The sequence below is a fragment of the Neopsephotus bourkii genome, unplaced genomic scaffold (genome assembly GCF_033783945.1).
Source record: "Neopsephotus bourkii isolate Nb327-2 ecotype Australia unplaced genomic scaffold, CSIRO-AGI_Nbou_v1 NB_196, whole genome shotgun sequence".
Classification (NCBI taxonomy): domain Eukaryota; kingdom Metazoa; phylum Chordata; class Aves; order Psittaciformes; family Psittacidae; genus Neopsephotus; species Neopsephotus bourkii.
The window spans coordinates 6,020,973-6,124,391 of NW_026900709.1; the positions used below are offsets into that span (position 1 = coordinate 6,020,973).

General features: G+C 43.4%; 1 protein-coding gene and 1 long non-coding RNA gene across 4 annotated transcripts; one reads left to right on the forward strand and one right to left on the reverse strand.

Annotated features, from left to right (window-relative positions):
• The first annotated feature begins 25,932 nt into the window (after positions 1-25,932).
• PLEKHM3 (pleckstrin homology domain containing M3) lies at positions 25,933-98,785 on the forward strand. 3 transcript variants are annotated; one of them, XM_061378380.1, is made up of 8 exons: positions 25,933-26,761; positions 36,727-37,662; positions 49,791-49,936; positions 54,650-54,843; positions 66,394-66,457; positions 83,393-83,550; positions 91,928-92,030; positions 95,208-95,310. In XM_061378380.1, the coding sequence occupies exons 1-8, from the start codon at positions 26,158-26,160 to the stop codon at positions 95,211-95,213; spliced, it is 2,211 nt and encodes a 736-aa protein (XP_061234364.1). In that variant the 5' UTR covers positions 25,933-26,157; the 3' UTR covers positions 95,214-95,310. The 3 variants fall into 3 exon arrangements, with proteins under 3 accessions (XP_061234364.1, XP_061234353.1, XP_061234373.1); XM_061378389.1 differs by lacking the exon at positions 91,928-92,030 and having other exon boundaries at positions 25,934-26,761; positions 36,727-37,034; positions 37,395-37,662; positions 95,208-98,785; XM_061378369.1 differs by lacking the exon at positions 91,928-92,030 and having other exon boundaries at positions 95,208-98,785.
• On the reverse strand, positions 64,208-66,695 carry LOC133225794 (uncharacterized). The gene is made up of 3 exons (XR_009729281.1): positions 66,516-66,695; positions 66,166-66,481; positions 64,208-64,353 (listed from the first exon to the last, which is right to left on the reverse strand). It is a non-coding gene; the product is annotated as an uncharacterized LOC133225794 (long non-coding RNA).
• Positions 98,786-103,419: the final 4,634 nt, after the last annotated feature.

Genomic DNA, 103,419 nt, shown 5'->3' on the forward strand with positions numbered 1-103,419 from the left:
TGATGTAGTAGTGTCTTGCTGCTGATGTGCCAGCAGGATGATGCAAAGAAGAGAGTCTGCAATCAATGTTTTGTTTAAACCCAAACAGAAGCAATAGCGGGCACATTTTTTTCCTGTGGGTGCCTGTCTTGAGATATTTGAGGACTAAAAAACCAGTTTGTTTGTTATTTTCTTTATCACAGAAAATACGTGCACCAAAAGTAAGTTCTGATTTTGAAAAGCCCATAGAACATGTTCTTAAATCCTGGAGCATGAACTAAGCTGGCATTGTGGACCTGAGTACACTCTTGCAACAAATCTCCAAAACCCTCTCAGCAGCACCCACACAAGTTTGTTGCTGTTAACCCCGACCATGGAAAGAGGTGTGTAGTAAAGCCACTTCCTGAGTTAAAGTTCATTTTAGTGTCGTTTACCACATCCCAGTATGAATGGGTTGCATGAGAAAGCAGTTTAAAAGTACTACTGCAGTCAATAATTAAAACTCCATTTGTTTAAGTAGAATTTGGCAATGTAGATGTGTGTTCAGATTTGTAGTTCCCCATTTTTCATTAGAAGGGAGATGGGGGAAATAATATTTGCCTGACTGTTGCTACTTGCTTATGCCTGTCAGCCCTCCAGGACTGCCGCTGTGAACTTGGGTGCAAATACTGGTGGGTTTTTTCCCCAGTGATAATTTACTTTTCATTATGATAAGGAAATGTGTCTTATGTCCTCAACCATTTTCACCTGGGTTTACTTCTGTGGAATACACCTTTCAGATGAACTATTGAGAGGCTTTTTAAGATTCCAAGGTACTTTCACGTTTTTACATCCATCAAATACAACTAGGAGTAAAACTGGATAAAACTTATCCCTCTTTCAACTGATAGGTTGTGTGGCATGATTGCTATGATATTTAAAGTATGCTTCCAGGTATTTGGGACATTGATACTATCAAAACATAATTGGAACCATAGCACTGTGTTCTGAACATTGCCAGGGTAAGCCGATTTAAAGTTCTGAGTGAAACATGGAATAGGAGGTTGATATTTTGGCTAAGGTAATGATTAGTCTCAAGGGTTGTTTTTGTAGCACTGAATTTAAAGGTAAGTAATCAAACCATAAAGACATGCTCTTCTGTTATATTACATCTCTTGAGAAATTTTGACACCTACTTACACTTGCAACAGGTTTATGCTAGAGAAATGTCTGTCTGGAGCTTTAGTGATATTCCAGAAGCTTAACGATCCTGTAAAAAGTGATGCTATGGAAAGGGAGATAGCTTGAAAGACATGTTTAGTGGAGATTTTCCTGGACTACAAATCCATGTAAACTACTTCTGGAGAAGTCTTGCACGACAGGAATACAGTCCTGGAATTTTCCTGTGTTTAGATGAGAATCTGTCTGTGACCTTAGCTGAGCTTGGGCCACTCAACCTGTGGAGGCCCCCTCCAGTGTGATTCCTTTCAGCCAGTCTGTGTATAATAGATTATAGAAAACAATCTGTATGTGTATGGAGTGCACTAGGAAGATGGACAGATTTGCTGTAACTTCTGATTATTCCACATCTTTATCCTCTCCTTAATGCAAAAGTCATTTATTGTAGAGTATAAATTGCAAGGAGTGTGCTGTATTGTGCAAGATGGCTTGATGTAGGTTTTAGGGTTTTGCATTTTATTTGACCCGATTTTGTGCCTGTGTAATTAACACACTTCTAACATGCTGCTGTCTGAGGAGAAAAAAACTTATGCTGGGAGGTTATCTATTTAAACGTACCCAAAGGGACACTGAAGTCTCTTACCTAGTACCTTGAAAGAAAAATGAGGTGATGAACTTGACGTGCCTGGAACATATAAATTGACTTGAGATTCTGCAAGAAACTGTGGAACTAATCATTCATAAACGGTGTGCATGTGTAGTGTGGGTACTTAGCCCAACAAAAGCACCAAACTGATCTCACCCGCTTTCATCTGTTGTGAATTTAGGTTCTGCTGTAATAGGTAAATATGATCATTTTCATTCCACAATGCTTGTCCTTTAACAGAAAAGTATTCTATTTGTTAGGTTCTCAATACATGCTTAACATGTCTAGAAATAGGTCAGATTATTGCTTCAAATCCAAGCAACTGGTAATGATCTAGAAATTCGCTTACTTCTGTGATGACAGAACCTCATTTAGGTGTGCCCAGAAGTAGTAATGCCTGAGAACAGAAGCTAGCATTAGCTGATACATCTTTCTTGAAAGTTTCCCTTCTAAAGCCAACTTCCTGAATTGCTTTAAAGCATTCTAATAGGAAATGTGAGGAAGCTTTTTCTCAGGGTGATAAAGGTACACACACAACAGTATGGGTGCTACAAAGAAGATAAATCTGAGAGTTCTTCCATTCATTTTGAAAAAGGGACTCCCAATTAAAAAATTCAAATAGTGACTTAAAGCGGAGGAAAAGAAGTCGTTCTGTCCAAATACGTTGTTAATCTGCAAAGGACATGTCCACAAAGTAGTACTTAGGTTAGATGTTATTTAAAATGGTAATTTAGAGTATCTATGTTGCTGTTTTAATGTTGGAGTGATGTAAACTTTGACCTAGAGAGTACCACCATGAACTCATGAGATAAAGAATAGCAGAATATTCTTGGGGGATCTGGGGAGGGTATCATCCCTTGCACTTCATCTGGAAATAGCCCATAACTGGCAACTTTCAGTGACAGTTTATTTGACTGAATAGACCAGCACTCCCATTGATTTGTGCCAGAAAGGAGTGTTAGCACTGACTTCAACCACTAGGATGAAAAGTACCGTTCTTTGGGGGATTTTAACTTATTTTTTGTTTTTCTTTTTCTATATTTACATTCTCTTGAGTTGGTATTTTAATATTTTGTGTGATGAAAGCAGGCAAGGTTTTGGTTTTTTGGGTGGTGGGTTCTTATTGCTAATTCCCACCTTGAAGTTATAATCCCTGTTTATGACATTATCACAGGATTAGAGAATTAGCACAGTCAGGCATCCAAAACCATTTCTGCTGGCTTTCATTAGATTTTTGTTTGGTTTGAGTGTCAGTGGATAACTGACTTCATAATAATTATAGGTTCTTTAGAAGGTCTATGCCCTGCTGAAACATTTGTCATCTGCAGGGTCATGCAAAAGAGAGGCTGAAGGTGCTGCTGTTTAGAAAACAATAGCTACAGCGCTACACATTGAGACACAGCAAGTTTAGGAAGTAGCTATACTTCTGAAGGCTGCAAAAAGACTGAAGTTTGTGTATGTACAGCCTCACACAGTGTACACATACATGTAACTATATATCATTTTATCAGACATTGATGATAGCTTGCTATAAACTGTTGGCACAAAGCCATTTTCAGTCATGCTGTAAAAAGCAAATAGCTTGCTTTCATGTGATAGTTTGATGAGACAAGAACCTTAAAACTTCCGTAGTATATACAGCTGCTTTACAAAGACAGTCATTTAAAAATACATGTTTCCTGAAGCATTAACTAACATGCATCTGTGTTGAAAGAGCTAAACGTTTAGCATGGCTGTTGCCTTGAACTGCTGCTTCTGTATTGATCAGGCAGCCATTGAAATCTACAGTCAAAGTTAGTCACATACTCAGCAAACAGATGTTTTTACCTTTGAGTAGAATATAGAATCCAAGCTGACATGCATTATAGAAGAATTTGGGGGCTTTTTCTAATTAAATATTTAACTTTAAGAAATGTTAATAAAATCAGGAATCGGGAAAAGTAACAATGAATGAAGGAGAGGCATTGCCAAAGTTGTAAATGTAGATGAGCACTAAGCAATACCAACAGGCACCACTTCTGGAGCATTTGCACTGCTAGGCTTGTGCTTATCTAAGCCTGGCCTGACCTGGTTCTCCACATCAGCTTGTTTCCCTGCACTTCACCACTTCACCCTTTGTGTCTTTCCCCCCTGCCCTGGCATAGGGAGGGAAGGCAAGAGGACACTTGCTCCTCTTTCACTATCCCTGCTCAAGCACTCTTCTGTTCTTTTCCTAAGAACATGCACAACAGACTTGCCATGTCTGTGGGTCATTGGAACAATCTGAACACAAGTGCATGAAGATAAAGCATATGAAAGAAGAAGCAGAGGTTCTGCTGCTCCCTTCATATAGTCTTATTCTGTAACTTGCAGCATGGAATAAGGGCTGTCGTCCTCCCAGCAAGATTGGACCAGTTTGATAGAGACAGATCACTCTTCAAAACTAAAACTCTGTAGTGAGTTTAATAGATACTTGATCTTTCTGGCATATTGGCAGCATGAAGGAACCCTCTCACTGATGGACATGTTATGTATGTCAGGGACAGGGCTTTGATATCAAACAGAACAGACACTAGTGCAGAGGAGTCATTAGGAATTGTTGGAAACAACTGAACCTGCAAAGCCTAGGAAAGTTCTTGTCCTGGGTTCAGCTGTTTGGCTTTCTCCTGAACAGGGGAGAAGGAGCTCTCTCTTCTAACTTTTAAGTGTAAAGGTTGTTGCTCTTACATATTACTTTGGCTTGCAGTTTTGTCCGGTGACTATGTGTAGCTGCAGATCCAGATCTCCTGCAGGCCAGGAGTTTTGCCTCATTCTGTTTCATACTCTTTGCCCTCTCTGTGTTTTGGAAGAATTGCTCTGCCACAGAGAGAGGCTGCTTAAGCCCCTGGTACAGTACAAACAGTGCAGGCAGTAGAGCAGAGATACACAGGCTTCAGCACGTGTTTGTGTTTGTCACCTTCCACCTCTAAAACCGCTCCCAGATGCCACCAAAAAATGATGCTTGCTACCTCTCAGTCTGGGAAAGAACATGTCATGCAACACACTCTTAGGTCTTTAGGTGTAAGATCTAAACCCTAGCAGGGGGTTCATACACATAATTCACTCATGGGACACCATTTAGGATTTACTCCTGGGTAAGAGGAGCTCTTGCACAACCAAAATAATCCTCTGTTTTGCTCCCATATGCTGTAAAATGGAAGTAGTGACTAGAGGAAGAGGTTTTAAAAACCCCATATGAACAATCAATGAGATACCCTAAAGGATTATTTTACACACCCCGCCTCACCCGCAGTTATCTAAGTTCATTCTTTTCTGTTACCTCCTTTTTACCTCTTTGGTGACAATGCTCCTTTTTGCAGTGAGCACAGTGGTGTCTCTCCATAGAAATCTTCATGTCCAGAATCATCAGCTTGCCAGCTTGCACTGTTTCCCTGTGAAAGCTGATGCCCAGGGTGGGCTTCTGCAATTTGTACCTGTGTTTCACGGATGAGGAGATAAAATAAGACCCGGCCTTTTCTTGTCCTGTGGACACGTTTGCCTCCTAATTCTTAAGGTGCCAGTGCAACTAACTTCAAGGATTTTTGTTTTCTTTTCTTTTACCAAAACGAAGAAAAGGGGCAGAATTCCCTCATCTTACTGAAACTTCCTGACATTTGTTCTCCATTCCTTAAAGATGGTAAGGGTACCACCTGCATTAATTTTTTTGGATACTAGAGGGAGCTCATGGCTTGAGCACTCAGAATGAAACACGGTGTCTTGGACAATTCTTGAGGAAACACAGATGGGAAGTAAAGTGGCATTGATGACTGTAATGCACCTTTTTCCATCACTGGCAAAATTGGAAGAGCTGAGTTTGTCCGCTTTAGGAAATTACACATGGCTTTCAGGGACACTCAGATAATTAAATGCTATAGCTGCAGTTTCTTCTGTATCCGAGCACCTACCTCTCTGTCATGGCTGGATTTATCTTCACAACTTCCTTAAAGGAAGTAAGCCCTCTTGTATTCCTAAGCCTCTCTGTGTTGTGCCCTCTTCCCAGTCATAGAGCTGGAGGGAGGCCAGGGTCTTGCATGCATTCCCATGAGGTACATATCAGTGAGCAACTGCTCAGTGGGTTTGAGACTGTGAAAGGCAAATGCATCTTGGACTTAAGGTGTTCTCTGAGACAGTGAAGGCTGTGCCAGCCTGGTGGACCCAAGGCATCCCAGAAGCACCTCAACAAGATGAACAGCCAGCAGCAGGCTGTAAAGAAGGCTGTTTCTCACTTGGCCGGAGCTGAGGAACACTTCACCAGGTTTCCACAGAGAGAATTAGCCAGAACAGAAGATTTGGAAAGGAAGCTGGCAGGATTTGTGCCCTAGAAGGGCCCTAATATGGGAAGGAAGTGTAGAAAGAGCATAAGCAGCATTACAGTATTGCTGTGTGCAGGGGCTGGATGGTGAAAGAAGAGAGCGCATGCACTTGCAGACAGATGCACTCTGTGTGTGTGTGTGTGTATGCACAAAGAAATAATCCAAGGGGAATTTTCCAAAGCACCCAGGAGGAGACTTGAAAGGGCAAGGTAGCATCCTGAAACACGTTGGCTAACTCTTTTGCCACCTCCCTCACGGTGGTTTTTTGCACTAGGGATCTATCACTGCAATGGGGCAGTTGAGAGCAGATCAGCCATCAGAAGGTCTTTGGAGGTTAAAGCACAGCCATGCTTGGAATGGGCTGGATTAAATATCTGAGCTAAGGTAACTGCATAGATAGAACAGTGATTTAGTTCTAGACATGAACTTCTAATCCTAGTGAGCACTACCTGTGTCCTGTTTAATTACATCTTAACAAATCCTTATTCCTTTAGGAGTAGCTCAGCTGTCGCTGTGATGCTCAGTGAGGTTACTGAAAGCGTCAGCGCCATGGTTAGTAGGCGGGCAATCCTGTTCCTCCAGAGTCTGAGGCAAAGCAAAATCAAGCGCTCTGCTCAGTTTTGGGAACCAGGGCTCTGTTTGTGCAGGGGCAGATCTGCCCGGGAGAGGGCAGCGATGCACAGGTGCACACTCCGGCACGGGTTCTGGTGGCTTGCTTAAACACAGACTTCTAATAGCCATCTCCTGCACATACAGCTGAACTGTTCTTCTTCTAACTTAGTTTATTCTAAACGTGAAGTGTTTAATGCAAGATAAACAAGTGCCATACCACTGGATGGAAGTGTGAGGCTGCTCTGACCCTTTCCAGTTCAGGGGTGAGAAGTGTTCAGTGTCATTTTTCTCCCTTTTTCCACATCAGGAAGGAGGGAGCTGTGTCCTTCTGAGGGGCTTTGGGGTGCTGTCAGGCCAGCATCAGTGTAACTGGGAGCCTTTAGTCTGCTCTTCACTGTAAGGGCCATGGTGGTGAAAGTACAGTGTATCAGATAGGGAAGGCATTGCAGCATGCTGACTTACTTCATAGGTATCTGGGCTTAAGTACTACAGTTTCCCCGACATTAAGTACTGATCATTAGTATGGTTGAGAGCTCAGTCTAGCTTGTGGAATAAAAGATACTAGGGTACTCCTGGGCGCAGAGGGCTGAAGTTTTTCTTCTCAGTATCTTGTAATGCAATTGCATAAAGCTAGATTGCTTGGGCTTTACTCTTAAAGGATGCAGTAAGTACCAAATGATGCTGTTACCTGCTTTATTGTAGGTGACGCTGTAAAGAATCCTCAGGCTAAGGTGGTCATGTTCCTTTATCACATAAGCAGTTTATCTCCATGAACACCAATGGCATCGCTTTTATTCAGCTGGATTTCCTGTAAACACTGTCAGCCTTTTTTTATCCTCTTCTTTTTATTTGTACCCTAACAATAGAAGTCGAAATTGAAAAGACTGAGGCTATTATAGTTCACTGAGTTTTCCTTCATACAGGATTTACAAAATGGTTAATCTTGTATGAATTCTGAACATGAGTGCAATGATGGGTACATGGAGTAAAGAGGATTTTAGCTCTCAGGACAGTATTTGTATAGGAGTTACAGGCTATAGAGAAGTATACCTGTGGGTCACATTTATGCCTTTCCTTCTCATACCTTAGAGAAAAAGAGCCTTGGGGCTGCTCTAACTCTTATCTAACTACAGATGTATCTGAACGGCTACAGCACCAGCCAGAGTTCTCAGGAATGCAGCAGTGATGACATCTTGCTTCTTTTCTTCCTCTGCTACTTGCTAATTGAATTAGCTTGACGATGAAGAGTCACTCACTGCAGAAGAGTGCCAAGGCAGACACTGAAGGTCTGCATGTAATTTCTGAGGAGAAAACAAGAGCAAGTTTCTAGCATCAGCAACTAGCAATAGCCAGTTATTAGAGACCAACAGATTACATTTGTGAAAGCTCTGACACCTGAGACTTCTAGATGGGATCACTTCCATGTCTCTCTATGCAAACATTTCCAGGGGTGCTGGGACTGGAAGTTGTTGTTGTATGACATCTGTTCGCTGATCTCACTCCAGCTTCATTATTTTCTTCCTACAGTATTTGTTGCCCAGCAAGGAGCTGCATCTGTATGGCAGGGAAGCAGTGCCTTTGAGAGATCCCTGACGTGGCTGGAGGCTGCACAAAGTTGTGCTGCTGTGTTCAGGGACTGGCCTAGGCTTTGGATGCAGGATGGCTACATGGGCAGGCAAAACATGTTACACAATCGCTACTGTCTCCCCAGTTTTTGTGGGGCTTTGGTCTACCTGGCTGCTAAGTGGGTGAGTACTTCTCCCCTGTCCCGCTCCTGTTGGCCGGGAGAATGGCCAGCAGGAATAAAAAGGAGAGGGAACATACACCAAGTGCCAGTCAAGGGCATTAGAGAGAAAGGTTTTTGCTAAGCTGGCAAAGCAAGACCTATTTCATAGAGAAAGAAGAGCTGAAAGGATATGAAGACAAAACAGGGAAGTTACATTGAACTAAACTGGGATGTGCTTGCGGATTGATAGTTGCTTCCTGTTCTGTATTTTAATATGCCTATCACTTGCAGTAGATTGCAAACATACACAAATTGTTTTCTGGAAAGGAATCTTTTACTTCTCTTTACTCCTGTTCATTTTCCCTTTGGTTTCATGGCACATGCAATCGAAAAAATGGCTCAGATCTCCATTAATGAGCTCAAACACAATTCAGGGCATGATCCAGAACTGCAAAGCCGGTGCAGATCTGTTCATTGTTTTAGTGGACTTCAGATGGGATCTCAGTTAGATTGTTTGATTAAAGTGTGACAGGATAACAGCAGTAGAATGAAGCAGAGCAACCTAGAAGGAATCCACTTGCATTCATTGTTAGCCTGAAGTGCTAGCAGAATTGATACCAAAAAATAAGGGGAAACTGGGGAGGAAAGATCCCTGTGCTGAAGTATACATGTTAAGGAGCAAATCTAAATAGAACTGACTTGATGAGGTCCAATGTAGTGATCCCCTGTTCCCTTCAGGAACTGCACCTGAGGGAGAATAAACTGGACAAAGAGTTGCTGACAAGGTGACGGTTCACGGGCTGAAACTTTAATTCCAAGACTTTACTCACTGTGTTCCTATCTCTTTCACACTAAATGCCTTACCTTCAAGTGCAGTATTCTGGCTGAAGTTTCAAGAAACAGTCCAACCAGCTTCTCATCGCCCATCCTACCTCTGTCGCTGCTGCAAGCTCTCCTCCTTTCTATCACAGGACCATTTGGCTGCCATGCACAAGCTGCTCATGAAGTTTTCCTTCATGTGGGGTCTCAAAACTCTCCAAATCTCTTGTCTGCCTTTACCATGCTGCAATTGCTTGTGTCTTTTTCTGTAGTACCCATATCTTCTAAGCTATGAACTAACTTCTTTTTTTCCTTTTTATTGATGACTCCATTTGTTTCCCCTCACTTGGGATGGTAACAAGATCTCAATTCACTTTTCTGAGTCACTCTTTTGATTTTGCTCAAATATTGTCTTCATTTGCAACAAATCTGACTGTATTACCTGCTAGTGGCAAAGAAGGATGACATTTAAAAACACTTATAAAGCAAAACCCGCACCAGTCAGATGCCAGATCATGTGGGCCTAGTAACCCATTGCTTTACACATCAGCGTATTAACTTCCTCGCTTAGATTGCAAAATCCATAGGCAAAGGCAGTTCCTCTGTATATATTTAATGCTTATTATTCTAAAAAGAAAAAGAGAATATGAACAGAAACTGTGATTAACATGAAGTTAATCTGAAGTCCTGCTGAAAACAGGACTGATTTTCTGTTTTAGGAGCGTGATCCTCCAGACATTTCAAAAGAGGGAGGAGAAACACCACTGATCTTGGAACACTGCAGTAAGACTGGAGCAAGAGCAGTATCCACTTGCTAGCTCTGCCATGGCAAAGAATGACCTCAGGTATTGTTATTTAATTTCCCTGTGACTTAGCTCTCTCTCTGTAGAGGGTGATTGCTCTCTCTTTGACTTGTGAGGTTGTTCTGAGATGTTTTGATCCTATAGAGATGAGTCAGAGAAGCATCTATGAAAAGTTTCTTTTGTTACAAAAGATGCAGTTACTGGTGAAATGTTGAAAGGAAAAGGCCAAAATAATGAAAACTTCAAAACTAGCAAGCCCTCAGGAAACAAGGGTGAAATCTTATGGAGTCTGTGTCTTCAAACCAGAGCCTTGTGGCTTAAAATGTGGGGAGTTTCCACATCTTTCTTTTTCTTCTTGAGATAAACCTTTAGCACAAGGACATTTGCCTAAATGGAGAGGGTTGGGTGGGTTCCTGTACAAGGAAGTTTGTCATTCCATGCTGCGGCTGAATAAAACCATTACTCATAACAAAAGATGCAGCACTGACATTGGGTGGCTGCCCAGCTCTTGAGACCACTGTCATGTGCAGGTACACAGGCACTGCTTTGTCTCTGCGGTCTGTGGGCTCATTGTACAGTACAACCCTCTGTGAGGGGTGTATCATTTGAAAGTGAGGTAGAATAGCACAATGTCCAGGGCTTGGCTTTAGTGAAAGACCTGCACAAACTCAGCGGAGTAATTTCCTTCTACTGTTCTTTAGTTTTCTTGCTGGCTAAAAATGAGTCTAGCAATTCTCAACCTTGTATCCACAACACTTTGAATACTGTAGGTATATCATTCATTATTCACATGTGTGTGTATCATTACAGTTCACTGAATGCTGTCTTTTGCAGAGACCTCCTGTCCACATTTTGTCCACATCTCACTGTTTAAGGGACCAGTGTGCATGTGACCCTGTAACACTGTAAACTGCCTCTGAAGTTTGTCCCTTACAACTGGTGTTTGAAGATGGGAACGGTCTAAGATCCCTCAGAAGAATTTTAGCTGCATCCTCCTGAAAGTGGCTCTGAAGGATCTCACGAAAGTGACCACTGCCAGAAGGCAGGAGACATCGGCCTGTGCTAGATCCCAGCCTACCTTCTCCAGTCCTATGGAGAGCAGAGGCTGCTCTGGTTCTGCATTCCCAGCAGCATCTCCCAGTCACAGCTGCTGGATAAAGGACAGCAGCCCCAGGTTTTGCTTCGAGAACTTAATCTGCGCTGTCGTCCCTCATTACTGCCACTCAGCGCCGTTGTGTCCAGCCACGAAGGGTCACAAGATGACATGAGAGAGGTCGGGCGGGGGGGAGCATGAAAGGGCCTAGCGAGCACCGGGAAATACGGAAAGGCTAAGAAGAGAACAGCTACCCAAGCGATGCTCCCGGCGGCTCGCTGGGGATGGGGCTGAAAGCGGCTGGGTTCACACTAAGTTTTCCCGGAGGTCACTCTGCAATATGGTAACTCCCAGCTCTGCTGTCAGTGCCCATAAAGGCAGCTCTCCTCACAGGGAGTGGGGGGGAAGGGAAGGAGGTTTGTTTAGAAGCATTAGTATGCCCCTCCCCCGGCCCCATTAGCGGCCCTTATTAAACCAACACAGACAAAGAGCAAAGATGCCCTCGTTAATGGAGAGTCTCCGATAATTACTCTGCTCTGCCGCTTCTTTTGGGGCCTGAATGGCCTTTGAATAATGTTTCTCTTGCTGTGGTTGCAGACAATACCCTCGCAGACCGCTTTAAGCGGTGCCAATCCCATTAGCAGAAGAATAGCAGAGCTTTCTGGTTGCGCGGGTGTGTGCGCTCTCGGGGAGGACGGCGGGCTCGCAGTGGGAAAGGGACTGCGCTGCCCACCGCTTCCCTCGCCTCTCTTGCCCTCCGCGGCCGGAGGAAGCAAAGCAGGGAAATGCTGGGCGAAGCTCCATCTCTGCAACAACCTCCTTATTTAAGCAGGGCCCGAGCCTGGGAATTTGAGAGAGCCGCTCTGCCTCTCGCTCCAGGAGAGCAGAGACGGGCTCGTCTGCTCGCCAGAAGGGAAGGATGGGAAGAGCAGGGAGGTAGGAGCCCCGCAGGACTGAAGAAAAGGGTTCCCCAGGCACAGCTCTCCTCCTGCACCCACACAAGACACCAAAGGGGACAGAGGCCCAAGAGTCTCCAAAATCAGACTCAGGCTGTGCTGCTGCTTTACCATACAAAGGAGATTAGGTGATGGTCATCCCTCTGCATGCAGTTGATTACAGAGCAAGGAAATGGCTATACTGGCCAATCTTGGGAGGGTTAATTTTGTGCTGCACATCCCAAGCAGGAAGCTAATTAGTGTGTTCAATAGGTAGCTATCAACCAAACTTGGAGGAGTTGGAATAACTCTACCTGAGCCTTTCTCTTTGATCTCCCCTTCTGCATGATAAGTGAAAATAGTGTATAGCTGGGCTGGCTGCGGTGTTTAATTTAATCATCTGATGATATTTATTTTCACAAACATGAACTCAAGGAACAATTATCGGAAAAGCTTCATCTTGTGCTGAACGTGCCAGTTAACAGCCTTTCTGTGAGGTAATAGCTTCCATGTAGGGAGTCAGTAATTAAAACGTGTGAAAAAAGGCTCCTTCTTCAGAGGCTGCGGGGAAAGACAGCGGGTCTAACGCTCAGCTGGTGTGAACTGGCAAGCTTGTCAGTGGCCACAATAAATGGGCATTGCTCCTTCCACATTATACCAGCAAAGGATGCGCCCAAAGGGTGCTTGAGAATTCCCGAGGAGCCAAACTTGGGAATGCACGGTACAGTTATCTGGTCTTTGGGAGGTGATTCTGCAGTACTCATAGGAGATGCTCAGATCTGAAGAGCACTTGGTCCTGCAAACTCTTCCACAAGGAAAGCAGCTAAGTTTCTAGTGTTAACAGGTAGAGCCATTTTCTCCCTCTTTCTGTGTTGACTCTCTAAAACCTGCAGAATCATAATCTAAAAGCCAAGAGAAAGCTAACATTCGAGACGTTCCAAGTAGGAGGAAGATGACTTCCTTTCTGTCTTCATCGTGTAGACGTATAGGGCACAATTTGTTTACTCGTCCAGTTAACCACCAGATGGCTCTAAGCACTCTGCTCAGTTCTGGGCCACATGTTGATGGTTGATGAGCAAGGGGCACAAAGCTGGAAGTCAAACTGTATGGAAGGTTCTGTTGGATAGCCACCATCATGTCTTTAACCAGTATATCTTTAACCAGTACATCATGAAACAGCTCATGATTTCCTGTTGGAGGAAGGTGATATGTTTTAATTATGAAAATAGCAAAATCTGGAGGTTGCATTTTTAAATATATATGTACATATATATAGTAATAACTGTTTTTGTCCAAGGTTAATATTCCTTCAGAATTAGTGTGTTATCCTGCAGCTTTTAAGGATCATGTTGGTCATTTATGCTCTTCCACTGGCACACAGAGTGCAGGAAGATAAATCTCTACCAGACTAGAGGAAGAAAATGTAGATTTACCTGTTCTCCAATTCAGTTGTTTTAAGCTGTGGTAGAGGGATATGTGGTGGATCACAGATATAAAATGTGATTTAGGAAGGGGATGGCATCTTTTCCTGCTGTCAATAAAAAGGTGACAGTTGTTTAAAAAATACTTCTCAGATAGAATTTAAAACTTGAACCTAAACTGTTCCCTAGGAGCCAGTGTAAGAAAGGTGCATGTTAATTGCATTTTGCCTAGGAAATGGAAAGCATTGCCCATCCCAGTACATTTGCAAAGGGTTTCCAGAAGGTAAGAACAGAGTTAAGAATATGTAGAGCTGGGAAATATGCTCCTTAGGGAGCTGAGAAGGACAAAATACCAGACCAGTGTCAGCCTCTTCATGTGTTCCTTCTCTTTGTTCGGGGAACACAGTGTTTCCTAGACCCTACAGTGCACCAGGCAGTGCTTGGTGCTGGCTGGCCCCAGGGAAGCATCTGGCAGGGCATGAAGCCCTGGCAGGAGGTGCCTTTCCCATCTCCTGCACAGCAAAGTGCTGGGGACTGCACAACACAAACCATTGTAAATGCCTGAATGTGTTTGGCAAATGGGGTCCTGAGGAGCCCCGTGGGACATGCTTGTGCTGTAGGAAAGAGAAGGGGCAGAAATAGTGCCTGGCTGCACTCAATGCCTGGGACTTGACTTGACTTGGCTGCTAAGACAACTGAGATTGGTTTAGGTTCGTGGCATGTGGTTACTGTCCTGCTCAATTTAAGGCTGCCAAGTATTGCTGGGCGTCTGTTTTTGAGTAGAGGGCTGATTGTTCTTGATCAAGGCCTCTCTGCTGTTCTCCCTTAAAAAGAAATGCCATCTATGTCCTCCTGCAGTCTGAAATCACTTTTTCCACTACAGGTAGAAAATGATAGATGGGCCACTTCCCAGAAAACTATCTAAGTATAATGTAATGTTAAACACAGGCAATTTCTCTTCAACACAGCAGTGAGATCAGAGGGAGGGATGGATTTTACACTTCTCTTTGAGCTCAGCCCACACTGCCTACCTGCTCTGCTTCCCTGACATTTGTGTCCCCACAGGTGATGGACCAGTGCCCTGTGTCTCCTGCATGAGTATGCTTGGCCTAGAAGGGGACTTGTACTTACAGTTGGCAGAGAGGCAACATCCTGAAGCATTGTCAGACCAAGGAGACCTAGAGATCTTCTTTGCTTCTGAGGAGCCCAAGAGATAAATGGTTCTGTACCATTCGAGGAAAGGCTGGATGGCAATAAATAACATGGCAACTGACGGTACTGCCTCATCCTTGAGGGCTTGCAGTGCTAACAGTTGAATTGGAATTAAAAGATCAATCTTTGACTGTTACCCAGTGAAGAAGCCATTCATCTTTAGGAGCAGGACTTGAGATGTATGGTGCTCAAGTAATACATTATTTGTAAAGGCCAAGATTAATTAGCTTTCAGTTGGATAACCAGGTATTTTCTTCTGCCAAAGGCTCTCATTCCTCCTTACTGTCACTGAGCTGAGATAACCTGTACGAACACCACTTTGTTAATTGTGCTAGTCACGTTTCGCAGTCTACATGAGCTGGTTGGCATGTATGGATGGAAGCTAACCTGACACCTGCCTTTTGTTATAGGCTGTGAATCCTCTGTATGGACTCAGCTCAGCACCATGTTTTCATGCAGTTACATCTGAGCACTGCCCTTGCCTCTGCTGCTCAGCTCAGCGCAGTACCACTGGCTGCCCTGGGCCACAGTGGAGCGGCACAGTGCCTTTGATTTTAGATGCGTACAGGCAAAACTCAGAATTGGTTTGCGCACCCCGGATGTCAAAATTCAGGTACATCCCTAATCCACACGTGGGTATTTCTCCCAGTGAGGTTATTTTTGCGTTGCCAGGCGGGGTGCCATGCCACACACCACTGAAATCAGGTATTTGTTACAGTTGTGTAACTTTCTTCTTTTCTTTGGGTAATGGGTCGTGCCTCAGCTCTTTTTGCTGCCCCGTGGCAATATGAATCCACACACTGCCGTGCTGCTCCCTGCAGCCTTCACGCCTTGGTACATGTGCTTGCATTTGGGATGGGTAAAAATGCGTTTAGGAGTTTGTGTTATCCATCTCTCCCGAAGTCACAATCAGCCCTCTACGAATCTCAGCTGCTTTAAGCATGACAGGTACAGAGTTACCCCTACTGTTTATACGGGAAAACCTGAAGGTGTTTCCATCATCACTTCTAAGGGGAAGTAGGACCCGGTGCGGTCCCGCACCCGCGGGGGGTGCCGCCGAGCGGCTCTCCCTCCGCCACCCGCGCTGCCGCCGGGCCGCAGGGGCCCGGTCTCCGCTGCGCAGCGCTGCCCGCGGTTCCCCGAGCGCGGCGGGCGGCGGTGGCGGGAGGAACCTTGGTGCCGCGGAGCCGTTTCCCGCGGCGGCCGGGACGGCTTTGCGGCAGGACGCGGCCCGGCAGCGGCGCGGCGGCGAGGAGGGGCCGTGGGCTCGGCGCCGGCAGCCCCTCCCGGGAGCAGAGGCAGAGCGCGGCCCGCGGGCGGCAGGTAAATACTCGCTTTGGGCTGTGGTCGGTGCGGGGCTCCAAGGGGCGGCGAGGTTCCGCAGCCCCCCGCAGCCTCCGCCGTCCTGGCTGCGGGCTGCGTGCGAGGACCCGGGCGCGGCCGTGCTTGCGCTGGTAGCACCAACACGCCTGTAGTCATGTGTCCGTCTGGAAAGGCACCGCTCCCGTGTGCACAGACAGGCCCGGGATGCAGTTTCCCTCCCACCCATAGCTGGTCACGATCCGAAGAGGAATTTTGGGCTGCGCCCCATCGGTGGGATCAAACTCCAGTATGTGTAGGCACAGTGTGCAGGGGTCCCTCTCTATTCTAATAGCCCAGAGAATGACATCATGCTGTGGTCTTCTTACGCTGCGGTAGAATTGCTTCTGTTATGGAGCAAGCACACAAAACACAGCTTCTGGAATCAAATAGGCCTGACAGGAGAGTGTCTGTTCTGTGGCAGTGTGTGCTAGCAGGAGTGTCAGTGAAGATGCTAGGATTGCTGGCATCACAAGGTAAGATGGAAGTGAAGAAACTTAAGCTTGTGTTTGTGTAAGGAATGACGACTTGCTCCTGATCAGTTTTTGGTTCTGCACTTACACCCCCGATCCCACAAAGATTTACAGACAGATCTGATTTTAGGCACTGCATAATCCCACCAAGTGACTACAGAAAATGACATTATGTAAGAATAAGAAAGCATCTGAATTTTAGCAGGACCTTTTAGCAACAGTAGTTTTCATCTTGCCACTTTCAAGCTTTATGTATCTGAAATTAGTGAATTAAATTAAAATTGAAACACGCCACTACATAGTGGAATGATGGCTTTTATCAGTTTACAGTAGCTATGGGCATCATTCCTGCAGAACCTTACCAGGCTGAAGTCACCTTATGTGATAACATTGCAATTTCATCAGATGCTTTGAGGCTTCCAGTGGGCTTCTGCTAAGATCTCCTGTAATAAAGTTATAGTTCAGTTTAGAAATCAGCAAGTGTTTGTGCTGAGTAGGACTGTAGCAGTACATGCGGTTACAGCCAGGCTGCAGGGTTGGCTGTTGTGGCAGGGCTGCCAGGACCTGAGGGTTCCGGCTGCTGGGGTAATTTGCCAAACTTCAGCATTATTTGGATCATTGCTTCCCTTCCTTCCACTGCCCCTCTTCCCCTGGAGGAGTGCCAAACCACTGTGGTCCCGGCTGTTTGAAAGACAAGAGGAGGGCTTAGTTTGAGGTTCAAAATGAGTTTGTTATTAAACACTGTGTTTCCATCAATGGCGGCATTCAACCACTAATAGTTAATGGAAATCCAGGTCTCACTGTGGAAAGGCTTATACTGTCCCAGCTGAGCTCTTTGGGTACCATAGTTACGAGAGAGGAGTTGGCTACAGTCGCAGATCAGGGCTACTCAGAAAGCTGTGTGCTGGGCAGATATGGGTGTCAGGTGTATTTTCTTGCAGCCGTAGCATGATCTCAGGGAAGAAACATCTCCTGTGTTCTTGTGGGAGGTGCTGTGTTTCTTACCCTCCTGGCCTCTGGGGCAATGGCAGCTGTTATTTCCAGCTGTGGGGTTATACTGGGCTATGCTGGAGCCTGATCATTGCCTCCTGCTTGCTGTGCCTCAGAGAAACTGCCCTGCAGAGCTGACTAAAATGGTGTAGTCTGGCATAGATGGTAAAGGATCCAGTTATATTGCTATTTATACCAGCTACTGCTGCTTCTAGAAAAGTCCCCAAGTGTCTTCTGAGTCCTAGTTAGAAGGAAATAAGTGTCTTCATCTGGCAGCCCCCCTTCTGTATGTCCTTCATTGCTTAAATGCAGCTACCTTGGGGTGCAGCGGGACATTGCTGCACACAACAGCTGAAAGCTCAGCAGCCTGATTTCCAGCAGGCTCTGTAAATGAGTCCTGGAGGAGCAACATCCCCAATAACTAAATTTGCCTTATTTCTGTACAGAACTCACAAGGGAAAACTAGTAATGTCTTAATTTCTGACCTCTTGTCTCCTAGCAGAAGACAAGCTGGTGCATCAGGGCAGAAGTATTAGGCTGAATCATGGTGGTTGTTGTTTCTTGAGTGTCCAGTTGAATCATCTTTCCTTTTGTACTGGAGGAGGTTTGTATTGCCCCTCTTGGATACCCTGCTTCCTGACAGTCTCTGTACTCTTTGTGCTCAACTCGGGAGGTACCAGGCTCTTCTGTGGTGTCTTGTCTGCCTCACAGAACAGGCAGGAGTTCTTGTAGTTAAGGACAGTACCTAAAAATGCAAGTTACACGACTTTAAAGAAACCTGTACACACAAAGCAAACAAACACAAGCATGGAAGTCACTCACCCTCCCTTAGGGTCTTAACCAAGACCAAACACGTGCGCCTCAGGCCAAATCACTGCACTGGTTCATTCTGTTTGTCCATGTGGATTTTGTGTCTGAAATGTGGGTTTGAGGTGTTTGCATCCACAAGATCTACAGGGCTGGTGCTAGGACTCAGAAGAGCCTCTGTGCCTCTACATGCCTGACTTCCTTCCTTGTGAAGTCAGCCAGCCAGCAGGCAGCAAGCACAAGGGGGTAGGTAGTCTGGGTTCTAGTGTGATGTGACCTGCGAAGGTGCCCACACGCTGATGGGTTTGGCTGGTCTGTAGCCCGGGCTAGTATCAACTAACTGCCCTCTGGTCAGTCTGCTTTGCTTTCTTTTCCTTTCCTTGCCAAGGGTCCTTCATCCTTTCCAAAGTCCCAGTCCAGCTACTGAGATTTCAAATGGTTACTCATCCACGGGAAGTGATGCAGCCCTCTCATTAGTGGTGCTGCTCCTCAGCCAAGAGGGATGTGTGTCAGATGGCTGCAAAGCAAAGGAGGCAGTGGTAAAGATGTGGGGAGAGCTGTACAGCAGTCAGTCTCCAGAAACATAAAAGCTTTCTGTGGTCAGTATTCCTCCACTGCTGGGTCCTTCTCATCCTCTGCACCCACTTTGTTCTGGTGAAGCAAGCTGTCGCGTACTTTTCAGCTCAGAGTTTCTTCCATTTAATTACTGTTTCCAAAATGCAGTTCAAATTAAAGATAATATATACTATAAGCACTGTTTATTATCCATTACTGCATGCTCATGACTGGATGAGCTGTTCTGTAGCAGTGATGTGTTAGTTCCCCACACAGGGAGGATGCCTGGGGAGCTTGCTTGTTAAAGGCACTGGGTCAGATCAGCAGCTGGGGAAAATCTATGCTTCACAGAGGGAGACTCATGTATCCTTGCTAAGGGTCTGCTTCCCCTCACAGAATACGGCATTCCTCTTCCTCCCTGGTTTTACCCCTTTCTTCATTTCACGTGTTTTCAGTTAGTTGTTTTGTTTTCTGTAGTATGGAGGAGACTGCTCCTGGTTTTTACCCTGACTGTGGTGAGACACCGAGTTAATTGCAGCTGTTCCTGCCCTTTGCTTCTCCCTGGGTTTAGCAGGCAGGATATGGGAGCTGTTATTCACTGATAAATGTTGACATTCAATTCCATCCTAAGGGCAATGAGACTAGCAAACAGGCAGGCTTGTAACATGGACATACTTGGGCTTACAGTCATCCTCTCTAATGCCTGGCCTTACAGCTAAACATTCATGACCACAGAGCCTCTTTTTCCAGTTTCTGTGAACTTTTCCTGCATATTGTCAGTGGTTTTGTGCAGAAATATCAGTCAAAGCTATTTATGTGGGGCACTTCAAAATTGGGATCGTGGGATAATTTTAAGCAATTACTTTCTTGGCTGTGTTTTGGGGGAAGAAGGCTTTTGAAGAGGAGCTATTGACTGTCCTGTGACAATGTCTTTGAACCTGTGATCCCATGTTCCCTGTGAAAAGCCTCTTGTAGTTTATCTTCTTTCTGAGGCACTGTAAGTTTCATCCAGTCATTTTAATGATGAATCTAACAAGCCTGTGTGCTGTGTTGCTCACTTGGTGTACACAGCAGTAAATCACCTGGGGTTTTGGAATCGCTTGGGAAGAATGCTTGCCTTGTGCTGAGGGAACAAAACATAGCCAAAATACAAGAAAATTCAATAGTTTGCACAGGGACCATGTCCCAGCTGATGCTTGCTCCCTGCAGCCGTCCCTTATGAAATTCCTAGTTAGCAGTTGCTTCTCCAAATAGAGTATGAGAGACAAGCAGGAGTGCAGCTTTCAATCATGGCTCAGAAAACTGGCCACTGTGTGCATGGGATTCATAAACGCTAGGAATATGAGTGTTTTGGACCAGGACTGCTTTTTGGCTATATATGGATGGCACACAGTACAGTGGATCTGACTGGGGATGTTGTAAGCTGAGACTGCAACCGCAGGAGCTATGATACTACTCTTCCTGTACAGCTAAGGGAGAGAAGGCTTGGACTGGGAGAGAAACCTAGATGCCATCATGCTTTGAGCAAGCTTCTGGTCAGAACAAGATGAGGATGTCTGCTTAGTAGGCCTTGCTGTGCTGTAAATAGATACAGCATCTTCCACATAGTTACAGCAGGGTGCTGCTGGAAAGAGGGCACTCCACAATACCTTGCATTGTGCTGCCACTGAGTTTTTCAACCATTCTCTGCCAGCGGTGTATAGAAGTGCATAGGCAATGGTAAAGACTATGTGTGACAGTCACCCATCTGTGCATCCTCATTCTCTCTTCTATCCATTCAGGTGTGCCTACCTGACAAATACAGCTCCACTTCTTACCTAAGAGGTAGTATCTGTCTTCAGCTTCATAGCTTTATCAGGGATTATGCACAGCAGAGCCTGGTTTTCAGGGACTGACACTGATTTAAGTGCATCCCATTTAGATTCTGGGCAATACTTGGCTATGCAACCCACAGAGCTATGTCACAAATCATTGTAGCAGCAAAACCCATATGCTGTGATTGTTCAGGGTGCCACCAGAAGACATTCAGGTCACAGGCTGAGGTTGCTCAATCTAAGAGACAGAAAAGCTCATTAGGTACTAGCTGCTCAAGCCCCAGTGGGCTGTATTTAACGAAGCTGTACATCCATCTTTTCTTAAGGGGACCTGTTGTACAGAGCAGGCTTGTCACAGCCCATAAACTGTAGTGGTCCAGGCCTGCAACATAACAGAAATTAAGCTCCCTGAGGCTGCTTAAATGTGCTTGGCTACCAAATTGTTACCTAACTGAAAGGAAGTCTCTTCCAGTTTTCTTGTTGGCACCGGAGTTTCAGCCCAGGGCTGCAGTGCAGCGTGAGATAAGCAGAGCTGGTTCCCACAGCAGGTTCCAGGGTGCTGAGAAGGGGATAGCACAAGCTCTCCAGTGGCTGAGGCACCCCTGCTCTCTATTTGCATGCAGGTAACTTGTAAAACTCCTCTTGTGCTCTTGAGATAAAATTTGAGACCCAAATCTTTGCCAGGAATTTGAGCATGAGAGTCATTAGGAATCGATGAGGCTTGAGGAACCTTTAACTTTATTGCCTGCCTCTTGCTATCCTTTGCTGGCTGAGAGCTGTTTTCATTTATGCTTTTCCTTCTGAACACATTGCTTGCCATCATCTTTGATTGTTCTTTCTCATTCTCTCTCCAAATACAAGAGAAAAGGGGAAGTTCCTATTTATCTGATGTGTATCACTCATTGTTTTATGCATCCCTGTTACCTGTGTACTGAAGAGGAGGTCTCATGGGCACCAAAACCAGCACGACTTCTTGTCAAGCTGTGTGATACCTCCTATTCATCCTTCCTGCTTTCCCCCTGTGCTTCCCAGTGCTTTTAGATCCATCTCACACTAGCCACTTGTGCTGTGGAGAGACCCATGTGATAGCACTGGCCTCTTATAAAGGTTAAGGAATTGAGTTTTGCCTTCTTTAGCAGGAGGGTAACTCTGCCCTGTTTCCTGTCCAGGGTTCAACAGTGGTTCAAGAACTACATCTTCAAAGACACTTCTGCTTTGTCACATCTAGTTGAAGTTGCCTGTACACCTCAAGAGAAATTGAGAGGAGAATAACTGGCAGATGGGCAGGATGGTGGCATAAATCCTGTTTCCTTAGGAAACCAAACTGAAAGTTGCTTCCTTTGTATGAATTTTTTTGTATGAATAGGTGGGCTAAAGGTTTCTTCAGTCACTGGTTCTTAAACAGATGCTGGCTCTAATTTTTTCTCCTGAGCTACAATGAACAGTCCTGAGCATCCTGTGTAAGCTGGGGGTACACAGCGAGTGCCTGTTGTGATGGTGTGTATCACCTGCAGGGTTGATTTCTACCCTTGCCTTTTCCATACTTTTTAACTTTCATCATGCAATGCCAGGTATTTTTCCTGGCCTGTGGTGGTCCAGAAAAGCACATCATTGAGTTAAATGATCAATTCCATTGTACATTCCTTGGCATTTGTCATCCATGACTTTGCTGTCAGGCTGTGCTGTCACCTAGCTTAAGTCCTTGTGGCTTCTCTAAGGGAAGTAAACTGAACTTGTGTGTCTCACGTGGCATGACCAGCATCCTTGCTCTTTAACTCAGCCATATGAGTAACATGGCCACTATAAGCTCATGAGAGTAAAGATTTACTCATGTTGTAAGTGCAGACTAATTATCTGACTGCTGCACGATCAGAGACGAACGCTGTATCTGTGCTAAGCAGGCATTAGAAAAACATGTTTTTCAGCTGCTGCAATCCCTGTGACCAGCAGTTTTTGCTAAGTACAATGCACCATGTTCCTTCACCTTTTTTTCTAGTAAGAGTAGGGGCCTAGACGAACAAATAGATGACTGCTTCCCATAAAAAATCCCTACTTAGAGTTGCATATAGCTTTGGCAGTCTCTAAGAGTTTGGGCTGATGCTTCTCTCTTCCGGTCCTATTCACTGTTTTAAGCTGAATGTTTTTGGAAAATTTCAGGTGTTTCCAAGTAACATACCTAAGGCAATACATTTTATAGCAATTTAAAAGGAGTTCATCCTATCCTATTCATTGACTTTTTTTTTCCCTGTCATGTGAAGGAATTGATTTCCAGTCCTGGAGGAGATTCCGATGGAGCTGTTTACTGCCATATCAAAGTTTGCTTTCATTTGAATTGAATTTTTGTTGTGTGCCACTGTCAGGAAATGCCAAATTGTTTATGGAGGTTGTGTGATTGCAGAATCCCAGCGCCCGTGGGAATTACTGACACAACTCTTTCTTTGATCTAAGGAGTTTCTTGGCGATGTACGAAGAAATTGAGCCCATCTCCATTGAGGTCACCTTTCACATCTGTATCGAGCAGAGCAAACAAACTAGTTTGGAAGGTATGAGTGCTGCAGTTTGCAAACTGTGTGATGCAGGGGGCTGTAATCTTCTCATGACTTTATGATTCAGCATCTTACTGGATATGAGGTCAGTTAGACATCACTACGCTTCGCTGCATGACACTGGATGGATCCAGACTCACAGGATCCAGAGAAACATGCAGCCACATGAAGCCTGCAGCATTTAGAAATAAACCTGTTAAATGTAAGTGTAAATCCCTCCCCTTTCCCCCTCTCCCCCTTGCTTTCCACCTTTTCTAATGATTTAAAATAAAGAACAGAGCAACATTACATCTGCTACTGCTGAAATTCTTAGTGACATGTCATAAGCCCTTCTGGAGTGATTGCTGCTCCAGTCCCTTGAGTGATAGCAAAGCTGTATTTTCTGCCACCTCTGGTGAAACATCATCTTTGAATGGGCCAGCCTGTAGCTTTCACTGTTGGTATATGATTGTGTTAGTGCTGGCTTTGAGTGAATGCCTGTTGCAGTTTTGCAACTTTAAAGTATCAGTTTTGCTGTAAAGACATTTCATAGAAGGATGTAGAATAAGTGGACTGTTTACATGACCGTTAGTCTGTTCTACAGCTACCAAGGTCTAAGGTGCGAGGGATAAGAACACTGTTGGGGGTTACTGGCAAGAATGAGCTTCCAGAGTGAACTCCCTGCTGCATTAAGCTGACAACGCAGGTGTGCCCAGGATGACTGTTTCTCACTGCCATCAGCTGGCACAGTTGCACAGCTTTGCAAAGAGTCTGTTCCCATACTGCTCTGATTTGAAACCACTCCAGATCTGTTTTGTTCAGCCCACTGGTTATGGTTCTGGCTCTGCCTTCAGTGTCTTACTCTGCTTACTTTTCAAAGCTGATCCTAGTCGTGGTTAACTATGAGGTTGGTGAAGTGAATTCTTGCAAAGAGATAAGGGGGGAAAGATCCCACTGTAAAGGCTTGATGTTTCCAGTTATGTATGTGATTTTTTTATTGCTTTTAAAAGTTATTTGCTTGGATTGTGTTTGTGGACTGAACTGCTGATCTGTTTGTTAGGAGGGAGAATGAGCTGCTGCTTTTGAACCCAACTGTGTCATGTCTGATCACAACTGAAGCAGGGGTGGGAGGAAGACAGATGGTGATTGCAGAAGGGGTTGGATAGTGCTATGAGATTCTGTGTCCGTCTTCTTGGGGGAGCTGCTGGCCTCCTTTGTCCCTCTGGCTTGCTATAGGGAGGTGTGCCTGTTTAAATGACTTCACTAATAGAAGTTTGGCAAATAGACTGTTCTGGATTAAAAAGAAGAACCTTAAATAGAAGTATTATCTGTGTTTGATGCTGTTTAATAGATGTTTTTTCCTGCTAAGTGTAAATCTTCGTGGGTCCTGGTAGCACTTCAGCAGCATTCGAAAGCTAATGAGCTGCTAATTATCAGCCCTGCCCAGGCTAATTAGTTCTGTTAAGAGAGGATGAATCTAGGCAGAACTCTGAGCTAATACAGCTTTGCTGCTTCTAGGACTTGAGCTGATGTGTTCAAAACTGGGATGTAGATCTCTGATATGCAGACTGTTCTGCGTGTACAAGCTCTAGGTATTGTGATTTCTTCTAGCAGCCATGGGAGTTGTTTTCTGGCTAGCATGAATGCCCAGTCTCCAGGTGCCAAGAACTTGGACACATTTGACTGATTTCCCCAGTTTAACCATACCTACTGTGCATGTCCCTTGAACCTGGCAGCACTGTGGATGGAGCTTCAGCAGGGAGAGGTTAGAAGGCAGCAGGCTTGGTGTGACAGAAATCAGTTATGAGAGCCCCACCATATTACACCACAGGGAATAGAAACCACCTTGCCTCCTCACAGATGTGAGCTCAGGTGGTTCAGTACAGCTCCTCAGTAGTTTCAGCCTTAAAGCCCTTTGCCACTCTTATGTTTTGCCCAGTGTGTCAGCAGCTTGGAAGGAAAGATCTGTAGGTTTATGACCGTGCAGGACATGGTGTATTTTGTTTTTTGGTAAGATTCATTGTCTTTCTGGGGCAATGGTTTCACTTAGGTTCCTGACAATATTCTAGAGAGAGAGAGAGAGGCTCTATGTGTGGTGCTCTGCAGCAGCCTAATAGTATAGATTTATTAGGCAAAAAGTTCTGTTTATGCAGACAAGTAGGAAAAGTAGCTACTGTAAAACTTAAGTTGGTCTCCCAAAATTGGGAGTGAAAGCAGTCTGGGAGAAAAAGGCAAACTATTTGAGGTTGGTTGGACTATTTTACTAACCCTTCATTACAGAACTTTTTCTTACATCCCCAAGGGAACCTGTTCTATGCATTCCCTAGGTGGCTGCATTTGTGATGCTAGTCAGTGCTACCTCTCAGTCCATCTTCCCAAAGCTTGGTTAATAAGTGGCATCACTTTGGTTCCCCTGTATCTGGTGCCCCATCCTGCTGTCTGCAGGTTCCAGTTCAAGAAGTGATAATACACAGAGTTCGCACATAGTAAACAGCAGGATCCGTAGAGGGGTTGTTCATACACAATAATGTTGATGCCAAATGAAGAAGGGATTAAAATCAAAGGGACTGTGACTGAAAGGAGTGATGTGATTAAACGTATTCATCTGGGAAAAGGCCCTTACTGATGTGATGTTTTGCTTTGCTTTACAGGTACTGTCAGTCCCTGAAGCTTATTTCTTAGAGGGACAGTAGCCCACTTGATTCAAGTCTTCTACCTGAATGCATATTGATTTGATTCCTTTTTGCTACGAAGGATTGTAGCTGGTGAATGTATTTGCCCCACCACCTCTAAGTTAATGGTGTGCCAAGGACAGATAAGAAACAGCTCTTTGTCTGGATATTGATGTGTTATCTTCTTGCAGCATCGCAACACCTTGTGCCCACTGGCAGCACAGGATATGGAGGCTCTTGAGGTTGATGACATTAGCCCTGCCTTGGAAGTGACTGAAGACTTTTTCAATAGTTTTGATACAAAGCTTGAAAAGATTGTGCAGCCCTCTGAGGTGTATGGCGTGCATGAGGTCCCCGAACTGGTTGGGCATGAGGTATTTGACCAGATCACAGAAAGCAGGAACCTGAGGAATGTCGCCTCCTTAGCCAAAAGTACCCTCATCTGGGATCACTGCAAAAATGGCCTCTTGGAAACCAAAGCTCAGACAGCATTCCCCGCCAAAGACCAGCGTGTGGTGCAGAAGGGAACAGCTGCTGACAACCTTGCTTGGGCAGGGGAAGGGGAGACCACAGCTTTTAATATCTTCCATATCTGCCAGCGGAGGAGAGACAGGCCTCGCTCGGTGAATGACATCCTGGGGCAGAATGAGGAAGCCTCCACATTCAAACCAGGGCACAACAGGTCACGCTCTGATATCAGCCATGTAAACTGGGGAGTGGTCTTCACGGGGACCTCCCTGCAGCAGCCACCTGCGCCCGGTCAGGACAATAACTGTGCTCTGCTCTCTTACCTGGCACTAACCAAGGGAGAGGACATCCAAGGAAACACAGGTTCGTGCTGGTGCTTTATTGTTCCTGTTGATATGAGGACTTTCCTATTTGTTTCTGATATTTATCTTGAAAGAAGAGCTGGGTGTTTACATAAAACCAGACAGCCCCCCAAAGCAGACAGCTGTGAGGTAGCTCTTAAGAGGATAGCAGCCAGCACAGTTCTCTTGTCTTTGGTGTAGCTCTGTCTGTTTGTCTGCCTAAGGATCAGTTTTTAAACCAGTCTTCTGTTTTGTGGTTTAAAAACTAAGCATGGTTTACTTTTTGCTTCTATTTTGTTCAGTTTGACTCAGGAAAAGAAAAAGATTTTATGTATTTCTGACCTTTTCCTTACCTGATGTTCCCAAACTGAAAAAAACCTCTGAATGCTAAAGCTCATGGGAGAATGGCTAATCCAAACAGTTTTCAGTTAGAGTGGCCATTAAAAAGGGGGCATACAAAGCTTTACTGTGAGGCCTGAGACCTCTGCTCTGCTTCTTTAAGAAATGCTGGCTGCTCAGTCCATAAACAATTACCAAAATCTGAAGCATGCAATTTGTGCTTGTCAATACATCTCTGCCAGCTTTGTATGGGCTACAGGAAGTCTTGTTATCAGATGGAGGCAGGCGTCTCCAGCGGGCAGTATGAAGCGGAGTTTCAGCTAGTGATACTTCTTCCTTTTCCTTCCTCAAGCGCTGCACTGGAAGAGGTTGTGCTCAGGGCTTCGGAAACACTAACCCAGTGTCTCCGTGTCTGTGATTTATTTTGTAGATGCCAGAAGTGGACCGGGCACTTATGGAAAAGAAAAGCAGCCAGTGCCACCATGATTTTTATAATCTAAATAAAGGCAGGACTTAACAAAGGAATTTATAAATCAAAGGGTTGTGAAAGCAAGCGTGTCTGCATGTATGATGGAATGACTCCAGTTATGAACAGGTAGCCTGTTTAGGGTTAAAACTAACCTTTTGAGTTAGGTTTTCCAGATAAGTCAGCTATTCTGGAGAATGAAAAGCAGGTGCCTATATAGTGTGTAGGTATATGAATGTATATATACCTACAAAACCCTGTAAGTTACTGTGTTATATTGTGACATAGTTGCTTTATCCCAGAGAAGGGTTCTCTTGTATACTTGTATACAAGTATATTTGTATACTTGCTGTATATATGTATTGTATGTGTATATATATTCCTCAGTGTATATATATTGTATATATATGTGTATATATATTCCTCAGTATATATATATTGTGTGTATACACACACACACACACACACACACACACACACACAAGTATGCTTGCTGCTATTTTTGTTCAGGGAGATACATTGGATCTTGTAGAGTGGGGTCTCTGTCCTTCCCGTGGAAGGGATGCAGAACAGGAACACACCTAGAAGCCTGAAGACAGAGCTCTCAGGTTTTGTCAGCTGTATCCTGAGCATCTTATGGGTTTAACTTAACATGAAACGCTTCTGTATGCCTTTTGACCCTGGCTCCCACTTCAGCTGGTCCAGTCCACTTGGCTTAGATCAACAGCAATTGATTGATTCCTTAAGCTTAGCTGTGTTCAGGCAGTCCCTATCACAGTGAGTACCCAAGGCGTGCTGCTTTAGTAGTAGCAGTGAAGTTCACTTGTACTCTTCCCAGCCCTTGAGCAGGCACTTACATTTTTTAAATGCAGTTAGCCCAGTGAAGTATTTCTTCATACAGAAAAAGTGAACAAACTGTGTTAGAGTGTGATGCGCTCTTTATCGTTACGCTTTCATGTTAAACAGTTTGTAGTTGCAAGTTGTGACTGTGAAGACCTCACATCTCTGAAGTAGTTTAGTGAAGTATAGCAATATCGGCACTCTCAAGAAAAACAGAAGTTGACAGGTTTCAGTGAAGGAAGCTCTTGGGTTTAGACTGTCTGCAATAATGTCAGGTACCTTCTAGCTCATCTGAGGTGAACTGAAAAAGGGGGAAAAATGGATTAGTAAGAGTGACTGAAGAACCTCCCCCAGTACTCACCCACAGCCCATCAGCAGTCAGTACCTCTGAAGGGCTCAGCCATGTTTCTTCTATTGCCTCTTGTGAAGGTACAAGGCATTTGTCAGTGCTTGCTGCGTGCCTTCCAAGAGCCTTTCTGCATGGGATGTTTGAAGGCAGGGGTACCATCCTTGAGGAAAGAGAACTCCTGTGCTCTGAAAATGCACTCTTTTAACCTGTTTCCATAACCTGTTCAGCTGCTGTGCAGGTCTTAGAAGGTAGCTGTGGTATTTCTTCCCTCTGTGTTTACAGAAGAGGCTCCTATAAAGTTTGCTGCTACAGTAAGCTGAGCTGAAAAGAGAAAAGCAAAAGCAAGAAAGCAGGCGTTGCAAGTGTGTGTATCTGGGACTGGTGATCATTCTCCACGAAAGACTGAAAAAGGGGTTTTAAGGTTGGCTACAAGCTGAGGCAGTGGTTGAAGGGATCACCGTGGCCGCAGCCTGTGGAGACATCCCTTTCCGGGGTTTTAATGCAGATTAAATGGATGCATATGGGATACTGAGTGCAACTTCAGCCGCTCCTGTCAGTCCTTACTGCAGTAAAGGACTTCCCTCTGGAGCCTGCAGAGGTCTCCCGGTCCTCCGAGGCTGGCCGAGTTGCTGCATAGATTAACTCTTTAACAGTTTTTTTCCTTATCTTCATAGTATATTTATTACTATGAGCTTATCTGTTCCTGCTGCTTGCTTTTTTATAATACAAATAAAATTAAACTGGATCTTTTCCATGTGCTGTGAAAGAAAAGGATCTCAAAAGAAGCTGTGCCTTTTGGGGCAGTATCCGCGTAGGCCTGCTGGCCGAGCAGCTAGTGTGCTAGAGATGAGCACTGTTTGGGCTGCAGAGCAGTGTCAAGCGGGAAGTGGACCTAGCAAAGATGGTAGTTGTAACCAAATTCAAGTCAGGCTTCTGTATTTCTGGGCATGTGGCCTTGCAAACAAAGGGAGAATGCAGCTTCTGTAGTATCCAGCAAAACACAACGTATGAGCATGGATGTTTTCATTCAAACACAGCCACTTCTGAGAGTGTGGGTGCTATGGTACTTTTCCTGGATGGCTGTTCTGTTTGCCTACCATGCCTGTGTGGGAAAATGTCCTTTGTGCCGAGCACCTGCCCAGTGACATACTGTCCTTGCTGCAGAAGGCTGGCAACTTGTGCCCCTCTCTGGCAGCAGCTATGGCGGTACTTCACCAGCCCTATTGGTTTTGGCAGTATGTTCTGCAAGGAAGCTGAGCCTACGGGATTGTACAGCACTGTGGTAAAACAGACGTATCGCAGAAAGGTGTCTGTCTTAAAACTGGCCAACAGGCCCAAATTCTGCTGTGCCTGATTGAGACCAGGATTTCACCATCTTCCTTTGGCAGACTGGTTTAACAAAATGTCTTTCCCCTCCTCTCTTCATGTCTTTTTTCAACTGGCTGGGACCCTAGCCATTGTCTGGGACACTTTCAAGGTATGATCTTGTACTCAGAGTTTGCACAGGGGATGTTTCAAGAAAGGCTTGGGCTCCTTTTCATATAGCTCTGGTACATACTATGTGCTTTTCTTGTGTGTTTTCATAGAGCTAAGACACCTAAATCTGTATTCATGAGCAACACACCACCGATTCACAGGCTAGGGACTGGGGGGGAGCCTTGCGTTCTGAGGAATCGTTTTACAGTGCTGCTTTCTTTTACTCTGATGACCACAGGCTTTATGTCAGGGTGTTTGTTTGCCAGCTATCCTCACCTTCACCTTCAGTAATGGTGGCTGGTACTAGCCAGGGAGGTCTCTGAAGCCTAGTTGCCATTTGTGATTCTGTAAAACACCCCTGTAGCACTGTTCTTTGTGGTGTGTAAGAAGCTACACGATTAGGGCAGACCAAGGCTGTTAATTGCCGCTGGGATGGCAGAACATTATAGGTCTGTGGTGTTACGCAGAAGATAATGGTGCTGAGAAGCAGATGTGTGGAAACAACACTTCTGCACCTTCCCCTTTGGAGAGCAGGAAGCCTCAAACCACTTGGAAATAATCCCAGAGGTATCAGGCCAGTTGGAGAACTGATGTCCCTGTTCCAACCCCCACCCAACCCTGTGGCCAGTTTGTTTTCAGCATTAAAAGGTAGTCAAGGAAAAGGTAACTGTACCACAGAGATTCAGGGCCTATCAAGATTTGAGGAGGCAAAAATGTTATTTAAAATAGAATGCGAGTGGGATGCCCTTCATTGCGGAGGTCTGTAAGTGCCAGGGACTGTCTGCACACCTAGCAAGAGATAGTCCCTTCTTTCGTGAGTTTAAATACACCACACAGTAAGGATAGGGAGGGTGAGCAGGGACAAAGAGAGGTGAGGCACTTTGCCCAGCATGAAATGAGAGTATAATTTAGACTTCAACTCATCTGCTGGATGATGCTAACCCCCCCTGGCAAAGTCAGGGTTTTCAGCACTTGTTCCATGCAGGCTCACTCCTGATCACTCCTTAGGCTTGGGCATCCTTTGAACCATAAGGAGCTGGCAGCAACAGTAGCAGTGGAGGGGGTTAGACTGGGCAGCTACCTCCTCCAGTGGAGGGAAACGTGACCTGCTCTCCTCCCTTGCCTGGGAGGCTGTGGAGGGTGCAGGGTGGAGAGCAGAGGGAGGTGATAGGAGGACCTCACATATAAACACTGTGGGTAAGTTCACAGAGCAGGAGGATAAAAGTAAACAACACTGATGAGTTTGGTTGTGAAGCTGTTCTGGCTGGGAGGGTTATTCTTTATGGAGATTTTTGTTGCAAAATTATAACACTCCATAAAGTTAATGAAAAGATTTCATCTCTTAGGGCAGTGCTGATTGCTTCCAGTGATGTTGTGATGACTTTCATAACTGAATTTTCAGGTTAGTTGTTATCATTCCCTTAGTGGGGTCAGCCAGCTCTCATACCCATTCTTCCAACTTTTTAAAGCTGAATTAAGTGAATTTATAAAAACATCAGCAAATCTATCCTCATTTGATATTCTCACTTCTTTTGCAAGTACTGCTGTTTCATGCATCTCCTAACTGGTAGTAAGTAACAATCTCTTTCAACTCATTATACTTCTGTCTCTGCCAGAGTTGAGTCCTGTTCTGGGCTGGTCCTGCACTTTGAATCCAGCCTCCTTCTTTACAGCCCCCTTCATGCAGGCTCTGTGTCAGTATGCACACTATGCAAGTGTTCCACTTGCTGCAGAGGAGCAAAAAGGATCGGATGGAGTGGCTGGGCAGCCAGGATCCTATAGACATCAGCAGAGTTTCTCATGTATTTCTCATACAATGCCACACCTGAAGGGAAAGACTATATAATTTATTAAGGAATAAACTGTTGAGGTTCTTTAGCCATCTGTTTCAGCAGTTCATTCAGTGAGGAGCTTATTTTTGGTAAACAGCAAAGCCAGTCTCACTAGCAGTGCATAAATCTAAAATGAAGAGCTTGCAAGTTCAACATTTTCAAGGAAGGTTTTGCTTTCCCTAAGCTTAAGGAAGACAATAGAGTGAATGCCCTTATGGTGGAGAGAGATGCTGTTTCTTTATATAAATTAATGCAAACAGCTACCTGGTTACAAGTCCCACTGCTGTACTGGTCCCTTGAAAAGAGATGGCATTTGGGGAAACCAGATCTGGCTAAAATCTGCTGGAAATCTGTGGCTAAATATGAATGCCATCATTTTGGGACCAAGTGCTATCAGATACGCTTGCCTGAAAGAGAAATACCTGCATAACCAGATGGGCAAATAAGTGGGAAGAAAAGACTCTATTTTTACAGTCATTTACAGGACACTGTAGATCTGAGTCACACTGGCTGAGGCACAATTTGCCCCTGATCTAGCAAACCCCATCAAGCCTGTGATTAGCCCAAACCAGTTTGAGAGCATTTTAAGTCCCAGAGGTTCTATGTGAAACCTAACTTCTATGGAGATCAAATTGGAGGACCATTGATAAGAGCTCTGTAACATATGCTCATCAATTACTAAGCACTAGAGAATCCAGAGAGGAGTGCCACCGCAAGAGACAAACCCTCAGAAAGTAGGCATCTCTGCTTCTGCTCTTTCCCACGTTACTTGGTATTACTGCCATCAGAAATGTTTCAGTGTTGGAAAACAGCTCAAGTTTCCCTGCCATACTAACAGGGTTGAAAGTGCAGTCAGTTTTTCAGGAGTATGTATCTTCTGGACATGCTAAGACATTTGGACTCTCTCCTGGGGTGGTGGTTTCACCAGCAGCCCCCCGTGTGGAGAGGGGTTGGTGTGTTCTCTGTGCAGAGTTCCTGGCTGGGACAAGTGAGCAGTTCTCAAAGGAGAGGAGAAACACTGAGGAAGATACTGCCCCGTCCCTGGCTGCTGAGTCTGTCTTTGCTTCCCTCTACTTTTTTTCCCCCTGTTCCCTTGAAATTGTACCTCCAAATGGCTCAGGTGTGGGCTATTTGCTGTGATTATTTCCCTTTTTTCACTCTTCCTCAATTTACTCCCTGTCTCTGTAGGGAGGAAAAGAGATGCAGTTTCTGTTTGGAAGGTGGATGGGAGCGATGGTAACATTTGCTCTCTGAGTGGAAAGGTATTATCCGGCACATTGCGTGTTGAGGAGATAAAGGAGCAGAGGGTTGTAAAGTGTGTGTATGTGTAGCATATGGATTCAACCTGTCTCTGTCAGCATCTATTGCTCTGACCTAAACAATACGAGACATTTAATTTTCATCAAGTTGGCTTCTGGTTCTGTCCCAGTTAGAGCGAGAGCCAATGGAGCTGATTCATGGGAGCTTGAAGGGATGGAGTGGGGCGAAGGAGGGAGACAGGGCTGCCTCTGTGAAAGGCAGGGAGAGATAACCTTTCTCTAACTCAACAAAAGACAAGCAAACCTGTGTGCAGATGAAGGAGGGGTGGCTGGGGGAAGGTTATGAGTTGTCTTATTATCGAGAAGCTTGAACTGTCATCTGTACTTGATGGAAGCGAGAGAGATTGCAGTTGGAGCCGCAGAAGCACTGCCTCCCTGATTGGATTAATAGAAAAGGAAGATGACTCTAGAATGGCTGCCCATTATCTGCACTACAAAGGGATTAGTGTGGGTTTCAGAGAAATTAATGGCTTTTGAGTTAGCGCAGAAATACTAATGAATGTCAGGGCCAGAGATGTACGATGAACAAAATTAGTTCTCTTTTAGTGTGTGAGCGTGCATGTGTATCTATCCATTTGGGCTATGAAAGTGTGCTTTTTCTCTACCATTTTGAGTTTTAGGTTAGGCTTTCAGTTTTCATATATAGCTGAAATACTCTTGAGTAGCTTATTTGTCTGCAAGATGCGGTTACATTGATTTCTTTTCTACCTTTTCAGACCTAGTGCCAAAGTAGCAAATTTTTAACTGCTGTTACAGTTTCAGTCATATATGCAGTAAATTTTTGTGGATGAAGTGTAGAGTGCTTTAAATACAGTGTTAAATGTGGGCTGTGTTCTGAGTATGTGGGTGATGTGGGGAGGCTGAGGCTGAGCTCAAAAAATGAAATCTGGGCGCATCCTTTTTGTTAGTATGGGTGGGAGGTAGCATCCTTCCCCTGTTTCTTTGACCTCCATGAGGTTTGCATACTCAAGTTAAGTGTTATCAAGCAATTAATTCTCATGCATGTTCATAAAGTTTAACTGAAGCTTGTCTACTAAATCCTTATAAATCCTTAAAGTTGGTCTTTATTGAAGAGCTAGCTGAAGCTCTTACACTGTTGCTGCTCTGAATCTTCCTCCTGCTCCTACGTGAAACTCATGCAACCAACTGCAGCAATGCTTTCACCCAAGGATGGGAGCATCTCCTTAGACTGTGGGTTACAGCCTAAGTTCTGCTTTCTCACCAGCTGGTATCAGAAGCCCTTACTTCTGATACCAACTGTCCCCCTCATACTGAAGGAGGGTAACTAAGTCCCTCAGATATTCATAGTCCCTGACTCTCCTTGTGCCCCTGGGAGGGTAAACAGACTCACCTACTAGCCAGCAGTAGTGACAACAGCTTGACCAGCAGTCCTGGCCATGTTATCTGGGAAACCCAATACAGATGGGGTAGCAGTAACTTCTGTACATGCTCATCTTTGGCTCTTTGTTTTCAAGCTTCATCAAGCCCAGATGCTTCTGTTCTCTTATCTCTGCGAGGAAGACACCCTAGGTATACTTGGAGGTGATCATGTCTAAAACTTGTTAAAGAGTGTGACCTGTTAATGAGAGTGGTAACTGGTTAAGCTGAGATGCTGAAAATATTTTGTGCCTCCAGCTGTCTCCCCTATCTGTCTTTCAAAGGTTGTCAGCCTGAGGGCAGAAACCATGAGTGAAACGGCTCCTGTATTGCTTCGGTTTGTGACAATGCTGTGTGTTAAGGTCAATTGATGCTGATTTCGTTTTGACCTAATTGTGCCTGGCAGTGGATGAGGAGCTGTTCCCAGGTGGCTGCCTTGCTCCTGCGTCAGGAATAGCGGTTTCCAAGGGAGATGGACAGCTGGAGGCAGAAACCTCTTCATGTGTGTCTGTTAATTCTGGCACTGTTTGTAAGTCAAGACCCATCACAGATACCCTCACTGGAAAGATGAAGTAGCAGTCAAATGGGAGCAAGAATTGTTCCTCAAGGACATGTGGTTTTGGGGTACCAAGTGTTAAAGTCAGTGTTAAACAACTGAATGCCACTGAATTTATACAGGGACCAACAGAAATGGCATAGAGCTGCATGTCCAGCCCAAGGTGAAAATACAATGTCTGCATGTGGCTGAAGTGGTGCAAATGAGGTTGGAACTAATTTTGTACGGAAACCTTTCTTAAAACTTGGGAAAGCATTAGATAATTCTTTCTAAATCTGTATCACTTTGGTGTCCAGAGTGACTCATATGTGGCTGGTTTTCTGAGGACAAAGAAAATTACCCTCGACTTTGTCTTGAGCCAAGGTTTGTGAAAGGGTCTGCTCTGAAGCACCTGCAGTGCTGAGATGCTTAGATGTATGTGTTTGAGACTGGGCAGCCTCTGACTTTTCATTCTTGGTCATATCTGCTGGTCCTGAGCTCGATTCTCATAAATCAGCAAAGCTCCTCTCTATTAAATGGAGCTGTGCAAAATGTTCTGGTTCTGGATCGTGCTGAAATGTGGTAAGAAACTGTAGTTGTTGGGCACAGTTCTCCATTCTCTGTGTCCTGGGTAAGTCCAGACGGAGTGCCTGGGTGCTGTTCCAGCCAGTTGCAGTGGCCCAAAGGCAGGGATTCCCTGGAACCTGGGGGAGAGAACATGGTGGAGCAGGTATCTTCCTGCAGCCCTATCCAGGACCCCATACTGGAGAAGGTGGAGATTTCCTGAATTGAGCTCTGGCCATGGAGTGCTCATGAAAAGGAGTTTATCCTGAAGGACTGCAGCCCCTGGAGAGGACCCACACTGGAACAGCGGAAAAGGGTTAGGAGGAAGGAGCAGCCAGAGGAACTGGCCATGACCCCTCCTTCCTCTTCCACCTATGCTGCCTGGGACAGAGGGGAGGTAGCGGTTGTGTTTGTGAAAGCACAAAGTTGAGCCTGGGAAAGAGTGGGGCAGAAGGGGAAGGTGTTGTTTTCATTTGCACATGTTTCTCACTGTTGAAATCTATTTTAGTTGGTAAGAAATTACTTGATAATGCTGTACTCTCCTGGACTAGGTTCTGGGAGACTTAGAGAGTTTTGTTGCTCTGTCACTGTTCTCCTGGATAATCTCAGGAAAATGGCTTTGGTTCTCTGTCCCTCTCTTTCCCTGTCCCCTTTTTTGTAAAGTATTTTGGTACCTCTGGATAAAATAGTGCTGTATTCTCGTTTGCTCAGATGTAGTCAGTGCTTGTGTTGGATAATTATAACCTATTGGGTGAATGCTATTTCTGTGATCCTATCCTTCAGATACATCATGTATGAGTAGGAAAGATGTATAAGCCAGAATGACATAGCAATTTGAAACGACTAATTAAAAAGAATTAATGGTAACATTCTCATTTTGTTTCCTCCAGAACACAAGCCAATGTTCCCAAATATTCTGAAGAAGGGATACTTAGAAATCAGAAGAGGCAGCGACAGTTACTGGCAAACCTGTTACGCTGAGCTCACCCCGTACAAACTGTACCTGTATTGCTTGGACAGCAGTGGCAACCAGACTCTTCCCAGCGTGTATCCGCTCATGCATTTTCAAAGGGTCACTGTCAGCGGTTGCATTGAAACCAAAGTGGTGGATGCTGTCCTGTCAGACAACTCGCAGCTACAGCTGAAGGCAGAGTCCTCATGGGAGGCTTTGGACTGGGGACAGAAACTCTGGGAATTGGTGCGTGCTTCTGTGCCTGTTTTCACAAGACCACAGGAGAAACTGGAGAATGTGCCAAAGCCTGAAAATAACAGTGACCTTTCCAAAACCAATGGATTGTTAGAGAAGCCTATGGAGCTCTTCCTATCCATGAATTTGACTGAAAACACTAAAGAGTACCAAAATATCCTCAAATCAGGGACTCTTTATAGGTTGACTGTCCAGAATAACTGGAAGGCATTTACTTTTGTCTTGAACAGGTCTTATCTCATGGCATTTCAACCGGGTAGGCTGGATGAAGATCCTCTGCTGAGCTACAATGTGGATGTGTGCCTGTCAGTCCAGACAGATACTCAGGATGACTGTGACTCTTGCTTTCAGGTCATTTTTCCCCAAGATGTCCTCCGCCTGCGGGCAGAGACCCGTCAGAGGGCTCAGGAGTGGATGGAGGCACTGAGAGCAGCAGCCAATGCTACTAGAAGTTTAACTCAGAACCCACAGGTCACGCTTCGGAACAAACCTGGAGATCGCCCCTTTGGAAACGATCTTAGGAAGAGCAAGCGCCAGTCTGTGACCACCAGCTTCCTGAGCATCCTGACCACGCTGTCTCTAGAGAGAGGGCTCACAGTTCAGAGCTTCAAGTGTGCAGGTAAGCAAGCAGGCTGCAGCACCTGCACCCACTCCCCTTCTGCACCAAAAGGAAGTCACTCAGAAGAGCATGTATGTGTTTTAGCAGCACACAGCCAATCCCTGCACCTCACTATGGCCATAAATACTTTGGAGTGTTAGCCTTTTATTGCACATACAGCACTACACGGGCTAGGGCTGCCTTACAGGGTGGCTCAGTTGTTTTCTTGATTCAGGACACTGGAAAGGTGGTTCATAATCAAAGAGATTTGAATTCTGGACATGATGCAACTTTCCAACTCTGAGCGCTTTTGCTTCTTTTTATTAGTACATCTCCAGGTAATTTTTTGACCTCAGTTTCAGATCTGGGCCTTCTGAGGGGATTCCTCAAAGCATTTATGCTTCCCTGAAACACTGTCATTTGGCAACTTGTGTTCCAGCACTGAGGAACATAATATAACAAAATAAGCTCATCTGCTTGGTTCTTCCCTTGAGGCAGGGATGAAAACATGACCTTAAGCCTCTGCATCTAATTGAAAATCTTGGTTCATTTGGCTGCTGACTCTAGTCCTAGGCTAGATCATGATTTTACCCCTTTGGGAATGAAGTGAAAATAGAGGGGACCCATGTGGATACACAGTCCTTTTACTTTACGAAGGGTAACATTGTGGAACAAATTTGGACGCTTTGTGCCTAAGCTGTACGCGCTGGCTTTAGTTGCAGTCAGAAGTTGTCAGTTTTATCAGAAACAGCTTTTGTGGAGGGTTTTCCTCTTTTGTTATGGGAGCTATGAGGGTCCGGTGTCTTCCCCACTCTGCTCTGGGACAGGGGTCTGATGTGGAGGTCTCCTATTGCTCTGGAGCCACGCTTGGCTCGGGGGGGGGGGGGTGGTTGGGGTTCCAGGACCTGCTGGCTGGCCTGAATCCTGTCCACTGGAGACCTGAGCCCCAGAAGTACTGGGTTGCCCTTGGAACTTGCTGTGGATGCAGCTGGGTTTGTCCCTGTCTAGTAGTCACCCATGGGCAGTGTTCCTGGTCACCTCTCCAGTGCATGGCACCCACCTGCTGTCATGAAGCATCATGAAGATTGTACTCCCTGCAGTTAGTGATGTGGTCACAACATTTGGGCTTCTGCCTGACCTCAGTTCTGTTCTTGGCTGCATGTTCTTTGTGTGAATGCATATTGTTTTTGTTCTGGGAGTAGTTATGTGGCAAACTACTGCTGACACTGAAGGTGCCTGGGTCCTGTGATGACTGTCATTACCTGAACACTGTTGGACAATGGTCATGTCTTACTTTTAAGGACAGTTGTGAGAGTGAAAACTGGAGGAAGACTCTGGGAATGGGTCAAATAAATATGCCCAAGACGGATCTAGCCCAGTGTGTTACCCAGTAGAGAGCTTTATGAAACTCAAGAGGGCAGTGGAATTAACAGCTTAATTTTAAGGGAATGTCCCAAACAAAGTTAAAACTTTAACCCTGTCTCCTAATTTCTTAAGCTCAGGAGAGGAAAAATTCATAATTTTGCCTTTTACTGAGGTCCAGGAGAGTTTCAAGTGAGCATTTCCAATGACCTCCTCAAAAATAGGATCAGGCCCTGGGATGGGAACAACATGCATGTGTTCAATATGAAAGAGGTTTTAGTCTTGCATTATGTAGTATGGGAGCAGACTTTTCTGTGGGAAAGGATGTATTTCCTCTCCCAAACATGGGATGATTGATCTGCACACACTCATGCGTTCCCCACAAAAGTAAGCTGCTCTGGCTGTGTCAGGGTTGCATGGAGTCTTTCCCTGACACACGTGAGGCATTCCCAGTGCTCCCATGGCCTCCTTTTAGGCTACAAAACTGAGTAAACACTTGTGCAAAGAAATGTGAGTGGCGGGGAGGCTGTGAGGAGCCGGCCACTGGAATTCCCTGGACCTGAGGGTGGGGATGCACAGCACTTCCTGTGGTTTCGGACCCTTTGCCATCTGTGTGAGACCCTTCAAGTTGGTTTCTGAGATTTGCCTGGAACTTGTAGCTGTTACCACGGTGCAAAGAAATGAAGAATTGTAATTACAACTGGGAGAAACTGGGGAAACTCGTCTGGTTCAGCAAAGTTTGTGTGAGGAGCCTTTGGAGGCACACCAGCAAGCTGAGACTCTCCTTGTACCTTGCTCCCTGCAGGCAGTTTGCTCTGCTCCCCCTGGCATGGGCTGCTGTTTAACCTAAGGGGCCTGCTGTTGGTAATTACATCTTGCAGGCATTGAGAGCGGTTTTCCCCAGGGCTGCTGGGAGGGGTGAGCTTGGAAAAGGATGAGGAGGGGGGAGGAAGAAAAGTTTTGCTGTGAATTCTTCAGCCATTTAGTGCAAATTCCTGTAATTACCGTCTTTGTGTCCTGTCCCAATGGCACATAATACAGCAGAAGCCTTTCCTAATTGAGACCTTACAGGAGGTACAAATCCCTCCTTTGTTCGGCCTGACAAATTAGTGCCAGAAAGTGGCAAGGTCCGAGTGGGAATCAAAGGCAAGCAACACAAAGATGGAACTTAAGGCTACAGTAATAACCCTCTCTAGTCCTGCAGGGGTGGGAGGGAAGGAAAAGTAATGACCAATGAAAAATGAAGGGTTTTTTTGTTATAAATTCCCTTGACATGACAGCACCTCAGGGCTGCTTTATTTATTTAGGAAAAGTGATTAAATAGTAATACAACAGGGCAGACCATTGTCTCTGGAGCTACCCCCCTTCCTGCAGACCCCTGCTGCCTTGGCTAATTGATTGACAATGAACCTCTGATAAAGAAGGTTGTTGGGAGGACCTGATGGGGACAGTTTTTGTGGGGTTTTTAATTTTATTTTCTCTTTGCAGTCTTTGTGGGGTTCCCCTCCCTGATTTTCTTCCTGTTTGAAATGCCCTCTACATCCCCCTTTCCTTTTTCTCTCTCAGTAAAAGCTTTTCAAGGGGCTGCTCCCAGACAAACAGCTGACACAAGCAGGTAGGGAAGAATGCGAATGTCTGTGCCTCGCTATTGACAGGTTTATCTTGGAATCTGACTAGCACTTTTCAACTCATGATAGAAACCAGGGAGGTGGTGTCAGATGTAGTCATGGGGCACGGGGGACAAACTGTTGATACACTGGAGTCAGAAGGGCAGCTTGAAAAAGGTTTTCCTTTGCTCGGTCAACGCATGCAAACATTTTCGTCACATTTCTGTCTTACTGTGGAAGGCAGGACATTATTTCCCATCATTTCCAAACATTAATGAATAGGCCACTAACAGTGGAGAGGCATGTTTTTTATAAACACCTTTCCTGCCATTACTTACATTTTTTTCTTTGGAATAGCAATACATTTTGGAATATGAGGTTAACTAGAAACTGCTGGCACTGGAATGGCAGTTTCCTATGTCCTTTGCATGTTCATATAACTGCAGGCTCAATCGTGCCCTGTTGCTGGGGTACAGCACTGCTCCCATGGGAAATGTTTGGGACTCGGAGCAAGAGTGGCGTTTGTGAGTGTAGATCTGCTCAGTGAGACTTTGGGGGGACCTCCAGCTTCTCTTCAAATGGATATGAAATTAAAGTTGGTTGCAAGTCCAAGCTCATAAATACCAGGTTTTATCATTTGTTCTTTAATACGTAGGAAATGAGACACGCATCATGTTAGGATGAGTTGTTGGGAGAGCAGTGTTGTTATTTTCTGGTCTGAATTTCAGCTGAACTTAAGTGAAACCCCCAGACTGTTCGTGTTACAAATTTGGGATGAGATGGCTTCCATCAAAACGTGTTTGGCAAGTGCAGCATCTTGCAGACAGCAGTAGCTGGTTCTGAGTGCTCCAGTGGCTGTCCTCTCTCCCTCTTGGGCCATCTCTGGGCTCCTTGGGAATGGCAGGTGCTTCGTCTCCTGGAGGGGAGCACTCCTGGAGGGTTCTGTAAGGAGCAAATGTCCTCAGGTGCCCTTCACTATTGCTATTCCTTTGGCATGTGCCTTCACATTTCTGTAGATGGGGAAGACAAATGGCCCCTGCGCTTGCCTCCTGGTTTGCATAGTTCCTGTTCTTTTGATGCCTCTCTTCCTTTTCATCTTTTATTTTTTCTCTCCCTGTCATTTACTGAAACAGTTTTTTTCAGAGAGGTCAGTTGTGTCTGCCAGCAACTCTTGTTGCTTAGACAGCAAGTCCTAATGGATGGGGGAGTTCCTGCCTTCTGCAAAATGTGCTCTACACCCAAAACACATTTGTTTGTATGGCTTTCCTTGCTCCTCTTCTGGGATGCCTTCTGTCCGTCCTTCCCTGCTTTCTCCGTGTCTCCTCACTTGCCAGGAGGATAAATACAGCTATTAGGGCTTCAGTGACTTGGCTGGCTGAGCTGAACACTAGGTGCGGGGAAGCCAGGGTTAGTAAATGGGCTATTTCCTGAGCTTGCAGCCCTGTCAAATTAAGCAGCAGGTGGAAAGCTGTTGGCTTTCAAGGAGTCATTCTGCCTCTAGTGCTGTGATCATGTGCGTACATGGGGAACAGTCCAGTGCAATAGGCTCAGCTCATGAAGCCTCTGCTCTAGCTCACCCCACAGGTCTGAAACTAGCCCCTCCTGTGGTAAAAGTGAAGTTCCTTTCATTTTTTCCCCTCAATGAAAAGAAAGTATTTTCCTAATTGATTAAAAAACCAAGCCCCCCGAAACCAGGGGCAGTGCTGACTTTGTTCAACTTCTCAAAAAGCCATATAGTTGAAACTTCCCAAGTCCAGATAGTTGAAAAGCATGGGTGCTCCTTCTTTGGATTTAGCAAATTCTTTGTGAGCTGTCATCCCGCCCAGTACCTATTTGTAGCATGACACTGGAATAGAAACACTAGGGAACAAATATTAGCAAACACAGCACAATAATAAAATACCAGAATGCCCTTTGGAAGGTTGTCAGCACACTTGTCACATTTTTAGTCACAAATAACAGTTGTTCTCTCCTGTCCAGGGCTCTTAGGGTTGTGCTTTCTAAGCGCTGTATATATTTTGTGCTTGGTTTCATTTCAGTTGATCTCTTTGTTCCAAGACTTCGGGAGCTTTTTGCCTTCCCTGTATTTGGGTCTCTAAAATCCCCTGAGAATGTGTTCTGCACACTAGAAGTTTCAGTGTTTAAGTATCATCACTTTAGACCAGTCTTCCAGTCTTGCATGCGACTTTCAGGCCCTGCTTCCATTGATTCAAAAGTAAAGCTTCCACTGCTAGCAGTGGTATTTCTAAACTCTTATTCTTTGCTAGCCAGAACCAGCTGAGCAGAAAAAAAACATCATCCGTGTCTAAACTAGTAGTTGGAAAATCCACTGAGTCTAAACAAGGTCACTGATTTGTTGGGAGAAGCAGGGGAAAGGTTTCCAGGCAAGGGTAACTTGAATTTGCATGGCAAGGAGTACTGAATTTGCAGTGGACCTGCATATTTCAAAACACATTGTTGCTGGTCCACGGTGCTTTGCCATGTGGCAGCTCTTGTTTGGGGAATGATCAGATGATACTGTGTAGACTCTCTTTTACTTGCTTGAGTTGATCAAGCCTGTTAGCAGTGATCAGTTATGATCACAAAAGACCTTAATCTTCAGGGGTAAAGTGAGTGATCTCTTCAGTCTGGTTTTAAGATGGCTTGACTAGGGGAAAAGGCAGTGAAAGCTATTAGCTTTTTCTACACTGATAAAAGTTAGGTCTCCCACCTTCCTGGGATTTGGCTGGCACCTTTGCAGAGTGGGATTTGCACCTTCATAGGATTTGATTTGGAGTTGACCTGTTGCTCTGATCACACAGAAGGCTGGCCTGCTCTTTGCTCTGTTCTCTTGCCTACCTTCTCAGTATAAAAATACAAGCATGAGTGTAATCAGCTGTAGGAATGGGAATACCATTATTAATTATGCTCAAATTATCTACTTACTTGTAGCTGGCAGACTTCAAGAGCGGGCCCAGAGAGCGTGTTCAGTTCTCATCCCTCACTAAAGAGCTTGTGAATTACTGAATCCTGCCAATAAGTCATTCCGTAGGAGCTCCCATTCCCTTCTGTGAGGCAGTGCTTTCCAGTCTCAGCAAAACACCAGATATTGCAGAAAACAATCCCTTAAGGGCATGGGGGAAAGAACAGCAAATTAGCTTGAGGTGTGGGGTACTCTTTCTCAGACCTTTTGTCCTGGGAATAGGGAGAAAGGAGTTGAAAGGATACACTAGAACTGTGTGTGATGCATATCTGCATAGCTGTTTTTAATTCCCTTGGAGCAAGTTCTCTGGGGAAAATGACATCTCAGCCTTTCTCAGCATTTGACACTAAAAGTGAAAGAACCTACAATCTAGTAAAATTCAAGTGGGGAAATCCAAGCAAATGAAAAGCTAGTTTCCAAAAGTACAGTTTTATTGGAGCCATTTGGCACACAGCTGGTATTTTTCTGTCCTGATTTATTGGTGAAATGTTGCCATTGAGTTGTATATGCAAAGTGCAAGCCTGTGTGCCATGGGTGTGATTCATCTTGCCTGCTTTGGTGGGATGCTCTGTGGCAGTGTGCCTGTGGGACATCACTAGTAGGATGAGATGGGTTACTCTGGAGTGGCCTGTCTCCCTAGCCCAGCCTACGGCCTGTGGCCAGCAAGCCTAGACTAACTTAGCTGAGTTTGCAAGACAAGAAAGGCAGAGCTGTGCATTGTATCTTCATATGACACTAAGGAAGATGGGAAAGCCGTTAATTAAGGGCTTAGTCCTGAGCTGCAGGTAATAGTCAAGGTTTCCATTGACTTGGAACAGTTTGTCCATCCTTTGGAGTCTATTAAGGAACTAAAGGGTCTAGGAGCTGAGGGCTAGTGAGCCTTTCTTTATTTCTGGAGAAACTAAGCTAGATTATAATTAAAGTGGGATTTGTTCTTTGCTGACATAAATAACATGGGATTTATACGTTGCTTAGATAATTATAACTGGATAGGGTCAAACCCACAGGGAAAATATTATGCCATTAATGGGTTAAGATTTTGTTGATTTGGGTCTTTTTTTGTAGTCCATAAGACTCAAAAAAGTAGGCAAGGTGAGCAAAGTGTCAGGCTTTGCTTAGAGGTGTGTGAGGTTTTTCTTTCTTCAGAAAGAGAATTGCTTTGGAAAAAGCAGTAATGCTGGGAGAAGGACAAACTAATGCAAATTCAAACGTGGGTAGGCATGAAGGAGAGCTGAGCTGGATTCTCAGTCTTCCTTGTGAGCTGGAGTTTTCCCATGGTGGAGTGAATTGGAATAGATGCACAGAAGCACAAGGCCAGCAACTGAAGTAATTCTCACCTTCTCTGTGTTTGTGCTGAGCAGCTAGAGCAATGTTGCCTGTGTGATCTAACACCCTGAAAATCTGTTGCTGTGCTCCTTCTGCTTAGTTTGCGTTATGGCTTTATCAAACTGAAAGCCTTTTGAAGTCTGTTGGTCATTTTCTTTTCTTCATATTGTATGTTGTTTCTAAACGAATTAGCTTCTAAGCTAATCTGTCACAGATTTAATTATGGTACACAGTCATGAGGGAGTTGCTTTTTCCTGATACTGGGCAAGGAACTTTATTGAATAAGGAAAGCATTTGTGTATTTAATTCTAGTTTGGTCTGTGTTTCACTGTAAAGCTGCTCCAACCTTTTCTTGCTAAAAGATTAAAGAAAAAGGTATCTGGATAAAAAAGATACTTGTGTGCGTCTTCCTCGACCATAAGAGTATGGAGCACGCTGAAGTTGGCAGAAATGGGGTTTTCTGCACTTTACAGCAGAGGAATTATATTCAAGCATCTTGGATTTCTCCTTCACACTCTCCTCACCATCACCTTAAGTCAAGAAGAGAGACTCATAACTTTTTAACCTTACCTTCCTGTACTACTTCCCAAAGTCTTAGCACTTGGAAATGAGCCTCTTGATGTTGATACTCCTGCTCTGCTCACAGACATGTTGTACAGAGAGATTCATCTGTGCTCAGCAGCACTTTCTTGCTGCTATTTTGCTAACCCCTATTTTCTTTGCTTGATTCCAAGGCTGTTTTGTTATATTTTCTGTGATTAAAGGTTTTGGATTACTCCTTCCATCTCTTTGCTAACAGTGTACCTACAGCTACACTTCTATCCTCTGTAGCTTGCTCTGTAATATCCTTTAGGTAGGGACAATTTGGAATGCTAGTAAATATGACAGTATTTTCCTTCCTCTAGGCTCAGGGTTTGCCAGACCTTTGTGGGGCTGTTATCTGGATAATATTCTATGTAGGCATTAAGAGTAGGTGAGAGAGGCTTGGTCAGAGTTGTGCCACGTTTTTCCTCCGTCCTTTCTCTAGCTATGGGAAATGTTTTCTCTGCAAACATTAAATGATCCCTTGCCCTAGTTTAGTTTAGACTATTTGTGGAGTTGTGTTACTGATCTCTGAGGTGGTCAGCTACATCTTACTGTCTTGTTGGGAGGGGTGCTCAAGAGTTTAAAGCCAGGAATCAGTACTAGCTTTGCTTCTGGTAAACGTGATGGCAACTTTATGTACCTGAACGTCCAGGTGGAGGATTTCCAAGGGTGTTAAGCCACAAGCTTCCTTCCTCCTCCTCCTTCTCTCTCACTTGTGCTCTATTTTTTCCCATCTTAAAAAAAACAAAGTAGCATAAGTGGTCTGTGCCACAGGACTATGTTTGTCGCACTACATCACTTTGAACTGCATAACATCAAAGAAAATCAGTGCTTTGATAACTTGATTTGAAAGGATTGTAGAAATAGCCATCATTATAAATCACAACAGATGGAAATGGAAAAGATGGTGATTTTCAAATAGCAAAGCTTGTAAGGTAAGGGAAAATACAGAGTAGGTGCCAGTGCCACATTCTCATCTAAAATACCCCAACCTTACAACTGTTGTGTAGCTTTGCAGAATATGATTTACTTGAAGATATGAAGAGGAATAAAAAAATACTCTGTGTAAATATGTGTTTCTGAGGAACAAGGAAACAAATGTGGGCTCAGAGAGCTGGAATAAGGGAGAAATGCTGCTCCGGTAGGAGCTTCTTCCACTTTTTCCTCTTATAAAGCCACCCTTCCTGAAGGGAAGGGAATGGAATCCAAGGTTGCTTGCTGGGACCCTTTTCACTCTGGAGACCTTCAGTTCTTATGGGCTGGACACAGGGAGGAAGGAGAAAGCACACCCAGCACTTCTGTGCTTTGGCATTTCTCTCCTGAGTAAACTCCTTGAACTGGAGTGAGTTTCTGGCTCTAGGAGGTTGCAAGAAATTAGGCCTCAAAATCATCACTTCTCAATTGCAAATATTTTAGTTTAAGATGATGACTATTCAAATCGGAGTTTAGCTTATTCTTGCCTTCAGACTATGAGAATGGAGTTTGGGCCGTAAGACTGTCAACTACAAGTTATCACGCTAGCCTGTGCGGTGGACAGTGCACAGTAGCAGTCAGGTTAAATCAGTGCGTCCTGTCCCATCCTCATCTCAAGATGAGTAAGTGTTAGCTAGTGGGAAGTATTTATAAAGGTTTCAGTGGCATTAAGTTAGGACACTTCAGTCTCATTCAGACACAATTCAGCTACTAGCACTTCATCAACTGGTCCAAACACGTTGACCTAGAAAATACTGCATGTCATTTAGCAGTCTCCGTTTTATCCAATATGAGGAGGTGGCTGTATGTAATGAAAGCTGAAGCTGGAGCCAATTGAGGTATGAGGACGGATACTTCAGTGCTTTTTAGTGATAGGAAATTCAGAGACAACTACTGAGGATAAGATGCAGACCCTTCACTTCTTTTAGCATGAAGAATGTGCTGTACTGCGGTATTGCTAATAAGATCATCCTTTCTGGGGGCTTGTTCCCATTTAGCTTGGGAAAAGGGAATGCTCTCTTTCCTAGTTTTCTTCGTCGTGCTCCATGAGGAGAGGATTGGGCATACTTCTCTGTTTTCTTTACAAAGGGGCAAGACTTCCCCTCTTGCGCTTTTAGAAACATGGGCTCCATAGCAACAGTGTGAGTACCTTCTGGAAGCATCTTCCAGGGCCACTACTCAGGCAAATGTGATGTCAGACAAACAGGACTGGTATTTCATGTCTCATAAGCTGGTCAAAACTTTCACATTTATGTGTGCATGCATTTTAAATATTGAAGGAATAGTTCTATATTTACTACAGAGCACTGATGCTAAGCTTACTACCCAGTGTGCCTGACTTCATCCCTAACAGCATAGTGGAGAAGGACTGCATGGAAACTCTTTTAACTGGCTTGTCAAAAACCTGCTTTTTGAACAAAGGCAAGGAACAGGAAAGGAAATATTGGAAAATGCCTGTTTTGCACTGAGGGAAGTACAGAGTTGTTGACTCCTAAATTCTAATCCCAAGCTACAGTCGTGATATTTTTTTGCTAATATTTGCCATACAAAAATTGTATCTACAGTGATAATAGTTTACAGTCATGATGTTTGGGTTTTCTATTCAGTTATTGGCTGAGATCATATTTTTGCATGTATGTTACGCCACTTGTGGTAGATGTTTATACTTCCACTCTGATCTTATGAATGGTAAAAGAGGACACATTAATATAAGTGTCTCTTTCATCAACTGACTGGTTTAGATATTTTCCTTTTTCAAGAAACTGCATATCCTCACTTAAAAAGAGGAGAAAGAGAGACAGGACATGTCTCACACTGATTCACTTGAGAGTGAGTATTGCAGAGAGTCGGTGCCTCTGGAGTGTGGAAGAGGAGGAAGTGAACTAACTGTGCTGGTCAGGTTATTCTAATTATTTTGATTAGAGCAGAGGGGACACGGTAGCATCAGCTAGTGGGGAGAAGGAGGAGTTCAATTTATGCCTACAGTAGTTGAGCTGAAATCTCTCCTGAAATAAGGATAACTTCTCCTGGCAAAAAAATGATGCCTTTAGTGTGAGAAGTTATATAACTAAACAAATACAGTTAGATGAACAAAAGCAGTCAGTCAGTTAAATTCTGCATTAAAAGCTCTGTTTAAGCAATACTTCTGCCATAAAAGTGGTGCACCAGGTCTCTAGGTCTCTGCTGATCACTATTGCTAACCAGTTCCAGCAGAGACCTTCTGAGTGTACAGCATGTGCTGGAATGAGTCTCTAGTGCTAATTGTGTCTGTAGCTGTAAATGTCATACAGGGACACTAATATTTGAGGGAAAAGAGAAATGTCATCGTGTATGCTGTGTTAAAGAGGTGTTAATAACAACCACGGACATCTCATTGTATCTTACCTAAACACTTCTAGCCTTGCTTCCTGAGCAGGTTGTTTAATGTGACTGTGCTGTCTGTCTTCAACTGTTCACTCTAACCTGTTGGCTTATTTTAGTCACAGCTGAGAGAAAGACAGAGGTGTCAAATACATTGAGTTTCTGTGTGGTTGTGTGGTCAGGTGAAGAAGAGCTCTGCATTGTTCTTTCCAACTAAAGCAGCAGCTCTTGAATACATTGTTTTACTCCAGGGACTGCACCTAAGAGACTATGGGAAGAGGCCAGGGATCCAGCTGTGAAAAAAAGTATCAGGGAGACTTCAGACCTTGTAAGATAAAGGGTAACCCACTTGTAAGGAAAAAATAACCCCAAACCCTGGAGGAAACTGAGCTGTGTCACTAGTGCTAGTCAAGGGCTATTCATTCCCATGTGACTGCTGCTCAGAGTTATTATTCATGGCCTCACTCTGGTTTGCTTTGGCTATGCTAATTCTGTGGCCAAATCCTACCTGCCAAGTCAGCATCCTTTCTGGCTGTCAGCAGGAGCTGGCTTGTGCTCCTCCAGGCAGCCAGTGCTGGCCCATTCTGTTGTGGGGAAAATGGGAGATGTCTGGAGCAAGCACACAGTCATTCTGCAGTCTGGTGTTCTCTATATGAGCTTCAGGTCATGGTTTTCAGATGGCCATGGCTGTTACATGCCCAGTATCTCAAAGCCGGTCTTCTGCCTTTGTTTCTTGAGAAATGCTAAGTATCCTTTTACTGTTCTCTGAACCCTTTGCCATAGATGCCCAAGTTAGTGTAGGTTTTTTAGTATTTATATATTTATTATATTTATTCTTCTGTTTTTTAGGGAATGAGAAATGGCTCATTGGTAAAATAAATAAAATTTAGAAAGGGTCTCATAATTACTTATCTTGAGTGTATACTCTGGCATGGTGTACAAACCCAGACTTTTACCCCCTCTCTCTTCTCCAGGCTGTCAGCGCTCCATAGGCTTGTCCAATGGGAAAGCCAAGGTGTGCAGCTACAGTGGATGGTATTACTGCAGCACCTGCCATGTGGATGACACCTTCCTTATCCCAGCACGGCTCGTTCATAACTGGGACACTTCCAAATACAAGGTAATCTCCCTGCAGATTGGCTTGCTAGTGAGTGAACTGAATTACTCTTTAGATAGAAGCACAGACATTACAACAGATAGAAAGTTACAGGCCTTAACTGCTAACACTGTAATCTCTGTTCCTTTTACCAGAATGAGCCACCCTCAACAAGGCAGATGTTTTCATCAGTTTCCTTACCTGGGCCTAAAACATTCCTCCACAGGAGCAGCCATGCTTCTCTTTCTTGGTGGCATCTTTTCCATCATTGTTTATGTGGTTGTTCAAGAGACAGGCTCTTTTAGCCCTAATCTTTGTACTTCTTGGTCCTTTGAAGAGTACCTGTTTCTTGAGCACAAGGGACTATGAACTGGTACAAGGGACTACACATGGGCACTGCTTGGTGATAGATGCTGAACTGTGGAAATGCCTATGGGAAACTGGCATTCCTCAACACAGTGTTTGCATGGCCCATTATGTGTTCTGTCTCTTGGCATGAACGTTTCAAGTGCACTAGAGGGGCATTGCTATAGCACTTGCTTGGACCAGACAGACGAAAGCAACATGAGGAGAAAATCCTATAGCTGTTCACCTGCCACACAAGCAGCTCCTCTGAAACTTCTGGAATTTGCTATTTACTACTGCCTTGGTGGCTGGTTGCTAGATAGGGCCAACTGACTGCATGCCTCAAAGCATTACACCAGCAAACACAGTAGCAGTGTTGTTTTGCTGTCTCGGGGGGCATATGCTGGAACAATAACAGACTCATAACAAATCCAGACCATGCTAGAGCTTCAGACCTAGCAGCCACTGTTGGGAGAGGCTGTTTGATGTTTTGTGTCTGCGAATATTATTATTATGGGCTATTTGTAAAGGAAAAAAATAACCAGTAAATGCCCTATTAGAGGAAAAGCAGCTGTCTTGAAGAAGAAAATTTGTCAGAAAGGGAGATTATTAAAAGGTAGTCAGAGCCTGCCATCAGGAAAATTGTAGTCTTCCACTATAAAATGCAAGATTCTTCAGAATTACAAAGCTCTTATGTGTGGGGACAAAACTCCTTCCCTTTCCTAGAAGCTAGGAATAAAATATTTAAGCATTCTTCCTTTGGATGCTTCTACAAAGGACTAAACTTGCTAGCCCATGGTAGTATAGGTAGCCCTGATACAGAGCAAGTGGATGGTAAGGCAAACTCATATCAAGCTGTAATATTGCCAAGAAAATAAACTGTTTTTCTAAACCTGCAGGGTAAAAACTATGCTTTGTGCTCTGTCTCCTGTCGTCTTGGTGTAGGCAGCTGAGGCACAAAAGGAAATGGGACTTTCAAGTTTAAGCATTCACTGAAAACTTAATCTACTGTAATCTCACTGTAATGGTGAGAAGCTATCAATTTGCACCTTTTATAGACAGGCAGAACAGCTATGAGGTGGCTTGGGAGCGCAAGCAAATTCTGTGCAGATACTCTATCAGTCTCTGTGCCTAAGTGTCAGAGAGCTGGATTTAACAAAGGAACTCTGTCCCTAAGGTAGGAAAACACTACAGCATCCCCAGCTATATGAGCAGAGAACTAAGGCAGGGAGGGAAGGTGAAGAGGACGTCATGTACCACAGTGTCAGTGTGACAACTGAGCTGAGATCACTGGTTGGATCTCCTCAACTCCATCCCATCCATGTAAAATAGCAAGTTGTTCTCTTTATTTTTGTGAAATCTTTGGGGTTTTCCCCTTTCTGTTCAGTTCTGCATACATATGCTTTTATTTGTGTCCTTCCAATGCCTCCATGGAATGACAGAGTGCTATTCTGAGATAGAGCACATATTGCCTGTGGTTTTACATCTGCCTCTCCTTCCTCCATTCAGAGATAAGGCCTGATGTTTATTTCTTCTGTACGTTCTAAAAGGCAGCTTAGTGATGGCTGCTGCTTTTAAGTGTTACAATGAAACTGCGTGATTCCTGATTAGTGTATTAATTAAATGTGCTGATTCGGCAAAGACAGATGCACGTCCCACTTCCTTGAGGTGATCTAAGTACTAATCATTTTATTTGTGCTCACTTTTAAATGAAGATCACTTAATTTGTCAGCATTTCACCCCTCAATTGGCCAGTGTGCTGACACAAAGCTGTGCAGCAACACCCCAAGTGAAGCTAAACAACAGAGCTTCTCCTAAGTGCACAGCCCTACCCCTCACAGGTAGTGCAGCAATGCCTGAAAGTGGAGCTTCTGTGGTGGGTGATTTGCTTCTGGCTGGACTCATGGCATAGGCTAGATTGGTTCTGCAGGAAATAAGCACATAGCACCTTTGATGGGCAGAACTGAAATAGGGTTTCAGTCTTCAAAGGCTTGGTGCTTCGCATAGTCTGAAATGTGCCTGTCAGTCCCCCACATGGCAGCAAAGTGAATGAAGGGTCAGAAAACCTGCAGTCCATCCCACTGCCTTTGCAGAGGTTTCTGGGGTCTGTTCTATCTGTCTCCAGCAAAGCAAGCACCAATAGGTACACTAGGACATAAGCTTCTATAATGATACAGTAATTGGGCGTGTTTCTCTTTTATGTTTCATGGACTCCCAGACATCTGAGCAGCAGCAAATCTGTTGTATCAATTAAGTAGATTTTGGAAATTGAGAGGTTTTTGTCTGAGTTTGGCAAGACAGGTCATGAAAAAACAGAAGCAGTAGAACTCTGTAGAGCTGTGATTTCTTGTACCTGGGACTTAGCACCTGAAAGCATATGGGTAGGAGAAGAAAAATCCCCTTGACTGCAATAAAAGCTATGTGAAAGGACTTGGCAGTTAGGCATGTTTCTCCTGTCCTAACCAAAGTAGCAGTTTAGTCCCCAGGTTCACTTGTTTTCCTGTCTCCCTACTGTTCTCATATTTGTGTTTTACATGTGTTTGTGTGAGGGGAAAAGAAAAGAGGCTATCTTGTGAACATCCTTTTTCCTTTTACTCGGGCAAACTGTTTTCCCCGTTTGCACACAAAAAACAGTAGGGATTGCAGTTTGGTTCAGGTGGCTTCCAGCAAAATGCTGGACAAACACAGCAGGAAATGAACTCACTGTGCCAGAAGGCTTCCAGGGAGGCTGACTGCTGGTAAATTGAATTCCGAACTGTGAGTTTGCAGCCACTGGAGAAGAAAGGTCTGGAAATGTCAGCATCCATCCTTGTATGACATTTAAAGCTAAAACCTTGTTGCATTTTCCATCTTTTCACTCCTTCTGGCTTATGTAATGGGGGTATCTAGCCTGCCCAGTTAAACTCGGGGACTGTAAGTGTGCTTGTAGATGTACTAGAATATTGGCTGGTAGCAAGCTGAGTTATTGTGACTGCCTGACCCTTCCCATTATACGACTACATTTCAGCTTCTTGTAGCTTTGCTATGGTTGAGTATGTGAGTTAATGTTTTACATGACCTGTGTGCCTGTGTCAGGCATGCAGAGTGAACCGACACATAACCTGTCAGACAGTGATGCTGGGCAAAGTATCGTTTTAGGGCCTGGGGAACCTGCGGAGTTATGCTCTGCTGTATTTAAAATTGCACATTGTATTATCTGCGTAGTTACTGGTGGGAAGGTTGGCCTTGGCATTATTTCTTACCTTTGTATTATGCACTGTGAAAAGGTTACATTTAGGGCTGGCTTTCCCTGTAAGTAGCTAGTGACTCCTGTAGCTAGTAACTTGTGCTGGTTTTGGAAGTGGTGCAGTTTATAAGAATGTCTGTTGCTTTTCCCTACTTCCTACCTTACAGCACCAAAATGGAAATAACATCCTAAATCTCAAGAGTCTATGATGTGCCCTTTCTCCTTTTGTTAGCCTAATTCATCCCTCCCTCACTCAGTGTAAACACTGATTTAAAGGCCTGGGAGGGCTAATTGAATTGTGGAACAAATAGTATTTCCATAGCACAGTTTCAAGTGATTTGCAGCTCATTTCAGATAATCCCATCTTCTCTTTTCCAGCTGTGATAAAATACAGAAATAAGGAATGAGAGGGAATTTGGCCTGCTCACCTCAGAAACAGGAGTATCTTCTCCAGTGGGAATGAAAGTCCCATTAATTTATCAAGATTACAGTAGCTCTTTGCAGTTGGAGATAGAACAGAGCACTATCATGAAAAAGGCCTAAGAAAAAATTGCAGATGAAATGCTGGGAGTGAGTAATACCAGACATTATTTGTCTGTGTTCAAAAAAACCACAACTCGATAGGTATGCTTCCGATTATTTTCTTTCTACATCATTTTACCCCTGCTGGCTGAGTATGAAACAAATGGGAGCAGTACTTTACACTGGAGTTCTATACTCTGGACTAGTACAATGTGATTGGATTTGCAATGTGTAAGTTTCCTTTTCTAATGTGCTTTGGCACTTACCTCATCACTTTCTTCTTGTCAAAAAGAAAGCAGCAAACAAACAGGAAAATCTTAACAGGGAAGAGACTTGGTAATTAGTTTTTAGACTTAAAAAACTTCTGGTGAGCTATGTAACCCAGCAGTGGAAACATGTATGGCTGCAGATATTGCTGTGTATTGGGTAAGTAAGCAATTATCTCACACGCTCAACTTTGATGGGTTTCGTGAAGTTTGACTTGGCTATAAGCAGAGACAGTTGGATCTCTCTCAGCTCTGTCTTCATTTGTAATTGGTAACAAAGTAAGTTTTCAGATGCAGGGAATAGCTGACAGATCACAGAGGGGAGGATCTGCCTCAGAAGTCAGGAGGAAAGCCTAGCTGAACGGCTTTATTTTTCAGGTATCAAAGCAAGCCAAAGAGTTCCTGGAATATGTTTATGAGGAGCCATTGATCGATATCCAGCAGGAAAATCCCATGTTGTACAAGCACGCTGAACCTCTGGCAACTGTTGTCCGCCTGAGACAGCAGCTAAAATCTCTCCGAGCCTATTTGTTCAGCTGCAGAGCAGCAGTGGCTGAAGATCTGCGTAGAAGGTAAGAACCACAAGACAACGTACAGCAGAACGATGTCATTTCCTTGTCATGTTGCTTTTCTCCATTGTTGTTTTTTTTTTCCCTCACAATCTCATTCTGAAGGTGTTACCCACTGGGAAAGCTGTTGTGCTTGTATCTGACTTCCCTGAGCAGCTGGGTTACCTGTTGCCACAGAAGATGGTTTTGTAGGGTCTGAATATCTGAAGTTGTTCTTGGCAACTATTAGCCCAGGGGTCACACACTGTGGTATCTTTTACTCCTCCTCAGGCTTCCTGGCTGTGGGTGACTATTTCCAGTCAAGTATGATACCTCATGCTCCCTGCCATGGCATCAGAGTGCCAGCTTGGGGAGGCACTGTTGGGACCTTTGAAACACCTCAGAGTATGGCAAAGCATGGGAGAGCCCAGTCAACTACCTGTCCAACATTTCTGCTCTCTTCTGTGATATGATCTGACATGAAGGCAGAGGCCAGATGTAGGCCCCTGACATGTGACGCAGCATATGATTTATGTGACACCAGAGCAGTTGTGCTCTTGCTCAGCCACTGTCTTTTCCATCCATAACATGGCTGTGCTGAGTGTTTTGTTTACTGGAAAACACGTCACAGCACAGCAGAAGGTGTTTTATATTGAGTTTTCTGTGGTGGAAACAGTAGTTCTATAAAACATGATTTTGGAAGTGCTGTGTCTTAGTCCGTTCAGCTGCTGCTTCATTTTTTCTAACAAGATGAAAATTAACAATCTTCTGAAAACTATCAAGCCACAGTTGTGATCATGAAAAAAAACAAACTACTTTTGTTGTGGATCATCTGAAAGAGATGGGGAGATGTCTTTGCCCATGCAGTATTGTGAGGCAAGTGGCACCAGGTACAGGCAGCTGATCTAATGGTAAATGCATCTATAAGCATTTGTATACTCCAAGTTTGTAGGTAAGACAAGACTGCAAATAGGAAAGCCACTGCTTTGAAATTGTGAGCCATGAAAAGGCAAGGAAGCAGATGCCATCAGTGAGTGTATTTTGAGCATGGTGTCTTAGGGATGGGGAGCCTGAATTCTCTGTGAGGGAGAGGAGGATGCACTAGTGCCTTTATCCCAGGTAAGGAGTGAGGCGTTCTGCTATTTGGTGCATAACCTATGACATTGCTTTGATGAACTACCTAGAACAACTAAGGGAAGGATATAACAGCAAGTTTCTGGAAAGCACTGCTGAGTTCTTGTGCGAGACTCGCTGTGTGCTAATATGTGTTTGTGTCTTACTGTTTAATTCCTGTTACTTGATAGGGCAGCTTACAGCATTTAAAAAATAAGGATAGTTTTTCTTTTATTACAGAGGTTGGCATTATCTTCTAGAGCTCTTTTGCTGTTCAACTATGGTAACTTTCCTATGCCATCCTCTTCAACTGCAATAGAAGTAAAAGGAGACTGAGATTTGTGAAGACTGGCATTCAAAAACAAAACAAAACAAAACAAAAAAGGCAGAAAAGAAATTATTCTTTCTGATTAATGCTGAAGAAAAGAATCCCCTGATTAAAATAGACAGGAGGAGGCAGAAGACTAAATAGACTTGGGTAAGAGTGAAAGAAGAGAGATCAAAAAGGCCTCAGAAGAGAAATCAATGGATTAGAGACAAAGAGATGAGGGAAAGCCAGGAGAAGGATAGTCAAAGAGGGAAGGGATCTCAGGAAATTAAGGGTTAATGAAGAAACCAGGACAAAGGGGGAGCTCCAAAACCTACCTCCCAGAAGGAGAGATGTGTTGAGGAAATGGAGAGAAGAGAGAACGAATAAAAATTAGTACAGAAATGTGTGCGTAATGTTTTCTCGAGTGGGGAGGAGAGAGAAAAAACCTCCTTGTATCAAAATGAAACATCCAGAATGGCAGAAAGGGAAACTGGGAAATACTTAGAATGCTCCCTTTTCTTATCTAAGTGTTCTTTCACACCGTCTCCAATTAAAACTCTGTGGTGGAGAGGAGGACAGAACCCAAGAAGTGTTTGGTTTTGTACTAGGGAAGCATCTCCAGTTTGGTAGGACTTGTTAGAAGTGCTGTAAAAGCCACTGGAGTGTATAAAACACATCTTAGATTTCAGCTCCACCTTGGTCTGTTGGGCTGGGTTTGCTGCTTAGCTAGTTCCTCAGATCTCCCTTTAGAGGACTGCAGAGATGAAAAGTAAGAGACGTTTTCCCAGAAGGAGCTATTCCTTGCCCAGAACAGTCCCAATGGCTTTGCTTTCTGCATCTGGTATCCCAGTGTGCAGACATTCACTATCAATGTGATGGCTTTATAGAGCCCAGCTGAAAAGTAAATAAAGAAAATAGGTGATTTAAATTTCCCTTTGGCTTGTCACATGGGCAAGTTGCAAGAAAAGGAGGAGTTTAAACAATGTGGTGAGACAACACTCCTAAATTTAGTACCTAGTTAGAAATGGAAGACTGGGGAAGAGAATCCAGTTATCTGTCCAGCTCTAAAAACATTCTTTTTCTGCTTGGTCTTCACCTTAGCATGTGAATGACTATTAATCACAAGAAAGTGAACACAGCATGTTGAAGACCTGTCAGACCCATATAAACAGACTGAAACAAACTGTTAATATTGTTGTCTAGGGAGAACTAAAAACAGACTGATTAATTATATTGGCACCTTGCTGCCTTTGGGACACTGATAGAGCCTGCCTTATTAGGGAAAAGCAGATCACTCTAAGGTTTCTTTTATTAATACTATTTGCATTATCATCTTCTTTAAATCTATACCTTGCTCTTGAACCCAGATCACAAAATGAAGATGGCAATGAAGTTAAAAACTCTCAGTGTCCTCTGGGAAGACAAAACTGTTTACAGTGCTTACAAGTCACTTTTTTCTGAAGAATTCCAGATGGCTATAAATTAGGTTAGCTCAGGATCCAGTTGGCTTGAATGTGGAAATGTTATTTATAATGCTTGGTGTGCACAGATAGGTACTTTGGGAACTTTGAAACTTGGCATCTACTAGAGAACTCAGGGCTGAAGCATGTTGTGAACTTTGAAAAAGCAAGTGACTATACAGAAAGAAAGGAAGGAAAAAAAAGCAGAAGAAATCCTAAAAGTAGCTAGAAGGCTCACAATAAAAATGGTGGCCTTAAGTTATAATGATTTATTCTCACCTATTGTTTCACCAGATTCTAAGCTCTTTTTATGTTTGAAAGGGAAAAAAATAAGGAACTCGAACTTGGCTGGGAGGAGGAATAAGGCCCTCCACCAGTTGCATATCAGCAGTATTCCTCTGAGATTAGCCAGCTGAGACTGAGCCTGTTGCTGTGCTCCCTGTTTTACAAGGGATGTTGTTATGCCTAGTTTGCTGTGGCTGTCACTTCAGTATTGCAACAGACATAATTTGCCTCAAATGTCTTTACTCAACAAGTTCTTGCTTGTTTTGGTTGCCTTGCTTGTGTGGATGCTGTTCAGGCAGAAACTGCAAGACTGAAACCTTATGCCAACACAGAAATTAGTACAAGTAGAGTTGTACGGATCCCACCCCATCACCTGCAGATTGTGGGATGATGAATGAACGGCACTGGCAAACAAGATAGAGTCAATAAATTTGATAGCTAAGAAAAAGCAAGAATTAATTAAGTCCATTAAATAATGAGGTAGGTTATTCTGTGAAGCTATGCTGAATGATGCAAGTTTTATTCTGGTTTTCCTTTCTTCCTTTTATCTCTAGACATAAGACAGACTAATAGCATGTCCTTGTGCCACAGCCTCTTTTCCTCTGTTCTTGTCATGGTTGAAGGCTCTTCAGGTCAGAAGGATTTTTGGGGGGAAGTCTTCAGGCACCCCCACATCTGCAGGGTGGGCTAACCTCAAGCTTCTCTGGGCACTCTGCTCTCTCAGCTGTACACCTCAACTTGCAGTTCAGGCATTGCTAGCCCAGGTATTTTAGACAGATGGCAGTGACACAAGGTAAATGTTCTGCAATACATTCCCGTATACATTAGTGCTCATTGCAGCCTTCTGAATGGTAGTGAGAAACCGTATGGGAAAATTTCCCTCTTGTTACTACTCATCTCTGTCTAATACCATTTGTCTGTCAGCTCCAGAACAGCAATACATCAGTTTCACCCTAGCAAAACTCCCGTGCTGGTTACATTACTTCGCATCTTACAGGACAAGCACATTTGAGCTTGCTGTTGCAGCTGGAGGTTAAAGGTGCACCTCCAGTGCTGCAGACCTGTGTTCCTGACTGAGCCTGCCGGTCTGTCAGCATGATGCGAAACAAGCCCGAATTCAGTTATGCTGAACAATAGAGTCCTGTCAGTTCCTACAGTGAGGCCTTAGACATATCACTTCTGACACAGGGGTAGATTACTTTCAAAATATTTGTGTGGCAATTGGGGAACCTGTCTAAACACGTCACAGGAATCCTGATTGATCTTATGCAATCACTATACCACCAAATACCTCACGTATGTGAAGCTGGAGCTATGTCATCTTTCAGGCTAAGGACAACAGAAGGTCATTAAGTCATGTCCCAACTGTCAAAGGAAACTTCTCCATTTTCTTTGCAACGGGTAGGCCATTTGGAAACTGGAAAATGGCAGAGCAGGAGAACAAAGACGCATCTTGTGAAAGCAGTGGACTGCAAAAAGAAAGTTTGAGCAGGAAAGGAGCAGAAAGATTTGGTTTAGCACTTAGGGCTCTGAGTTAATGGCAAAACCAACAGAAGAAGAAAATTTGTTGCATGGGTGATTGGAAAGAGGGCAAAAGAGAAACTCATTCAAAGAGGGTATCTGGGTATCCTGAGAGTATCCAATGTTAAGACCAAACAATACCCCAAAGTGAGAAAAGAGGAGAAAATAAATGCAGAGATGTGTGCGTGAACGATTTGTTGTTTTATATAGATCCTGCAGGTGTGTTCTCATTGCAGTACCTGAAATAAAGCATGCCTGTTAATGGAGCTCTTACATACAGACCACATCTTCGCTTCGCTTGTTGTGTCTTCTTGAAGCAGTATGTGGGCTCCTTGCAGGCTAACATTTTAAAAAGCAGGAAGCAGATGGCTAAAACTGTGGAGGTTAAGGTTAGGTTGGACTTTGAGCTTTTGTTTGAACTAGGGGTAACAAACAGAGCTGGAGCAAGAAGACATGTGCCAGAGCAGCCAGGGTAGGGGCAATACGCCTAAAGGAAGGTTAAAAGCACAAGCCAGTGCTCTACCATGGTAGGCAATCAGATGAAGAGCATGCCAACAGTATACATAAGTTTTCCAGAGGACTGGATCTTGTAGTTCTGTCTAAGAGCACACCTGCACCTCTTTGTCAAATAGATCAGTAATATCTGTCAGAATGGTAACTTCTATTCACTTTTTGCGACTACATTTAAAAAAGAAGTTCCAGTTAGATGTGGACGCCATATTGTGCTGGTTTTATCCCTGTGTTTTTATATCAGAAATTCCAGCAGCAAAATGCAAGTGTTCAGAAGTGCCTGACAAAAAACAAAAAAACGTTTTCTTATTCTTCAGTGCAAGTTAACTGGGGATCTAAGCTATTTTGATTTCAAACTGAAACTCTATGCCTCTCATTCTCTGCATCCTTTTAGTAACAGTGGTACTTGATTCCAAACTGGAGTTTGATCTGTAATAGTTCTTGTCTTCCGCAGTGTGACTGTAACCTTGCTCAAGTAACCACAGAGGAGGGAGTTAGCATACTGCATTTTATAGTTGAAAGTTTATATACTGGTTCAGGATTGCTGATGGATGATAAGGGTAACTGTTTTAAGATAGAGATGCTCATGGGGAATTTCATAACAGCATGGAACAGTACCTCCCCTGGACATGCTTGCTAATAAATCTAACACTAGTCCACAGCGTGGACTGTGGATACATAGGAATGTCTGCTCCCAGAATTAGAAGAGTTTTCACACCTCATGAATGTGAAATGATTCACAAATGCTATTTTGGAATTACAAAAAAACATCGATCTAGTATAATACCACAAGAATTAAATAACCAGTGTTTTGTTTCATTTATTTATTCTTACTTTTTGATTTTCAAATCACTGGGTTTCCCAGGGACCCACTTCTCTGTTTTTGTTTTTTTTTTTTTTGCTGGGAACTTAGGGTCCTCCTCTCCCACCACCCTTTTGGGAGCTGAGATTTCCAAGGAAATGCAAAATCAAAAGCTGGAAAAAAATCCTTCTTTTCCCCATCACCTCCAGTGCTGTTCTCTGTCTTAAATTAACAGACTCCATGTCAAATGATTTCAAGGGATAAATCCAGCAGTAGGTGTTATTTACTGTGCCATGTACCTTTGGGATAACTCATATATTTGGGATAACTGGCAATTCACTGATATCCCTCTATAGTTTTTAAATCATACAGTAACCCTGAAAAATGTGAGCTCCTCTCAGTGCGGTTGGAGCTCACACAGCTGCAGCTGTGGGTAATGCATACTGCTAGGACTTCAGAGGTCCTCTTGCCCCTTGTCTAGGGGATAAAAATAATATGGGAGCAGTGGTAATCATCATGTGCTTGCTTGTCAGCTGCTTTAGTCTGCAGCATGGTGCACTGGCTTAAAAGCAAATTGGTGGTGGTGCAAGTTGCAGTGCCAGGGTATGACCCATGCTGGCTGAGGAGGTGGACTTGGTACCCGGGGTGCTGTGCCAGCTGTGGGTGTAGCAGCTTCCTGCAGAAGAGGGGTGGAGAGGCTGCCCGAGTGTGGCTGCGTGCTAGACTGGTGCATCTGCCTCTCCGGTGAGTCACAGCTCAGTCATACAGTTCTCAACCTGGTCAAACAAGACACTCCTGGCTGGCACATGAAATCCTGGTGTCAGCTTCCCCTCTCCTCCCCCCTTCCTGTCCTAGGTTTCAACAGGTTTTTTGGTACAAAAGGGATGTGGTTGTGCCCACCTGCCAGCTAACTTGATTTCTTTTGATTGCACTGTAGAAAGAAGAGTTAGCTCTGCTTATCACGTTTGTACTTCGGTTATAGTGTCAGGCTTGGGCAGATTAATTGGTTGTAGCTTTAGCAGAGCTGTCAGGGTATTTAACCCATTGAAGAAAAATTACCTAAGCTGATGATAAACAGGCTTTAAATGCAGAGCAATTACTTAGTGCTAACAAAGCACCATGACTACATACTTTGTCCAGATGCAAAAAAGCAAAGTCTTATCAGTGGTTCTGTTTGCAGGAGGACACTAACAGATAACCTTTATTTGTGCAAATACTTACCTGACAAGATCATCCAAAAGGGAAGAGATGAAATTTCTGGTTCTGTCTTGCCTGAAGGTTATGCTTCAGATGACAAAGTATCAAACAAAAAGAATAATAATCACAAAATAAAAATGCCCAATTCTCTCTTTTAGTTGATCTGAAAGTCTCCTACAGTGGGTTTCTGTCCTGCTTGTGTCGATTCCTTTGATTTCTAGCACATAACAATAAAGCAGTTTAGAGAACTTTAACCAGTAGGACTTTGGATTTCATTGTTAACAGGAACTGGCAAACCTAGAGGGCTGGTTAGCATTGAACTTGGTTTGTTCATTGCAGGCTTAACCCTGATTGGTGGCCAGGGTTTACAACACAGCAATCTTGTGACTCACAACCGTTCTGTTTTGCATTGATGGTGAAACTGGTCCGGGAGTTTCCAAACTGTGAAAGCTTACGAGGTGCTTTTAGTGGGATGTGCACTTGATACCATTTGCCTCTCAAGGGTCACAGGTCACATTCTGAAGCAGCAGAGGTTTAAGTTTTTATTGTGATGAGTCTTAGCATATTGTGCTTGACCTCTGTCTAGCTCACTCCATTTATTTCTGCGTTAAGATTTGACTGAAAGGACACTGTTTATTGAAGGCTTTCAGTTGACCAACTTCTGAAAAACTCCAGTTAGTTATAGCACATCGATCAAAAGATTTACAAAACTGGCAGGTTTTATTTTCCTTTTGAATAATTTACCAGAGATTTCCCATTTGGGGTTTGTAAAGGACCTTTATGTCAGAGGAAAAATAGCATGCAAGCACATGCTTTGGTGGTTTTGGTTCAAGGCCTTATATTAACACAAGAATGCTCAAAGCTACATCTCATGCAGAAAGCAAATACTTACTTTCTAGTGAAATGTTGCTAAGTGCATTTGTCTTGGCCTACTCTGTGGTCTCTGACAGATTTTTAGACATGAATGTGATTTTAGGTTGATTTGGATGCCATGTAGTGCTTTGTCTGGATGCTAATGCAACAGCATGGTGTTTGTGTGAGCCCCATCTTGCCTGCTGTACTTTACTGACTTTGGATTCCTTCAACCAGTTTCAGTTGCAATTGACAGAGGGATGGAGGTGGTAGAAACATGTTCCTACTGGTACGTGAGGGGAAGTGTCTGGGTCAAAAAACAAGAGGCTCTGAATTATTCTTATGTGCCCCCTCCTGAAAAAGATTTTGTATAAGCCATCACCTCGTTAGTCTCGGAGAACGTCTGTGAACAAGCAAGCCTTTGGACATCACTCATTTTCTTGCTCACTGGACTACTTGTTCTGTGTGGATTTCCTGTCCCAACTGACTTGCTTGCATTTTATGATGAGTTCTTTTGAAAATGCCTCTTGAGTTGATATTCTGGTTTCTCTTATTTTCTTGTTCCTCACCCACTAAAGGCTGACCAAACTGTCAATAAGCATTCATTTCTGGGAGGTTTCTTCACAAGTGACGTTCAGGTAGCTGTTGAGTTTCCAAATGGGACTAACAGAAGTTTTCTTGGAAGAGATCTTAATTGCAGATGTGCAGCACAAGTGGTTGTGGTTTTGAAATAGCTGCTCAGCTCACCACAGGTGTGGTGACCACACATAATTTGTATGTTAAATGACAGGGACTGAGCTGCCTACTTCTAGGCGATTTCAGTGTTTTCCCAATCCTGAAGCTGTCTACTCTTCACCTTTGGAGATGTGGGCACCGTATAGGATTGGACCATATAGAAGCTGGTCCAGTGGCTTCATAACACATTTTATGAACGCTGTTGTACATGCAAGCTCTGGCTGCTCAGCTGTTTTTCTGTGTCCCACCACAACCAAATTGGGATTTTGTGAGTCAATAGGACTACAAATCTGAAGCTGGACCAGCCTTACTTACTGAGGGGTTCTTAATGCCTCAGTTTGCATAGCGATTTCCATTGCACTCCTTTCAAATGAGTGCTGGATATATGCATGTATAGATGTGTCTTGCATAAGACTGGGAGGGCAGTGCCTACTTCTTTTCCTGGAAATAGATTTGGGAGGAATGTTGGATGCTGGTGCTGCAGAGCTGCTGCTGCAGACTACTCTATCTCGGGGAGGGGGACAGGTACAGGGAGAGGATGACTGTCACCAGGGCCCGTGCTAGCTGAGACCCCCCTGACAAAGGAAGTCCCTTGATCATGAGTTTGCTTTTCATCTGCACACTTTTTATTAGGGGTTAGAACTTGCAGGAAATAAAATGCAGTCCTTGAAGGCGGCAGGGAAACGTGATGTTAGTCATCTATATCGGTCGTTGACAGTTTCTGCCTTATGGGCTATTCAGGCTATTTCCTGAAAAAGGAAATCTTTCATTAGCTAATTATTTTCTTTAGCAGTGCTGTAAGGGCATCAGCAAATAATAGTTCCTGGCAAAGCTACCGCACCATTTAGTGTCTGCTTGTGTGATCAGAGGAGAATGATGGGGAATTTTTAATGACAAATTCTGTCAGAGCTGAAAAATACTAATAGCTTCAAAATGCTGTTCAGAGTTGACTCCTTAGCAATCAATTTTAATAAATCTCCTAAGTGCAAGTGAGAAACCCAGATGTCATATGTTATCTGATATCTAGATTGTGACTGTTTTCTAGTGGTCTTTGACACCGTGCCAAACGTATTATGAAGGTGTGATGCAGCAGAGCCACTGAAGCACATTCACCTGTGATAGGAGCGATTGTATAGCCTGCAGAACTAAAAAGGGAAAATGCAGTATCCCAGTGAGAGTGCAGCTGAGAATTAGGTGGGTAGAGCAGACATGCTTGCAGAGTCAGAAGGAGCAAGGGCACAGTCCTGCTCCAGAGGAGTGCCATAAGATTGGTGGCTCCCAGTTGTCAGTGCCTTGCTTGCAGGACTCTTCCCCTCCCACCCCAATAAAGCTTAGATTATTATTAAAAGTACGAAAGGAGTATGAGACTTTGTACCACTCACCTTGGCAGCAGTGAAAAGTCCTAGTCCCTCTAAGACAGCTTTGAAAGCAGCAGTTTAAGGTAGTTAAGACAACGAAGAATAGAATGAACTGAGATGCTTCCATTATTTCTTAGATTCAGTGTTCTGTCAAAGGTCACAGTTGGTACTGTTATCCCTGTTGATCTGTGTTTTAGCTAATTATGTTGTCACAGCTTCTAAAATGTCTTTTTTGAGTTCCTGTGTACTTTCTCAGTAGGCTCATGGCATTGTCATATAGGCCTTTCAAGAACCTGTTTTTTTGGACATGTCCAGTGGTCTTTCTGTTCACTGCCATTCAGTTCTGCCATTACAAACTAGTCTTTGCCAGAGCTTTGTTCATGCATTTAATAATACCAAGAATTTTGTTTTCTATATTGCTTTAAAACCACATGGTTGTAACACAGGAACTGAGTTCTCAGTTTATTCTCTGAGCAGCATGTAGTGTAAAGTAGTTGCACCTCTTGAGATACTTGGTTTCTTTTCTGCAAGAGTGGTGTGATTCTCTGCTCCTGTGTTACCTGTGTTACATTTGTTCTGACTGGAAAATAAAGCTTTTCGGTTGGTACTGTGTGCACACAAAGGTAGACATTTTAGCTAGATGCAGTCTTCCTGACATCTTTATGGCAGATCCATAGGTTTTCATAAACTTATCTTGCTAATACCCACTTACTTTTACAAGGTCCATTTTTCTCTGTAATGTTGCTTTAACCTGGTTTTTCATCTTACTGCAAGTCACTTTAATTAGGAAGTCTCCTCTCTGTTCAGGTTTCTGTAATTTAGCTTTACTGAACAGGTCTGTCAATTGATAATCAATGGTCTTGCCTGAGACCTTGGTTTATATAAGGAAAATACGCCTTTCTCAAGTAAGTCATTATAAAGTCTCTACCAATATATTTATTTCTGTATGCAAGAAGGAATTTATACCAATCAACTTGATGGTGGAAGAACAGTATCTGCATGGCATTTTTCCCAATATAATTATTTCAGTTACAAAACCATAAATCACAGCTTTCTAGGAGACCAGCAATCTTGTACTAAAGCCCGTAAGAAATACTACAGGTATGTAGTTTGGGTTATTTAGTTTTGTTACTGGGTTAAGTGTAACGCATTTGTGCTCAGGCTGGGCTTTCTGTGGCTGTAAATGTCGTGGTACACGCATACCTGACAGTTGGAGAATGACACTGGTACAGCATTCATTCTTGTTGTGGAATTGCTGTGCCCATGAGGAATGCTGTAAAAGTCGCTGGTGTTTACAGGATGACATAATTCCAGTTTTTGACAAGCTTTGTCTCTCTAGCATTATTGTTCTGCAGTCTTTTGGTGAGGAGAGGAAATCTTTTGAGTTCCATGGACAAAAAGGTGTGACACATCCATTTTTCTCTTTTCCAGGATTTTTCCCAGAGAGTATCTTCTCCAGCAAATCCATCTTTATTCTCTCGCAGACCTTCAGCAGGTAAGTTTCTTCAACTAGTTCTACCTTTTACACATCAAACCTGTTCTCATCTTTCTACCTGTTACACATCAAACCTGTTCTCATCTTGGGTGCCAATTGTACATTCCCCCTTCTAGCTAATCGTAGCATAAATAGCTTTACTTCCAAGCCATCTCTGTGGTTAATAGTTTAAGATAAAATGAGTTAGTGAGGCATTGGTTAGGGATGAGAAGCGAAAGCTTAGAGGGTCAGTGTTGAAATGGGGTTGGAAAGAGGCTGTGAAAGAAAACTGTAAAGGGAACTTTGCTGTGAGGTTTTTCATCTGATCAGTGAAGGCCCATCTAACGTTCAGCCTATGGGTAACAAGTACAGTTTTATTTCTTTGTTTGAAAGAATAGTTGTTCAGGGATGGATGAGTTTGTACAGTCCCTAGCACAACATGCTTATTTACAAAGTCTGCTAGGCATTACCATGACAGAGAAAAAAAAAATAAATAAAAAAAACCCAAACCACAAAAACCTCAGCAAGGCTGCTGCTACACAGAGGTAAGCCATGCCGTGTTACTGTGACAGATGTGGCCACAAAAGAGGTAACGTGCCAGCAAAATGTGTCTTTGCATTGATATTGATTGAACTAAGTGGACACCTTTGCAGTACATCGGCCTAAAGAGCAGAATTTCATGACCTTCCAGATTAAAGAAGAAGAATTTGGCAAAAAAAAAAAGCTGACAAAAGAGGGTAGGGAATCTAGGGTGAATGTGCTGCAGTGCTCAGATGCACAATGGGGAAAAGCGATGAGGCAAGATGCGATAGCTGACCTGAGCACATCTGTGTTCACACTCTAATGCCATTGCCGGTGATATGTAAACACGTTATTTAAAGCTTCTTCCACTGATATTTCCCTTGTTTAGTGGTGCCTTTTCTGCAGGATAATGGATAGCACAGTCAGTTCTGGATGGTCAGGTGACTCATTTAAGTTGAGGTAGTTGAGATGTCCCTCGGAGCTGGAGACTGCAGAACTGCAGGAAACGTGGCTTTTGTTGGCTGGTGAAGTCGCAGGGTAGAAATGATTCTATACATAAAATAAAAGGGCAGTCATCTGAGCTCTAAAACTGTTTCCACATCTTTGCAGCATGTTCTGCTATCTCATCTTTAGTAATCAAGCCATGAAAAAGCAAGCTACTTAACTCCAGAGCTGCAGTCCCCCTGGTGGGTCTATCTATTAGCCCCCAGTGCTTTGTAAGCTGCTTAATCAGTTCCTAACACTGGTAGTAGATATTTTAGAAGCAATCAGCAGCTTATCAAGCACCCTTTGGGAAGGAGGGAGGGTAGAAGTCACAATTCATCCATTGATTTAGCAGTTCCCTTTAGCATGTTTCTTTGTGTTTCTGTTTGCAAGACACCTTCTTCTTCCCCTGAGGGCTCCCAGCCCCAAACTTATCATATTTAGAGGCAATATAATTTGATTACCATTTCTGCTGGGGTGAGTTAAATTGCATTTACCTTTTAATCTAGCTATATCCTTGTCAGCCTGGAGAGGGTTTTCCGCATTTCAGAGGCTCCAAGTTTGAAATTCGATTGCCTGTTTGTCAAAGTGGAACTAGAGTGGAAAAAGGAGGAAGGCTCCAGTGAGAAAATTAATCCAACAGCCGGAGGAACACTAATACCCTTACAGCCCCTGACTCCTCCCTGGTTTGCCCCTTACAACTGCTTTCTCCCAGTTGCTCATCATTTTCTACTGACCTGCAGTTTGGGTGTTTTTTTTAAATCCTAAAAGTTTCCCCTCCTTTTGATTCCTCTGCTGCCTATTTTCTCATATCCATGGACTGCTTTCGCGCTGTATCCTGCTGTCATGTAGATTGCATGTGTTTGGGGAATTAACTAAAAGGTTTATTAAAGATTAATGGAAAGATAAGGCATGGTGAGTAAATTAGAAAAGCAGAGAGGGGTAATCTGCAGATGTAAGCAACCTTTACCCTGGTTAGTCGCAGCTCAGTTCTGATTTGTTTCCTAGCCAAATTCTCTGTGGAGATCCTAGAAAACATGGGTCATTTCTTCCCAAGCAGCTGAGATTCAAAAATGTAGTATGAGGGTCTGTTCTTAGGTGCAAAAAAAAAGTTGGAATGTCTTTTTTGCCAGTAGCTGAGGCAGCAGATAATACTATTCCAAAATTAAACTTAATCTAAACCTCTTTCCAAGCTTAACAGAGCTTCATGCCTACACCCTGTTGATACGGCAGGTATATATACTTGAGCTATCTGATGGTCTGGGGATGGTTGTCACTTGAATCCATTTAGACGGGGCTCTGCTGGGGGAGACATTAACTATGAGGTTAAAAGCAGAGTGGAAAAAAATGAAACAAATTTAATTAAATGTATAACTTTGGGAACTCACCAAATCCTGGTGAGGCAGTGGTTTTGCCAGCACTTTACTCAGTAACAAATGCCTGTAGTGCAGACGTGAGTAAGTTTGACCTTTAACTAAAGGGACAGTGAGTGAAGGTCTTTATTTGCATGTACATGTTTATTTAAAGTGAACAAAAAGGACATGCATGTACCCCAGCAAGGTCTCACTGCAGACCAGGGCCCCATGGACTGCATTAAAGTTTACAGCAAGTCTATCTATGGGCATTCCCATGGGGTACATATTCTTAGAATCCCCTTGTAGTCGTTGTTGTGGGAGGTGTTAACAGATGAGATAATGAATTAGGTGCATTCAGATGTAACAAGCAGAATCTCAAAGTGTGACAGCTTGCCTATTCTGCCCCATTGGCTACGCTTGCTTTCCTTTCCAACCCTCCCTGGCGTCATCTGCCCAGAGAGAAATCTGCCCTCCGTCACCTATAACACCACTGCATCTCTGTTAGCCAGTTTTTGAGGGCTGTTCCAATCAATTAAAGCTCTAAAGAGGAAGACTTCCAGTTGTTAGGAAGCAGGTATTCACTCCTGAAATTGCTGGGTTTATAGGCACAGTATAGGGCAGCTTCACCCAAAAACTACTAGAGGTAGTTCTCTGTTCTCTGCTGACATGACTAATGGACATGTATCACTGTTTTTGTGTATGTGTGGACACAGTTCATGCAGGCTGGTGTTCAAAACTATCTATTCATTTTGTGTAACTGTGGGGCTGCTTTTGTTGAAACTTAACATTGATTTGGACAGAAGCTGACTCAGACAAGACTTTACATTTCTTAGGAACAATAAGTCTTGCTACTTCTACTAGATTGCACATAAATGGGAGCTGTTAAAGTGAAAGACTTGAAATAGCTGTTGTTCAAAATTCAGGTGCTTAATCCACACAGGTAACTAATATCTTGCTTGCTTTTATGTTAAATAGCAAGACATACGGGTGTACAAAGTTTATTGCAGTGATGGTTTTTACTGCAGAAACACTCTTAATCATGGCAGTTATTTCATCCTGGTTGTACTGGCCCCTGAAGGTATGGTAAAATAAAAAGAATCCATGTCATGTCAAAAATGACAATGTCAAGGATGGAAATCATGACCAAGACAGGAGATTTAAGAAGACAATTATTTGAAGATTTGTTTACATGGCAACACTAAAGGAAGAAAAATGAAGTGATGACAAAATATTGGGATTTAAAATGATGAATTCAGTTACACTGAATCACTGTGTAAATACTGTTATTGAAAATATAAGTGGCTTTCATTTGGTTTATCTCCATTTACTTTGGAAGCAAAGTGAGCTGAATTATATTAAGAGTATTTTTATTCTGAATGTGCCTGTCCATACAGGGATTTAATGTGGTATAATTTATCCATTTTAGCACTGTAGATAAACTAATCTGCTAACATTTAATTAAAACATCCATTTACTTCAGATCAACTTCCCTGACTATGTACCTGTTGGTGGACCTACAAACAATGTGAAGAACAATGGAGATAAAGGCTGAACAGGAGAGCCCTATTCTCACAGTAATACAGGACAAGTGATACAGTGAATATGAGATATGCATAAAAATCCTTAATAGAAATGCGTCTTTGCAGAGCACACAGTGAGCAGGAGGAACTTAATGTCACAGTAATATTACTGAGGCCACAAGTTTATAATCTTTGAGAGGATTAAGTATCCATAATGAGAGTGTCCACAGTTACAGTACGTCAGATAAAAAGATTATGAGGGTTCAGAATAGACATATTATTTACTGAGGGGATTAGGAAGATGACTTCCCTATTGACAGATGGATCAATGATTTCATCTTCCTCTGACGTAAATAGTACTGATTACAGCATCCGATAGCGTTTTGGACTACGTGAACAGTTGATCTGACAGAAGCATTGCAATATGAAAATCTCGATGTTTCTGGTAAAGATTTTGTGCAAATAAGGTTCCCTAAGAAAAATTTGGGGAATAAAAGTGACCTTCAATGAGACGTTAGTTCCACTTAATTTGAGCCTAGTATATTGTTAGATCAGGATTAGGAAGCATTAGAAAAACAAAGAAATTGTTAGGTCTTGTTCGCATTTCCAGACTTTTAACCCATGCTGTACTTCCATCACATCTCCTTTTTCAGTGGCAAATTTGAGTCCTCTCTGTATTTTCCTAGAATGAGGTGGAGGAGGAGATGGGAAATGCTTTGTATGTGTAAAACTCAATGGTTATTTAGACAAATTGTTTCACAAGTCCCAACAACAGCAAAGACTGCAAGGACATGTGGACTTTTGTTTTCTTTACTTTTTTTTCAGAAGTAAAACTTGTGTTCTGATCACTCAGTCCTCATACGCTTACTGAGAAATGCTCATCTTAGATTACTAGGAGTTCCTTTTTATTCAAGCATAAAAAGCATGGGATGTGGCATCTAGCCCACATGCCTGTGCTGGTGAAAGCTAGTATGTATATGTATATTGCTTGACAAAACTGGGTTTAAATACTGGGCTGATATACTTTGGGCTTGCTCTAGTTTTAGAAGTGTTACTGGAATAGGTGCATGACAAACATTGCCCACCCTACCTCTTAATGGATGTAGCCGTACCAGTAAATGCATTAGTGCAAACTTGTTATATCAATGAGAAAGTCTTTTGCTGTCATTTCTTTCATTCAGCGATTCAATATAAGCTGTATCAGCTTAGAGTTTTATTTACCAAAGAGGTTTACCCATGTAGCTGTACCAGCAGATCCTTTTAAGTTCAGGCAAGCCCTTTTTTGCTTGCGGGGTAGGAGGTGGCAAATGAGAAGGAGAATTAGGTTTTTGGCAGGCTTGGCAGTGCTGAGATGGCTGAAGATTTGTCTGTCACAGTTCTCTGTAGGAGTTTACTGTGCTCAACAAGGGCAGCAAAATGCCAGGCATGTCAGTGCCATAGCTGCCACAGTTCAGAGCTCAGCACCATAGTGAAAACACTGATTTACATCCCTAGCCTCCCAACCATGTGTGATGGCGATGCAAGTCCTGCAGTGCATTACTGACAGTCAGATGACCATGGGTTGGAAGACGTTGCTCCAGAGTAGAGCTGGTTTAAAACAGCAGTGGGTTTTCACTGGCATATCAGGTACAGCCCTAGCTCTTAAATATTTGGTAGGGGGTAGGTAGAAACAGATGGCTCTGTGAGGAGGTGAGAGGTGTACCCATTGTTAATTTGTACCGGTAGAACAATTCTCATCCTAAGAGCAGGGACTCTTCCCTCCTCTGCTGCAGACTTTCTGTGAAGTACAAGACAGACAATTTTTAATGGGAATAAGGTAAAATGGGTCCCACTTTACTACGTGTATGTTTAAAATAAGCATCCTAAGCACAACTAAGTTCAAAAGAGGGAAACCAGCACTTTGGAGGGCTAGTTTGTCTGACTTATATTAAACATATTGTACAACTTAAATACGTGAAGATTTTGAGGCACTTAGATAATTCTGTACTTGAACTATGTGAACATGCATCTTGGATCATAACAACATGATGCTAATAGCCATCTTTATGTCCTTCCTTTAAGATCTGTGCCTGTGTGACTGTGGTAACTGTATTAGCAGAATATGAAAGTAGTCCTAGAATGGGAAAACCACACTCTATACATTTCCATAAATATTGAAAGATCTGATAGCAAGAGAGCAGTTAAACAGCTTGTGTACTTTCCTCAGGCTATGGCTCCTTTATCACTCATTTCTGTCACTCCCTGGAGTTTGCTAGCGGTGAGCTGCCTTTCAGCAGAACAGGAAACTTCAGGTTAGCTGATATTCCAGGTGTGTGTATAATTCCCCAAAGTGCTGACAGCTCTACTTACGATTAGTGGTAATGGCAGTGATCTTACTGGCGTTGCCTTTTTACAGCAGCTGGGCTTGGGAAGGGAGCTGCTGTCATTCAGAAAGGCTCATGGTCAGGTGGAGAGCATGGCAGTGCCAGCCAGGCTCGTGGGTGAAGAGCTGGCCAGGAGCATTTTGGCAAGTGACAAGTTAATCTGACTTAGGTGTGTGAAAGTCTTGAAGGAGCACAGTGTGGAGATGTAGCAAGATTGTTAATAGATATTTTTAACAGCAGAACTGGCTTTTGCCCTGATTGAAATTACAGTTTTCAACAGGGCTTATTAAATATGTGTGTGCTTTTCCATGTGAATATGTAATCTAGGCCCCTGGGGTTTAGTGTGGCTTTTTAGAATGAAGCTGTTTAAAACAACCAGCAGCAGTGCCAGTGGCTCGCAGGAGTTTGAGTTGCAGTCTTCAGAGATATTTTAATGTTTTCAGCCTTGGAAGAGGCAGTAGCAATATAAGCTGCCCCTTTTCTAGTCCACAGTGCTAACCAGGGTTCTTCTGCTCTTTGGGGCTTTTGCTGTGCAGAATGAAAGACCCAGTACTGGAGATCAGGGTTAGCAGCGTGAAAGACTGGCCTCTGATCTCATTGCCATACTCCACATGGGCATATCTCAAGAGAATAACATGTCATGAAAACCAGTTTCCCAAGGAAACAAAACAGTGTGTCAGCCCTACCTGCTTGAATAAGAGAAGCAAAGGATTTGTAGATGTTTGTTTAAATATACTTCTCATTCACAGAAGGTTTTTTCAGAGTAACCCTAGCCCTTGGTGTGTTGCTTTCTTGTTCTAAAGTCCTTCATAGGACTCCTCCTTAAAATGCCCCTATCCAGCCCTGTGCAAAGCAAAAGTTCCTAATGTTGTGATATCAGTCATGAAATAAGATCTTACTCAGTGGGCATGTAGAGTCAGTTAATAGTTCTTATCTTAAGGGAAAAAAAGTTCCAAAGCACGTATGTACTCTCTGCCTGAATGCGTATTTGCTTGCATGTGTATTTGGAGTCATGTATGTTTTTAAGCTAAGGAAAGTGCTTTCTATTCTCTACCAGCAAATTCCTGGTACTCTTTCAACCTTGTTTGATTAAAGTAGCCTTTAACCTTTACTTGAATACCTGCTTCTTAAAGCAACCTATAATTCATCCCTGCAACAAGATTAGGAGAACCTGGGGTGTGACAAAATTGACATGTAGCTGCCTGGAAACCTTGGGGGAAGGAGAATGGAGGAAAGGTGATTGAAAGACATTAGTGTGAAGGCAGAAGTTGTGGGGCTGGAGTCATGTTGCAGGGCTGGCTGAGGAGCTGGCACAAGTGATTCCCAGGCATGTTTTTTGTACTGAGCCAGTTCCATCTCTTTCTCACTTGTGTCAGCTTGTACCCAGAGGCTTGCTGAGATTTCAGGCTTTTCTTTCTTTCCATGAGAGCTGTTGCAGAGGGCTTGGAGGGACCTTGTCATCCTCTCTGCCTCCTGCTATAAATTCACTTGGACTGTCACCAGTTTGTTCCTCTCCCCCAACCAATGTAAAACTCCACCCTCACCTTGCCCCCTGCCTATATGTGCTTGTCACAGATTAGCAGTATTTGTTCTTGACCTTGTCTTATTTTCCCTCCTCTTCCCAGTGCCTGTTATAGTTGTTGGCTAATTTATGGAATATCAGTTTACGACCAAATTAAAGTGCAGCATGTTTAGTGGTCTGGTTTGAAACGTCCACAAACAGCAAATGGCTTTGTTGTCAGTGTGGACTGCCTAGTGCAAAGAAGTCAAAGGGAGCTTGTGATTTCTGTTTATTCAAATTCTCACTCATTTCTGCTTTTGTTTGATGTATTTGGTCGTTGGTTTTCTGGGATTGTTTTGTTCTTCACAGTGTTTATTGCCAGGTTTCCTTTCGGGTTGTTCTCTGCCCTGTGGAGGGGGTGAGTTAGCACAGCACAATGTATGGCTGTGGGATGCTGCTTTGTCTGTGTCAAGGTCAGTGGTGGCAAAATGCTGTCATGTGTTGAAGCCAGCACCTTGCACTTGTGTCAGCACTGGATAAATCCCTGGCCTCACCCATTCCTGTCCACCCTGCTACCACCAGCCAGAGACCTGCAAAAGCTGCAAAGGGAAGAGGACAGAGAGGATGGGGTGGTATCACTTACTGTTGGGAACTGAGATTGGCTGTAGCAACAAAAGATGGGGCTCTCCTGAAGTTACTGCTGTGTTCTTTTTGAATTGGTTTTACAGAGGTGCATAGTCAGTGATTCTGGTGTGCATGCACACATATATTAAGAAATCATTCTTCCCTTAAGTCACTTGCAATTTAAATAAACAAGACAGGCAATCTGAAAGAGATGACTGGGAGTCAAAATGGAGCAAAGCAAGCTGACCGGACCAGTATATTGCACAAAAGATGGGGCAGAGCTGAGATCTGGTATCTGCCTCCCTGGGGCTTTTACCTCATGATCGTCCTTCCTCCTTCCATTTCCCTTTCCTCTGAACTAAAGATTAATTATGCATTGAAATCATAACAAGAATTCACGGTGTTAAGAATGTGGTGAACGGAAGGGAAAAAATCCTCAAGGAAATTAGCAGTCCATGAGCATTGTCTGTTCCTTAAATATAAATGATGAGGAACTTCCCAGCCAGGGAATATGTTTTCCCTTTCTTTTCTCTGCAGCTTGCATTATCCTTAGCTAAGCATATTGTACCGTGCTTGTCTCCAAGTCCATTTTTCATCACAGAAATCCCAACCCTGCTGAAATCTGTCACAGGGTGGAGATTCTATTTACTCTTTGTGCTTTAATGCCCAATCTCCACGCCTAATGCATGCGAAAAATACCTGCTTGTTCTCCAGTTAGCAAATAAGTAAAGGCAACCATTGTAGCTTCCCTGCACCCTAAACTGCTTTTGCTTTTCCTGGCTTGTGACAGATCACCTGTGACAGAGATAAGAACGCGTCACAAATGGTTTCTGAAATAGGTTGTACTATGTAAGGATCAAGGTAGAGTGTGAAACAAAGATTACTGACTGCAGCAGAAAAGCAGGCATTGGGAACAACTTTCCAGCTGTTTTGAGCACTGGAGAGCTGGGGGGATCTCTGGTGAGAAGCTTTTATTCAAGTCAGTCATCAGTCAGTTGTGCCACAGGGTGAGGAATAAACTGGAGGTCTCTCGAAGTGGTTTTCCTAGCCCTGTATTCTTTTACCATTGGTAGTTCTTTCAGAAGTGTATCTCTCATCTATCCTGAAGGTGAAGAAAGATTACTGAGTGTGTAGTCTGGAGGTGAAGAAAGGTTATGGAGTGTTTAGTCCTCTGCAAAGCTTCCACTGGTGGCATCTGGGGGGTAGTGAGCACAGTGATGGATCTAAACCGATCTGTTCATTTTCCCTTTCATTCACTCCAGAAAGCGCATTCTCTATGGTACTCTGAAGCCTAGGCAAGCTGAAGCTTACTGCTGAGCTTGTTAGCAGAAGACTTGTTTCAGACTACCTGTTTCTAGAGAAGTAGAAAGAAAACAACCAGGAAGAGGCAGAAACCTTGTCTTTCTAGGATGGTGGAAAGCTGTGCACAATTGTTGACCGCTTCTTTAGATAGCTTCTTTCTGCCAGACATGCTTCTGACACTAATCCCAATAATTAAAGTACTTTCTATCCCTTCAATATATATAATTGGTGATGGTGAATGAGCTTCACGTCTATCACCCCTCCTGTTTTCTCATTGCCTCTTGGCCTTTTCATGTCTCTTCTGCATTGCGTCAGTGCCTCCTGGCAAATTCTGTCTGTGTCTGCCTCTCAGATAGAGCCAAGTGTGCGTCTGGCCTTGAGAAATAATCATAAATTTTGTCCTGTCAGAAGGAGAGGCCAGGACAACCCAGTTGAGATTTGAACCTGTAGTTCAAGGTGGTATAGGGATTTCGTGTCACTTAACCCATCCCCTCCAGGCGTCACTTGTGTCTGACACGTAAATCAGACTGGAGGAATAAGTGGAGCAGGTTGCTTGTGCTCCAGAAGGAGGTTACGAGGCAAACCTGTGTCTTTAAAGAGAGTACCTTCAAATAAATGTTATCTGCCGAGAAATACACCAACCCCTACATAGTAGTTAATGCTACTGCTTCAGTGTTGGCTTATAAACCAGCTTTATCACCTCTCTAACAATAATGATTAACAAGCTGATTTACAAGGGTGGGGTCACAGAGCCATTTGGCTGATTTAGGTTGTCTCACAGTGGCAGGGATACAGAACCGGAGTTTTACAGCATTTTCACCACTTCACCTGGAATACTGAACCCTGGTTGCAGGGCTCTTGAGCAGAGCAGTAGCAACAGATACTCCTTTGTGAGGTTAGAAACAGGGTTTCGTACTGTGCTTCTGGTACATGAGGCATTAGAGGTCTAGGTCTGAGGACTCAGGAGAGCTGGGGACATTTGTAGCTCCCTTCTTAGTGTTTATTTCCTGATCACTTAGCCGCAGTGAGGTGATGGTGGTTGTTGGTTGTTGCTTGTGCCAGAGTGGCAGAATATCCAGATGTGGGTAGATTTCTCTTCCTTCTCTCTACTGCACTTTTAGAAGTTGGTAAAAATGCACAGATGGGGTAGGAGATTTGATGACCCTCACTCAAATTCACAACACAGCCTCCTGCAGAAATGGAATCTGACTCCTTACCTTTTACTTCTTTAGCTAGCACTGCTGATAGGAGCCCTGCCCTCAAAACAAACACTCACTGCCCTGAGAATGGCTGAAAACTGTACTGTTTTTTCTCTCCTGTCCAGAAAGTTCATTACGTTTGATAGATTTCAGTGTTGATTTATGTGGCCATGATGCAAAGGTTGGGTATTTCTGTGGACCTGGTGTAATAGGTGGGCAGAAAGCTGCGGAGGCGTTACTTGAAGCAATAGTGCATTACAACTGACTCATTTTTCCTTCTGTTTCTGCACATTCCTGCTCTAGTTCCCCTAAAGCCCTTGTAATGTCACCTGTTTGAGAATGACACGGTCTGAGTTTGAAGGGGACTTCCATACTTACCTTGTCTAATCAATGTTAGATTGCTTCTCAGTGACATACCTTGTTCTGTTTTCAACCAGAAAGTTATAAGCCATGAGTTTAGGTTACCATCTCTCTGGGTTAGAACTCTCAACAGAGACAAGAAGTTCTGCCACTTGGGCACTTTTCTAGTTTTTTGGGTTTTTTTTCATGAAAATATGCATATTGCAACACTGCTCACTGCGTTGCTCCCCTGGGGGACTAGTTTGTGCAACCCTCCTTCATGCTGGTGAATATGTCATACAAGGAGTCTTTGTTGGCTGAAAAGGGAAGACAAAGTGACTTGACTGCTCTCTGCTCTGGCTTGGGGTTCTGGACCCCACTGTACTGTGCTGCATGGGAGGAAGAGGTTTAGGAGTGAGGCTAGGGCTGGAGAGTGGGGGCCTTCAGAGGTGAACTTGTATGAGCATTGTGCTTGGTCCATAGAGCTCAGTTAAGGAGTGGGGTCAGGACAGATCTGTAGCTCAGCATGTGTCAGAGGTGAGGGGGCTTTTTCTCCCCCAGTGCAAGGCAGCACTGTGGGCTCAGAAATGTGTTGTGTAGGTAGGGCACAGGGATACCCATGAGAGTCACCTCGGCAATATGAGTACTCCTTGAAGTTGTCTGTGGGCAATGGCCCTATTATGTGCATAATGCCACTGAGTAGGATTTCTCTGCCTGTGGAGGATGCTGTGTGTTCTGTGGCCTTCCCAGTTATTCTCTGGAGATAGCTGGCTGCCCACTTGCTTCTGAAACATCACCTTGGTAGAAGAGAGTACTATGAGTAGTTTGCAGTCTTTGGATAAAAGGATCAGGAAACCTTTGGGGGCCAGCCACCCTCCTGACGAGTAGTTAAACTTTGACTGATCACACATTGCCCTCATGATCATATTAGTGTGATGTATCCAAAGGGATTTCAACTTGTTCCATAGCCTCTGCTGCCTTTTATCTTCTCTGTCTTCTTGCTAAATCATGAAAAACATAACCCAGTGCATGTGAATCGTGTCTTCCCTCCGCGCAAGGCTCTCAGTGCTGTTGCCAACATTGGCTTGAATGCTAGAATTTGGCAGTCCCCATATTTCCTCCCCACCTCAGTTATACAGAGCATAACTGTTTCTTTGGATTTATACTGCTACCCAAGTGAGTGGTAGCACAAAGACACACAGAGAAAAAAAGTTTAATTTACCTTTATTCATAACTTGTATGAAAAGCCTCTGTTCTAGAAATCATTTAAAATGATTGTCCCAACAGCCCTTTAGCATGTGTTCAGCTACTGTGTACCCCTTTAGTTTCTTCCACTGCTGCAGACAAGTGTCTGCCTTCCCCTCTTGCTTCCCAGTACCACCTCAGCTTCCCAATCCAGGTACAGGAGGCTGGGCAGTGGGGCAGGTTGCTGCTCCTGCTGGCTTTCCTGGCTTCTCCTCTTGCCTCCCAAGCAGCCCTTGCCCCTGCAGCCGTGCTCTGGCCAGAGGGATGCTTTCTGCAGTGTGGGCAGGGAGCCTGTATGGGATGCTCCTCCAAAACACGATTTGTCCCACAGGGTGGGAGGTACGTGGCAGTTAGTGTAAAAAGTAGCATTTGTTTTGTTGATTTTCAATTACAAGTGCTTTGAGGGCAGGGCCTGTCTTTTCTGTGTGTACAGGTGGGTGTGTATTTTGTACAAGTCCTAGTGTGAGACATGCAGTTAGGAGCTGCAGCGTGCAAAGCCATGGCTTTCTGTGCTGTGGTAGCTTGGAGAAGTGTTTCTCCAGATTGGCAGAGGTGAACAGTGATTCTGATCTCAACACTGGAGCCATTCAGAGACACAACTTGCTTTCAGCCTCTGAACGTAACTGTCACTGAGCAGCATATCCCGGTATATTCCAGGTGCAGCAGTGGTAAGCTCACTGTAAAAACATGGCCCCATGTCCAGAATCCTTTAGGGATAGGTTCCTTGACAAGTTTAGGAAGAAAAAGCTGCATTGCATCCTCCATCAGTTGATGACCAGGACCAACCACTTTTCATCCTTAATTTTTTTGTAGTGAAACAATTGCTTTCACTACAAAGAATTTGGATTAGAAAACAGACCTTGCTCTTCATGTGAGCTGTAGGTAGAAAAGAACCTGAACTTTGAAAAACTTTAGTTTAAGCCTGATGCTTTTTTTTTGTTGTTTTTTAGGCAGGAATGTATTTTTAAGCCTTTTCAGGTATCAACACTATATTAAGCTTCAGGGAGAAGTCAGTGCTGACATTTTTGGTTTCTGTTCCTTTGGCATATTCTTAACTTATGTTTTGTGCGAAGTTGTCACATTTCAATGAAATGTGATGGACTTCTGCAGCTTGTAGTGTGTGATTTCACAGTTTCTCTGTTTTGTAAACTTACTTTGTAAACTGAAATGTCCTTAGGAGAGTTTCGGGTCAAAGCTTAGGAGTACCTCCAACAGTGTGAACAGGCGTGTGCTGGGTTAGACAGCATGTGGGCTGTGGAGTCTCTGTTACTAGAAGGTTTTAGTAACAGAGCTGTAAAGAATGACATAGATGTTACTGGCTCTGCCAAGATGTCCCCTGAGGTCTTTCACATGCACACCCTCCCACCATGATTTCCCTGATATCTGGATAATGCATTGCATTCATTTAACACACTTCTATTCTTTAATCACTTGTGTTTCCTTTAACTCAAAATCACATTCCAGCATCAACTGGGAGAATGTCCTGGGACTCTGACATCGTGGTTCTGGGATGTCTAAACTGACTGACCCTGGTCTTCTGCCTGTGACAAGAGAGTGCTTAGTCACAGGAGTGTTTTTGTCACCTTTGATTACATGTCATGCGCTCATTCTTCTAAGCCGTAAACCACTCACTGTGGAAGTGCTACCGTGAAACTCCTCTTGGGGACAGCAGGTAGAAATCTTCCTTTTTGCTTGCCAGGGTAGATGGATATGAGGATTTTATTATTCTTGGCTACAAACACAAATGAGAAAAGGCGCTGCATGGAAAAGTCGCATCCTGTGCACAGCCTTGAGGTCTCTGATGAAACAAAATGACACAAAATTCACAGATGCTAAAAATAGTGATAACATCAGTTTGATGTTGCATTTTGTGTTCCTCCTATAATATAGTAAAATGGCCTATAATTCACATTGCAAAATTGGCATGCATGTCTCTTTGAAGATACCATCTTCGCTATGTGTCTGCAGTGGCCAGGGTTACAAACCAACCCTCTACAGTGCTACAACAAGCCATACAAATAAATAAATCAATAGGAACAAATAACACCAGCTCCTCAGGGGCAGCTGCCTGATCTCAATCTGTCTTGCTTAGGTTGTGAGCTCTTCATAGGAAACGTTGTACAGACTTAAATTCACCCCTGGTGCTTAGGAAGGTAATATAGTATGTTAATTCTGTTTATTATGTTATTATATATTTATTATAATGATTTTAATTCAGAGTTTTAACAAAGTCCTTGCTAACAGTGATGAGTTTGTTTGCAGCTCTGTCTTCAGCCTGGCATTTTAAGATGAGTGCTTGTGGCCTGTCAGAGCTGGTTGCTGTAGCATGAAAATGCTTTGGGAAATATGTTTTTCTTAGCTTTGTATGCATACTTCATCTGTTAGTGCTAAACAGCTTTTTGGAGGGTGACTGTCTCACTGTCACGGCCTGCGTGGCTTCACTCTTTCTTTCCTCCTGTTTATTGAATACTATTAGCTTCTGTATATTTCCTATTTTCCCAACTTGTTTGGCTTTCAGACCCTCTGTAACACTGGAGTCTGCAAGCAGAATATTCCTTTCTCTAAGATGAAAGACAAAACCCAGCCAAGGGGAGCTAAACTAACTTCTGACTATATGTTAGAAGGTTGGTGTTACCACTACCTTGAACTATGACTTCGTATTTCATGCAGCAGCTTCTCTGCATTGTTTATGTTCTGGTTGAAGGGGATCTTCCTATTCCAGGATGCAATAGGAACGTCATTTTTCCTCTAACCTGAACAGATGTCCTATGTGCAGTAATAACAATAACATTGCCACTTCCTGTTGTTGCAGATGTTGTTAGCAGGCTAGAAGTGAAAGCAAAGAGGGGGCACAATTCAGTCCATGTTATTTAATGCCATGAGCAGCAATGCTACCTCCTTTTCCATGTGCCCTCTTGGCTACCCTGGAACACAAGTTTATTTCTGTTTTATGTTACACACGGAAGGAGTCCTTCCAAAATCTCTGTTGTCATTCTCTGCCTTGACCTTTGCTTTCTGTAGATTTGTTTACGTTGAACCCAAATTACAAGTGGTGTGTTACCACATTTAGGGAAGGGGTGCCTGAACTGAATCTGGCACATGTTTGAGTGTATATCTCCCCATTCTCAGGCTTTAGGGCACGGCCCTGTGCAAGTCTTCAATCAGCAATTATTGTGTTCTCTTTCCTTTTTATAGGAGTTCACTATCAAATCCTGTAACGTTTCTATCACTAATCTTGCAGGCAGCTATTCAGACCACAGGAAGCTTAGGAGAGAAGAATATACACTTGGGGCCTTATTCCATCTTCATTATTCCCTCCACCAGCAGAATTCCTTAAAGTCTCTGGAAGTTTGATGTGAATGGAAAGTATTTTGCCTGAATAGCACCCCTTATTGAGGCATTGTCACCAAGTCACAAATTTCGATGAGTGTTGTGGCTAGCAGTTTAATCTATACTGCATGGCCGGTTTTTCACACCAGCACTGTGAGCGCTAATCACTTCTAATGGCCTAGGCAGGATTGTCTGGCACTGAGGAACTTCTCGATTTGAGAGCTGGACACTGAAGGGGAAGAAAACAGTTCCTATTCAAGACTTTATCTGAGATTTTATTCATTTTGGCAATGACAGGAATATTGTGTTTTAATGGTTTTTAGTGGGAAACACAACATTACTAAAGGAGGAAACCCAGGGTTCTGTTCACAAAAAGATAGTTAAAAACTTGTGGTTTGGAGGAAAAGGAACAAAGACAAAACTGTGATCTTGCATAAAAAATAAGAAGAACTGAAAATCGTAAATGTAAGGCAGTATCCATTGCTGTCAGTTAGATGATAAGATGGAAGCTTTTAGCTCTTTCTCTATCTACTTTTTTGTGCCTTATTATATGAATATTATGTTTTGTGCCTTAGTGTATGAATACTAAGTTCACAGTTCTGGTGTCCTCAACATAAAAAGGACATGGAACTGTTGGAACAAGTCCAGAGGAGGGCCACGAGGGTGATCAGGGGACTGGAGCACCTCCTGTATGAAGATAGGCTGAGGAAGTTGGGGCTGTTCAGCCTGGAGAAGAGAAGACTGCGTGGAGACCTCATAGCAGCCTTCCAGTATCTGAAGGGGGCCTATAGGGATGCTGGGGAGGGACTCTTCATCAGGGACTGTAGTGACAGGACAAGGGGTAATGGGTTAAAACTTAAACAGGGGAAGTTTAGATTGGATACAAGGAGGGAGTTCTTTACTGTGAGGGTGGTGAGGCACTGGAATAGGTTGCCCAGGGAGGTTGTGAATGTTCCATCCCTGGTGGTGTTCAAGGCCAGGTTGGACAAAGCCTTGGGTGACATGGTTTAGAGCGAGGTGTCCCTGCCCATGGCAGGGGGGTTGGAACCTGATGATCTTAAGGTCCTTTCCAGCCTTAACTATTCTATGATTCTATGAATATATTGTTGTATTTAAAATGACTACTGATCTTGCATGTTATTGTCAATCAGTATTGTCTTCTCCTCATTTCAGGTTATTGAAGGAAAGCTGGCTCCTTTCTTGGGGAAGGTGATCAAGTTTGCCACCTCTCATGTGTACAGCTGCAGCCTTTGTAGTCAAAAGGGTTTCATTTGTGAGATTTGCAACAATGGAGAAATCCTTTACCCCTTTGAGGACATTTCTACAAGCAGGTACTGTCATGTCAGTCATATATTTGACTCCTGTATGGTATTCTTGCAGATTCTCGGCCTTGTGACCTCTTATTTAAATAACTGGGAACTGGATCCCACTAATGCATGTTTCTGATCAGCTACACTCAATTACTGGTTCAGGGAGGCTACCATGAGTGGACTTGGCAATAGATACAAAGAGCTATTTCCCAAAACTTTGTGAGTCTCAGATCAACTGTTGAAAAAGGGAAATGATCCCACTAGCATGGCACAGTATGACTTACCCAAAGCTGTTCTGCGTTTGCAAAGTGTCCTAAAAAGCCAAATGGATTCTCTGAAGTGATCACAGACATCCTTCTGGTATCTGATGACATTGGGCCCATGATATACTGGGGTTATCCATTATGAAACAATAACCGTGTATTCTGCAGTGTCTTCCCCATGATGTTCTGGCTAATTCTCTGCTTTCTGTGTGCAGACTCCTCTGTGCCTCTCTATGTAAGATTTTATTTTTTGTAAATGGCATTGCTATTTTCAGGTGGCTACAAAATAACTATAAGCGTATGCCATTCCCAAGGTGAACAAAAAAACCTTTATTTCACATTATACGGAGTACTGGATGCCAGATCAGGGACAGGAGTTGCATGGGAAACCTAGAAGCAAAATGCAGGAAAACGGAGCAGTCTTGGCAGTGCAGCAGTGTACTACTGCTGCATTGATAAATACAATTTGAAATTGCAATACAAAATACAAGGCATTTCAAAAATGTCTTGTATTTCAAATAAAGGAGGTTTTTTTCCTTAAACTCACCAGAAGGACAGTCCGCCTGACAGCACAGCATTCCTCCACAGATAAGTACTTTTCTGGCTGCTTCAAATACAGTCATTTTAATTTGTTCTCCAAAGTGTTCCATTGAAGGGAAAAAATATTGAAGAGCCACCTTTGGAAACAATCAGGACCAGCCTGTTGAAAGGGCTTCATTAAGAGTCTGATTCCCCTGTGTGCACAAAGATGTCAAATTACAAGTAACCAAGCACTGCTCTTTGGGGATTTTCAGCCTGACCTGAATTTCAAAGACTGTTTGCACATTCTTTTTTTTTCTACCCAGACTCTCATTCTAAAAACTGCATTGACAAAGCAGTGGACATAAGCTAAACAAGGTGTGCAGCTGAGCTCTATAACTGGTGTTTGAGAAGGAATGTATCTAGGGTTCATGGTAGTTAAAAAGGCTGGGTTAAAAAGACACTAAGATGACATAAAACATAAGATGTCTATTGAGACTGTATAAGGGGCAATTGAAGATATTCCCCAAAGATTGATGAGAACGTGTAAGAGCATTTGGAAAGACAGGTTTACTTGAAATGCCTGTGCGTTTGATTTGTCTGGAGGATTTTTGGTCACAAAAACATTGTTGGGTGTATATTGTTCCCCTGCCCTTCAGCTGAGATCAGACAATACCTTGCAATTACAGAGTATAAACCCTTCTGGAATCAAATAATATTTGTCAGCAGCTCAGCGAAAGCCAAAAGAAGCTGCTCTAGCTCCTGGTTTTATGTGAATTAGAAGCCAGAAAGGACTTTTGTTCTTGCTTCACAAATACAGAGTTGTGGTTGATGTCATGCCAAAGACAGCAGTCTTTGTTAATGACTTTAATTAGAACACAATCAGCACAAAATGTTCTCCAATATTTTTCTTTCTTATTTTGTCAGGGGTCATTCTGCTTACTCCTTTTATGCTCCTTATCATTAAACCTTGATTTTATCCCCAGCATTTTCCATTTCCTTTCCTAGTTAGTTTTCTGGTCTCATTAGTACTGGTGTGTGCACATGCACCTCTGTGAAACTAACCAGATTGTTTCAGTTCCATATTTTTTCTCTTTTCCACCTTCAGGCTGGAGGCAAGTGATGCTAGCAGAGGAGTTTGTCTGTTTTACTGTGCAGCTCCATCAGCCATAAAGCAGTGAGGGGGAAGGCCAGATAGAGGGGTTTTGTGTTTGTCTCCATGTCTTAGAGATAAGAGTTTTGAGGTAGGTGTGCAGTCCACTACAGTGACAAGTGTAAGGTGAGGAGGCTACTCAGAAATAGGTGGATGTACAGTGTAACCTCTGGCAGATGGAATGGCAACTCACAAAAGGTTTGTGGGAAGACTTGAAATTATACCTGAAGTTTCTGATTATGTGTTCGGCTTTCCTTGTTAGCTAAGCGTTATACAGAGCTCCGAGTAAACAATTAGCTCCAATTTGTCATTGGGTTGTACTATTTTGAGTCCAAATGTGCAGTGAGAGTTGACTGTGATTTCCTTTCTCAGTGCTGGTTTTCTGGATTTGCTGTCTATCTACAGCACAGTATTCACATTTTGTACTCAACAGAAGACAGCCAAGTACCCTGGCTGTAGCTGCTGAGTTAAGGAGGGAAGAGCAGCTGACCTCTGAAGACCATGTTTTTCCTTCTTGGTTTTCAGTGTTGCTCATCCACTTTTGAGTATGCTGCTGATTCTGCCAGCAAACTGGGCTGTTTGGTTAGAAATACTCAAAAGTGGGTGCATGACAGCTTTTGCAAACTTTACCTCTCTGTTGAATGTTTGAAAAGCAAAGTCTCTGTGTGTGTGTGTCTGTGTTGAGCTGGCATTTGTTTCTCTGGCTACCTCCCTGACCTTTCTTGCTCTTTGAAGAGAAGAATGACAGCTGTCAGAGAGGCCTTTTAATTCCAAGGTGGTTCTCAGCTCGCTGTTATCTTTCCATCTTCATGGTCTCTTAGGTCAGCTTTGAGGTGGAGGGATTGCTTCTCTCCAAACTATTCTCAGCAGTTTCTGGAGCAGTCTTCAGTAGGAATTTTTGAAGGATGGGTCTTCTTTAGATAGATGCAGCTGAGAGAAAAGGAGGGCCCCTCTTGAGGGCTGGAGTTTCTCTTTGGTCAGGTTATTTGCTTGAGAGTAATTTTTGTCAGTCCTTGAGCAAACAGAGTGAATACCTGGGTTATGCACTCCTCAGGGTTTGAATGCACATATATTACATACCCTTCTCTCACTAATCAGCATGACACATTCCTTTGTTGGCAAACGGTTCCAAAACAAACACAATCAGTTCACTTAATTAGCGGGTCTGTGGGCTGTGCTTGGCAGGCTCTTTACATCCTGCTCAACAATACAGTGCAACAGTTTGCTGCCTTGAGTGTAAGGATGGGCTCACAAAGTCATAAGCTTTCTAGTGATATTTCCTTTCTGTGGCTTTTCTTAGGAAGTGGCCATTCTGTACAGCTTAATGAAATCTGTGATTCTTTAAAATTGTCCCATCCTTTTGGGTACCTTTTCCAGTCACTTTGATTCCCTTGTCCCCTGATTTTCTCTTTTCTGCTTTACCCGTATTTATGTAACTGTTCATAAGTGTTCTTCCTAAATTTCACAATTTTGGCATTTTATTTGAGGGCCTTTAACTCATGAGAACTATGCTTAAAGCCTCTTGAGTTAATTGTACTTTTCATGGAGCAAATTGCCAACGAATGTAAACTCTTACAGCTCTGCCTTTGCTGGAGCTCTAGCAACCTAAACGATGTGAGCATCTACCTCCTGTTTTATTTCATGGACAAAATTTGCCCCAGGCTTAAATTTAGTAAATAAACACAGAAGATCATCCTATCACTAATTTTATTTTTTTACAAGTGTTGTGAAATGAGTTTAAATACTCCTGGTTATAAATTGTCTTGTCAGTGGTATTCTTGCCCATCTGTTAGCAACCAGGCACTGCCCCTCAAATTGTTCTGATATTGCTCATTCTTCATTACTGTGGTGAAAAGTTATTGTTTCTTGCTTTTAAAATAAAATAAAATGAAGAATCAGAAGTGTAAAGAAAATGCCTGTGGAGTGGTACAATTGTCTGTAATATGCGGCTGGATTTGTTTTATAACCTAGAACAATTTTTAACAAGCTTTAAATCTTAAGGAATACTGAGGAAAAATACCATTGGAATGAGAACAGAATTACTCATTAAAAAGGGGTTTCTGTCCAATTAGATAATCAAGTAATTATAGCTATGGTTAAGACTATTGTATGTTACCCTGTTAATAGTTTTGGGCTTGCCTGACTGTCAGCATCCCACTGACTACTTTCACAGGCAATTTGTCGTGTTTTGCTGGTAAAGCTACTTGCTTGGTTAAGAACGATTCAGTCAGTTCCTTGCCTTTGTGTGGTGACTGTATATGTATGTGAACCACGGGGAGTTGCTCTTTTGTGTTTGTATTCATTTATCAAGCTAAACTGTTTTCACTTTGCAAAGTTAATTTGTTCTGCAGATCAGTTAAGACATGTAGACCTTTTAAGACACAAACCAGAAGACCCAAGTTTAAAATAGACGTGCCACAGAACAGGCTTGACTATATCAACCAGCTTGGATGCCTCTATAATCTTTGGCCACCATCCTGATAAGATGTATGAATGTACTTAACTTTCTACATACTGAGAAGTCTTACTAAAGGCTCTGGAGTTGTGCTTAGCTTTATGTACATGCCAAAGTCTTTGCAAGATTACAGCTCACCCTGTTATGGATGCTGTGTCACTGGACAAAACCAGCTTTGAGCATTTGGGAGAATAGATTTTACGTGGTAAGGCTGAAATATACAGTATTGAGCATTTCCAGGAAATACCTTGGCACAGGTCAAAGGCACCACTCAAAGTACGTAATTTTCCCTCTTGCTTTGATTAGTTTGTTTCATGCTAGTCAGCCTTTTCCCAAGCCCACCAGAGCTGTGCTAGTAGTTTAGTACCTACTTTTTGAAAGAGCTTAGTTTATCTGATGTTGATAGTTGGTTCAAAGCAGCTTGAAATGAGCTGCTCAGCACTTTCTTTAAAGAAACCTGGGCAGATAAGTAGATGTTAAATTCTCTTGATAATTTAATTTCACCTCAATCTGTCAAAGCTGGTCAGAATCTTCTGGCACAGATCTGATTTTTGTCTGTGCAGGGTAGAGCAGTAATGTTATCTAGAATACATAAAAAGAGATAAAATGTATTCTTTTTCATCAAGCATTGTATTGTGTATTAGCTTTAGAGGTTGGTTTTACCTGTTGCATGTCAGAGTGGTAGTAATTAGAACATTGACTGTAAAGGCAGATGTGTATTTTGGGTAGGAAGGTCTCTGCAGTGCTGCCTTGTGCTCTTACCTGGCCATGGTAGCCATCTCACTTCCAGTTTCTATTTTGCAGCTTTCCTGCTGTGCCTTGTTCCTCACACTAGACTATTTCCAACTTGCCATTTAATTCTTCCTCCTCCTTCCTCATGTGAATTCCCTTTTGAAGATAGGCTCAGTCTCCCAAATATGGTTCCTGGTAGGCCAGACAACAGCTTTTCAATTGCCTTTTAGCCCACAAAAGCCAAAACTGCCTACTCTAAGTGCTCAGAAATTCTAAGATTGCCTTAAGAATCTTGTTGTTTATGTACTTCATTTTTAAGAATGTTAAGTTCCTTTTTTCCATTTTGGGTGCAGGTAGGCTTGTCTTAATATTACAGCAGAGCCATGAAGTCTAGGTGCCTTTGCCTTTTCCTTTTATTAAAAGCATAAATCCTGGTTTAATCACAGGTTTTCCAGACTTAAGACTTACAGAAGGATGCCAAATAGTAGAATCATCCAGTCAAATTATAATGGCCTCTCCACTGGTTTGGAGGTAGCAGATCTCCCATGTGTAGAGATTTTCCTCTTTCCAAAGTAACTCAGCTCCGCTGACTAAAGTGTAATTGCAGAGTTTCAGAGTAAATGTTTTAATACTGATTTTAGTGTCCTTCTACTGATTTCTTGGGAACTGCTTTGTACAGGCCACATTACTTGGTTTGAGGCTGCTGAACTTGGCTTGGAAAGTGCAGTACTGAGGTTGACAGTTTTTAGTTCTCCTGACAGAAGCAAGCATGGAAATACACATACATAAGTGTAGCATAAATCCCTGAAGCCAGAGCCAGAGGGGAGCTGAGGACACTCTTCCTCCTTAATCAGGAGTGATGGAGCTCTGTGAAGAGAGGTCTGGGGGCTGCAGGGTCTCTTTGCTCCTGCTTGACCCTGCTGCAATGCTCTGGTGCGGTAACTGCCTCTTTAGGCAGCTGTCATGGGAGAATATCTGGTGGTTAATTCAAGCCGTTCTTGGTCTGCCCTGGTCTGTAAAAATTGTTCTGTGAGCACCCAGAATGAAGGCCTGCCCTGTGATGTCTGTGTGTGTAGCAATGGAAGGGTTGACAATGAAGCTGCTCCCGCACTGGCAAAACACCACTAGTTTTATCTCCCTTGGTGAGCTGCCCGCTTTCCCCCTCATTTGTGAGTTTTTAGTATCTCTGACCACTTTGCATGCTTGTAGGATGCAGCTTACCTTGGCAGTGGGTGCTAGTGTGACAAGATGAGGGGCAAGAGATGGCTTAGATGGGGAGACACCGTTTGGGTTGGTCCTTGAGGCTGTTCCAGAGATGTGAACCACGGGCACCCTACTTGACAAGTCCCATCGGTGCAGCCTGTGTCACTGTTACACCCCTTGCTTGCTGCTGCCTGTAAGCAGGCCATCCCACTGCATCACTTCCCCCAGCACACAAGTGGGGCCAGTGGTTGGCACCCGCAGTTATGTCTGCTGTTTCTGTACCCTCTGGGACCAGCCTGAGACCCAGCCATGCCATTATAAATGAAGAGTGTCTTCAAGCTCTGCTGGCATATCAAGGATAAGCCCTGTCTGATGAGCAGGTACATGGAAAGGAAAACTGCAATTATGCTTTGAATCACTGCTGGCTCCCTGAACACTGAATTGATCATTTCGAGTGAATTTCAGGCGTGTAACAATTTGGAGGGCTGGGTAAGTGGGCTCTGTTCTGGTTTTGTTTGCCCTTTTTTGCTCTCCTTTTCAGAGGTAAGGTTTTCAAAAGCAAGTCTGAAGTATTAACAGTTTTTAAGTATGGTATTAAAAATAACCCAACCGTGTCTAGTAAAAACCATATGTCATACAAGGTATTATCTTAACAAGCTCCTTATAGGGACAAATCAATGTCGCACTAGTGCCAACTTTCTTCCATTCATTTACTACATGGGCGTCCCTCCTTAGGCAGGCTCCTTGTGCTGGTTCCTAGGCAACTGTAATAATATTGCTGCACGTGAGTGTCAGGCATTGATTGCCTTTGGGGCTTTTTTTGTGTTGCAGGTGAACACAGGCTAGTCCATTTTCCTTCTCTTTGTGTTCTGCTAAAGTCTCTGAGAGTTGTGAAAGCTGTGTCACAACTGGGAAAGAAATACTTGCAGACAGGCACATGTGCATAGCGTGGGATGGTGATCATTCTGGAATCCCTAGGCAAGGCTTACTTCAGCTGCTGCGGTGTTTTAATAACCAGGTTACAGGTGGCTTAGTATTTTGGATGCTTGGTGAATGTATAGCATCATCTAAAAACCATAATGAAAGCGTAATGAACAATCCCGTTTTACTCTGCATGGAGGGGAAGAAAAAACCTGAAAAGTTCTAGTCAGTGAAGGTTCAACCCTAAATCAGTTACTGAAATTCCTTTCAAGGGAGCAAATGTGTGCAAGGTCTGACACAGAGGAAGTGGGGGTTTTAAATGTTCTAGAAAGAAGCTCTTCTAATAAACCTTGCCAGTCACAGCAGCTTCATCCCAACATGGTCACACTGGCCAGTCTGTCAACATACTGGGTTCCTAGGAGGCAAAAACCCTGTCTTTCAGATGAGGTCCTGGGCCTCCAGTTGATCATCTCTGGTTGATTTTGTCTGCTTAATGTGGAAGGTCTTTGAGGCCTCTTTATGTTACCCCCTGCCTGTTTGTGCACCCGATCTTACCCAGAGGCATCTACATGATGGTGTAGGGCAGAGGAGAAATACAAGTGTAATCAGTTGGTTGTGCAGAATCTAGAATTACTTGAGCCATAAGCCTGTGAAATACATGTGGGAAGCATGAATATAACTTGGCAGAATTTACAGTTTACCAAATAACGACATGTAAATGTTTCAAATGCCCAGCCTTCATGGGTGATACTAACACTGGCATTTCCTCAGTGCACGGGAATGATTTTATGCTTTTAATGTAGAAAGGCTTTTCTTTTGTAGCTGGTAATGGTAATAATAAGAGCATAATAGTGCCTGTCTGGCTGTGGAGAGCTTTGCCCTTTCTTTCTTGCAGTTTTCAATGCAATAGAAATTATTTAGAGGATTGAATAATTCTCTACGTTTTTGTCACTCTGATGTTCAAACAAGTGAGACATCCTTAAAACGTAAAACATCCCCTGTAGTCTCAGTAGAAATTGAGTTGGTCAGGAAGGAGAGAAAAGAGAGAAAACACTGAAATAGAGAGGAAGGTATTTCAGTTGCCTTCTTAGAAGACAGAAAATTTATGAAAACAACATGCAATGTTCACCAATTCTTCAAATAATATTTCAGAAATAGAAAGATGCTGTTAATGTGCAGTATTTCAGTATCATTCATTAAAGAAGGAAACATGAAAGGCCTGAACAGCTATGGCCCCGTCAGCTTATTATCAGTGGTGAGTGGAAGCCTCAGAAAAGGTGCTTTGGCCTCTAACCAGAGAAGTCAGGATTCAGGAGTAGGACCTGAACTGTGAATTACCTGTGACAACAAGAAAGGTTAAGGGAAAGATAATGTAAGTGTAGTGAAATATTACACAAGCCTTCTATAGACTATAAAATGTACTTTTTCACCAGAGAAATAAACGCTTTTTGGAATAGAGAGGCTTAAAAATGACAGTAAAGAAAAGCTGTGAAACTCACACATGGAGTTAAAATTAATGGTCAGGATTAAATACGAAGCAACCTGTTTGTAATATTCTAAGAAGGAATATAATTTTGGTGGGATTTTTCGGCATCACTGGAAAATTTCTCACAGTGAGATTAGAAATGGTCAACCAGTTGACATTTCCAGGGCCAGTTAAAACTGACTTGTATCTGATCTGATGAAAAGCAAAGCTATAGGTGGCTTGGGGTAATATAGCTCCATCACTTTAAAGGGATGTAACTTAACCATTTGCACAAAGGCAGAGTGAGATCAGCATTCATCTCTCCCTGCCCTGGTGACTGAGTTTCTTTAGCAATAAGAGGATACAAGCACACAGTGAAGGCTGACCCAGGTATCCTCTCTACCTGTCCCTATGCAGAGCAAGAGGCAGCTTTGTTCTCCAGCTGGGATCACTGTTCTTCCAGGCTGTTGTTATCTACACCCCCCAGCTGGGGCTGGGAGTACCTCAGCTTTCACTGGAGAAAGCAGAAAGTAAGCCTTCAGAGCAGCAGTGAGGGCTGGGGGCATCAGAATGGACCAACAGTGGTCACGCTGGCTGCCAGTGCAGTGGACTGTGAGATCCAGGTCTGGCTATTCGGACTGCCTCTGGTAAGTGCCTGACAACATGGGGTCCCAGTCAGAGCTTCAGCTATGGCACCAACTCTGATAAATGACAGTGCAGACACTTCTCTCTTTTGGTTCTGAGCAATGTGAGAGAAGTTTGTTAATTTTTTCTGTGCACTTATTTCTGAAAAATGAATTAACCGTTCTTTAAACACCATCAATTTTTGTTTTTAATGCTGATGGCCTTTGATATTCTCTAGTGGGAAGAGTAGGTGTGCTGTCTCCTCTGTCATCCTGCTCCATCCATTTCAGCAGCCATTTCTGATAACTTTTATCACCTCTGTGCATACTGTGGAGAAATGTTGAGCGAGGGTAGGGAGTGGCAGTGTGAGCACACAAAATTACACTTCTCATCAATCATTACCCTCTAGCAATTTCCAGGGCATTGTAAATTGCTGACTAACAAGGGAAAATTAGCTTGATAAAATCACCATTAGTGTCAGATCAGAATGGTGTAAAGTTTTAAAGACACTGCTGTCCTTTCTATCTTTCCCTCATCCATTAATGTCTGTTCATGGAGATTCCAATCCAGCAAAGCACGTAAGTACATGTTTAATTGCGGGCAGATCAGTAATCCCAAGGAGATCACTGGGATATGAGTCCCAAGCATGTGTTTATGTGCTTCACTGGATCAGCGCCATAACACACACTCTCTGAGCACAGATATGATAAATATCTCTCTGTGAGCCAGTTTCCCGATTCAAACTTAGATTTATACTCACTAACCGGATTTAGAAATACAACAGTCAAGTTTTACTGCGAGAGAGCATAGAAGTTCATGGATATACAGCATTATACTTAGCCTCTTTAACCTTCCTTTTCTTACTTGTTATTTAGGTTTTATCAGTTTATGCTAGCTAGAAATGTGAGCTCTGCAGATACTGAAATTTAGACCACGTTTGGACCCATGCATAAAACTTAAAGTACAGCCACATCAGGAACCAGGTTTTAAAAGTTACAGGCAAGATGCAGATGCAGCCAGTACAGCCAACAGGTTGCATTAGCTTATGGATTTGTCTCAGTATTGTCAGACTGTATGCCAAATGCTACAGTTTGCCTTATAGCTTCTCAGTGTTGGGGGTTTTCTTCGTAGCCTTGAAGACAAGAACCTTATTTCTAACAGCAAAAAAAAAAGGGGTTCAAAGAAAATAACAAAAATACCCAAGAAAAATACCTAACAAAAAATCTCAAAGCAAAAAGGCAAAAAGCCCATTGAAGATGTAACAACAGGCACTTGGTTTCTTCTGTTAGTCATTTGACTACAATAGCTGCAAAAAGGTAAAGTGCAAGGCATTGCAAGACTTCCTTACAGAATCACCGGGGTGGCCAGAGCCCCTCATTTCTATTTCAAAATCACTCTAAAGTTTGATGTTTTGTTGCTTTGATTTTTTGATTATCCAACTGAAATCTAAGACTTTGTGCCTCTGACACTGTCATCCTTTTATTAATTTCATTTGCTTACAAAGCTGTAGAGACTTAACTCATCTCTACAGACAGTTATTTGCATTGAAAGGCTGAGAATGTTCAACTGTTCAGTTGTAGCCCACGCCATGATCAACAGATGTTTCATTGCTCCACTGCTATCTGGAACTGGGGCTTGATCTGTTGTGACATTACGTCCATTGCATCAGAGTGCCTCAAGAGTAATCCAGTCATCTTGTTTGAGCAGTTGGTTTGTTTGGAGTTATGATACCATATTTTAGAATGGAATAGCACAGCTTTGAAAGACAGAAGCAATAATTGTGTTGTTCTAGTCTAGTCTTCCACAGGACACAGAGCAGAAGACATTACCCACCTCTGTTTGAGGATTTTTTTACTTTGTGGTGTGACTTCTGCTGTTGAAGTGGACTTTACTCTTTTCAGAACAGCTGACCACTGGAACATCGATGAGGAAAATGTCTTATCTTGACTGTTACAAATGCTGAAATGTATCTTGATGGAAATGAATATTGTTACTCTTCATTTACAAACCAAAGAAGCAAACTTGGCTTTCATTAAACAAAAACGTCTATTCTGTGATAGACCTGAACGCTAGTTAATAAGAAGATAAGTATTGGTGCTGGGACAGATTCTCAGCAGTGGCAGCAAGTCAGCTTATTCTAGTGGTCATGAGTAGCTTTACACCAGCAGAGGTGTGGGCAAGCCAGTGTTTTTTACAGCTCCACTCTTTTGAAACGTCGTGCTCTTTGAGCTACCAGAACTGTTTGAGGAAATGTCTGCTCCCCCCAAATCCATGTGAAGTCCGTTGCATGCTCTGGTTGGTCCTATTTTATCATTCAATGTTGACACTAATTTGTGTTTGCAGGTGTGAAAGCTGTGGTGCTGTCTTCCACTCTGAGTGCAAAGTGAAGGCTGTGCCATGCCCCAGGTGTGTGCGTAAGGAATTGCAGAAGAAGCAGAAATCCTTCTGGAGGCGACTGAATATGGATGAAAACTTTGAAGAGTCTTGCAACATGTTTGAGTTATCATATCAGAACACATGAGTTCCTGGAGGCAGTGGCCAGCCTGAAGAGAATCCCTTTCCCAGCTGCCAGCTGAAGCAACTTCTCGGCCTAGCCAGGCAGAAATCTTTTTGCAAAGTATTATCTGACCTTCTTCATCTGTGAATAGCAGCTGCCAAAGTGGCCGTAAAGCCTTGTTGGCTTTGAAATACCAATGGCTAAACTGCATTTTGCATTGAAGTCCAGCCGCTAGCTCTCATGAAATGTGGTTTACTTGAAATGCTATAGGTCTAGCTAATTAAGCACCAAACTTTTCCTTTTCCACCTCTGGAGAAGACTTTCTTTGAAGGCAGAAAATACTTGCTGCCACAACCACATTAATTTTATGTTGTTAATTTAGAATTGATGAACCATCTACTTATTTATATGTATTATTTATTTATTATTAGTCTCGGCAGAGGTTCTGGTGAGGTGTTTCACAGAACCCAGTGGGGCAGGAATGATTTTAAACCCACCTGCTCTTTCTGATGTGGACACATGGTTCCATTTTCTCATGTTTCCAGAGAGCTGTTCTTAAAAGGATTGGTGCATTTACATGTCCCTTCTTGAGGAAAGAATAGTATCTCCCATCAAACCTTATTTGGGGTGCTTGCAATCATAAGATACAGAATAATTCCTTCAGCTATATTTATGTATTTAGAATCAACTCAGTGATCTATTCCATATGCAGATAAGCAGGGGACTTGCTACTTCAGGCTGCGTATATCAGTAAAGCTCGGTCACTGAAGCCCATTGAGTTTTAGGCTGGTTATTCTCCATCTATGTGAGACCATGTCTTCATCTCCAGTAACATGATGTTGGTTCTGACCTCCTGCTAGTCTCACATTTCAAAGCATTTTAAGTGTCCACACTGGGTTTGGTTTTATTTCATGAAGTTTACTTTTAAGTGTTTCTCTAACCTGAACTTGTTAGACTCATAGTCAGGAAAGTGGTCCTGCCCACAGTAATCAGAAAATACCTCCAAAATTGTGAAACACTAGTTTGCAGTGTTAATGTGCAACTTGGGTCCTGCATTCTCTGCAAGCTCTAAGGGATTTTATACTTCTGTAGTGACATCCATGGTGGAGAACAAAGTTCCTTGAGGTATGGTTCTGCTCCACACACCTGTAACACAGGGAAGTATTGAAAGCAGTGGGTTACATGTACTGTAAAAGGGAAATACATGATGGATTTAACTGGGGAGATGTGTCATTACTGACAGTATGTTTGATTCATTGTAGCTTCACCTCCAGTGAGCACTTAGAAATCATCCTTCCTCCAATCCACATTCTTAAATCTTTCTCCAGACTGTGCAATAATATGTGTATTACATACATACGAAAGCGTTGACATACACACACACATCTATATACAGAAAGCAAATATGGTTTCAGGAGAAATAAGCCAGTCATATATGGTTTTTTCCTCTCCTCTGACATAGGGTTGTGAAAATGGGAATACTTTGCTTCCTATATTATCTGCAGGCTGTTGTATTCAAAGCAGAAAGCAGTCTTGATTGTTGAAACACCTCACTAATTGCTTAAGTATCTTAAATAAAGGAACAGGGTACATCATGCTTACATTAAAAGATAGAATGCTACAATGAGTTGCTTTGTACTGGAGTATATGTGGTTACATTTCCCAGCCTCCAGTCAAAGAAAGTAGGTGAAGCTGAGCTTTCTCAAACTGAGTGCAACTACTGTGTATATAGAAGCATGTTTATATCTGTATACATTAGACGACCAGTGCCTTTCTTTTTCTGAAGTCCTTCTCTCAGTAGGATTCTTTGGAAGGAAGTAAGGGTTTTTCCATGTTCTTGGCAAAGTAGTATAGGGATTCAATTATTTAACAAACCTGGTGAATCATGCACCTTTGTCACTAAAATTAATACTTCCCCTACAACAGTGATGTCTGTCTTGGCTCACTGTTCCTCATGCAAAATGAGTTGCTTTTGGCTATCATCCTTAAAGATAGAATGTTCCTTGCAAGTCCATTCCCATGTGAAGAATTCCCTGCATGTTCACAAATGCAAACATTGAGGAAGTATTGTGGAATTAGTCATGCAAACAGGAACTGCAGTGCTACTGGCTGAATAAACAGTACGCTCCCATGTTTTTCAGCATGTGTCACCACAGCTAGTCCTTTGGCAAAGCCAACAGCTCTGAAACTCAGAATCTGGCAGGTACTATTTTGAATTAGCTCTAGACAGAATGGTGGGTCATTAAAGAAAAAAAAGATGGTGCTTCTCATATCATCCTGCTCTGGTATCTAAGACGCCTTATAGCACTGGTTCATGTCCAGCTCGGTTTAGGTGTGGATGCTTGTGTGTGTTGTCAGAAACCCTACAGAGTCAAGGAATCAAGGTTCAGACATTGGAGACTACTAGTTATGTTGTCAGATGTCCTGATCTCCAAAGCACCAGTTGTGTGGGAGGTTAAATGTTCTAGTTGAATGCTGGCATAACAGCACAGACAGCACAAGAGTTACTCTGAGTTTGTACAGGTGTTACAGAACAGTTTCTTTGCTAATGGAGGTTTACAATGAAAAGAGTTTGATGTCAGTGAAAGCACTGGAATTAGTCTTGGGCCTGGAACCACTGCTGTTGCTAACAGCAAAGAGCAAAAGCGAGTTTTTACAATATACTGGTGGCACCCAAAGCTTTATGCAAAAGGATGCTGTACAAGTCAGATTCATTTCTTTAAAATTCAGTGTTCTTGGAAACAAGACAGTTCCTAAAATGGACACACATGTATTTCTGCTTTGGAAAAGTAATAACAGCTTCTCATGCTAGCTATAGGAGCAGACTGTAATATGGAAGATGCTTTCCTCTCAGGGATGCCCAGCTTCTACCCAATAGAAGTAACTCCATATGAATGCATAAGATAAAGTCTTCTGTCACAGTTGCATAAGCATAACAAAAGCTTGATCCTGCCCTCAGAGGGTGCTGATGCGGTAGGAACATACCCTATTCATTTTTCTGGACTGCAAGGCAAAAGGATTAACTGAAACTACTGTTCACGTTGCTAACGCCCAAAAGGCCCAACTCTGAAGGAACAGTTTTCCTGCAAGAGCCATCTGCTAGCAGGAGACTCAGCCTGGGGTTCTGTAGATGGTTTGGGTTTCAGACAGCACTATGCCCTCACATGATTGTCTCTGCTATACAACAGTGCTGCATGCTGGTACCTACTGCTAGCTACTCATTTTCTCCCTTCTGCAGCCCATAGCTTGCATGTGGCTCTGTTCGGCAGACTTCTGGGTGGGCATCAGCTGGAAAAGTACCTGGGGTCTTTCCAGATTGCACAACTTTCTCCCCACACACACAGGCATGAAATTATGTATTGGTATTTCTAGTCTCCTCCTACCCATGCATGAAATAAATTGAAACAATAGCATTTATTGTGAACCAGGATAAAATGTGCTGTTTGTCTCCTTCACAGAGAAGGTGCTTTCCTAGCTGTCAGAGGAGAAATTGATCTGTACATCCAGTTACTGCTTTTGCTTCTACAGAACTTGTAATCAGTGTAGACAGAGGGTGCTTTGCTGCACTGGACTATAGCCGGACCCTCTACAGCTGCTTAGAAACTTCTCATCTCAGTTTGATTAGTCTGAGATTATTTGAATCTAGGACACTAGAAAGATCCTTATTTGAGTCTCTTTTCCTCCAGTGTTCTTTTGATGAGACGAAGGACCTACCTAGTCTTTATATATTAGCAACCTATAAAAAGAGAAATTTTGATCTCTTATATAGAACTCTTTCTATTGCTTTCTTTTTGGTCTGTCTTAGGTGATGAAAAATGGTGGTTTTGGGATGTGACACAACTGGGATGTGTGTATCCTGGCTGGCACATACCAATATGAGCTCATTGCTGGGAGGGTAGGAATTGGCAGTTGTGAAGGTTTCACAGATAAGTGAGAAAAGTTTGTTTTTGGTGAGGAACTTGAGTTTTTCACAGTACTCCACAGGCTCTGATGACCTTTTAGGAGTCAATCCTCAGGGTACCTCTGATGCTCCTCTTGTCAAGGCTTCTCCTAATATCAGATTATGTATATTATAATGGATTGATGATAACATCCTGAAAGACTTAGAAAAGCAGAGGATGTCTGTTTACAGTGAGATGCAGAAGCTGCACAGTTGTATTTCGCTTTTTCCCTGTAGCAGCAGAAGCCACTGAGTTTCCTGAGCTTCCCAAGGTCACGGCCTGGATTGCAGACGACTGTTGATTTCTATAAAAGAAGTGTAATTGAACAATCATCATCATCATCTTTGCTGATCAGTTGCAAGGCAGTCCCCCCTCTCCCTCTGTCCCTGTCTTTGCTCACAGTACTGAGCCTACAGCTAGACTTTGAGCTCATTGTGTCGCTTTTGAACCAGTTGAGTCTGATCATTCTCTCCTTCCTAATTTGCCTTCCAGTTTTCCCTTCCCAGTAGGAGTGCCTTACAGTACGGTACGTTAGTGTCCATCTCCTTGTTTTGGATTTCCTGATTGAATCTGCTGTTCGATTAACTTGTACACTTAAACTGAAGCTCTCCCATAGCTGTGCATGCTGTCTTGCAGGGGCAGCTGAGTTCTGCCCTCAGGAATTGAGCTCTACAGGCTGCATGTACCAGCTCTGAAGACACCACGCTGCATGGAAACCCCTCATTTTGATCAATTTGGTGCCTTAAATTTTCAGAAGTGAAAAATGCTGTCAGGAATGCTCTGCTATGAGGCAGTGTGTTTGGAGCGGGAGCTCAAAACCCTTCCTTATGGCAGTTTCCATCTCGCTAGGAGTGGTGACCATAAAATTTGTTTACTGTCTATGCTTTGAGAAGGAAATATGTGAAAGGGTAGCATGGAGACGGTGCTGGTTTTTATTACCTGTATTTTGGAGACTAGCTGGGTTTGTCTTCAGCGGTTGTGCTTATGCAAGACCTTCAGGAGCTGTGCATATATAATGGCAAGCACTGGGCATTAAAATGCAGTCAGGTCATATGCAATTGTGCTCCTCCTAGAACCACTGGCCAGCCCATGCCATGTGGCGCGGGATTCCCATGCGGTGCTCCCTACCTGCATGCACAGCTAGGTCCAGTGCCATGGGAGTGAAGGCATTTCCTCAAGTCTTAATTGTAGTGCAGCCTGGTTCCCTGAGGGCTAACCAGTGAGGGCTTGGTCAGCCTTACTTTAGGGAAGGGTTTAGCCTGTTCAGATTTTAGCATGGTTTGCTGAAGTGTATGGCTAACTTCTGGCATGTGTCAGCCCTGGGCACATGTCCATACTGACTGTGTTCTTTTAAGTGTGTGTTTGACACCAGTAGCAGGAATCACATTTGACAGCGGCAGTGCTGTCACTGCATTTTAGCAGTGTAGTGAGGAGGCAGCCTGGATGATGGTGTGCAAAGTCCTTCTTTACTTGAAAACCCGGGTGTGCACACACTGCCTGGGGTCATATCTTAAAATGCCAAATTCCTTAGGGTGGCTGTTAGTCCAAATCACAAAGGTGTCACTTGTGGGCAGCATCAGAGGAATCCAGGCCTGGAAAGCTCTCAGCTCTCTAGGACCAAAGTGTGTTAGGCTTCATCTGTGTGCACAAGTATCAGTGGCTTGATGATTTATTTACGTGTGTCTAATTCATATGTTGAATCAATATAAATCCTTGAATACACAGCGTTGTTTTGGTGGTGAAAGGGTTTGTTTTGGTTTTGCTTATGCACTTGTCTACAAAGTTGATCTTGATTTCACTGGAGTGTGCTTTCAGACTGTCATTGATACCTATGATACCAGGTTAGTTTATATCAGTCCCTCCTGTACTTGAGCTAAGCAAAAGTAAGAACTCATGACCAAAATGTGTGTTTGAAGGGTTTTAAGTGATAAAAGCAGCTTCTGAACCATCTTTAGTTCAATTGAGGCAGTTAGAAGCTGAGGGAGCCAGGCGTGAGCAGCTTGAGCACAGTGGCTGATGCTGTCCCTGGCAGCCTGAGCACCAGCTCACCTGCAGCACTTGCAATGGATTTCAGCATCACTGACAGTGCACCCTGAGCTTTTGGAAAACCATTACGTGTGTGTGCTATTTGTTAACTTATTGGCAACATCATTCTGTGTGTTTCATTGTTCTTGTGTTTGCATTGGGTTTTTTTTACTTTTGACAAGGATTTTTATTTCATTATCTGCAACTACTAGGCAGTCGTCTTAATTTATTTTTGATGTGTAATAATGTTCTAATTTAAATTCAGTGGGTTGAATTGCTTGACACTTGAGCAGGGTTTATTTGGGTTCACTTGTGACAGCATCAGAGCACCAGTCCCTCGTGTATAAAGGCAACTCTCAATAAACACTAAGAAAAGTTGTTTGTCCTTTTTAATTTGCCTTCTGGTGGGTACTGCGTCCTGGGTAGGACAAGCTTTGGAATGCTGGTTTCCTTAAAAGTGATAATCTGCTGGTGGAAAGTCTTCCAAATCTAAGCAAATGATAATATTTACTGTTCCTGGTGTGAACCAGGAGGTCTCTGGCAGTACTGTCAATGACTGCATCAAGCTTTGCAGGTTTGGATTCCCAGTTAAATCTCTCCAGTGTTTTTTGAAAGCCACAAATGCTTGGGCTACAAATGCTGAGCGCCAACAGCTTCCAGGGAAACTTGGTGGGAGCTGTTGTTGTCAGGTACCTTTGGATACGGAGCTCCTAAGAGGCAGGCAGGAGGCATAGGGATGTGGCTCCCCACTGTGTGGCTCTCTGTGGACCTCTGCCAGAAGGGTCCAAGCTCAGGGGCTTGAGTCCTAAGCAAGGGAGGCGTTTCCCAGCTGGACTGAAGGGACCACTGAAGGGCTGGAGGGGCATGACTTTGCCCACATCATAAGGGCTGTCCAGCCAACAGATGTAGGAGCAGGCATGATTCCTGCTCCTCTGGGCTGCTTCTTGCAATGCAGCAGCTGAAGAACTTACGCAGCTCCTTGGAGCTGTGGCTTTGGTGACCAAGGTTTGCAGTGCTGAGCCATGGTGGAGCTCATGGGCATAAACCCACTCCCTGAGGGCCCAAGAGAAATGCACACCCAGCCCCATGCTCCTGTGGCCTCCAAAGAGAAGGAATATCTCCTCCCTCACTGTCTTCCTGCTCCTCCTCAGAAAGACCAGAAGTCCACCAGGAATGTCAGTCCTCTCCCCTGCAGGAACCTTTGGACTTCATCCCTGTGATGAAATCGGGTACAAGCAAGGAGTTAATATTTGACCAGGACCACAAAAGCTGTACAAGAAAACCATGGGGCAAGACCTTCTCTTCCTCCTTATTTACTTTACAAGGTGAGCAAATTCCATTATGATGTCTCTTTCACCATTCACTGCCACCTCCCTTCCTCACTTCACCCTGTAAGAGATGGTAGGAAAAGCATCAACACAGAGCAGAGACTGTGGGGTCTAGGGAGCCCTGGGAGGACTGCTTTGGTTGGTTTTTTCGTGCCCTCCTGTGTCTGTATTTATACAGTTTGTTCTGTCCTCCTTGCTGGTGCCCAGCCTCCCTGTTGTGCTCTGTTCGAGTGTATGAACCATCACTGAAATAGCTGCTGACAGGACATACTCCAATAGCTGTCATGGGCAACTGGGGGCTGGAGTTTCAAGCAGTCTTTCCTTTGGTTCCAGTCAGGAGCTACAGCGGTGGGATTTTTCTCCCTGTTGTGCAGGGTCGTTACATGAAAGCTGTGCCCTCCCGTGAAGTGTAACTCTGCCAAATAATCTTACCTTGGCAGCCCTGTTCTTAACTGCTGCACGCACACCCACACAGCCATGCTTTTTGGGTTGGTCTGTTAACCATCTGTGTTAATTTATCAACTAGCCTTTAATGCAGCAGGCCATAGGAAATACCACTCAGACTGTGAATTGCAGCTTTGCCTCTGGATCTCCTGTGAAGCAGTAGCAAAGGGACTGGCACACACAGAGCATCCACCCGCCTTATTCTCTTCATGGTTGATACTCCTCATGCTGGTGGGACAAGTCAGTGGTATATAACCATATAAGCTTATGTGCTTGGGACTATTAGATCACGGGCAAATCTCATAACCAAGGCAGCAAGT

Excerpts from the sequence above, each read along its gene's own strand:
- PLEKHM3 (XM_061378369.1), top strand. The coding sequence starts at position 26,158 with ATGGAGGCTCTTGAGGTTGATGACATTAGCCCTGCCTTGGAAGTGACT. Across the intron at positions 66,458-83,392 it reads CTCTCGCAGACCTTCAGCAG|GTTATTGAAGGAAAGCTGGC; the intron begins GTAAGTTTCTTC and ends TCCTCATTTCAG. Across the intron at positions 83,551-95,207 it reads GAGGACATTTCTACAAGCAG|GTGTGAAAGCTGTGGTGCTG; the intron begins GTACTGTCATGT and ends TTGTGTTTGCAG.